The 123,743-nt window shown below is 63.9% G+C and overlaps 5 protein-coding genes across 8 annotated transcripts; 3 read left to right on the forward strand and 2 right to left on the reverse strand.

Annotated features, from left to right (window-relative positions):
* Positions 1–17,123: 17,123 nt before the first annotated feature.
* On the reverse strand, positions 17,124–55,158 carry BANP (BTG3 associated nuclear protein). 4 transcript variants are annotated; one of them, XM_055145103.1, is made up of 13 exons: positions 55,007–55,158; positions 42,644–42,780; positions 42,204–42,295; positions 40,783–40,982; positions 36,345–36,461; positions 35,533–35,708; positions 29,509–29,748; positions 27,249–27,416; positions 27,035–27,162; positions 24,811–24,882; positions 24,648–24,686; positions 18,978–19,121; positions 17,124–17,624 (listed from the first exon to the last, which is right to left on the reverse strand). In XM_055145103.1, exons 1-13 carry the CDS (start codon positions 55,141–55,143, stop codon positions 17,553–17,555), a joined length of 1,722 nt encoding a protein of 573 aa, XP_055001078.1. In that variant the 5' UTR covers positions 55,144–55,158; the 3' UTR covers positions 17,124–17,552. The 4 variants fall into 4 exon arrangements, with proteins under 4 accessions (XP_055001078.1, XP_055001079.1, XP_055001081.1 ...); XM_055145104.1 differs by having other exon boundaries at positions 24,811–24,873; positions 55,007–55,157; XM_055145106.1 differs by lacking the exon at positions 55,007–55,158 and adding an exon at positions 43,277–46,360.
* Positions 55,159–57,935: 2,777 nt separating this feature from the next.
* CA5A (carbonic anhydrase 5A) lies at positions 57,936–68,349 on the forward strand. Its single transcript, XM_055146216.1, has 7 exons — positions 57,936–58,117; positions 59,296–59,493; positions 61,310–61,428; positions 61,856–61,951; positions 62,251–62,313; positions 65,373–65,528; positions 66,251–68,349. Exons 1-7 carry the CDS (start codon positions 57,997–57,999, stop codon positions 66,383–66,385), a joined length of 888 nt encoding a protein of 295 aa, XP_055002191.1. The 5' UTR covers positions 57,936–57,996; the 3' UTR covers positions 66,386–68,349.
* Positions 68,350–74,210: 5,861 nt separating this feature from the next.
* Positions 74,211–81,852, forward strand: SLC7A5 (solute carrier family 7 member 5). The gene is made up of 10 exons (XM_055146206.1): positions 74,211–74,730; positions 77,847–77,972; positions 79,426–79,531; positions 79,637–79,681; positions 79,747–79,870; positions 79,947–80,050; positions 80,165–80,261; positions 80,698–80,847; positions 81,088–81,265; positions 81,642–81,852. Exons 1-10 carry the CDS (start codon positions 74,217–74,219, stop codon positions 81,695–81,697), a joined length of 1,500 nt encoding a protein of 499 aa, XP_055002181.1. The 5' UTR covers positions 74,211–74,216; the 3' UTR covers positions 81,698–81,852.
* Positions 81,853–90,127: 8,275 nt separating this feature from the next.
* On the forward strand, positions 90,128–95,436 carry KLHDC4 (kelch domain containing 4). The gene is made up of 11 exons (XM_055146205.1): positions 90,128–90,350; positions 90,466–90,544; positions 90,745–90,843; positions 91,271–91,407; positions 93,151–93,243; positions 93,905–94,061; positions 94,144–94,219; positions 94,299–94,513; positions 94,591–94,987; positions 95,069–95,179; positions 95,256–95,436. The coding sequence occupies exons 1-11, from the start codon at positions 90,160–90,162 to the stop codon at positions 95,300–95,302; spliced, it is 1,602 nt and encodes a 533-aa protein (XP_055002180.1). The 5' UTR covers positions 90,128–90,159; the 3' UTR covers positions 95,303–95,436.
* Positions 95,437–95,980: 544 nt separating this feature from the next.
* JPH3 (junctophilin 3) lies at positions 95,981–106,736 on the reverse strand. The gene is made up of 5 exons (XM_055146204.1): positions 106,099–106,736; positions 99,197–99,974; positions 97,609–97,733; positions 96,705–97,471; positions 95,981–96,619 (listed from the first exon to the last, which is right to left on the reverse strand). The coding sequence occupies exons 1-5, from the start codon at positions 106,478–106,480 to the stop codon at positions 96,539–96,541; spliced, it is 2,133 nt and encodes a 710-aa protein (XP_055002179.1). The 5' UTR covers positions 106,481–106,736; the 3' UTR covers positions 95,981–96,538.
* Between the last annotated feature and the right edge of the window lie 17,007 nt (positions 106,737–123,743).

Genomic DNA, 123,743 nt, shown 5'->3' on the forward strand with positions numbered 1-123,743 from the left:
TGGAGCCCATGTACACACCATGGTGTGTGGTACACAGCACATGTGAATGCATGTGAAGGCACAGCACACACATGTACATGTGGGCACACCAGCCATGTTCATGTACACAGTGCACACACAAGTGGGAAAGGCATGCATCCAGAACATACATGTGAGGGACCCACTGTATGCCCAGCCTATACACGCAGGCAGCACACGCATCAAATCTGGGCACCCAGATTAGAAACGCTGCTTGCTATGGAAGGAGCCACACGCACACGTGCACAACACGTGGTAGCCGTGTATGTATGCACGCAGCAAAGTGCGCACAGGCGCGTGTATGGAGAGTGTGCGGTGCCCCTCCCCCGCAGAGTCTGGCCAGTGCCTGCAGGAAGTGGGGCTGCTTGCCCGGTGGCTGGACGTTCCCTCCGCCTCCAGTGGGGCTGCTGGCCAGCAGCATGCGGCACCTCAGATCTGAGTAAAGTGATGGAAAGTGGGGGGCTGGGCCTGCCGCCACCCTGCTGAAGGCCGTGCACACACGCGTGTCAGCCCATGTTCCCATGTGCAGTGCCAAGGCTGTGCTGCCTCAGGTGGCCAGGCCCGCACGCAGCCCCCACAGCCTGGGTCCTGGGGCCCAGCACCCCAGAGAGTCTGACTGGCCGCCTCTGTGCCCTGCAGGCTGCCGCGCTCAGACAGAAAGAAGCTTCTGGAACAGCCCTGCGTGCCTGGCAGACACAGGATCAGGGTGAGAGGAAACGAGACTAGGGCTGGCCTGGAGCCCCAGGTCTGTTGGCAGCAGCACCTTCCCTGCACCCCAGGGTCACCCCAAGGTGGGGAAACCCGAAAGCCAGAGCCTTGGGGCACGGAGCTGGTGGGGGCCTGCCCAGAAGCTGCCCGGTCCCAGGCCCACGGTCATGAGTGCTGGGCATCCTGCAACAGCAGCCTGGAAGCCGCCAAGCCCCACAGCTGGAAGCATCTAGAACCTTCTACATGCAGGTCCTGAAGGTGCCGAGCCAGTTCTGGAGCCTCCTCCTCCTCCACGCCCCTTCCTCCAGGAAGCCTTCCAGCTCCCCATGTCTCAGGGCCTGCACTGCCACATGGGCCCCATGTGACGGACAGGCCCCTGGCACGCAGGGCCGGCTGGCCCCCTGGGGCTGGATTCTCTGGCCACTCTTCGGCTTGGTGCTGTAGCCCGGACACTGCTCATGGCTCCTGTGCCCCGCAGCCCAGGGGCACCCATGACAGGGGCCGTGACCAGGAGCTCTGGCTGCGAGCAGGGCCTGGCAAGTACCTCAGCCCCCAAACCTGCCATTCTGGATCCCCACACCATCTACGATGCCCCAGCCCCCCCCCCCGTCATGTCTGCAGCAGCTGCACGCCTCTGGGGACTCCCCGTGTCCCTGTGTCCTGCACTGGGTCCTGTGGCCAGGGCCCCTCTGGCCTTGGTCCTCTCCTGCTCGGTGAGTGGCCCCAAATCCAGTGTTTAGTGCCAAGTGATGGACACTCCGTCCCAGAGGGCTGTCCAGGGGCCCAGGGGCCCTCCCTGACACCTGCCCGGCATCTGTCCTGACACCTGTCCTGTCACGCCTGATCTATCACACATGTCTGACACCCCATTCTCAGCTCCACAGATTGGCTTGAGGAGGCACAGGAGCACGGTGGGAGCGGGAATTCCAGGGGGCCACATGGTGGCACCTGTGAGAATGTTCAGCTTCTAGCCACCTGGGACACTGTGCTCGTCTGAGAGCGGCACTGAGGGGAGGAGCACTGCAATGGCCACAGCAGGGTCTCAGTGCCCAGACCTCACAGCCGTCAGTGTGGCCCCTTCTACGGGGATGTGGCCCTCAGGATGCTTCCTGGGCCCCACGTGGGACTGAGAGGCTGGGGGCTGGGCCGTGGGCAGTCCTGCAACGCAGGGTCCCCTCGCTTGAGGGCCGAGACACCCCAGGGCTGCGTCCAGCCCCCAGTGCAGCAGCGGCTGAAGCTGAGGTTCCCACGGGCTCAGGGCCCAGAGCGCCTGTCCTGTGCGAAGCCACAGCATTCCTGAAGCGCCACTGAAACCCGAGCCTGAGGCCGCCTGAGTCGCCCTGTCCTGCAGCTGGCAAAAGTGCATCTGTTTACTCCTGAGTCACTGCTCAGCGGCTTCCCCAGGGGCACAAAGCAGCGTCTCAGGCCTAGGCGTTTGTCTGCTTGGGCAGAGGACAGGGTGGCACAGACCCTTCTCCAAGGGGAAGCTTGGGAAGTCCCGCCATGCTGGGCCCCAACTCCCCGTGAACAAGAGGGAGCTGTCCCCCAGGTCAGCATCATGAAGGCCCTGAACTGACAGGTGTCCACGAACAGAGTAAGGATGATGTGAGGGAGACGTGGTGCCTGTGGAGGTGATGGTGGTGACAGTGATGGTGGTGGTGATGGTGGTGTTGGTGATGAGGGCGATGGTGGTGGAGGTGGTGAGGGTGATGGTGGTGGTGGTGGTGATGGTGGTAGTGGTGATGGTGTTGGTGGTGGTGATGGTGGTGGTAATGGTGGTGATGGTGGTGGTGATGGTGGTGGTGGTGGTGATGGTGGTTATGGTGATGATAGTGGTGGTGGTGGTGATTGGTGGTGGTGGTGCTGGTGTGCTGGTGGTGGTGCTGGTGGTGCTGGTGGTGGTGCTGGTGCTGGTGCTGGTGGTGATGGTGGTGGTGATGACGGTGGTGGTTGTGCATATCAGCAGGAGATGCATCCTTGGGGCCAGACAGATAGTACAGTGGGTAGGGACTTGTCCTGCACCAGCTGATCAGGGTTCAATACTGGCATCCTATATGGTCCCCCAAGCACCGCCAGGAGTAGTTTTTGAGCCCAGAGCCAGGAGTAACCCCTGAGCATCACCGGGTGTGGCCCCCAAAGCAAAAGGAACAACAAAAATGCAGGCCTGACAGACACTGTGGCCCACGTCACCTGGGACGTGGCTGGGCTGGGGCCGCAGCCTTGGGTCTCGCACACTGCCGCCAACATCCCTCACTCACAGATGCCTCGTCTGTCCTCAGAGACCAGGGCCAGCATCCTGCCCTGCCCTTCCCGCCCTCTGGGACACAGCCCTGCCACTAGGGCCCTGAAACCCGTCTGAGCACTGGAGGCTTTGCCACTTGCCCCGAGAGGGACTTCCCCGGCTGAGAAGCTTCCTAGGTTGGGTGCGGGAAGGGGTTATTCAGACTGGGAGGAGGCTGGCCAGGGATGAGAGAGGGCGAGCGAAGAGATTCCCAGGCTGGCCCCGGATTCCTCAGCGCAGACGTCAGGGCCCTGCCCGCACCCCCAGCAGGGCCGTGACGTCAGCCACAGGCAGGATGTGGGGGGCCACCTCCCCACGGCCAGATGTGTCTCGGGGGAAGGCCAAGCCTGTCCTGGTGGGGTCCGGGCTTAGGTGTGGGCCCGAGGGGCTGGGAGCTGAGTGAGGGGCCCGGCCCCAGGGCAGGCTGGAGCCCAGAGAGCACTTCTGAGTCTGAGCAGCTGCATCGGGGGTCCTGGGGGCAGCTGTGGGTCTGGAGGATGTGGCTGTAGCATGGGGGGTGGCTGTGGGGTCCTGTGGGCCGCTGTGGGGTCCCAGAGGCCGCTGTGGGTCCCGGGGAGACTGTGGGGTCCCAAGGCGAGTGTGGGTCCCGGGGTCGGCTGTGGGTCCCGGGGGCGGCTGTGGGTCCTGGGGGCGGCTGTGGGGTCCCGGGGGAGACTGTGGGTCCCGGGGCGGCTGTGGGTCCCAGAGGCCGCTGTGGGGTCCCGGGGGAGACTGTGGGTCCCGGGGCGGCTGTGGGTCCCAGAGGCCGCTGTGGGGTCCCAGGGGAGACTGTGGGTCCCGGGGGAGACTGTGGGTCCCGGGGGCGGCTGTGTTCGCAGCTTGGTCCCAGCCACCTTGCCCAGCCTGGCCCTTAGCGGGGTGCCCACCTGGGGACAGGCCCGCACGTCCTGAGCCCACGCCACCAGCTAGCCCTGGCCCACGGCGGCAGCTGGGCACACGGGAGCACTTCTTGCTGAGGAAGGGCGGGCAGCTGTAGGCGGCTGGAGAGGGGCTGAGCCAGGCCGGTCGCGCTGGTGCCATCAGCCGGGCGAGTTTCCTGAGGCCCCTTCAGCAGCTGGAGGGTGGGGCAGCCCCAGGCCCAACGACGCTCAGGACAGACCATCCAGCCACAGGAGCACGGACTGCGGGCCCGATCCCTGTGCCGACACCGTGACTCAGCGGAGGGCGAGGGGGCTCGCAGCGCTGAGAGCCACACGGGGTGAGGGGCCGAGAGGCCAGGAGCCGCTGCCAGAACAGGTCAGGTCAGGTGGGCCGAGCACTGGCCCAGTGGACTCGGCCGTTCCAAGCTCCCTCGGCCCCCAGCACCTCCCTGCTGAGTTCCTGGCCCTGCCCTCTAGGGCTCAGGCTGGGTCTCTCGGGTCACTGGGGGTCCCTGCAGGCCGCGCTGGGCCTCTGACGGGGCAGAGCCTTTGGGCTGCGTCCGGTGGCCCCGGGATGGTGCGAGGGGCCGTGACGGGTGCGGCTGGGAGTGATGCCTGACAGGCCGCAGCCGCCGCCACCCCTCCCCGCTGCCCCGCCCCATGTCAGGGCCAGGCTCTGCTCCAGGTGGGGGGCGGCCTGGCTCCCGCCGTCTCTGCCCCACTGCTCCACGCGGATGGCCCAAGCAGGCCCTTCCTCACCTTGAGACCCCGTCTCCTGTCCCTTACCCCGAAGCCCCCCAACTCTCTATCAGAGCCCCCCGTGCCCTGTTACCCCCTGCGCCTCCTCACCCTCACCCAAGTGCCACGTGGGCCGTATGGAGGGGGAACGTGGGGGTCCCGGCGACCCTGGCAGGAGGGGACTGGAATTCCGGCTGTCCGACAGGCTCGTGCCAGCGTGGAGCCGGACGGTCACACCTCCCTTCCCGGAGACGCTGTGGGCCACAGACCACGGCCAGACGCAGGCTGCTCCCGCGGTCCCCGAGGCAGGTGACAGAACACGGCCCCTGCAGACCGCAGGCTCCCATCAGATCGGAGACGTGTCCACCCGGAGACGTGGGCAGTCCTGATCTCCAGGTCCAGACCAGAGCCCCTGCCCATGCTGCCAGACCTGCGGGTGCTGGGTGTCACCCCTTGCCCCTGCTGAGGGCCCTGACCGGCTGGGCACAAGGGTCCCCTCAGGCACCCGAGAGACTCACTTCCCGCCTGCTCCCCTCTGCTTTCCCCAGGCCTCCCGCCCCTGGGCACAGGCCCAGCCCTGGCCTGCCCAGCTCCCTGGGGCTGTGTGAGGGCACACAGCTGGCCCCTGAGCCCCTGCCTGTGGGCAGCACTAAGCAGGCCCTCCACGAGCTGGGGCCTGGGGCGCCCCCAGGCTTGTGTCCTTGGGGTGGGAGAGGTACCTCTCAGGGGCCACTTCCTGGGGTCAGCACAGAAGTGGGGCGCCCAACCCTCCAGGATGGGGCTGGGGTCTCGTCAGCACGCTAGCATGATGCAGTGAAACAGAAACCGCATCACACTTAGAGGCAGAAAAGAAACACCTTCCAATAATTGTGACACTCGGTAACAGGTTGAACCAACTTCCCACACCCAGTAACCACCCACTGGCCACCCAACTCCCACCAGCTCCTATCCCCCCATACCCCTATCCTCCATCCCCCACAGCCCCCATCCACTCCCACCCTTCATCCCCGACCCCCATCCCCCACCACCCCCATCCAGAAATCTTTCTCAAACCCAACGGTAATGACAACAGGCGGCTACATGATACTTCGAAGCAAGTGCTGCCTGGGGGAGCGGGGACAGGGGAGCAGGGACAGACGCTGGCCGTGAGGCCCAGACGCTGGCAGGTGCTGCCTCTGTGCCGCACCCACAGGCCACAGGCCCTTGCACCCGATTCATGCTCCAGAGTCCCCCGGCCCGTCTGGGTCGGCTGTCCGGGGCTCAGGCGGGAGACGCTCCTGGGAGACCTGCCACAAGGCCAGAACGTCCCAGGCGCCCTGCCCGCACCCTCTCTCTCAGGCAGCTCGGCCCAGCGCCTTGCGGGCACCTCCACAGCACCGAGCACAGCAGGGTCAGAGCCCGCCCGGCCCCACTGCCCAGCTCACACCCCCCTGCACGCCCTAAACACCCAGGGTCCGGGTGTCTTCACTGAAAAGGGGTTTCCAGGGGTTGGACAACGATGCGGGCTGAGTTCAGGACCCTGGGTGTGACCCCTGCCCCACTAAGAGGGACCCCAAAACTCAGAACCAGGAGCAGCCTCTGAGCTCTGCTGATGTGCCCCACCCCCCACTCCAGGCACGACAGGTCAGTGCCTGCTCATGCCCCTGAGGGCCGGGACTCCTGTTCCAGTGCGTCCAGGCTTACCCGGGTCCTGGCAGCTCCTAGGAAACTGCATCACAAAGGGGACGGGCAGGAGCCCACCGTCAGACCTCCTGAGGGTGGGACGGGGCCTCCTCTCGAGGCCTCTTCCATGGGGTCTCTGCTGAGCCTATCCCAGCGGGGCCCCTGGCAGGGTGCCGAGGGGTGCCCAATCTGGGGGCGGCAGGGTGTGTGAGGGCTGCGGGGACCCCGCCCCAGGTGCCTCTGGGCTCTTACACAACAGGAAGCACCCCCAGAAAACAGGAGACCGTTTCCAATTATAGGAAGAATGTTAAGATAAATATTTCCAGGTTTTGATGAAAAGCAGCTCTGGGTCAAAGAAAAATGAAAAGTCAGAAAAACAGGCTCTGCCGCAGGCTGGCTTCCGGAGCACCATGCGGGGAGCAGCTCCTGCCACCCCAAGCTCCCCAGCACCCCACTTATCACGGAGGAGATCCCCCCTTTCCCAGGGAGGCGCAGCGCCCCAGTGCCCCCCACACCCTCAGCCCCCGGGGCAGGCCCCAGAGCTGGTGGGGCCCAGACGTGTCACGTCTGTGGAGGGCAGAGGCGAGCGCCCAGCCGCGGCCTCGCTGCCCGCTGCTGTCCTCTAGCTCAGGGGCCAGGTAGGCACCCGCAGTTCTGCTCCCTGTCCCAGCAAGGGACCCACAGCAGAAACTCACACACACACGGACAGACACAGACACACACGACAGACGTGAGACATGTGTAGACACACAGCTACAAACACAGAGACCACAGACACACCCCTCCTGGCCAGACTCACTCCGGGTCTCTGCCCCGGGCGAGAGGCTGCGGCTGCGCGAGCGGGCACACGACGGGGCGGGGCCGTGAGCTCGCACGCGGGGCTGCTCGGCCCAGAGAGGGTCTGCGACGGGACAGACGAGCCGGCCCGTCCCCGTGTGAGGTCTCGAGGGCCGGCGCCCACGCAGCGGCGTGGCCCAGCGCGTGGGCGGGGCTGTCCCGCTTCTCCCTCCTGGCCTGCTCCTGGGTGCTGGTGGGGCCGTGACGCGGGGGTCTGCCAAGAGAGGGACACGCTGGCCAGCAGATAAGGGAGCTGGACGGCCGCAGCCTTTTCCACGCAAATGGGCCTCGGAAGCCTTGGTGGGCCGGGCGGAGGAGGGGAGGGGAGTTATGCCAGAAAATGCCGGAAGAGGACACAGCGCCTGCCACAGTTCAGACGGACAGCGCCAGGGCCTGCTGCCCAGGGCCTGCTGCCCCGGCCCTCCTGGACCCAGGAGCCGTCTCGTCCCAAGGCCCCTGTCTGGCCACCACGGGCTGCGGCCAGTCTGTGCCCCCATGGTGTCTCAGGTCACGGGACCAAGCGGCCACACTCAGGTGGAGACAGGAGGATCCAGATGCCCAGAGTCCTCGAGGGGCCGGTAGCCCACTGACCAGCCCCGCCCTCCGCCCCGCCCCGCAGGGGTCTGGATCTCCCGGATCAAAGAGCTTTCAGTCCGGTCAGAGGGAGTAGGTGACAGGAAAACTGGCCTCAGGAAGCACCTGCCTGACTTCATCCTAGCGCGTGGGTGACTGACAGCAAGTCACACCGGGCACTGGGCTGGGCGCCAGCGGGTCACACTGGACGCGAGTGACTCGCATAGTGGACACGACCGGCAGGACTCCATACTGTGTCCATGACGGATGTGGACGTGCCAGGGTGCGCCCGCAGCGGCCGGCAGCTTTCTCAAACCTCCGTAAGACAGTGCTTGTCCACGAGGTCTTCAAGGACCCTCATGGGGGGCTCCCAGCCCACCTCCTGCCTCCGTTCTTTTGGGGAGTTCAGGGGTTATTTCCGGCTCTGCACTCAGGAAGGCACATCGGGTGCTGGGATCGAGGCGCGCGCCCTCCCCAGAGCACTGTGGCTCAGGTCCTCCTGCCCCCATTCTCAGGTCCTCACTGGCCCCCTCGGCCTTTGGGGGGGCCTGGGCCCCCTCTGCCCCCCTCCCCAGACTGGGCCAACCCTCCTATTTCCTTGGTGCGAGCAGCTTCTGCCTTCACAGCCGGTTGCTGCGGGGAGTGTGGGTGACAGAAAGAAGGGAGGCGGCAGGGCCAGGGCCGAGGAGGGCGGGGACACAGCGACTCTGGCCCGGGGCTGCCCCAGCACGGCAGCCTGGCAGGAGCTTCCTGCCGGCCCCGCTGCCCCAGGTCTGCTCGGGGCAGGCGGGTTTCTGCCGTGTTTATGTCCGAGAGTAAGCAGATTCCCCATCAGACACCGAGGCCTGGCGGGGATCAGTGCGCCTCCCAGCTGCCGTCCTGCTGGGGTTGGGGACACTGGCCGGGCAGCGGCCACCCACAGAAGCCCACAGGACATGGGAGCTGGGGGCTGACTCTGCAGGGCGCCCCCAGGCGTTCACAGGAGAGAGGGCCAGACAGACTGGGTGAGCCGTGCTTCCGCCCGGATGGAGATGGGGTGGGACTCGGGACGCACAGGCACCCCCCGTCACCGTAGTGCCCTAGCAGCCACCCTTAACTCTGGACACAGGAAATGGCCCTGTGGCGCCAAACAGAAGCAGAGAGAAGTGCAGCTCATGGGGCGGCCGAGTCACACACGACTGTAGCTCACGGGCTCATGGCCATAGTCACCTTACAGACATGGTGTCGTGCACCAGCATGGTGTGGCTTACAAAGTGTCGTTTACAGACACGGTGTCACTCTCAGACATGATGTCATCCACAGTGTCACCCAGACACGGTGTAGCTCACAGACACGGTGTTGTTCACAGGCACTGCATAGTTTACAGTGTCACCCAGACACGGTGTAGCTCACAGACACGGTGTTGTTTACAGGCACTGCATAGTTTACAGTGTCACTCAGACATGGTGTAGTTTAGATACAGTGTTACGCGTGGTGCAGTTTACAGTGTTTCTCCCAGACACTGTGAAATGTAGACACGGTGTCACAGGCACACCAGTCGCTCAGAGACACGACCTGTTCGGTGCAGACAGTGCTCTCACGGGACAGGCCACGCGCTCAGTACAACACCTGAGTCTATGAAGCTCTGAGGAAAATGATGCAAGTGGTGCCAGGCTCCTGGGGAGAAGGAAACGCGCCTGTGTGCCCGCTGACAGGAGCAGAGCGTGTGCACGGATCCCCTGGGGAGTGAGGGCACGTGGGGGGCAGAGGAGTGGTCTCCAGCAGCTGTGGCGGTGGCAGGGCAGGGGCTGGACAGGGGCCTCTGTTGGCATCCCGGGTACCGTCTCCTCAGAGGGTGGCTCGTCACCTCCCCACCCCCTTCCAGGCGCCAGCCCTGCTGTGCTGTGCCCAGGCTGCTGGCACAGCGCACACAGCCAGTGGGCCCCCCATGCCCGGGCCCCACGCCCTGCATCCACCCGGTGCCGCTGCCTGGCTCTCCCTCACATTCCCCAGTGATGGAAGATGGAAAGTGAAAGTCAAATGCGTAGTTTCCCCTTCTTAAGCTTCCATTCTGAAGTAATGACCAGCCAGGCCCTATTAGCTGAAAGGAAGGCGCCGTGCCCGTCTCCCTGTGCACCCAGCCCAGGGGCGGGGCTGGCAGCAGCACGTGGGGCTGCCCTAGCGCGTGCCCAGGCCCTCCTTCTATGTGCATGTATGCAAACACCAAGGGTGTGTATGTGGCTGTGATGTGTGGCACGAGGCCTATGGACACGTGTGCTTATGCACATTTCTATGTACTTGTGTCCATATGTGCCTGGTCATGCGTTCTGTATACACACGTGCATGTGTGTATGTCCATGTCCATGCACACATGACCATGTGTGCCTCAGTGCATGTTACGCACACATACATGTCCATGATTATGTATAGGCATGCATGCTTGTGTGCATGCATATGTGTTTGAGTATGCATACATGTGCAGACATCTGTGCATACACAGGTAAGCTCATATGTACACATGCATGTGTCTGTGTCCATGTGAAGGCACAGATCTACCTCTGTGTGTATGCATACACGTGTGCGCTCTGCCCGTGCTGTGGAGTGCTTGGGTGCGGGGTGTGGCTCTACTGGATAGCACTGTGTCTCCAGGGACAGGCCCCACATACGCTGTGGCACAGATTTACTCTGTGTGGGGACACGGTGCCCAGCTACCAGCCGGTGCCCCACAGTCCCTCTACACGGCTCTGTGTGATGTGCTCACAGCCAGGAGTCTGCCCTGGCCTCAGGCCCGTGTCCTGGTCAGGGATCCTGGACTGGGTGCTGGCTGCCCACACTCCTGGCCACGCTGTCACAGGGAAAAGGCCATGGACAGAGCCCCCTGGGCAGGGCAGTGCAAGGGGGGTCCCACGGGCACAGTCGGAGCTTTGGGAAGGCCAGTGGCACGCCTCCACAGGACGCAGTGAGGCAAGGGCTGTGGATGGAAAGGCTCCGGCCGGGAGCAGCACCCCAAGGCCTCCAGGCTGCAGAGCTGGGCTGTGGGTGTGTGGGGTCTCGGCAGATGCCTGCTGAGGACACGCAGGGGGCAGGGGGCAGCGCTCGTGGTTCCTCTGCGCAGGGCCGGGGTGTGGGAGGCCTCCGTCCGCGCCACGCTCCAGCCAAGAAGGAAGCGCATTGTCCTGCCAAACGCTGCCAGATGTGTGGGGCTGCGGCCGGGACACGGCTTCCCCACGCCCAAGCTCCACCCACCTGGCTCTCGGCCTGGCCAGTGCACGGGCTGAGGACGTGGCCGATCGGCCACGCGGGCGCACACACACACACACGCGCAGGTTGTGCGGGGCTCCCTCCGGGCTGTGCAACCCGCTCCGCGCGGCCATGGGCATCCCGGGGAGACTCCGGCGCCGCATCAGTGGGTGGCGGGTGGGGACGCCGCGGCAGAGCCTGTGCAGAGCAAGCCCCTCCCCCGTGCTACCAGGGAAGACACCCGTGGGGCCACGCAGGCTCCAGCTCACGGCACAAATGTCCCTCGGCCAGCCCGGCCGAGCCCGACAGCCACCCCGTGTACCTCTCGACACAGCGGCGGGGGCTGGGTCCCGGGTCCGAGGACCCGGTCCTGGGTGTGTGAAGTGTGTGTGTGCTCCAGGCCCGGCCCGTGTCGCTGCTGTGTCCGGGGACAGCCCGGGGGCCGCGGCGGGGACAGAGGCTGGCAGGGCACGGTTGGGACTCACGACTGTCCCGGGCACCCGCACCGGCAGGACCCCGCGGGCCTCCAGACACACGTGCCCCGCGGTGCCCCTAACCCTAACCCTAACCCCACAACACGCGGCGGGGATGCACGACTTACCCGGCCACACGCGCCCGTCGCACCCTCCGAGGCCGGCAGGTACCGCGGCTGCGGGCGGGCAGGCGGCCGCGGCTCGCGCTCAGCTGGGAAGGCTCAAGTTCCCGCGGGCGGGACCCCCTCCCCCGCCACGCGCTTAACCCTGCCCGCGCTGGCCACGGGGCGAGACGGCCGCCCGCCCCGGCCCGAACCCGGCCCGACCCCGGCCCGACCCCCCTGCCCAGCGCGGGCGCCGCCGGGGCTGGGCACGGCGCAGTCTCACCCACCCCGGTGGCGCTGGCACGGCAGGGCACGGCAGGGCACGGCCCGGGAAGCTGGGTCTCCGCCCGAGGGGGAAGCCTGCGCCCGGGTCACACCCCACGGCCAGCCCCCGCGCGCGAGCCTGCGGCCACCGCCCCCGCCCGGGGCAAGCAGCACCCGCCAGCTGGCGCCGCGGCGAGGACGAGACCCAGCCCGCCTGCCCGCAGGGCCCGGGGCTGTGGGCCGGCCAGGCGGACGGGCAAACGCAGGCCGAAGTGCCCGGGCGCCTCGGCGGGCCGGGAAGCGGGCGACACGCGCGCGCTGAGGCGGACACCGGGCAGAAGCCTGGCCCCCGGCGGGCTGGGAACAGGCCACGCCCCCAACGACCTGACCACGCCCATATCCTCACGTGACTGACCACGCCCCCGCTCGAACCGAGCCCGGCCACGCCCCCTCACGCGCCCCACCACAGCCTCACGTGAGTGACCACGCCCCTCACAGGCCTGCTCCTCATGTGACCGACCACGCCCCTCACAGCCCTACTCCTCACGTAACCGACCACGCCCCTCACAGCCCTGATTCTCACGTGACCGACCACGCCCCTCACAGCCCTGATTCTCACGTGACTGACCACGCCCCTCACAGCCCTGCTCCTCACGTGACTGACCACGCCCCTCACAGCCCTGATTCTCACGTGACTGACCACGCCCCTCACAGCCCTGATTCTCACGTGACTGACCACGCCCCTCACAGCCCTGCTCCTCACGTGACCGACCACGCCCCTCACAGCCCCTCACAGCACTGATCCTCACGTGACCGACCACGCCCCCCGCTTCTCCCTCGACCGGCCATTCCCCCTCACACGCCCAAGCACTCTCCGGCTCCTCACGTGACTGACCACGCCCCTCACGCGCCCGGCCACGCCCCCACTTGGTGCCCGACCACGCCTCTCCTCCTCACGCGCCCGGCCACGCCCCCGGCTCCTCAGGTGTGCCTTTGGTTTCCCAGCCTGCACGCCCCGTGTCCTACCTCCACCCTCTGAGGTCCTGGAGTCCGGGTCCCTTGGCGCTGCCTGCCTCGGGCTGCCACCGGCCACGCTCACCTGGGTCCCCTGAGTCCCGCCGCAGCCCGCCTGGTACTCCCGACAGTGCCCAGCGCGCCGTTGCGCCCTCACGACGTCCCTCCGCTCGGAGCAGCGTGGGGGCCGCCTCCCACGGGCGGCCCACCCCTCGCGCGGGGCAGGTGGCTCTGGACGTCCCCAGCCCGACGCGCCGACGCGCCTTCCTGGCGGGTCATCTCCGGCGCGGGGGGGCTGCACCCCGGCCTTGGCCCCTGGCGGTCCGGTGTTCTCCCCCCGCGGACGACGCCCTGAGCACGGGCCACACTCGGCCACCCCTGCGGGGCCGCCCCTGGCCGTGGGCACGGCTGACTGCGCGGCTGCTGCAGCCGGAGGTCACGGGCTTCCGCTCTTCTTCCCGTGTCGCGGGCGCGGGCGGGCGCGCCCCGGGGCCGGGGGGCAGGACTCCCTCGGGCAGGCCTGCAGCCGGGGACGGGACGGGACGGGCAGCAGGGCGCCTCGCCCCCTGTCAGAGCTGCTGTCCGCAGCACAGGCCCGGGGACGCCCCTCAGCGGCCCTGGCCCCGATTTTATCCTGACAGCCCTCGTGCTGAGCGGGTGTCCGTGGCCTCACAGCAGCGCCCAGACCCCACTCGCCCCAGGACAACCTCGGCCCAGATCTGACCTCAGAGCTGAGCACTGCGTGTGGGGCCACACTTTCTTATCCTCACCCGGTGTTGGACATCGACCTCGTGCTCAGAGCTACAGTGCGCACAGCTGTGCTTGGAGCTGGTCAAAGGAACGTTCTCGTCACTGGGGTAGGTGCCAGGAAGTGACCCGCCAGGCCGTGCGGACGCTCTACTCTTTCTCAGGAGCCTCAGACCCTCTCCGGCCACCGCCGCCAGTGCTGCTTTGCGTCTGTGCTCACGGCCTCGGGGGCCGCAGGGGCTGGTGTGCTCTGCCCCACAGAACGATGGGCGCCTTTCCAAAGCCAGCGGACGGTGGCCGCACCTCCACGCTGAGGAGTGTTTCTGCCCTCTCCCCGTTTCTGGTGGGGATTTGGTTTGTTGTTGACTTTCGTCACTGCTTTATCTTGGTTTTGGTTTTGTTTAGGGGCCACACCCAGCAGTGCTCCAGGGGTTACTCCTAACTGCGCTCAGGGATGTTGGTCTTTGAGGACCGTATGCGACGCTGGGGACTGAGCTGAGGTCAGCTGCCTCACTGCTGTATTAGCTCTGCATTCTGATCGTGAATATTAACTCCGATAACCAGTGTGAACTGTTTTCTCCCGGTGAGTAGGGTGTCCTTTCGTATTTGTGTTTTCACCACTCCCAGCTATGCTCAGGGGTAATCTTTGACTCCGTCAGGAATCACTCTTAGGAGTTCTCAGGGCACCATTTGGGGTGCCAGGGATAGAAGCTGGCTGGCTGCTTGCAGGGCAAACGCCCTCCCTACTGCACCACCGCTCTGGCCCCTTTTATGAGGAGTTTGCCATCCACCCGAGGACCAGCGGGTCCAACCTCATACACCTGCAGGTGGGTGAGGCTTCTCCCCAGGGAGCCCTGGACTTCATCGAGGCAGCAGACCTCTTGCTAGCCCTTCTACCTCTACTGGACAGTGGACACCACGCACGCTACATGCAAGGCAAATGCCCTCCTCCTGTCTCCCTCTGGCCCAAAGGGTGTGTGTCCTTTTAGCCCAAGTTTCTTTTGCCACGCACGTACTTTATAGTTTGACATGGCTCCATTTTTAAACTTTCGTTTTCTCTGCAGATGAAGCTGAATCACTGAATATACTCCTGAGATCCATGTGCTGAAAGGTTCTGCGTCTTCCTCAATGTACAGAGATTCTGGTCTCTAGGCTTTGGCATATGGCTATCCAGTTTTTCCCAGCACCATTCTTTGCCCCTCCAGCCACCGAGTCCCACTGTTGTAGATAAATTGGGCTCCACACATAAGCTCAAAGTGGATTAAAGACCTAGAGACCAGAATCCCTATGTACATTAAGGAAGACGCAGAACCTTCCAGCACATGGACCTCAGAAGTATCTTCAGTGATTTCGACTCCATCAGCAGAGAAAACAAAAATTAAAAGTGGAACCATGTCAAACTTTCTTCTCAGGGTTTATCTCCAGGACCTCAATTCTAACCCATTGGCTAGTACCACAATTTTGATTACTCTAGCTTTAAAGAATAATTTAAAATCAGGAGACGCAATATGTATATGTCCTATCTTCTTTTTCAGAATTGCTTAGGTTTTGGGGGAATCTTTATGAATACATTTTAGTAGAGGACATGCTAGGTCGTCGAAGAACGTGGATATCTGTGAGGAGAGTGTGCTGGGTCACTCTTAGGGAGATCATTATGTCAATGTTGATTCTTTTGACCCTAAACACGGAGTATTGATTTTTTATATTTATATTTTTTTCTTTTTGGGGTCACACCCAGTGATGCTCAGGAATTACTCATGGCCGTGCTTGAGGGACCATATGGGATGCCGGGGATTGAACCTGGGTCGGCCGTGTGCAAGGCAAATGCCCTCCCCGCTGCTCCATTGCTCCAGCCCCACGGAATGTGTTTCATTTCGTGCAACTCTATTTCTTTTCAATAGTGACTTACACTTTCTGACGTCTAAGCCTTCTGCATGCTTTGTAGATTCCCAGGTATTTGATGGTTTGGAAAACTTGTTATTTGGAGCCACACCCAGTAGTACTAAGGGGAACATATGTGGTGCTGGGGATTGAACCCAGGTCAGCTGCATGCCCTACCCCTATCACTCTGGCCCCTGAACGCTATTTTATTTTATTTTATTTTTTGCTTTTTGGGTCACACCCGGCGATGCACAGGGGTTACTCCTGGCTCTGCACTCAGGAATTACTCTTGGCGGTGCTCAGGGGACCATATGGGATGCTGAGATTGCTCCAGCCCCTGAACACTATTTTAAATGAAGTTTGTTTTTTAAGTTCTTTTTTTTTTGCTTTTTGGGTCACACCCGGCGATGCTCAGGGGTTACTCCTGGCTTTGCACTCAAGAATTACTCCTGGCGGTGCTCGGGGGACCATATGGGATGCCAGGGATCGAACCCGGGTCGGCCACGTGCAAGGCAAACGCCCTACCCGCTGTGCTATCGCTTCGGCCCCTTAAGTTCTTTCTTTTCTCATTGTTTACATATGACAGGTTTTTGCATGTTGAGTTTGTAGCCTGCTGCTTTGTTGTACTGGCTTACTGCTTTAGGGAGGGCACACCTGGTGATGCTCAGGGACCACCTGGGGTGCCAGGGATGTATCAGGGACGGCTGTGTGCCAGGCAAGCACCCCACCGCTGTACTATCTGGCCTAATTTCTAAGAAACTGGGGTGTATAGGGGGTTGCATGTATATTATCCTGTCTGCGAATGGTGCCATTTTCCCTCTTTTCCAATCTGGACGCCTTTTTCTTGCCTGGTGGCACAGCGAGCAGCAGTGCAGACACGGGGCTCCCTGCCGTGTGCTCGGCCCCCAGGGCTGGCTCTCCAGTCTTCGCAGTCGGTGTGATGCCGCTGCGGGTTTGCTGTGAATGGCTGTTACTGTCTGTAACCTTCTTGCTTGCGGGAGGGTCTTTATCGGGGTGGAGGAGGGGGCTATCACGTTAAGAGCTCTCTGTGGCTTTCCTCCTTCCCTCTGTCGACACGGTGTGTTACACGAGCTGATCGGTGTGTGTTGGTGCGTCCCTAGAGTGAGCCGGTCTGCTGAGACTCCGTGGCAGATCTCTGCATCGACATTCCTCAGGGATCTGTCTGTGATGCACCTTGCTGTTGATTCTGCTTTTGGTCAGGGTGCTGTCAGTTTCCTGGGGGTGCTGGGAAGGGCCCCCGTTTGTTGAATATTTTGGACTAGCTTACAGATAGGGAGCAAGTTCTCTCGAAAGATTTCACAGAATCCACTCAGTGGCCCGCCTGGCCCTGAGCATTTCCTGGCTCGTAACCTGTCTGAAGAGGTTTTCCACTTTCTCGTCCCGATTCTGAGAGTTCAGCCATTTCCTCCGCCTTTCCTCCCGGGTCTCCAGCTTAGCGGCCAGGCCTCTGATGGATGGTCCTGGTGTTCCTGGGTACCTGCTGCAGCTTCTCTCATCTCTGGTCAGATTGGAGCATTTCTCCTTCCGCCCTGGTGAGTCTGGCCAAAGGTTTGTCAACCTGGTTTATTCTTTCAGAAAGTAAAGTTCTGCCTTCACCCACCCTTATACTGGGAACAATGCTGTGGGGACCTCACCCGGACAGGGGCAGGGTGAGACAGGAGGGCAGAGGGCACAGCGGTGACACTGGGAATGACCCGGAAGCTACTGTGGCCATAAATACATTTTATTTCATTAGAAATGGTACTGACAGGGCCGAAGACACCCCCGGGGGAGCAGCGAGCGGTACTTCCGCCAGACTGTCAGCAGCCTGCGAATACCTGTTCTCACACAAAGCTCACAGCAAAAGGCTTCGGACACTCGACTTTTTTTTTTTCACTTTTCTTTTTTGTTATAAACACCATAGCAAATTAAAAAAAGCTGTGGAAACAGAGAAAAATATCCGAGTTCTTGATTCTGCGCGTGCGCCGCACTGTCGGCCAGCCTCACTCCACAGATGGCTCCGGCTGGCGCGGCCGCGGCGGCCCCTCCTCAGCCACCTGTGCCCCGCGGCCCCGCGGCCGGACCTCGGCACACAGCGCGGCGGTGCCAGGGCGGTAGTGGTGTGGAGTGCCCGGCGGGCACCGGCGCGTCCTCACTGGATCTGGATGGCCCCGTGCTCCAGCTGCATCTCGGGCGGGAGGCCGGGCTGCAGGGCCTCGGCGGCCTGGGGGAGAGACGCGCCCGTCACGCGGGGGCCGCGGGCCCGAGCTCACCTCCACCCGGCCCCCACCCGCCGTCGCCAGCCCGCGCAGGGGCCTCAGGACCCCCTCCGCGGGCTGTCGGTGAGGAGCAGGCCCCCGAGGGGCTCCGGCACGAGCACAGGCCACAGTGCTCCTGGGCCTCTGGCGGGCGAGCTGGGCCGACGCGGGCGCTGAGGAGTCCGCATGTTGGGGGTTCCGAGCTGCGCGGACCCTCGCTCGGACCAAAGTCCCCCCGCAGCGCAGGGGCCGCGGGGCCGGCACGGTGCTAGCTGCGGGGACTCGACCCGCCCGCCAGGCAGGACCGGGCAGAGCCGGGCGCTGAGGAGCCCCCAGGCCCCCCGGCCCGGGACAGGGCGGCGCTGTGCGCTCCTGCCTGGTCTTCCCGGCAGCGGGCGATGCGGGTCACCCGGTGACCAGGGCGGGGCACCCGGCAGGAGAGCGCCTGTGCGCCTTCACCGTCCCGGGGCAGACCGCCTTTGTGGGACCCGCGACTGAGGGTGCGGGGCGGGGCCGGGGCACGTGGGGCGGGGCCGGGGCACGTGGGGCGGGGCGGGGCACGACGTGGGCGGGGCCCGGGCGCATGGGGCGGGGCCGGGGCATGCGGGGCGGGGCCAGAATGGGCGGTGGGACCCCTGCTGCATGCTGCTGCCCCGTACTCAGAAGAAAAATGTGTATTGGGCCCCCCAGCAACAGTGCGTTGGGGAGGGCGGCTGCGCTGCAGGCGCAGACCCGTGTTCAGCATCCCATACGGTCCCTGGGCACCGCCAGGAGTGATTCCTGGGTACAAAGTCAAGAGCACCCCTGAGCCTCTCAAAACAAACAAATAAAAAGGCAAAAACAAAAGCAAAGATCGGTGTGTATGGCTGGGTGGGGCTTGCTCCACGGAAGCTGCTGCACGGAGGAGCTGGGGGCCGCACCTGCAGCTGGTGCTTGCCAAGTCCACCCCGCACAGGCGAGAACTCACACGCTCACTTCACCACACGTGTCCTGGACTTGGCCACTTGGCCCACAGGAAAACGGACCCAAAGGAGCGGGGAGGGACCGGGGCGCCGAGAGAGAAGTCTGCCCCGCTCAGGAAGAGACACAGTGGGGAGGCAGACAGATGTCAGTCCTGTCTGCTGTCCCACCCACGTGTCAGCCCCTACCCACCTGCTGTCCCACCCATGGGGGCTCCCAGCAAACAGGAGCCAGTGCAGCAGAACCGAACCGCAAGGACATGGGAGCACTGTCAGGGCCCGGCCCCCAGGGAGCTGAGCACAGCACGAGGAACCTCAGAGCTTCCCCTGAGGAGGGGCCGGCCCTGCTGGAGGACCCACCTGGGCTGCAGCCGTGTGGTCAGTCACTGGCGCCAGCTGTACGTACTGGACCTGGATGTCGCTACCTTGGAGAGGGGACCCATCCACCCCAGTGGCGGTGGGATCAGAAGAGGCCACGGCGATCAGCTGGGCACCCTGTAGCACCTGGGGGGAAAGCAGACCCAGTCAGCATGGGGTCACACTCGGGTCACCCCCCAGTCAGCATGGGGGTCACACTCGGGTCACCCCCCAGTCAGCATGGGGTCACACTCGGGGTACCCCTAGCCAGCATGGGGTCACACTCAGGTCACCCCCTAGTCAGCATGGGGTCACACTCGGGGTACCCCTAGCCAGCATGGGGTCACACTCAGGTCACCCCCTAGTCAGCATGGGGTCACACTCGGGGCAGCCCCCAGTCATCACAGGGTCATGCTCGGGGCACCCCAGTCAGCATGGGGTCACGCTTGGGGCACCCCCAGTCAGCAAAGGGTCACACTCGGGGCACCCCCGCCCCCGTTAGCACGGGGTCACGCTCGGGGCCCACCTAGTTGGCATGGGAGGTCACTCTTGGGGCACCCACCCAGTCAGCACGGGGCCCTGGACCACCAGTTGTGTCTCTCAGCTCATTCTCCCCAGAGTATTTGGATGGGCCCCTGGGTCTTCTCAGGAAGCTCACTCAGACCCCATAATGTGCGCGCGCACACACACACACACACACACACACACACACACACACACAGAGCTCCACTGGCTCAAGTGCTCAAGGAAAGGCTCGGGCCGTGTCCAGCAAGTCCGGAGGTAAGAAGTACCAAGGCCCCAGGAGAGACCCTGGGTCCACTTGAAACAGGTGAGCCCCCACGCCCCTTGCCACCTAGACTGTGCAGTCATCCCGAGACCACCCCTCCCCATATGCAGACCTCCCCGCTGAAACTTGTCTCCCGGGCCCCCAAGTTCCTGGGTCCAGCAGCCTGGCAAAGCGGGGAGGGCTTCGGGGGGCCTAAACCTCAGAACCGTTCCCTGGGGCTCCGCATTCTGTCTGTGGGAGTCACAGTCCAGAAATGATCAGCAAAATGGGCTCACACGATTCGCCCCAGGCTGCAGACAGCCCCATGGGGACAGGGCACGAGGCTCTCCGGCCTGGGGGTCAGGCCACTGGTCTCCCGGATTCTCAGGGTGCAGGTAAGACCAGGAAGGACACATGAAGCTCGTCTCCAAGCATCCGTGCTGGGCCGTCAGGCTGAAACAGCTTCTCGGGGACACTGGGAGGTGTTCCTGGGGGCAGGGGCGGGGGCGGGGCAGGCGGGGCTTGCAGAAATGGACTCAGAGCTACGACAGGGAGCGCACACACGACTCAGAGCCCAGGGCACGCACATCACAGCCCGTCAGTGGGTTTCATTACAACACGAGCCACTGGCAGCCCCGCTCACAGGACCCGTCGGGCGCGCCCTCAAAGGCCACACCAGCACGTGCCAGCTGGCATCTCCCCAGCGCCCTAAGTCCACCAGCCCGGCCAGGCCATCACCTCAGTCTCCCTGCTCTCCCGCTCAAAGCCAAGAATGGCCGAGGGGCAGGGCAGCAATGACCACCAAATGCCACCAGTGTGTCACACGGTGCATGCCGCCCATCGGGCTCCCGCGTGCTCAGGCCGGAAATCTCCAAGGGCCCGGTGGGGTTCAGACATCTGACAGTGACTGCAGGCCCAGAGCTGGGAGCTGGGGGCCGGGCGGATGGCGGCAGCTCTGCTCCTTCTCCGGGCCCTCCTAGACACTTCTCTCCTTCCTCTTCAGATCTCAAGTTAACTGACCTTCCACCATCATGCCGGTGAGCGGGGCAAGTGGTACTGACACTAGTGTGTGGGAGAGGCAGGGAAGAAAGGCCGGAGTCCACTCCGAGAGTCCCATCACTCACTCGGTCCATGTTGGTGCTGGAGATGCTGAGTCAGCAGGGGGTGGGGCAAGAGTGCACGATGGCACTGGTGCTGGTCCAGGTAACAGTGACAATCAAGACCATGGGGGCATGAGGGGGAGGGTGGCGTTCTGAGAACCGGAACTGGTGTGGGAGGCTGGAGTCCGGGATCTATCCTACAAGGGCACGCTCCCATTCCCCGCTGTGACGTCCCTAGGTCTGTCACTCGCCTCATCGATACTACACTAGGGCTGGCACAGGCGTGATGCCATCCTGGGCCTGCGGCCGCCTCTAGATCTGTGGTGCTCTGCAGGGCCCATCAGTGGGAGACCCGCTCCTAAGGCTCAGACGTTGAACGGGGTCCCAGAGACCCTCCTAGGCAATGCTTTGCTTTTAAGTGGCTGGGTCCCTGTCCGCACAGGGCGTCCCTGCCTGCCAGGCTCAGAAGTTGGTGTGAAGAACAGACCACGAGGCCCGTGGTTGCTGGCAGATCAGCACCCAAGGACATGCTATCTCTGGGCCGCAGCCACGTCCTACCTCCTGCAGAGCCCTGTGGTCCGGCTTCCCTGAGAGCAGGCGGGAGGCAGGTGCAGAGCCAGCTGAGGCTGCAGTCCTGAGCCTGGCAGGGGGCCGAGCAGGTCTGTGGCAGCGGCAGTGACGCGCCATCGGGGGAATGGCTGCTGCAGACCCACTGTCAACAGCAAGCAGGATTATCACCCTGTGTGGCAGGGTTCAGCCAGGCCAGGGAAGCAGTAAAGAGATGCCCACGACCCTGCCTGCCATCACTGTGACCCATGATCATGGCAGGGCAGGGGCAACCCAGTGACCTCCGCCGCCACCTCAACACTGTGGGGATGGAGCAGGAACTGTGGGCATAGGCCCCGGTTAGCCTGCTCATCCAAACCCACGTCAAAAATAAAGACAATTGGTTGGCGCTCTAGGACTGTGGGGAGGCAGGCCCTGCACATGGCTCGCCTGGGTTCCAGGCCCAGCACCCCACGGAGTCCCCTGAGCTCCACCAGGAGTAAGAGAGCACGGCCAGGAGTATGCCCCGCGCACCGCCAGCGATGGCCTCAAACCATCCTGCCGAGACTGAACTCTCCCCATGATGTTAGGAGGCCACTTGTTTCCCAAGGTGGCCGGGCTGGACTCCACTCCATTCCTGGGTCGGGGAGAGGAGCGAGACCCGTGGGCTTCTCGGGGCAGACTTGGTGAGAAGTGGGAGCAGAGCGATGATCTGGGATCAGGCCTCGTGTCCTCTCAGCCACGAGTGGGTGTCGTCCCTCGAGTCGCCCGAGTGGTCCCGCAGCACACGCCTCTCTGACACAGAGCTCTCCTTCACTCGAGAAACCCTGCCTGAGTCGCAGCCTCGGTCCAAAGGCTCTGCCGGGCCTTCCGTGTGTGAGCTTCCGCCTTCTCTCAACAACCAGCATGGCGGCACCTTGGTCAAGGGGCAGCCACTACCGTGTGCATGCATGCCCCGGAGTGTTCAGGCTTTTAAACGGAATCTTAGACACCACTTAGTGTCTTAGACGCACTCAGTGAGGCACGGGGGGGCCTGGCCAGGACTGCAGGGCAGCGAGTGGACGTCGCTGCTCCCTCATTAACACAGCACCACATGTACACCCCAGATGGCGTGACCAGACCTTCCTGGCTTTGTCCACTCGCGACCCCTTTGCGCCTGAAAAATACGATGTGGGTGGGCAGGTTGGCCGGGAAGGCCTGGACTCCCAGTGCAGGGCCAGTGCAGGGCCAGTGTGGGCCAGGACTCCTTGCACACTCAGACCCCGCTGGCTGCCACCAGATCCTCTGTGCCCCCAGGTGAAGCCAAAGAGTCCTGAGGCCAGATGGACTTCCTGGGACTCACCCACAGGTGCCCCCTTGGCCCGAGAGGAGCTCTGAAAGAGCTCTTGAACTGTGATGGTGTAGCTCCTCCCTCCAGCATCTTCTGATCATTGATCAAGACATAAGAGGGAAAGCGTTTACTTTCAAAAATAATTTTATTTGGGGGGACCTCCCAGCCTGCAGTTGAATGTGAGGGCCCAGGTTAGGGCCAGGCCCGGCAGTGCTGGGGTTCCTCAGGGCCCCCCATGACTGCATCAGGCAATTCCGGGGCCTACGTGGTACGAGGGATGCCAACAGTTTGGCCACATGCTGGAGAGACCAAGGCCTCCCCCTGCTCCCTCCATGGCTGCATCACTAATAATCACACCCTAAGGCCTCGGACCTGAGTGCCACTCGACCAGGCCGCTCTCAGCTCCATGCAGCAGCCACGAGTTCTCCTGGGCCCTGGTGGACACATCAGAGCTAAAGCCCAGTCAGCGCAGAGCTAGTTTGCGGCGGCCTTGGCCATGGCTGACGTGAAGAAGGCCGTGCTGCCTGACTTCATCACACCCCGACTCTCCGTCACCCCACCCTGCAGACTCCAAACTCACTCTCAGCCTCTGAGGTTGCTTCATTTGTCAGAATCTTCTGGAATCCACACGAGCTCAATACACAGCAGGATGCAGTTGGGACAGCTCACTGCCTTGTCCGTAAGGCCAGGTGCTACGCAAAAGGAAGCGGCAGCCAGGCCGCGCCGGACGCGGCCACACACCACACCCGCACACAAGTGGCCTTGACGTCAGCCCTGCTGGAGGCGGCCGCACGCCAAAATAGCCAAACTCGAGGCTTCAATGTAAGGTTGTGGGTGGGACTAGCCAGAGCTGTTCTCCCTGCAGAGAACTTCTGTCCCTACAATGCCCTTTTCTGATCGCTCAGATTCTGCTGTGGCGCCCAGACAGTCGACCCAGTCCTCAGCCCTGCACTCAGAGGGGGACCACAGAAGAGACACTTCCACAGGCCACTGGGTCGGGTGCTAGAGAGGGTGATGCAGGAGGAGGGCCCGCAGATCCGCCCTGACCGCCAGGGGCCCACATGAGGACCAGAGTCTTGGGTGGGCATGAGGAAGAGGGGGGATGCGTGTGCAGTGAGGGGTCAGACATTCGCCCAAGGGCCATGCACGTGGGCTCGTGGTGTCCTTCCCGCACAGCTCTTGCCATGCCTGCCCCCCGGGACTGGTGTGACGGTCAGAACGCCCAGGGCCACACTGCAGGATCGGGGGCAGTGAGGGGAGCCGGGTCCGTGGTAGGAGCAGCTAAGGCGCCAGGGCTGGCTCTGCCCTGTTCTCAGGGAGAGCTCCAGTGGTGCCCGTGCCTGATGCTGGCCTTTCAGGGCAGGTCTGGTGACGGCATGCCACTGACTGGGGCATTCCTCCAAGTCCAGGGACACAGTCCCTGTGTCTGTGGGGACAACAGGGTGCCCCCAAGAAATAGGGGGGACGCATTCAGGGTATTCCAAGGGGAGCGAGCACTTGGTTTAAGAGTGACAAGGACTGACTTAGCTGTAGATTCGAGATCATAACGGGTTTCATGAGAGAAGGCGGGGGGTTTCTCCAGACTCTCCCCATTACCCGGTTACAAAAGACAAGAAAACAACAATCTCCCAATTCGCCAGCAATTTTGCTCCCTCTTGAAAAGTGCACTCTGAGGGGACTGTGATGGGGCAGAGCAGCTGCCCGCGACTGTCACTCTCTGGGTGACAGTTAGGCAGGCCAGGCGCAAGCAACATCCACGGAAACCCACAGCGAAGACAGACAGGCACGGCGTGCGACCGAGTGAGCCAGAGCCCTGGGCAGGGTCAACACTCCCCCTGGCTGCCCGCTCCCTCGCAGGACAGCACCAGGTCTGCCAGTCCAGCAGAGGGCCACAGCACACTGGCAAGAAGCGAGGACAGGTGAGCGCTTACCTGCCCGTCCTGTCCGACGTGGTGGATCTGCAGGTTACCCTGCAAAACAACGAAGGGTGGGGGAGGGGCGTGAGAAGAGGCGCCCCCAGAGCTGCCGGCCCAGCCCGAGACCCCCTCCAACAGCAAGAGCGCAGAAACAGGCGGTCCCAGGCTGCCCGCTCACCTCGCTGTCCTGCGTGATCTGGACCTGCTCCCCTTGCGGCACCTGGGCGATGTGGAGATGGCCCTGAGGGATCCGCGGGAAGAGAAGACACAAAGAAGCATCAGCGGAAAATCAGCACCAGAGGAAACAAGAAGCACTCTGCAAGTGAGCACCCCCAAAGTGGCTCCAGTCGCACTGCTGGGAGCTGGGCCCCATGCATGCATGGATGAGGGCAGGCAGGCAGGCAAGCGTGCACGGGTGGTATGAGTAGGTGAGCGTGCATGGGCGGATGTGGGCAGGCGGGCAGGCATGCACAGGTGGGTGCAGGTGGTAGGCAAGCATGCACGCGTGGGTGTGGGCTGGGGGGCAAGTATGCATGAGTGGGGGCAGGCAGGCAAGCGGGCAAAGCTTGGGTGCATGTGTGAGTGCCTGTGTGAGTATGTGCATCCATGCATATGTAAATATGCCACCTGTGTGTGGGTGAGACTGAGCATACATGGGTAAGTACAGATGAGTGTGTGAAAGCTTGACTGTGCATACATGAACTAGTGTGTGAACAAATGTGAAAATGCATGGACAAATAAGAGTGAATATGAACATGCATGTGCAAATGTATGTGTGTCGTGTGTAGCATGTGTGTGCATGTGTGTGGAGCAAATGTGCATGAGTACATGCATGTGCAAGTCTGCTTGTCAGAGTGCATGCGTGTGCAAGTGAATGCATATGTGTTTGCATGAGTATGCATGTGTATATGAGTGTGCATGTGGAGTATACTGAGATGCACAAGCAAGTATGAGCATGCATGTGTGTCGAGTGTGCGTGATTGTACAAGCATGCGTGTCAGCATGTGAAGTGTGAGTGTGCATGTGAGCATTACTACATGCATATGGAACAAGTATCTGTGAGAATGAGTGTGCATATGAGCATGCATGCATGTGAGAATGCATATGCATCCATGTGGAGCAAATATGAATGTGAGCATGAGTGCGAGTGTGCATTTTAGTGTGTGAAGCAAGTGTGAGCATGTGTGCATGCATGTGGAACAAGTGTGTGAGGATGCATGTGGAGTATGTAAGCATGCATGCAGAGCAAGTGTGAGTGTGAGCATGCATGTGGCATGAATGAGCATGTATATGTGACCATGTGAAACGAGTGTGAGCATGTGTGTGGAGTGTGAGCGTGTGGAGTGTGAACATGAATGTGGAGTGTGAACATGCATGTGGAGTGTGTATGAACATGCTTGTGGAATGAGTATGAGCAAGTGATGGAGAGTAAGAATGTATGCTATGTGTCAGCATGTGAAGCAAGTGTCAGTGTTCATGTAGAATGAGTGTTCGTGTGGAGTGTGTGAGCATGAATGTGTGAGTGTGCATATGTGAGCATGTGGAGCAAGCATGAGCATGTGTGTGGAGCAAGTGTGAGTGTGTGTAGAGCTAGTGTGAGCATGTGTGCTTGCATAGTCCTGGCATAGGGGCTGCAGGGCAGCCCTGAGGGGAGCTCGGAGGCAAGATATGAGACAGCAGGAAAGAAGACAAGTGTCCAAAAGACTAGATCATGTTTCTTTTCTATATTTACGTTTTTGGTTTGGGGCCCAAACCCGTTGGTGCTCAGGAGTCACTCCTGGCAGTGCACAGGGGGACCCTACAGGGTGTTAGGGATCAAACCGGGGTCAGCCACATACAAGCAAGTGCCCTCCCCGCTGGGCCATCACTCCAGTCCCGTATTGTTTCCTTCATCCACTGTTAGCGTGGAGGACCGGCAGTCATGGACTCCAGGGAGTTTGGGGGGCCACTGGGAGGCCCCAGTAGAGCATGTGAGCAGTGACCCCATGTGTTCACTGGAGTCATGTCAGTCAAAGAAACTAGCTGCAGTAAGCACCGACAGCTGGAACCCCACTAAACTGCAGGTAGTGAGCACAGGCAGACAGGCGAGGCAGTGCCTAAGCCCCGAGAGCAGTGACTGGGACACCGTGACCTTAGTTAAGCTGTCCCTACCCAAGGGCCTGAAGGTAGACCCCCGCAGACAGCCCTGGTGCTTGAACTCTGGGCAGCCTGCACCCCACTGAGTGTCTCGGCCCCACTTTCTGGATGAGGCAGCGGGCGGGGTGGGGCGCTGCCCCCGTGTTCGAGGGGCTCCGGCCTTCACGTGGCCCTCCCAGGCAAACAGTCCCAGAGAGGACAGAGGCAAATCCTGGCTTTGGACCTGTCCCCTTCCCACAGCCCCCCTACGCTGCCCAGGAACGTACTACTTGGACCTGGCCGTCCTCGCCGATCTGGTGGATCTGGACCTGCTGGGCGTTGGCCAGGGCATAGTGCAGGGCCTGCGGCGGCGGCTGCAGCTCGCTGGCGGGCGGCGGCGTACTCAGGACGGGCTCTGCGGGGGGACGATGGGGTCAGCGCGGAGCGAGGGATGGAGCACCCCCTGCAGCTGCAGCTCACGGGGACCCCCAGCACGCAGACCTGAGGCACTGTAGGAGGACGAGGGCGGGGTCCGCCGTGAGAAGCTCTTGACGGCCAGGCTCTGGCCCCGCTGTTTCCGCCGCCAGGCCGTGCGGCACTTGGAGTCGATGCTCTGCTTGATCCGGTACCAGTCGGACTCGGTGATGCCAAATTTATAGAAGAGGTGACCTGAAGGGGTGGCCCAGCAGGCGGTCAGTCCTGGGCAGGACCAGGCCACTGTCTTCTCTGCTGCCTCCTCCCTCAAGGCCTCTGACTGACCGGCCCAGCCCCACGGAGTCGGCTGCTGTGTCCTGGCCCTGGGAAATGTAAGCTGATCACGTGGCCCAAGAACCTGGGAGGACACAGGGGAGGGGGCCCCCACTCCTAAGAGATGGTTCACGCCTTAGCACAGTACCAGGAAGAGGCAGAGCACCCCAGTGACCCTGCCGGGTTCTCCAGGGCTCAGACAGGCGCTGACACCCTCGTCACCAGAGGGAGCCCACAGGGCCCACGCCTGCTCCTGGAAGCCCAATGCCGGCACAAAGCCAAACCCGTTTCCTGCCACGGCAGGGAGTCTGCCCAACCCGGACTCTCCGTGACCCAGCCGAGCACCCACTCTGCTGGAACCCATCAGAGGAGACAGGTGAGGGGGCAGTGCCAGGAAGGGCAGACCCCTCAGTGGCTCTGGCCGCTGGGGAAATCCGGGGTGGGTTCCAGGCTGCCGTGGCCTGACTGGCATGAAGCTGCCCTCCAAAGTTCAGGGATTTAATTTAGTGACCCCAGAACCCAAATCTGAGTTGTGAGGCCATGGTCAGGGGCTGTGCATATAGCGGATTTCCCGGCCCTACCCCTGCGCACGGGGAAAGGGGCAGCACATCAGGAGTGAGAAGATGACACAGGGCCATGTGGTCTGTGACAGAAGTGACTCAAGACATCCCCACATGCTGACTCGAGGGGAAGACACTTGTTTAAAGTCGGGGCTAGAGCAATAGGACAGCGGGCAGGGCACCTGCCTTGAACACAGCCAACCCGAGTTCAATCCCCAGCACTGCATGGGGGCCTGTGTGCCAGCCCAGAGCAAGCCTGAGCACTGCCAGGCATGAACATAAAGCTCCAACGACCCCAGCAGCCAGTCCCGAGCGAACAAGCATCTGTGCCGGGATGGACACCTGGAGGCAGCAGGTGCTGTGGGGCTGGCACCCGCAGCTCAGAGAAGGCCTGGCAGAGGCGACAGGGCAGAGCTCATTCCGCAGCACTTCTCTGGGCTCAGCCCAGGGGCCGGGCACTCAGGAGGAAGAGCGCCTCTGAAACGCTTGATCCTGGTGACTTCTTGTCATGAGAAAAGATGCCGTTACCATCACAAAGCCCCACCGCAGGGCCGGGGTGACAAGTGGCCTGTAAACTGGGGCTCCGGACCCTCCGGGCAGAGAAACAAGCACCCCGCTCCCCCGCCCCCGTCCCCCCTCCCCCTGCGTCCTAAGCAAGGAGGAAGATTCAGCCCTGCACACGCCTCTGTGCTCAGCCCCCTCAGCCAAGCCCCCACTGTCCTGTGGAGGCACCACCCGACGCACTCAGCCCTTGGCATCTTAAAAGAGCTGTCCCAGGGACGGTCCCTTCAGCCACTGGCCCCGAAGGACGGGCAGCACTGTGGGAATGGCACGGACAGGCAACAGCACTGGCCTAGGGGGCGCACTAGCCAACAAGGGACATGCCCTGTGCTGATGGGTGCCATCCCAGGGAGGGGTGCCAACACCCGCCCAACCGTCACGGGTCTGGAAAAACATCTTCAGCCATGGGGGTGGGCACTGCAGGTGAGAGGCTCAGGCACAAGCTGCCCACGGCTGGCCGAGCTGCTGTCCCTCATCTCGTCCCTGGGATGTTGGGGGCCACACGGATTGCCTGCCCCACAAGCACCCTGTCAGCTCTCCCGGTCATGCGTGTTTGAGCGCGTGTCCCTGAGCCTCCTGTCTGTCCAGGATGGCACTCACGGGGTGACCACAGAGCATCCTGGGAGGGATGACTCAACATGCTCCTCGTTCAGAACCTACATGCGGTACCACCAGGGCCTGGGGCCAGTGGGGTCTTCCCGGGAGGGCGCCACACTGCCAAAGGGGCGCCTGCGGGACAAGGTCAGGGCCCAGCTCCGGCTCCTTACGAGCTGCGGTCAGGCCTCGCCAGCACCATCACCGCCACCCCTCGACATGCCCCAAACCTCTAAGGCACCAGCCCCACTCCCTAGGGGTCCCTCAGGCAGCGGCAGCCCGACACTCCGGGCACTCACAGCGGATGCCGTAGATGGTGAGGGGGTCCAGCTGCTTCTTGCCGTGCTTGCCCTGGCCAGAGAGGTTGGACACGGCCTGCACCTCGCGGTGGAACAGGTAGTCGAGCAGCGTCAGCGCCATCTTCTCGGCCGTGCGGCAGTTGGTGCTGATGTGCAGCATGTCCGAAGGGACGATGGCGCAGCGCACGCGCATCTCGGGGTTGTTCTCGTCACCCAGCCACGTGCCATTGGGATAATCCTCTGCAAGGACAGGACGGGAGGGAACGGGCAGTGTGACGGTCACTACCGTACCGCATGCATGGGTGGCTCTGCTCTGGCCACGGACACCTGCAGAACGTGTGGGCTCCGGCTGCCTGGGGCCCGGGCACAGGACCAGCACACTCAGCTGCCCTCTGGGCTGAGAGCCCGCTCCTCCTATCTTCTCAGAGTCCACTGCTTCCACCAGGACAACTCCGTGTGGACACTGGCCCCGCTCTGCCCCCAGCTCACGTGGACAGTAGTCCTGCTGCTTCCCTGGGGCCCCCTGTACCATGCACCCTCATCTCCAACCTCCACAAGTACCAGAAGCAACTGACAAGAAGCGCCGTGATCCATTCTCACTACAGGGCCCATGGGGCGTGGAGCATGGCCTGCACCTGGGCTCCCAGGAGTCAGAGGGGACATGCACCCCAGGCCCGATGTCCCAAAGTGCTCTGAGTCTGGGGGCATACAGACCCCACATCCCCTCTCCAACTCCTGGGATCCCACAGAGCGAGCAGTGTGCCGCACCCCCTGCGGGAGAAACCACTTCCCTCTGGGAAGGCCACTGGGACCCCACAACTCACAGAACACCGGGCAGCCTGGACTCCCGGCAGACTGCCAGGCCAGCCAGCACAGTGGCTGTGGGTGTGGTGACAGAGCCCCCGGGGTGGCCAGTCAGGGTGATGTCAGAGCCTGACCTCAGCTCTACTCACCTGCGGGAAGAACAGACCCCGCTAGCTGCCCATCCAGTGGGCTGGCCCCAACTTCAGGGCGGGGACCAGTCCTGACTCGGGGCTAACAGGCTAACAGTGACTCCGTATCTCAGCCGTGGCCTGTGAAGTCACTCTGCGGCCACAGGTGCAGCCTGACTAGGAAGTACAAAAGAACCCCATGACCCTACAGACAGGGCGGGTGAGGGGGACCTGAGGGTGGGGAAGCCATGTGTGTACATGTGTGTGAATGTGTGTATGCGTACAAGTGCATTTGTATGTACATGCGTAAGTGTACATGTGTGTATGCATGTGAGAGTGCATGTGAGTGTGTACACGTGTATGTGTGCTTTTGTATGCATGCAAAAGTGTGCATGCATGTGAAAGTGCATGTGTGTATATGTGTGCATGTGTGTACGCATGCAAGTGCACATGTGTGCATGAGTGTATGTGATTGCACGAATGAGTATAAGACTGTGCATGCATGTAAGAGTGCAGGGGAAGAGTTGAAATGGGGGGGAATACTGGGGATCTTGGTGGTGGAAAGTGCACTGGTGAAGGGATGGGTGTTTGATGATTATATGACCTAAGCTTAAACATGAAAGCTTTGTAGCTGTATCTCACGGTGAATAAAAAAAAAAAAGTGGGGGGAATAATAATAAAGTCAACATTCAGAATAGAATAAAAAAAAAGGTAATGTGGAGTTCATGCCCAATTCAATCAGCTTATCAATGGCTAAATAAATATCAGTACTCCTACATTGTTTTTTTAAAAAAAGAGTGCATAAGTGAGATGGCATGTGTGCATGAATGAGTGCGTTAGAGTGAGATGTGTGTGTGCATATCAAAGAGTGTGCATGAGTGCATGCTAAGTTGTGGGTGCATGTGAGAGTGAATGTGTGCTTAAGTGTGTACATGCATGTAAGAACATGTGCATGCCTAAGACTGAATTGGTACGTGTGAGTGCATATGTGCATGTAAGTGAACGTATGCATACAAGTGTGTGCATGTGAGACTGTGTGCATTAGTGAGTGTGCATGCATAAGTACATGTGCATGAGTGGTGTGTGCGTGCCTGTCAGAGTGTGTATGTGAGTGTGTCTACATGAGAGTGAGTGCCTGTGTGCATGAGTGCACATGAAAGTGTGTATGTGCGTGTGTGCGTGTGCATCTGAGAGTCCATGTGTTTTGGCCCAAGACATGCAAAGCATGTGCTCTGCTACCAAGCTACAACCCTGGCAAGGTAGATTTATTTTACTGAAGAGAATTTGGTCCAGTCCTGGCATCTGAAACTATGGAAAATTCTAGTAGCTTTATTTAAAACCTACAAGCTGGATTATAAGAAAAATAAACTTGCTTTCCGTTCCTCTTGTCTAAGCCCTGAACGGAACACGCAGCCCCCGCTGGGATGTCATAGATGCCGAAGGACTCCGCCTACTGGGCCCTGTCTGGTGGCAGCCCCCGGCGCTGTTCCAGACGGGCCCTGGGCCAGGACAAGCAGCCGGGAAAGGCCTGTGTGCGGATCACCAAGGGGCAGCTGAGCTCCTTCCTGAGGCCCAGCTCCCTACAAAACTCAGCAATTCTGGAATTACGTGAAACAGAACCTGAAAATCTACAAACCCACAGAAATCACATTCCCAACTACAAATCACGGAGGTTCCATTCACCACAGCAGGCCCTCCGTTGCTTTCACTTACAAGGCTTTTCTGGAATGGGCTTTTTATACTAATTTAGTTTTGTTTTGGATGGGATGTTTTAGGTCAGCCAATCTGTTAAAAAGATTTTACCATGAGGGGCCGGAGCGATAGCACAGCGGGTAGGGCGTTTGCCTTGCACGCGGCCGACCCGGGTTCGATCCCCGGCATCCCATATGGTCCCCCAAGCACCGCCAGGAGTAGTTCCTGAGTGCAAAGCCAGGAGTAATCCCTGAGCATCGCTGGGTGTGACCCAAAAAGCAAAAAAAAAAAAAAAAAAAAGATTTTACCATGAATGTGCAAACGTTCTGCCACGTGGAAAATCATTCAGTCTCCCTGGAGAGGGTCTGCACAGTGGGCGTGAGCCGCCTCTTCTGATATCTTTGTCCCGGCTCTCTTAGGCCCCCCGACTGTCCCCTGCTCTGCCTCCATCTGACTCTGTCCCCTGGCTCTGTCCCTTGGCTCTGTCCTCTGCTGCCTCCATCTGTGTCCCTCCAACTCTGTCCCCTACTCTGTCCCCCCATCTCTGCCCCTGTTCTGCCTCCATTTCTCTGTCCCTCTCTCTGTCCCTCTGCCTGCTCTTTGTCCCCCAGTTCTCTGTCCCAAGACTCTCCAAGCAGCCAATCTTCCCCTTCCCAGCCCCAAACCCCGTCTCCTCTCAAAAGGCATCTCCAGCACATCTGGGCCGGGGATCCTGGAGACTTCTGATGAGGGGGCACGAGGGGACAATAGTGCTTGAAGTCCCCATACAGTGCCCCCTCCTGAGTGTCAGGAGCTGCTGCCCAGGAAGGGACACAGCCACACTCCAAGCTGGGGCATGCCAGGGAGATGCCTAGCAGAGGGCCTCGGTGAGGTCACAGTGGTGATAAGCTGAGCTGGGGCTTCACCTCCTTCCAGGATGCCAGGGGACAGAAAGTCTCAGCAAGGGGGATCACCCGACACAGACGTCACCCAGGGCGACACAAACTGTCCCCTAAAGTAGGGCCTTCAGCCCGCGCCTGAACACAGCCCCCACCAAGAGCCAGCAAAAGACGACTCAGCCCTAGAGAAGCAGACTGCCCGCACCAAGGGAACCCCAGATGGACCCACTTGCCCACACTGGAGCTTCAGCTGAGCCCAGGGGACAGTCACAGGACATGAGACCAGAATAGCCCGGGGGACCGTCACAGCCCACAGGACCAGCACAGGGCATGGGACTATCACAGCCCAGAGGACCATCATAGCCTGAGGGACTGTCACAGCTCAGGGACCGTCACAGCCTGGGGGACTGTCACAGCTTGAGGGACCATCACAGCCCGGGGTACCGTCACAGCTTGAGGGACCGTCACAGCCCGGGGGGGATCGTCACAGTCCAGGGGACCGTCACAGCCTGCAGGACCATCACAGCCTGGGGGACCATCACAATCACAGCCCGGGGGGATCGTCACAGCCCAGGGAACTGTCACAGGGTCACCAGTCGACCGCTGGCATCTGCAGGTATGTCTGGCTGGAAGCAGGCAGGTGAGTGCTGTCAAGCTTCAGCTGCCGCTGGGACTCCAGAGAGAAGAGGCCCCACCTCCCGGTGGCCCAACTCTGGAGCAAGCTCAGAAGTGGGGAGTGCGGGGGAGCCCAGGAGGAAAAGCCCGTGGGGGCTGCGCTCGACACAGGCATAGCCCCGGTCTTGGCTACAGGCCAAGTCCTCGCCCAGACAGGCAGCTGGTTCCGCCATGCCAGCCTTTGAGCCCTCCTCCACGGGAGAGCGGGGTCACGGGCCTCTCTGTGCGACACCTGCACACTGCACGGGTAGCACGGCCGCACGCCGACATGCAGGTGCCACCCCAGGGCGAGGCTCTCCCGCTTCTCACCGGGGTCAGGCCTAACGGGGCAGCTGCGGGCCCTCCCATGGGGCTCCGCCACAAAGGTGCTCGGGTCGGGCTGTGACCAACGTACACCCAGGCCCTTCATCTTTCACTGGGAGGCAAAAGGCCTCCCAGGGTACTGGGCCAGGCGAGTGGACACTCAGTGCCCAGCCATACTGGGGCCCCCAGGACCACACCCAGCAGCGCTGGTGCCTGACCACTGGCCCACGAATCCTGCTGTGACCACCAGAACAAACTCATCACCCTCCACCGAGACCAACCCAACAGTGCCCACACCAGTGAGCCTGGCACCACAGGACGTTCACCCTGGGAGGGCCCAGCAGGCAGTGCCTCTGGGGAGGGACAAGCGCAGCCTCCCAGACGGACACAGACAGACCCTCCATGTGTCCAGCGGGCTGAGTCTCAGGCTCCGACACTTATGCCCAGCCGCACATGTGCACAGTGAGAAGCTGCCACGTGAAGACACCCCTCCCCCTCGTTGTCGGCCCCTGGCTGACCCAGAGTTCCCCAAAAGGGAATAAGGAGGATTCATTTCCTCTGAAGATGCCAGAGCACGAGCTCATCCCTCATGCGCTGGGGTAAGATGAGGGTAACCCTCAGCACCCCAAACACCAAGTCAAAGCAAGTACCTGGGATCCCACAACTGCTCCAGGTCTACCTGCATAGACGCAGGTGGGCAAAACAGAGATGGGCCAGAGACAGGACAGCGGGAACCCGGTTCTGTGCACAGCACCAGGAGTCAGCCCTGAGCACTGGCGGGCGTGGCCCACCCCTGCCCCGAGGGCCCATTCCAGATGGACAGAGAAACTGCCCACCCAGGGTTGTGGCAACAAGGAGGGGCGTGAGCTGCTGCCGCCACAGAAGGGCACTGGGGCCAGCGGGGCGAGGCACTGCTGGGAGCATCCCTGGGTTAGCGCTCTCTCGGTGTCAGGCACCAGTGCCAAGGCTGCACTTTAAAGTCACCCACTCCGCAACGTCTCTGGGCCAGGACACTCCAGGGTCTCCCACGGCCAGGCCAGGGTGCTGCCTGTGCCCCCACCTCTGCTCTCGGCTCTCCACTTCTCCTGGTTTCCTTTCAGTTCCCCTGGATTCTTCCTTTCTCCAGCCCCTCCTCTACCGGCCCCATGCCAGCAACTGACACCCAAGGGTGCCCAAGACAGGGTGCTTCCAGGGTCTCCAGCGGCGACAAGGCCGAGGAAGAGCCGTGGAGCCACAATCCATACTGTGTGTTAGGAAAAGGCAACAGCTCTGACGGATGCAGAAAGCCCTCCCAGGGCCCCACTAGAACGTGCCTTTCAGGCTGCAGAACCACAACCCCAGGGCAGCAGGGCCATCAGAGGCAGGGACACAGGCCAGCAACACAGCCAGGGCTGCCCCTTCCCTGGTGAGAGGAAAGGGCACAGCAATAGGGACGGGACGTCAAGGGACGGGGGAGGGACAGGCAGCGGCTCCATCCCAGCCAGGGCTCGTGAGCCAATAGCCAGCAGGTGAGAGCCGGCAGCCGGCATGTGGCGGGAACCTACCTTCCGAGTTGAGGGTGATGAGGGTGACGTTGTTCCCGATGCTCTGGCTGCCGGCCTGCCCACAGTTGGAGACGCAGTCGCTGGCCTCAGAGCCGCTCTCCCCGTCCTCATTGTGACTGTCCTCCTGGCCTGGCACCTTCACCACGATGGTGTTCTGCCGCCGCCCGGGCACTGTGCTGCAGGGAAACAAAGAAACACAGCGGGGCGTCAGCGCGGCCCCCACGTCCCCGGCCTCGGGTGGGCCCTGCCAAGTCTCGAGCTGCACAAACGGTAACAGTCTCACACCTGAAGACTCGCGAATGGGCAGAGAAAAGCAGCCTCCAGGCATGGAGACGCACCCCGGAAACAGGTCAGGAGCGGGGAACTGAGCCGGGACCCTACTAGCCCCACCACCGAGCTGCCCACGAAGGGCTCAGCCTTCCCGCTGCACCGCCCCCATCGTCCCCACGGTCAGTGCCATCCTGGGAACATACCCGACAGGTCACGTGCCACCTGCTTCCCCACACTTTCCGACCTCCCACCCAAGAGGGCGGAGGCACAGGAGCCCACCTGCATAGTCACCTGCCCACAGCACCATGCCCTGCCGAGCACGCCCAGCCCCGCTCTCATCCCCCTCGAGAGCAGGTGCACAGACACGTGACAGCAGCCCGCTGCCAGGGAGGGAGCTGGCCATGCCCGGGTCTCAGAGGATAAAGGCGTGAGGAACAGCTGTCTGGAGCTGGGGCTGCTGCCCAGCTGGGCCGGCCCCAGGCCAGGGAGTGCAGGCACAAGGCCAGCCCCAGGACAGGCACTGTGGCAGGGGTGCTACTGACTTGCTGACGACACTTTCCAGGGACTCCGCAGCCCTGCCGCACAAGGGGTCTTCCATCTTGGCTACAATGGCGTTCTGCCGGTCATTGTTGAGTATGACTGTGGTCTGGGGCACGACGCTATGGAACAAAAGAATCACAGAGAGAGAGACCTTAACAGTGGCATTCAGGAACAGCGGTCTCAGGGCCCAGCAGCATGCAGGGCTGAGACAGGCTGATTCCTGACACGGCGGACAGCTGGACTGGGGGGCCACGTGTGTCCCGAGACTCTGAAGAGTATACGACAGGCAGCCGGCCACTGGGACAGCCCTCGGAACGGCACTGCTCCCAACAACAGGGACAGGCCACCACCCAAGGGAGCCTGAGGACACGGTTACCCAGGCACTGCCCGGAGGCAGCCACCTCAGCAGGCCCAGCCCAGCAGGACAGACGTGCCTGGCCCACTGGTGCCCAAGGAGGCTGGCACCTGCAGAGACATGGGCTCCTGGGCATAGTTCTAGGGGAAACTCCACTTTCCTGCAAGACACGGGACCTGCTAGCCCTGAAGAAGGACCGGGAGGCCTCCAACAGCACCAGGAACCCCGGGAACTTGGGTATTTTTGGCGGTAAAAGCACTGACTCCCTCATTATTGTCCCAATTAACCTACTTGCTCCACTGACCTCCCAGCTCAGCCCCCCACCCCTCCTCGATCCCCAGGTCACTGAGGTGATCTCTGACCTTCCACGGACCCCTGCATTTTCCTAAGCCATGGATTCTCAGGCCAACTCAGGAGGCAATGCAGCTGTCTGGCCTTTCCCCAAAGTGCATCCTATGGGCTGCAGTGCGAGGCCCCAGACATGCTCTGACCACTCAGTGCACGAGCCACTCACAGGCTCTGTCCAGGGCACTGACAGTGGGAGAGGACTGAGGGCACTACGGCCAATGACCAAGGTCCACTGGAGATGAAGGAGCAGGGAGGGGCCACTTCATGCCGGCATCTCCACCGCCAGACTGCAGGGCAGCTGCTGCCTGTCCTTCCCTGTCCCTATGCTCGTCCGCGCACAGTGCCCACCCTAGGAGGTGCCGCTCTGCTTCCCAACACCAACCCGAGAGCAAGCATCCAGCCAGCACCACAAACGCAGTGGCCAGGGTGACCATGGTGACCGTCCAGTCTCAGGGAGAGACCGGAGCTGGCTGTGCGTGAGCACTACTTCTGCATCACACACCCGGCCCCACCCTGCCGCCCGCACGGTTCCAGCGGCCCGACTCCCTGGGGCTCTCACAGGGGAAGCTGAAGGGGACCAACAGGACACAGAAGCCCCCACCCTGTGCCGCCCAGAGCACGGCCCTCCCCCGTGGCCCCAGCGGAAACACAGAACCCTGACAAGCACTGGGGCTGTCCTGGGCCCTGGTCTGCTCAGGCCACCCAGGGCTGTGCCCTTTCCCAGCAGACGGAAAGTGCTCATCCCGCACATCGTGATGGCGGGCACCACCATCTGGCCCTGGCATCACTCACAGGCTCCCTCTCCCACAATTCTGACACACTAAGGGAACGTTCTGGAGGGGCACCAGAGCCCAAGAGTGCCCCAGCCTGGGGCAGGGTCCTGTCTGTCTGCACAGCCGGGGCCCAGCTGTGAGTCTCTCCTACTCCAGAGTCACGGCGCCTCCACGGATATGCTCACACGGGGGGCGTCTGCCTCAGAGGTCTCGGCCCCACCGCGTGAGAAGCACCCTTCCTCCACAGGGCAGCTCTGTCGTGCGCACGGCCATACGGCAGTGGCCTGGGACCCCTCCCACTCACCAGCGACCTGAGCGTTGGCCCGTTTCCTGCATAAAAGCTCTCATCCCCTCAGGTCCCTCTTCACACACACAGCCCACACGGGGCCATCTGCATCCCCACACACACACCCAGGGAGTTTAGGTGAACACAAGGGCACATGTCTGTGCTCAGGGAGTCCGTGCTCGGAGTCTGTGCTCAGGGAGTCCGTACTCGGAGTCTGTGCTCAGGGAGTCCGTGCTCGAAGTCCGTGCTCAGAGTCCATGATCACTGAGTCTGTACTCATGGGTGGGAGTCTATGCTCGCAGAGCCTGTGCTCACGGAGTCTGTACTCAGAGTCTGTGCTCAGTCTGTGCTCATGGAGTCTGTGCTCACAGAGTCTATACTCACGGAGTCTGTGCTCATAGTCTGTGCTCACGGAGTCTGTGCTCACAGAGTCCGTGCTCAAGGAGTCCGTGCTCACGGAGTCTGTGCTCACAGAGTCTGTGCTCACAGAGTCTGTGCTCACAGAGTCTGTGCTCACGGAGTCCGTGCTCACGGAGTCTGTGCTCACAGAGTCTGTGCTCATAGGAGCCTGTACTCACGGGAGCCGGCACTCGCAGAGACCCCCCCACGCCCGAGCTGAAACAGGCCAGGGCAGGAGAGCGCGCAGCAGGGGCCTGGCCACGGCCGCACTCCCTGCCTCCTTCTGCTGCTCCAAGAATCCGTCTGTGCCGAGCAGCAAGGAACCTGCACCCGGCGTCCAGGGGTGCCAGCTGGGGACCGAGTCACTGTGCTTCACCCTGCTGGCACTTCCCAGGAGGCCACAGGCTCTGACAGTGGGGCTGGCCACGCCTCAGCAAGCACCGCTCAGTCCCTGGCACGGCCCATCTCCAGGTCTGGCCTCCCCTCCCCAGGGGTGGGACGAGGCTCTACTCAGAGCCTCTCACTCAAAGGCACACCACAGCCCCGGCCACATGCACTGAAGTCACCCAGCTGAGCTCAGCTAGGCAGGAACTCGAGCACTGCCCCAGGGTAGGTGTGGCCTCTCCTCTTTCAAGACCCCATTTGTCCCTTTCATCCAAGGACAGCACCTGCTGGGCAGCAGTAGGGCACAGCTGCAGTGACCCCAGGACTAGGAGCCTGGCAGCTCAGAGGCCCTGAGGGTCTGTCTGCAGGTCTGCAGGGAAGGGGCTCCAGGCCAATGCGCAGAGCCCCTAAAGGTGCCCGAGAACATGACCAAGACCAGCGTGTCCACTCCACCAGACAGCTCAGGAGCCCGTCGGGAGAAGCCTCGCCGTGGGGCCATGCAGACGGCAGGGGGGAAGGCAGCGAGTCGAGCACTCTGGGCAACAGACTGTGGCTGAGAACTGCCCCCCCCCCCGTGGTTCCTGGGGAAGGACCCTGGACATCTGCATCCAGAATGGCAGCTGAGTGACCAGCAGGTCGCGACCCAGCTGGGGGCAGTGCCAGAGCAGATGCAAGTACCTGGCTCCCCGACTGCTGACGTGGACTGGCACGGCTGACTCAGAGCCCGTCTCACTGCATGGGGGGTGGGGACACTGTCTACAAACAGGGCCTTTCTGGCTGAAGTGACGGTGTGCACGGGGTGGGGGGGGGGTGCCGCACCTTTGGCTAGAGAAGGGCCCACCCCTCTCTTACTCTCTAAGGCAAGGAAACAGCCCAAGCCTCCCCACACCCAGGAGATGCACGGGTCACCACCGGTTTCTGCCGCTGGCCTGGGTCCCTCCCCAAACATGCTCTGGAGACACAAACTCCAGAGTGTGACTCCGACAGGGAGCGGGGCGTGGGGCTGGGGGACCAGGCAATTGTCTCTGATGCACGAGGCCGAGGCTGACAAACAGGCTGCCCCACAGGGCCAGAGCCCTGCCTCTCACGAGCACCCTGGGCTGGTGGGCTGCGCCCACCACTTGCGCCCCGCAGGTGATACTTTGTCCAAGCGAGTCCTGGAGACGCCTGACCCTCGCCTGTGCCAGCCCCCCCACCACGCACCATGCCCTCCCTGGCTCTCCGAGTTGAGCACTCAGCACTCACTGATCTGGGACCAAGGCACCGAGGGGCGGGAGAGGCCCCGCGGGCAACAAGTGTGTGGAGGACAGTGCAGATGGCAAAGGCCCATCCACCTATTGCAACTGGCACTGCCCAGTTGCCAGGACCCCCAGCCCTGCCCAGGCTCAAGGGGTCACCCCTAGTTGGAGAGCACATCAACGTGCCCACTGCAGCCCACATAAAGCAGAGCAGGTGCCCCTGCAATGGCATGTGCTCACATGGCCCCCACCTCAGCCCCGTGTTCCTGTCCACCCCAGAGCCAGCGAGGCCCACGCCACTCCAGCACCACCGAAGACTCGGCAAAGCTGAGCCTCCCTGGCCTGGAGCTTCCAGACAGCCCAGCACGACAGGCCCAGGGGAGAAGAGCGAGCCCTCATGGAAAGGACCCCGTCTGGAGTGACGGACACACGCCACAGCCCAGCAAAGCAGACAAACTGGTCAGCTGAGGCCTGGGCTCAGCTTCAGACAGGCTGAGGCCTCGGAGCTGCCCGGCAGGCTCAGTGCAAGCCAGACTCTCACTGAGGCGGCAGAGCTGCGATACCTCGCGTGTCTGAGGTACAGGGGACGGGACAGCCCGTCGGGACAGCAGGCAGAGACAGCCTGTGGGGACAGTGGCAGGGACAGCCCGGCCTCACCATCGCACTTTGTTGCAGGTCTGCGTCGCGCCCAGCGGGGAGCCTGCCACCATGGGGACCTGGATGGGGCTGTGCTGCTTATTGGTGACCAAGTCCAGCTTCTCCTCCAGCGACTTGCACGTCGCCTCCAGGGCCTGCAGCTTGGCCTCGATGCTGTCCAGTCGCAGGCATATTGTCTGGTTAATGGAATACAGGAAGGACTGGAAGGGAAAAGGTGGAGCGTCAGGAAGGGCGGGTGAGCATAGGGCTCTGCAGCCCATTTCCCGGGTGGCCGAGGCAGCAGCCTTGGTCAGGAACGGTGGCCACTCCCTTGCTCTGCTCCACGTCCCTGAAGGCCACAGCCAGCCGTGCGGCCTTTGGTGCTGGCACATGACTCGGTACCCTCACACCCAGCCCAGGAAACTATGTCCCCCACCCAAACTGACCAGGCCCCCAGCACTACAGCCCCAACAGGCAGCCTGTACAGACGGGAACGGCAAGCCTGCCCCCTGGTGGTCGCTGCAGTCACGCCGGAAAGCAACGCCAAGTTCCAAGGAACAAAGTCCACCCACTTCAAGGGATGGGACAGCCAGGACTGCCGTCCCCCTGGGCCCCAGAACCTGATGGAGGTCGGAAGCACTGGGGAGGGCACGAGCACCACAGATGTCACCAGCCGAAACATCGGGGGGATGCTCTGTGCCAGGCGGCTGAGGGCACCTGGAAATGGACCTGGGGCTCCTTTGGTCCCGCTGATGCGCCACAGTGAAGGGCAGCGAGGGGCCTGCAGCGCACAGAGAAGACCAGCCCCCAAACCCAGAGCCATGTCACTACAGGGGACAAAGCTCAGGCGCATGCCAAATGCCACCTGTGTCTCTGGGCCGCGGGGCTATCTGTTTCCCTGTGCTGTTGAGAGCGTGCCCGAACACAGCGGCCACCTCTCCGTCAGCCAGTTTCAAATCCCCCTCCACCTGGAGTCTGCACTGCCACTCTGGCAGCGCGGGAGTGGATGCCATGGGGAGTCGTGCAGGGTCCATGCCTTACTGGCAGCCTCTTCCCGTGGGTGTGACCGCCCACGTCTCACTCTAACAGGACCAGACACCAACAGTGGTCAGCCGACCCAGCTCCAGCGTTCCCGAGACCATCCAGGACACCCGCCAAGAACTTTAGCACCTGCGACAAGTGTCAGCTGCGTGGGCCGCTGTGCTCCCCACGCCCCCAGCTCAACCCACTCTGTACTGCTCCCGCTCTGCGTGCTGCTGGCTGCCCACCTCGTCACACGCGGGGCTGCCTGGGGCAGTGTCACATGCATGCTAGGACCCACGTTCCTCAGCAGCAGCACTAGGAGACATGGCCCGGTGAGCGCAGGGAGCACAGTCCACTTGGAGAAGGAGCCCACCGCTGTGCGGAGACCCAGGGCAGCCACTGCGCAGTCATCTGCTCACCTTTATCGACGGGTCCTGGCAGCTGATCTCCAGTCGCTGGCGTTTCAGAGACGGCTCATCTTCGTCGGGGACAACGTGGTTCTCCAGAACAACTGAAACCACAGCAGAAAGGCCGCTGAGTCCTAGGTGTGGACCCTGAGCACCAGCCTGAGAGGACATGGCGAGTGCAGGTGTGTGTGTGTGTGTGGACACAGGTGGAGACAGGGAGCGCAAGGTGCGTGTGCATGTGTGGACACAGGAGGACACGGGGGGAACAGAGGGTGCGTGTGTGTGTGTGTTTGTGAGTGTGCATGTGTGAACACAGGAGGACACGGGGAGCGCTGGGTATGGGTGTGTGTGTGTGTGTGTGTGTGTGTGGACACAGGAGGACACGGAGAGTCACACACATGTGCACGGGGCATCAGAGGCACAAGCTCCCTCTACCACAGCTAGCTCTGTACCTGGGTGGTCAGGACTCAGGTCTTCCACGGCGATCTGGACCACATCCGCCAAGTCCTGTTCCGACATCATCCAGCCCAGTTGTGTGGCCACAGCCACACAGCAGAGAACAGACTCGGGGATACGGAGGCTTTTCCTCCTATAAGCCAAGCACAAGACAAGGGTGTCGGCCACAGCCACTGCTGAGAATCGTAGCCACGCAGCTGCCAGCGCAGGACAGCAGCACCGAGGGCTAGGTTCCTCAGGCGCCAGACGCCCTGACTGGCGACAGACCCGCTCCAGCCCAGTCCCCAACGCACAAGCCTTGCCCTCAGCAACTCTCCTTCCTGCGCCTGGGCGTCGGCAGGCCCCAGCCCATTCTGCTGGTTTTCCATCTCAGACCCTTCCCAGATCCAGCCCAGCCCCACCGAGGGTGAAGGCAGCTCCCACGGGGGGCAGCCCTAAGAGCCCTGCGAGGCCAACTCAGCACGAATGTCATCCCAAAGAGCACTTGAAGTGGAGTTCTGAGGAGCCAGGATTCGGCGCACCTGAGATCTGCCAACATAGGGTGAGAAGTGTGTGGAACCTTCCTCAGAGCCCATGCGCTGGAGGGCAGGGAATGAACTCAGCGTTAAGGTCCCAGGAAGGCGACTGACCCTCCCTTTCAGCTGGGAGCCAAGTGACAGCTTCTCTGCTGGGCAAGTCCACCGGCACTGGGCATAAGCAGGTCTCGCTTGTTCCGTCCTGGAAGCAACAAGGTTGGTCTCCTCCGTCTGGCTCTGAATGCCACGAATAGCAGCTGCAGGACCGACAGAGTCGAGCCAGACCTTCCTGCACAGAGTAAATACACGGCCCAGGCCCAGGATGGACGGACCCCGCCAACCGGCACATGCGCGTCCCCAGTCCCCAGGACGGACAAACAGACCCCGCCAGCTGGCATGTGTGCATTCCCAGAAGACCCCAGGACAGACAGACAGACCCCACCAGCCAGCACATGCACGTTCCCAGTGTCCAGGACGGACAGACGGACCCCACCAGCCAGCACGTGCACGTTCCCAGTGTCCAGGACGGACAGACGGACCCCACCAGCCAGCACGTGCACGTTCCCAGTGTCCAGGACGGACAGACGGACCCCACCAGCCAGCACGTGCACGTTCCTAGTGTCCAGGACGGACAGACGGACCCCACCAGCCAGCACGTGCACGTTCCCAGTGTCCAGGTTTCCTATGGGCCTGCACAGTGCGGAGAGTGGGCAGCCACATGCACAAGTCGCCTTTGTGCAGTGCAAACAGGCCACAGACCAGAACCCTCGCTGAGCTGTGGAAGTGAAACAAAGACGGAGGGGTGCGGGGTCAGCAGAAGGGCAGGCTGGTATGCGCCGAGTTCAAACCACCGAGTCCCACAGGAGCGGTGTGCAACCCTGGTTCCAAAGAGGACTTTCAGATGCAGCCAGACACGGGGGCACGGCCCCCAACGAGAGCTGGAAAAGTCTGCGTGAGTGTCACGCCAGTAGCACAGAACCCCCAGTGAGCACCCCTGTGTGAGCCTGCTGTGTGACCTGGCAAATACGAATGAAGCCCACAGCCAGGCATGCGTGACCCTGGGCTCACAGCACTGACCCCAGCCCCAAATGACAGGGGAGGCCACAGTGAAAGGCAGCTCATCTCCTGCCTGGCCCCTGGACACTGTGGCCATGGGCCAAGCCTGAGAGGACACGGCACGGGCTGGCATCAGCTCTGTGTGTGCTGTCCTCTCCCTGTGGGGCTCCTGGGCATCTCAAGGGATGGCAAGAGCGGGATAAGGGACCCAAGACACAGAAAGTGAGTAGCAGACCCCACTTCCTGGCAGCCTGCTGGACCTTCCCGACAGCTCGGCCCAGAGCCATGGTGGGGCCCCCGGGCTGGCAGTCTCTCCCAAGGGCTGCTAGGAAGTTGGAAAATGCCCAGTTAGGCTTCACTCTGGCCTCCAGCCACTCTAAGATGTCCCAAATGCACACCCTCCCCTCTCTGTCCAATGAGAACTCCACAGTCTCCATGGCTTACTAACAGGGCTCTGTGGCATCGACGGTCACTGTGGACAGCAAGAGGATGACAGGACAGCCCAGAAAGGTCCCGAGCACCAAGCTTCAGGAAAGGGGTGCAGGGAGATGCACCGAGTCCCGGGAGAGCAAACCGACCATTTCTCAGAGTACAGAAACACTAGCACGGCAGGAGCAAGGCGAACACCTACCCAGTCGTGGGCTCCAGCTGGAACTGCCCAGCCATCAGTGACAGAAAGAAGGAAAGTCTCTTCCAGGCTGCAGAAATCTCCCAACCCGGCCCCAGCCCTGTGCTCACCCAGGGCAGCGGACACGAGTCACCACGTGACCAGAGTGCAACCATCTCCAGCAAATGGAGGCTTGCCCAGTGTGCAGGAGACCCAGACTCTGCCCACTAGCAGGAGGCTGTGTGTGCATGTGCATGCATGGCTACGCACATGTGCAGGTACGTGTGTGCAGTCCCACAGCTGTTTGCGTGTGTGCGTGTGTTCATGCAAGCGGGTACCGTCCCACACCCATGTGTACGTGTGTGCGCACATGTGTGTATGAACATGCCGGTGGGTATAGTCCCACAACTGTGTGCACATGTGTGTGCATGCAGATGAATACAGTCCCACAGCTCTGTGTGTTTGTGCATGAGTGTGCAGTCCTATAGCTGTATATGCATACGTGCATGTATGTGTGCATCAGCAGTGTGTGCCTGTGTACACATGCAGGTGGGTGCAGTCCCACAGCTGTGTGTGCATGTGTACGCATGGGTGCATGTGCAGTGCAGGTGGGTGCAGTCTCACAGCTGCATACGTGTGTGCCTATAGGCGGAAGCAGTACCACAGCCGCATGTGTCGGGATAACACACCCAGAGCCAGCCACAGCCCTACTCCTCAGCCCGCAGGATGACCATACCTGCACATACTAGGGGGCACAGCTGAGAGTCTCTCAGACACTACGTGCCAGTGGCTGCTTATGCCCAAGTCTGAGGCCCCAAGGCTCTCTCCTGACAGTATCTCCTTTTCTCTGCTCGGCATCCCACCTTGCCCCACCCTCTTCAGGTTCCTGATGTTCCTTACTCCACACACAAGGCCCAAGTCAGGTGCTGCCTGCCAGCCACCCCCTTACACCAGCCTAAGACCCCTCATCTGAAATGCACCCCATCACCCACTACTGCTGCTCTCTGCCCAGTGGCACTCACGGGCCCCCAACTCCGGGCACTGACCAGCTGATCTGCTCAACTCTGTCCCCCCACGTCACTCCCATCCCCTCACTCCCTCCGGCACACACAGGAGCTACACACCGTGCTCATCCACCACAGGCAGCACTGCCACAGAGAAACCACGGGAATGGGGCTGGGGAGAGGCGCAGAGGGGGATCACACGGGCCGGAACTCCAACATGACAGGGGCCCCCGGCACTGCTGGGTGTGGGTCTGGGGCCCGAGACCAAGCTGTCAGCCACATCAGTGTGAGGATCCTGGGCGCCTGAGTGGTTGCCCAGAAAGATCTGAATCTTCTGATTTTGTTTTTTGTTTGTTGGGGGGGGGGGGGGGGGGCTGGTCACATCTGACTGATGCTCAGGGCTTACTCCTGGCTCTGCACTCAGGGATGACTCCTAGCAGAGATCAGGGGATGTGCCGGGAATGGACCCCGGGTCAGCTGCAAAGCACATGCCCTTCCTTCTGTCCTGTCGTTCCCCACCATCCCTCCCCCACCTGAGTTTTGTGTCTACATTCCAACTTCACAGAAACTTCTAGCAGGGCTCCAATGCAACTGACTCAGGGCCTGTGGGAGGGGAACAGGGTCACCTACAGCGTAACTGGGTGGCACCAGAAAGTCTGTCAGACATTCACCAGTGGATGCCGCCAGCTGCTGATCATCAGGTGAAAAATCAGAATGCGCAAAAATTATTTCTCATTTTGTGTTTTGGTCAACTATGACATAAAACAACTGCAAAGACTATTAAAAAAATTTTTTAAAAAAAAAAGGCTACTAGGGGGCTGGAGCAATAGCACAGTGGGTAAGGCATTTGCCTTCCATGCAGCCGACATGGGTTTGATTCCCAGCATCCCATATGGTCCCCTGAGCACCGCCAGGAGTAATTCCTGAGTGCATAAGCCAGGAGTAACCCTGTGCATTGCTGGGTGTGATCCAAAAAGCAAAAAAAAAAAAGGCTACTAGCACTGGGCCTAAAAATGTGCAACCTAGAGGGACAGAAGGTTCAAAGGGTCAGAGTGCAGGGTCTGCATGGGGGAGGCTGAGTCCTCCCCTGAGCACTGCTGGGACCATCCCCAACAGCCAGGAGCAGCCGCAGGGCACCACAGGGTGAGGGCCAGACGCTCCCAAAAGATGCAAAAACAGAAAAAAAAAAAAAAGACTTTCCAGTACAAAACAACCTATTTGGCCCCTGACGGGTCTGGAGGAGATTCCCAGGGCGCATAGATGGGAATCTCATGGGGACCACAGAAGGAAGCCAGGTCAGAGAGGACCGAGATGGACAGTGAGTGGACATCTCTGCAAATCCTGGGGTCCACACTGGGACAAAGGGTGCCCTGGGGCCACTTCCACACTGGAGTTCCTGGGCATGGACTAGGGCTTCGGCCCCGTCTCCCCACTGGGAGATCAGAGGATGTTTCCCCACTAGGGCAGATGCACCCAAGGCTGTTCCCGCCCAGCCCTGCCAAAACCTCCAGCTGAGGGGGCCTGGATGACTCCGTGCGGCAGAGCTGAGCCCCAGCCCCATTCCAGAATGCTCAGCCAGTAGCAGGTATGGTGGACACCTCAGAGGGACAGAACTGGTCCGAGCAGCACTGCAGATACCAGACAAGGCAGTTACCCGCAGTCAGAATGAGGCAGCTCTGCACACGCCTAGAGGCACAGGTGAGGAGAGCCTCCAGCCCAGAGCCCTCAGCTCCTAGGGTCTTCATGCAGTGTGTCCCCCCAGGCCTAGGCAGGAACCCTCTGAGCAAAATGGCAGAGATGCCCACAGAAGTCACCCAGTCAAACACCACTGGATGAGGGTCAGCCCAGCTAAGGCCGCATGCACCACTGGACTCAGGGACACCCTTGGCTGCTCCCTCCCTCCCCACATCACCAGGGGGTGGCATCAGTGACACACGGGGCCTTCGTGCTGCACTCAGTCACTGTACAACACCAGCTCTATGGCTTGAGACACCCCAAGCACGTTTACACCAAAATAGGAAAGAAGGTGAGGCCAGACGACAGCTCCTGCCATTCCGTTCATGCTTCTAGATCACAAAGACATCACATGGACACAGACGGAGAGTGGGGAAAGGTGTCAGCAGGCCCAGTCCCCAGCGCTGGGGTAGACACCTCTATCAACTGATGCATATCTGAAAGTAGGCCCATACACGGTTGACTTTCTTTATTCACTTCAGTGTCATACAAACCAACACATTACATATTAAAATACACATTTTTATAAAGAATAACTTGCGTCCCAAACAAGGGAATCTGGAGAAGAGACAGGCAGGACTCAGATCTCTTCAGCGCCACACCTGATGGGACAATGAACTGGTCCTGTCTGCATCCACCCGTGACCAGTTGCGACGGTTTGGGCTGAGGTATGGCAACGGGAGCTTCCAGCCTCAGAAGAGCAGCTGGCAGGCGAGGACACTTGTAACAGTCTATACAGGCAACTGTGGGAAATCTTCCTTGCAAACCTGAACCCATCCGGCACTGTACAGTTCCCGGGGGCCAGCCACTGAAAGGTGGGCACCTCCAAGCCTCCACGGCCTCCGTCTGCACCTCTGGGCTCTCTCCCAGGAGTGCCCAGGTGGGTTAGTCCACATCACCGAGCCAAAGGCACTGTGTTCACAATGCTCACAGCCCAGAGTGCAGACCCCACTGGAAGTGTCCAGTGTCAGGAGCAGAGGCACCATCTTCTTGCTGGCCAGTGTCAGCTGCCTCCCACAGCGACAGCTGTTGTTCAGTGAGTCACAAGGACCTAGCATCTATCACTGCTCCGTGCAAATAGGCGTTGGGTCCGCTGGCAGTCAGGTTCACGGTGGAGCTTGTCCTCGGCACCAGTGCTGCAACAACAGAGCCACAGCAGCCCTCGGTGCACGGCAGGCACCCAGCTGAGACTAGGGAGACAACGGCCATGAGACCTGGGCGAAGGACCAGGAACATTCAGACACTTAGGTCTACTCTGCCAGGTCTCACAGGACCCTAAGAAGGTCCTCAGCATGCCAACTTGTGGCGGAGCTTGGCAGCCACTGGATGCACATACTCCATTTCCGGAGCAAAGGCCCAGGAAGACCAGGAAGTGGGCATGGAGGAAATCAGCAGCTTGTACTGTGGCACTGACGGGAGCAGCACCCCCGAAGGGCCCGCAGCCACTCCTGAGGACTACCTTGGTTTCTCGTGATTCTCATCTTCTACTCCCTCTGGGTGCTGAAGCGAACATTGCACATTGACCCTGGACCGAAGGGTGGAGGCTGAGGAAAAAGACCTGAGCAGTAGAAATCCTTTGGGCATCCCAGTAGCACTAGGGCTGGAGAGCTCGTACAGGGGGTTCTGGGTTACATCTGGCAGTGCTCAGGACTTACTCCTGCCTCTGCACTCGGGGATTCCTCCAGGCAGGGGTGAGAGGGTTGTAGGTGGTGCTGGGGTTAAACCTCAGTATGTGCCCGAAGCTTAAGAGAATCCGTCCTCCTATCCTGGCACCACAGCTGGTGACCAACAGGAGTGAATCGTACAGCAGAGGGAGATCTGGGGGCTGGCTCAGAGGCAGATGCAGCCCCTCAGAGGCCCTCCCTCCTGAGGGGAACTCAGGAACGAGCCAGGCCAGGAGGCAGACCCAGAGCTGAGGGACCTTCACACAGGCCAACCCTCCACACCACACCGTCAGCTCCTGGGCTGGACCGCGCTCTAGCATCGTCGTACCCCCCACCAACGTGGTAATGGACCAGTACTGGGCACCAGCCCCTAAACCATCAGAAACTGATCCCAAGGGATGGCAAGCTGGGCCGCAGAGTAGTCATGTGTCTAAGGGACCACCCACCGCTGTCCCGCAGAAGGATCAGAAATGACAGGAGGCACTCAATCCTGACTGGTGGGCCCAGCCTGCAGGAGCTGGGGTGTCCCTCAGAGCAGTCACACCTGCCCCACACCCCCTAGAAGACACTGAGAGCCAAGCCAGGACCCTCCACCCATCTCCTCTGTCCTGAGGTCCCCCTCACATATCCTGAGCACGGCTTTGCACAGAGATCCTGGAACAAGCCTGTCTGCTCCTCCCAGGTAATTTCCCAATGAAACGTGTTGGCCTTTAAGAAATCCTCTTTGCAGGCCAGAGCAATAGTACAGCGGGAGGACATCTGCCTTGCAAGCAGCCAACCCAGGTTTGATCCCCGGCATTGCATATGGTCCCCCAAGGACCTCCATGAGTCATTCCTGAGTGCAGAGCCAGGAATAACCCCTGAGTATTGAGTATAACCAGGTGTGGCCTAAAAAAAGAAGAAAAAGAATCTGCCACGACAAAAAAATAAATGCACTTTGAAGACATACTATTTACTTGGTATTTGTCTTTCAGAAATAGTCTCTTCACCTTCATCCGATGACAACTTGACTTTCAGGGTAAACACTTTTATTCTAAACCCAGAAAATGTAGACTCTTAATAGCGGCATGGGCCCAATCTCAAAGCTGATGCCCTCAGGGCTAACTGCCCCCCCCCACTCCCCCTCAGGAGTTTGCAGACTGGCTGACCCTAGGAAACTCAACCTCTGGGGCCGGAACGAAAGGACAGTGGGGAGGCTGTTTGCCTTGCACACGGCCGGCCCAGGTTTGATCCCCAACATCCCACATGGTCCCCCAAGCCCACCGGGAGTACTTTCTGAGCAGAGCCAGCAGTAACGCCCGGGTATTTCAGGAGGAAAAAAAATCAACCTTTCCTTAAATAAAGTTAGTAATGGTGACAAGGCTGTGATCACTTTGAACCCACACTTCTAGCACATTCCAGTGAAACTGCGGTTATACCTGCCACTGACAGTCCGGCACATGTGGCACACTCAACCTGTGCCTGCCTGATGCCAATCCTCACCTCAGATCGCCAGGCACATGGCAGAAGGAAGTGGTAAGCCAGCAAGCTTAATTTTACTGAACTTGGAGGCTTGAGAGTATGAAGCCTAATTTAGGGTTATGCGAGTCAGGGCAAAATATTCTCGGGGAGAAAACACTCCTACAAAAATACAGAAAGCCTCCTCTGTCGCTCAAGGACTATACTGGAATAAAATGGGAATTAGGTCCCACTGCTTAGATCACAGGAGCTGCAGCCATGATACATTTGTCTGCTCTGGGTTTTGGGCCACACCCAACAGTGCTCAGAGGGTACTCCTGGCTGTGCCCGAGGATCACTCCTGGCAGTGCCAGGGCGGCATTTCGTGCTGGGGTGAAAGCCAGGCTCCTGCACATGAGCTCTCTCCAGAAACTCATTATTTAGAGTGCGTAAATCCTGGCAGAGTTCAGAGCTCAAGAAAGGTGAGACTCAGGGGCGACAAGGCAATAGGATCACACTCGGCACATGCTTAGCAGACGCCCTGTGTCTTTAAGGGGTGGAGAGACAAGACCGCAGGGAGCATGTGCACAACTAACCTGGGTGCAATCCAAGCATCCTCTATAGTCCCCTGAGAACCACCAGGAGTGACTCCTGAGCTCAAAGCCAGGAGTAAGCCCTGAGCACAGTTAGATGTGGCTCCCCCGGCTCCAAAAGAAAAAAACTATACGTACACACATAAGCATGCATGAACTGAGAGAAAAAAGAGCAGATGTAAGATAGGAGTATTTGAGTACTGAGGAAAGTTATGCCAAAGGCTCTAGGGAGATCGTACAGGGCTAAAGCGCTCATGGAGCATGCAGATGACCCGGGTTCAATCCCCAGTAGGGTCCCCTGGGACCTGCTGAGAGTAATTCCCTGAATGCAGACCCAGGAATATGCTCTACACACTGCCACATTAGTCCCAAACAATACATTTACATAGAGCCTGATTTTGCAGTATCTGAGTTTGAAAAAAAAAAATTCATCCAAGGAAATGGTGAGGTTTTTCTTCTCCAAGAAAGGCAGTGAGGGGGGCTGGAGCAATAGCACAGTGGGCAGAGTATTTGCCTTGCATGCAGTTGACCCAGGTTCAATTCCCAGCATCCCATATGGTCCCCCAAAGCACTGCCAGGAGTAATTCCTGAGCGCAGAGCCAGGAGTAACCCCTGAGCATTGCTGGGTGTGACCCAAAAAGAAAGAAAGGCAGTGAGGATAGATGGAAGCATTCTCATTCGAAGCAATTCTGCCAACACTAGTTACACTTCTCAAACACCACTGACATCGATTTTCTAAGAAGTTTCTCCCACACCTATCCTCTGCACACCTTTCCTGATCCGTGAGAAGCCCCGCAGGTGCCCACACATGGCCCTCTCGAGGTGGGCAGCCGGAAGCCTGGATGCAGGCGTACATGTGGGACAGGACAGACCCACCAAGTGACTCCTCTGCGGCCCTGAGCCCCAGCCCAGGCTTCTCCACCGCCCATGAGTGATGCACACCAAGCTCCTAGCGTCACACAGGTTTTGCTGGATATGGCCGGAGAGCGGCAGCTGCGAGAGGCCCCGAAGTCAACACTGCCTACCTCTCTGACCCTCTGCAGAGTGGCATCTGGTGAACAATGTGTTATCAGGCAGGAGCTAAATAGCAGTCACTCGACCTCTCAGGAGAGGCGCCTCCAGACAGGATGATCTCGCTGCTCCTCCTGCCACTGAGAGGGCCAATTCTGACCCGGGTACAGCAGATCCCTAGAAACCAGTGCCAAGGCAGCAAGCAGGCTTGCAGAGCCCAGCCATTCCTGGGCAGCGGTGCCAGGCAGGTTTTATGAGCACCCGTGCTTGGAGGGGGTCTGGCCCCAGGACTGTTTTCATCCACCCTATCAGAGGCTGCGCTGATTCCAGCCCACACACTGCGCAAAACACATGATACAGCTGAGAACTACACAAATCTTTAAAACCTACCATGCATCAATTAAGATTAAGCCAATCACCTGCAAACTGTCCAGAAAACAGCAGACACTGAGCAGGCCCACGTCCTCAGAGAAACACTGGCACTACACAGCCTCGGCATGCCACTTGGCCCAAGGCTCCCACAGGGAAACCCACGCAGGACAGGCGGCACCGCTGGCTGGCCTAGCAGTAGTGCTGGGGCAGAAACCGAGTCCAGCCTGCGATGGACTCACAGGATTTAGTGGATCTACAAGGGCCTTGCTCTTGCCACGTGCAGGGATACACAGGCCACACCAACCAGGACACAGCAGCAGCAGCGGCACACAACTGTGCTCTCCCTGGCAAATCCTTTTCTGGTGCAGAAAGTTCTCCTGCTTCCCACCCTGAGGAACAGGGCAGCCCTCTGTGCTCCAGAGTGAGTGCTCACACTCCACCTGCGTGGCTGCCCCCACAGCCCCCCACCAGCTCCCCAACACTCGGGGCCTTCCTTATGCCTTCTTAGAGGGGCTTCCCTTCCGAGTCCCACTCAGGAGACGGGGTGCTGGCGGCTCTCGGCACCTCCATCCGAGGGCACTGCTACGCTGGGGCGCTGCACATGCAGGACACTCCCCAGCTCCTGCTGCACTGACCCAAGTGCCACCGCAGAGAACTCTGAAGAGACCGGCAGGCGTCAACCTCACGCACAGTCGCTGCTGATTTAAGATCTCACACTGCTTCTCTCCACACTCTGCGTCCAGCCTTCCACGGGGTTACCCGGGGGGCGCTGGCCTCCCACCACTCCCTGCAGGAGGTGGGCTCAGACACTCGCACACCGAGTGACCCCGGACTCTAGACTGACACAAGGCGCGAGAATGTGAGCTCTGAAGCGGAGCTATCCCCTGCCCTTCCCACCTGCCGGCGCCTCGTCTGAGGGGGCGTGGAGGCTGACAGGGAGTGCGGCGGGGGAGACGAAGGGTCCGAGCACTCCCGCCCTTGGGTGGAGGACGCCCCTTCCTCCAACAGGAGGGGTCAGTGCCTGAAGCTGCAGCTGGCTTCCACAGCCCCTCTTCACGGGGACGCTCGGAGGACGCCACTCGCCTTCCACACGCGCTCCCCGACGTCCCAAGAGCACACGCTAAGGCCCCACCGGCGCGGGTTCTATTCTGTGGGCCACATCCGAGGGCGGCCGGTCACACGCCCACACAAGGAACGCTTCAGGTGGTTCCAAGCCGCCAGCGGCCTCTTCACCGCCGTCACCAGGTGCCTGTTCCGTAGGGTCGACCCCCGGCCCCCCGCTGGCCCCCGGGCCTCGGGAGTGAGGCCCAAGCCCCTGCGTGTCGGCCGGGACGGCCCAGCAGGGACGGGCTCTCCTCCAACCCGGCTCCCCGCGCCCCTCTCCGAACCGAGCGTTTCCAGCCCCGCACACCGCCAGGTGCTGCTCTAGGTCATGTGTGTGACTGCGAGTCTCAAGCCTTCGGGGTTTCGGGTTCCACACGGCGAGCACTGAGGGGCCGAGTCCCTGGGCGCTGCCCGCCGGCCACTCGCCCCTCATGCAGCGGGCGGCGTGTGCGTGCGCGTGTGCGGGGTCCCAAGTGGCAGGGGGGCCCCGCCCGCCCGGCCCCCGACCCCGGCCCCGGCCCCGACCCCGACCCCGGCCCCGACCCAGACCCCGGCCCCGGCCCAGGCCCCGGCCCCGGCCCCGACCCCGGCCCCGGTCCCGGCCCCGGCCCCGGCCCCGGTCCCGGCCCCGGCCCCGACCCCGCCCGACCCCGACCCCGGCCCCGGCCCCGACCCCAGCCCCGGCCCCGGCCCCGGCGCCCGCCCGCAGCCCGCAGCCCGCGGCGGCCGGCGGTGGAGGCTGCTGCGGCGGCGGCCGGAGGCGGACTCGGCTCCGAGCGGCGGGCGCGACTGCGGCCCGGAGAACCTTCCCGAAGCCCCGCCGCGGCCTCCGGTGGCGTGGGAGCGGGGCGCGATCACGCGGGGCCGAGACACGGCGCGGCGGGCGGGGCGCGGGCCCGGGTTCCATCCCCGCTCCCCGCCAGGGCGCCTCCCCCCTGCAGGTGCCGGGGCCGGCCCTGAGCAGGCGGCGCGGCCTCGGGTCCGGCCCGGGGGCAGCGCCGGCGCGGCCGCGGCCGCGTCCACACCCGCGCCCGGCGCCCGAGGTGCGGCGCGAGGGGGCGCGGCGGCCCGGGAGCTCGCGGCGGCGGCGGCCGGGCGCGCTGACGCGGGCGGCGGCGCGGCTGACAGGGCCGTTGGCGGCGGCGGCGGCGGCGCGGCCGGAGGAGGGCGCAGGGCGCAGGGCGGAGGGAGATCTCGCTCTCGTCTCGCCCCGCGGGAAGGGGGGAGGAGGAGACGCGACCGGCTGCGGGAGCTGCAATTACCGTGTGGGCTGCGGAATTCTCGTGGTGTTTGTCGGGGAGATGCGATAATGGCGTCCGTCCTCGCGAGAGAAGCCGCCGCTCTGCGCAGGCGCCGCGAGTCGCTCCCCTCGGCCGCCCGTCCGGCGGCGTCTGCGCATGCTCTGTGGCGCGCCGGGCGCGGAGCGGCCGGGGGCGGGCAGGGGGCGGGGCCGGGGCGGGGCCGGGGCGGGGCCTGGGCTCAAGGCCTCCCGCGCGCGCCTTCCCCGGCCCCGTTCCCGGCCAGCGTGCGCACGCGTCGTCCCTCCGCGCCTGGGGAGGCCCCGGGCGCGCTCGTTCTCCTCCTCCGTGCGCTCGGCCCCCTGCTGGGCCGTGAGGAGTCGCGTCGCAGAGCCGGCGGAGGGACTCGCCCATCCTCTGAGCTGCGATGAGTAAGAATTAACTCCCCCTCGAGGACTACATATCCCGGCGGGCCCTGAGCGAACCGCGCGCGGTGCATTCTGGGACTCGCAGTCCGAACCGAGCTTTCTGGGATTTGTAGTCTTTCCCCGGTTCTGTCCCCCGCGGACTGCTGGGACTTGTAGTGAAGACGACGCGGGGAATGACTGCGCGCGCAGCCCCAAGGAGCTGGTCACCGGGCCGGAGCGGCTGTGGGCCCGTCTGCACCGAGCTCCTTCCTAGAGTTTGTCTGTAACTGAGTACACACAGCACACGTGATATACACATCCACTCCGGTACACTGTGTTGCGGATGAGTGTGGAGCATTAGTATTAGTATTTTAGCAGGATCGTTAGTATTAGCAAGAAAAATTGTTAGCATCAAATTCTTGTTAAGTTATATAATTAACATGAGTTATTTCACGTAAATGCCCTTTTGTGGGTACCCGGTCAAAAAAAAAAACCCTCCCCAACTGCAGAAATGCCATTACTGATGACATGCACTTTTCTCCTTTATTTTCTATTTTCTGTGTTTTTTTTTTCAACCACCAGGAATGCCTTTGATCATCCAGACACTAGCATGGCAGTGGTGCTATTTTGGTTTGGAAAACAGAAGCTTTGCTGAGTTTCCGCCCACTTCCCGTTTACAGATAATAAAAACCTTCAGGGTTCTTGTTGTTTGGGTATTTTGCATTCGGAGCAGTCACCAGCTGTGCGACCCTGAGCAACCTCATTGAGTAAGAGCTTCTTCCAGAATTAACACTGGCAGCTGTACTGAGGCACACCACTGAATTCCTTTGCAGGCAACCGTGCCTCAGATTCCAAAGCGGCCCAGAAGGTCAGCCCTGCTAGAGCGCTTGTGGACCTCGGGCAGCTGACTTAGACTAGGAGACTCAGAGAGACCTGGAAATGGCTGCCCAGACAAACTGGCACCGGCTTCTGGTGGGGGAGGGGGCTAGGAGGAGTGGGCAGTGCCCTTTTGCTCAGCGCCACCCCGGCACTGCTCCAAGGCCAGGCCTCTCTCAGGGTGCAGAGGGGCTGCGTGTGGGGGAGAGGTTTGCAGCTACTTCAGGTCGCCTGGTAGTTTGGTTTTCACCTGCTGGCATCTGGCTCTGGACCAAGCACAGTCACCATCTAGGCCCGTGGGTGGACCTCAGAGTGTGCAGGGCCTAATAAAGGCCTGTGCGGGGCCTGGGGTCTCCAGGGCGAGGTAAGGCCACGGTTCCATTACAGCCTCTCCCGTGTATCAGGCGGGTGAAGTCACTAAAAGTTATTGCCCAAGAGCGTGACGCAGGCCAGAGAGTTAGCACAGAGGGCGGCGCTTACCTTGCACGCCATGGCGGCAGAGGGTCCTCAAGAGAGGCCAGGAGTGTCCTCTGAGTGCAGTATGGGTTGCCTGTGCTCAGGGGTCACTCCTGACTGTGCCAGAGGACCCTCTGCGTTGCTGGCCTCCTACCCAGGTCCACTGCGTTCAGGGCAAGTGCCTGCTCGCTGTCCCGTTCCTCCAGCCCTGTATACATATATTCTTGCGTGTTGTATGTATAGTCCCATGCTGTGTAGAAATTCTGTGTGTTAGGTTTGCATGTGCCTGTGCACATGTGCAGATGTGTATGTGCGTGTGCCCATGTGTGTGCAGATGTGTGTCTGAGTGTGTGCAAATGTGTGTATGTGTGTACCGTGCATGTGTGTGCCCATGTGTGCAAATGTGTGTATGTGTGTATCGTGCATGTGTGTGTGCATGTTCAGGTGTGCGCATGTGCCATGCGTGTGTCTGTGTATGTTCAGGTGTGTGTGTGTGCCCACGCATGTGTCTTTGTGCATGTTCAGGTGTGTGTGTGCCCGTGTGTCTGTGTGCATGTTCAGGTGTGTGCGTGTGCCCATGTGTGTGTCTGTTCTGTATGCATGTGCAGATGTGTGTGTATGCCTGTGCATGTGTCTGTGTGCATGTTCGGGGGAGGGGTGTGTGTGCCCATGCGTGTGTGTGCATGTGCCTATGCATGTGTCTGTGTGCATGTTCAGGTGTGTGCGTGTGCCCATGCGTGCATCTGTGTGCATGTTCAGGTGTGTGTGCATGTGCCCGGGCATGTTTCTGTGTGGCCTGCTCCCAGCCCTTTGCTCTGCCACCCCGGGTACCTGCCGCCCTCCCCCTCCCGTACACATCCTCCTGCCGTTTCCTATACGCGCAGCTCAGCCTCATTCCTGACTCAGACTCTGGGCTGAGCCCAGACTCGAAGGTGAACATCAAAACCAGGACATGGCCCCTTTCACTACCATCACAGATGCTCGGAAAGCTCAGACAAGGGGGCACTTGACCACTATTGACCTGGTTCCAGTGCAGTGACCAGGCACCTGTCCTCAGCAGAGGTCACTGACCCTGGGGCCAATTGACCCTAAGCCAGTCTGGACAGCAGCCCTGCAGCTGGCTGTGCAGAGTTGAAATTTAACCACTGGGTCAGGGTCTGGGGGTGTCTCGGCACTGGGCACGCTCTGCTCACGGGTCCACGGCAGAGGCAGACTGGGTGGCTTACCCTCTCTCTGCTGGGAAAGAGACCAAGAAATCTTGGGGAACAGACCAAGATGCTAAGAACCCCAATGCTGGGCAGGGGTCTTTGGCCGCCCTGGATAGGGTCCCTGTGGGGCCCCCACCGTCCCCCACGGCTGACACGGGCACACTCACACGGTCCCTGCACTCAGACGGGTAGGAACGTCGCTTGTAAGTAGTCCCAGGTCTCTACGGACATGGGGGATGCTGGTGTGGTGAGCGGAGCCCGAGGTATGGCCCTCCTGGGCTTTGCAGGGTGTCCAGAGGGTGTGACCCCTTAGGGAAAAGAGGGTTCTTGAAGTGAGGGGCTGCCTGGCATACGCCTGTGAGTCTGTGTCCCCTGACAGAGTCCAGGGGACGTCAGCAGCAGAAGGATTGACGGTGACACGCACCTCCCTTTGCCCTCTGTGGGCTAATGCCTGCATGGGCTCAGCCTGAGGACCCCAGGCTTGTGGTGCAGGCTTGGGGGGCAGCCTAGGGGGTCCTGACTGTCTCCCAGAGCCTCGGGTGGCCCTGCCTGCCACTGGCCCTGAGTCCTGGCCCCCTGCTCTGTGTCCAGCTCGGCCACGCTGCGAGTGACCGTCCCCCCGCCAAGCTTCCTTCCGGGCATGGGGCAGGAAACAGCCGAGACTCTGACTGGGGGTGCCCGGACCTAGGCCTGCCCTGAAGAGCCCTCACAGTGGTCAGCACTGCCCAGGGCAAGCCGTGACTGAGGTGCCTCGTGTGCCAGGGAGACAGTCCAGCGCCTGGAGCTCCGGCTGGGACGCCGTGTTCTCATTGGGAGGCAACACGCCGCAGTCCGGGTCTGGTCCCCAGCATGGCCTGGTCCCCCGAGGGCTGCCAGTTGGGCCCCCAAAGAAAACAGAATAAAACAGATATACCCTCGGCACCAGGGCTGGAGCGATAGCATAGTGGTAGGGCGTTCGCCTTCCATGCGGCCGACCCATGTTCGATTCCTCTGCCCCTCTCGGAGAGCCCGGCAAGCTACCGAGAGTATCGCACCTGCACGGCAGAGGCTGGCAAGCTACCCATGCATATTGGATATGCCAAACACACTAACAATAAGTCTCTCACTGAGAGATGTTACTGGTGCCCGCTGGAACAAATCGATGAGCAACGGGATGACAGTGACCCTCGGCACCCCCCAGCCTAGTGGAACTGAAGACAGGCAGATGGGGACAGGATGGGCATCCTCAGGGAGGCGGAGTGGGCTTGACCAACACAGCCAGAGCTGTCCCCTGCCAGGGACCCAGGAGGGACTTCCTTGGGGACAGTGCCCATGTCTCCCCTAAGGCTGGGGACCCCACCATCTGCCTCCCCCACACCCCCCGCAGTGCACCCCCTCTGGAAAGGTCCAGTCCCCGTGCCGGGGGGCAGCCGCCAGTCCCCCATCAACATCAGCCAGAGGGACAGTGTGTACGACCCCCAGCTGCCACCACTCAGGGTTGCCTATGACGCGGCCAGCTGCCAGCACATTTGGAACACGGGCTACTTCTTCCAGGTGGAGTTTGACGACTCTGCTGAGGGATCAGGTGAGGTGGAGCAGGTGAGAGGGAACAAGTGAGGGGGGTCAGGTGAGGGAATCAGGTGAGGAGGGAGCAGGTGAGGGGTCAGGCGAGGGGGATCAGGTGAGGGAACCAGGTGAGGGGATCAGGCGAGGGGATCAGGCGAGGGGGATCAGGTGAGGTGACCAGGTGAGGGGATCAGGCGAGGGAGCTCAGGTGAGGGGATTAGGTGAGGGGGAACAAGTGAGGGGGGTCAGGCGAGGGGGATCAGGAATCAGGCAAGGGGGATCAGGTGAGGGGATCAGGCGAGGGGATCAGGTGAGGGGGAACAAGTGATGGGAGTCAGGCGAGGGGGATCAAGAATCAGGCGAGGGGGGCTGGAGAGATAGCACAGCGGGTAGGGCATTTGCCTTGCACGCGGCCGACCCGGGTTCAAATCCCAGCATCCCATATGGTCCCCTGAGCACCGCCAGGGGTAATTCCTGAGTGCAGAGCCAGGAGTAACCCCTGTGCATCGCCAGGTGTGACCCAAAAAAAAGCAAAAAAAAAAAAAGAATCAGGCGAGGGGGATCAGGTGAGGGGGATCAGGTGAGGGGGAACAAGTGAGGGGGGTCAGCTGAGGGGAATCGGGAATTAAGCAAGGGGGATCAGATGAGGGGATCAGGCGAGGGGATCAGGTGAGGGGGAACAAGTGAGGGGGGTCAGGTGAGGGGGATCAGGCGAGGGGATCAGGCGAGGAGGATCAGGTGAGGGGATCAGGTGAGAGGATCAGGTGAGGGAATCAGGCGAGGGGGATCAGGTGAGGGAGGTCAGGTGAGGGAATCAGGCGAGGGGGATCAGGTGAGGGAGGTCAGGTGAGGGAATCAGGCGAGGGGGATCAGGCGAGGGGGATCAGTGAGGGGATCAGGCGAGGGGGATCAGGCGAGTGGGGTCAGGTGAGGAGGTTCAGGTGAGAGGGACCAGGTGAAGGGGGTCAGGTGAGGGGGTCAGGTGAGGTAGGGAGCAGGTGGGTTGATCAGGTGAGGAAGGATCAGATGGGGGGTCCTGTGGGGGAGATCAGGTGAGGGAATCAGGTAAGGGGTATCAGGTGAGGGGGATCAGGTGAGGGGATCAGTAAGGGGAGATCGGTTAAGGGGTATCAGGTGATGGTGATCAGATAAGGGGTAATCTGGGGAGGTGAAGTTTCAGCCACAGAAAAATTCCTGTTAAAAAAAAAAGAAAATTCCTATTAAAAGCTGGAACCGTCCTGCCCGGCTTCTTTCCTCCTTGTCTGCTCTTCTGCTCTAGACTGCAGTGACCACGGGCAGTGACCACGGGCAGTGACCACGGGCAGACTGCGTGCGGGAGGGGTGTCAGTCTCTGTGCCAGGGTGCAGCCGACAGCCAGTGAATACAGGGTTGTGGGTACAGGCTTTGCCACACGGGGGCGCTGGTGCCAGCCACAGCACCACCTAGAACAGCAGGGGCCAGAGTGTGAGCACAGTGCTGGGCAGGGGGGGCGCTTACCTTGCCTGAAGACCCCGAATGGGGACACCCTCATGCACAGGGGTGCTTGGGACTACGCCGGGGCTTGGGGAGCAGGTGGGGGCCACCACACCTCCGGGTGCAGCTGTCACTCGGCCCACTGGGAGGCCGAGTCTGGGACTGACGGTCTCTCCCGAAAGGCGGCCTTTTCCTAAATCAACGTCGGGGACACTGCGGCCCGGCCCCTGCTGGTCCTGGGCACCCCATGCCCACGGGCACTGCCCCAGTGTGCGCACAGGCCCAGGCCCGCACCCAGACCGGGGCCCACCTCCCGGGAGGCAGCCCAAGGCGCGCTCACGCGTGTCCTGGCGCCTTTGCAGGGGTCAGCGGGGGTCCCCTGCAGAACCACTACCGGCTCCGGCAGCTGCACTTCCACTGGGGGGCAGCTGACGAGTGTGGATCGGAGCACACAGTGGACGAGCGCGTGTTCCCAGCCGAGGTGCGTGGACACGGCCCGGGGCGTCCCCCAGCATCACCGTGTGATGGGCTGAGGAGGCCACGGGGCCGGCCCCTGCCCGGGGAGGGGTGTGGTTGGGCGCTGCAGTGAGCATCCCACAGGGCCGCACCCGGGCCAGGCTGAGTGTGGGTCAGCTGTCAGGCCGGCCCTCCGGCCTGGGAGCCCTGCAAGGCTCGGGGCAGGAGGGGGACTGGCCTCCGCGCTTGCCCCAAGCTCGCGTCTCCACTGCCACAGATTCTCGGGTGAGTTTGTCGAGGGCGGGGGAGGGCGGGGAGTCCCCGTACGTGCAGCGTCAACGGGCCCCCTTCCCCGCCGCCCCCCAAGCATAGGTCCCCGAGACGCAGCAGGTGTGGCAGGGGCGTGGGGCAGTGGGTGTGGGGTCCTCAGGGTGGCCCCATTTCTGTGGCAGCTTCACGTGGTTCACTGGAACGCCGCGAAGTACCCGAGCTACCAGGCGGCGGCGGGCGGCCCTGAGGGCCTGGCGGTGCTGGCCGTGCTCCTCAAGGTGGGTCCTGCTGAGACCCCGCTCGTTGCATCCTCCTGTGCCCAGCCCTGCTCGCTCCGTCCTGCGCCTCCCCCCGCCCGCCCCCTGCTCTCTGACCTCCCGCTCCCAACCCCGCGCTCCTCGGCCCCTGTGTTTTACTTGTCCCTCCCTTTGGCTGTCCTGGGGGTCTCGTCTGCCTCTGCTGGTGGGGGGGGGGCTTGCCAGATGTGCACTGCCCTCTCAGCCCCAGCCCAGCGCTGCTGTGTGGTCAGGGTCCCAGGGGTCAGCACCACAGCCTCACAAGCCGCCCTGTCCTGCAGCTGGGGGCCCCACACCAGGCACTGCAGACGCTGGTGGACGTCCTGCCGGCCATCAGGCACAAGGTACAGGACCGGGCCCAGGGGTGGGGGGTCAAGGGGCGGTGGGGGCTGCTGAGATCACCCCGTCCTGCTGCCCCCCCCCCGGGCCTCGCACTCTGTGGGACGTTTTCCCTGGAGCCACTGGGGACTCCTGAGCTGACCTGCCCCTGCCAGGCCCTGGTGGGACTTTGGTACCCCCCAGGGGGAACTCGGGAGTCCTGGCCACAAGCCCAGCCCCGAGGTTGGGAGGACAGTGCCCCTCTCCCAACACCGGCTGAGAAAGGGCTTTGAGGGAGAAATGGAAATTCCAGAGAAATGCAGTTTATTTGTTTGAAAGCAAACAAAAGGACCCTGAGCCGCTGGAGCAGGCCGGCCGGGGGGCGGACGGGCTCGGGGGCGACAATGACCAAGCCGCCTGGCCAGGGCCGGGCCCTTCCTCCCGCACACGAGGGGCCCTTTGATCTGTCCAGAGGGCCCCTTGATGTCGCTCTCCTGCGCCCAAGGCCAGTGTGGGTGGCCCCCCGCTGGCCAGCCGCCAGGTCACCTGCGAGGTCCGCACAACAGGCCCCCGCAGGACGGGAAGCAGCTGGCAGGGAGGTGCCGCCGGGCTCCCTGCTGGCCTCTTCGTCTGTCTCTTCTGGAAGGGCCACGGGATCTACGGACCGACACCTGGGCCACTATAGCCACAAGGTAGCCCGTCACGGCCCTGTGCAGCCCCCAGAGGTGTCCCCAGCACCGCTGCCCCGACCTGAAGTATGCACAGGGGTACAGCCGGCAGATGCCCCAAGGCCTGCGCCACCCTGCTGGCGTAGTGAGGCATGTAGGCCACGACACACGCAGCACGCGGCCACGACACACACAGCACACGGACACGACACGCGCAGCACGCGGCCACGACACACACAGCACACGGACACGACACGCGCAGCACGCGGACACGACACACGCAGCACGCGGCCACGACACGCGCAGCACGCGGACACGTCACACGCAGCACGCGGACACGACACACGCAGCACGCGGACACGACACACAGCATGCGGCCACGACACACGCAGCACGCGGCCTCCTAGGCTCCCGGCCACAGGGAGATGCACCTGGGTGTAGCCACAGAAGCTCCTGCGTCCCCAGGGCCAACGGAGGACTCGGGTTTGCAAGTGGCTAAGGGTGAATGAGTAGGTGGCTGGATGGCGGAGAGTCGGTGTGTAGCGGGGGATGGGGGATGGTGGGTGTGTAGGGGTGGGGTGTGGATGGTGGGTGGCGGGTGTGCAGGGGTGGGCGGAGGTGGATGGTGGGTGTGTAGGGGTGGGGGTGTGGATGGTGGGTGGCGGGTGTGTAGGGGTGTGTAAAATCCCCTCTCTTGGAGCTGTGTAAACTCCTCTTGTGCAGGGCTTACACATTAACGATGTTCGTGGGCTCTCCGGGCGGCTCTCTCTCGCTGCCCACATTCGGTGCTCTTGAGTCGCTCCCCGACCGGGACGTCTATTGCCTTGGACGGACCAGGGAAGAACGAGGGCCAAGCTGGTTGCGGATTAGTTGCCGTTTATTCAGTCTCTTGTCTCTCCCGGCTCTCTCCACCCCTCTCTCTAGCTCTCTCCAACTCTCCGTGACTCCTCTCAATCTCCCCAGCCACTCTTTTTTTTGGGGGGGGTCACACCCGGCAATGCACAGGGGTTACTCCTGGCTCTGCACTCAGGAATTACCCCTGGCGGCGCTCAGTGAACCATATGGGATGCTGGGAATCGAACCCAGGTTGGCTGCGTGCAAGGCAAACGGCCTACCCACTGTGCTATCGCTCCAGCCCCTCTTCAGCCACTCTTACCCTCAGCGCTCAGCCTTCTCTCTCTGTCTCTTCCTCACCATCTCCGTCAGTCCCCCTTCTCCCTGCAGCCGTCCTTCGTCTCCTCTCCCCACGCTCCCCAACCACCTCCCCATGGGAAGCGCAATCACCTGCAGCCCAGGAGGACAAAACAGACCTTAAGGGTATTTCTCGGGCTGGAGCAATAGCACAGCGGGGAGGGCATTTACCTTGCACGCGACCGACCAGGGTTTGATTCCCAGCATCCCATAGGGTCCCCCGAGCACCGCCAGGAGTAATTCCTGAGTGCAGCGCCAGGAATAACCCCTGAGCATCACTGGGTGTGACCCCAAAAGCAAAAAACAAACAAAAAAGCAACTGCTCTGAAAATAGCTAACCACGCAAAGGACGGTAAGGAGAAGAGAGGGACGATATTTACAAGTCAGAGTCTGATCAGGAGACAAAGGGAATTGACAGGTCGGGGGGCAGTCAACAAACACAAGCTCCCAGCAGCCAGGGAGGAAGGACAAACCAATATTACCCTCCAGGGTGGGTGGGTGGACGGTAGATGGCGGTGGGGGGTGCATGGCTGGTGGCATCTCAGTGGCCAGCAGGAGCTCAGAATCCATCCCTGTATCCCTGGAAAGTTGGAAACCCTGAACCCGGGCCTTTGAGCAGGGATACGGAGGGTCGCCCAGGTGTGGCCTGAAGGTGAGGCCCGTGGGGGGGGGGGACAGCGGCCTGGCAGGGGTGGCAATGCAGTAGAGCCTGGCCCCAGCAAGGGCTTCAGGGAGGAAAGTGGTCTCCCCAAAAGGTGACATTTCCAGCCATGGAAGCAGCCCCGGGGGGGCAGTGTGAAACTCTGAGCCTAGCTGGCCAGGCGCCCAGCAGCCCCGCCCGGGGGCCCCGCGTGGGAGAGCTGTGCCCGGTGCTGGCTGCTGTGGCACGACCCTGCCACTCACAGTGGGGTCACAGGGGCTGGAGTCACGGTCCGGTGGGCCTGGCACGCGGCCCACCTGGATCCATCCAGCCAACTAGGGCCCCCTCAGTCCCCAGGAGTCAGCCCTGAGCACCAACAGGGGCGGCTGGGCCTGGGTCTGGCCGGGGGGGGGGACCCTTTCTCCCCGTGGCACGTGAGGAGGGCCTTTGCACGGCGCCCACTCCAAGCAGGGCCCGTGAGCTTGCCACTGACCTGAAGGGGACCCCCGTGGCCTCAGGCCTCCATTTCGGGGGCACATGACCTCCCTGCTGACATGAAGCCAAGGTTTTCCTCCTCCCCGTTCAGGACGCACGGGCAGCGCTGGGCCCCTTCCAGCCGGCCTCGCTGCTGCCGGCCTGCCCCGACTACTGGACCTACCCGGGCTCCCTGACCACGCCACCCCTCAGCGAGTCGGTCACCTGGATCGTCCACAAGACACCCATTGAAGTGTCCCCTGCCCAGGTGAGTGCCCACAGCACCCCTGCTCTTTGGGCATGGCCGGGGGTGAGCGAGGGCGAGTGGCCGACCCAGAGATGTGCCACCACGCTCCCGGGGTGACCCGCACATGGGGGAGCCTGCACGGCCGGAGGATGGACCCCAGGGGCCAGCGCAGTGGGCGCGCCACCACCCGCTCACCTCCAGGGGGCGCCGTGCATGAGGACCTGCAGCTCCCTGCCAGGGAAGAGCCCTGCCTACACAGGAGGGACCCTCTCCTGGGCTCCCAAGGGTACCCGGCCTTCTGGTTCTGTTCTGTCCTGTGTGAGGCCACGTGGCCGGGGGCCAGCCCTGTGAGGCTCCCAGGCCCTCCCACCGATGCTGAGGAGATGCCATGAGCACCCACCAAGGGCCTGGGGCCCAGGGAGAAGGCCCCAGTAGCACGGCCTCAGAGCCCACAAACTAGTTCTCTCCTCAGGAAGGCCACCAGGCTGCCATGGATGCGGGGTGCTCAGTGATTGGGGTGCTCAGTGATCGGGGTGCTCATGATTCACAGTGCCTGATGTTCTGGGGTGCCAGCTGGGCTGCAGGCTGCAGGCTCGCTCCTGGCTTTGCTCCCCAGCCCCACGAGGACCCCCAGACCCTGCTGGGCGCCAGTGTGCTGTGGGTTGGGCGGAGACACCAGCGTCGGGGGCCCCCGAGGGAGCCTGGGCGCCATCCCCCCACCTCACTGGACGCCTCTCCCGCAGCTGGCTGCCTTCCGCGCGCTCCTGCTGTCGGCTCGCGGCGAGGAAGAGAGGGCGATGGCCAACAACTTCCGTCCCGTGCAGCCCCTCATGGATAGGAGGGTCCGTGCCTCCTTCCGGGCCCCCCTGCGCTCGTGATGCCCGCAGCAGGGGCGGCCGAGCCCCCGCCAGCGCCACAGGGAGCCTGCAAACGAAGCAGAGAGAAAGTCGGGGGCTCGCCGTCTGAGTTCTGCTACTGGGCCCCTTCGGAGGCAGCTCCCGGGCCCGGACTCCCCCAGCCCCGAGGCCCCTCCGCGTCCCAGCCTCACCAGCCACCCCTCGGCCCACGCTGGCTTGGCTCCGTCTCCCCCTCCCGGGGTCCGGCCACTGGGAAGTTTATCTGAGCCCCCAGAGTCTGAAACACATCGTGCCTCCCGGGAGTGGGCAGGAGGTTGTGGGCAGCTGTGCCCGAGTCCCCGCGTGAAGACACAAGCCAGGCGCACGCTCTGGGCTCGGGGTCAGGGCGGCCTGTGTCCCCCCACCCCCCAGGCAGAGAGGGGTCCTGGCCTCTGCTCCGCAGGGCCTTCTCTTGTCCAGACCCCAGTCTGCACAGACACCTGCTCCTCCGCAGAGACTCAGCCTCACAGCCAGCCCGGGCCCCGTGCGAGGGAGCGGGAGGGCCGGGCCCACAGTGCACGAGGGGCCTGAGTGAGTTCAAGGGTGGCTTGTGCGGGCGGGGGGGTTCCTTCTCCCTGTTTCAGGGTGTCCTGCAGTGTCCGCAGGAGACTGTCTGGCCCCCTGGCCCCCGGGACCCCCGCCACGCGCTCACAGCAGCTTCCCTCCGGGACAGCGTTCCTGCTCCTGGCTTTCCGGGCAACAGGCCGGGTCCCAGCCTGCAGCACGGGCGGGACGGGTGTGGTTTTGTCCCAGAATGTTGTCTCTGGGGAGACCTTGCCGTCCCGGGTCTCTCCTGACGTGGGTCTCGGGCCACCCGCAGAGCCTCGGGCTGTAGGACGGAGGAACCATGCGCCGGCCCTGCCCCCTTAGGGGATGCAGCCATGCCCCAGCCTGTGCGAGCCAGCTCCTCTCCCTGCAGAGACCCCACCCCACCCGGCGACACAGCACAGCCCACGCTCCAGGGGGCAGGGAACCCACCGTGCAGCACGGGGAGTGCTCTGCACGGCACTTTCTGGGATGCAGTGCTCTGGAACTGCTTGATCGCATAGTGCTTTACATGATAGAATGTTCTAGAATTGTTCTCTCCCTTTGTACTTCCTGGGATGGTGGGACATTTTGGAACTACTACATTCACTAGTATTCCCTACAACGGACTGTTCTGGACTTGCTCTCTCTCATAGCACTTCCTCTAATAGAATGTTCTGGAACTGCTATGTCTCATAGCACTTCCTACAGTGAAACATTCTGGAACCTCTCTGTCCCATAGCTCTCCCTTGGGTGGAGTGCTCTGGAATTGCTCAGTCCTCGAGCACTCTCTGTGACGGAGGAGCATTTTGGAACTGTTCTGTCCCATGGCATTTCCTGTGCGGCGGGATGCTCTGGAGCCGCTGTCCTGGGCACAGGCAGCCCCGGGCACAGTTGACCCGTGTGCTGTGGCCAGTGGGATTAGCCCTAATCGCACAGAATCATAACAAACACTCTCAGCACACAAGGCCAGTGTCCCTGCCAGTGGTGCGGGTGTGTGCTGACCTGAGTGTCGTCCGTCCGTGGGAACCACGGAGGCCGTGCTCTGTGCTCTGTGCTCGCGCCTGGCCCTATTTAGGGCACTCGCCATGCCCCCCCTCTCAGGACCACGCGTGCCCAGGGACACAGAGATGAACCACGAATGTCGCTGGTGCCTCCCGAGAGTGGGAGGGCCCGACACAGAGCCCCCTACAGCTCCCAGGACCTGCACAGCAGTGCTCTGAGACAGGATATGGGTCCACTTTCCACCAGCGGGCTGCGTGAAGGGGTTTGCTGGGAAGCTCGAGTCCCAGGATGCCGGAGCTCTCAGAAGAGCCCGGGTCTCCTCTGATGGCACCCCCATCACCAACCCCACACTGCTCACAGGACCGCGCCCCCTCAAGGACCCTGGCCCCTCGCAGGACAAAGCCCCCTCAAGGACACCGCCCCCTCACAGGACCCTGCGCCTCACAGGACGAAGCCCCCTCACAGGACCCAGCCCCCTCACAGGACCCCCCAACCCCTCACAGGACCCCCCAACCCCTCACAGGACCCCGCCCCCTCTCAGGATCCCTCCTCTCACAGGACCCCACCCCTCACAGGATCCCAACCCCCTCAAGGACCCCGCCCCTCACAGGACGAAGCCCCCTCACAGGACCCCCCAACCCCTCACAGGACCCCGCCCCTCACAGGACAAATCCCCCTCACAGGACCCCCAACCCCCCTCAAGGACCCCGCCCCTCACAGCACTAAGGCCCCTCTCACACACCCCTTCCCCCACAGGCCCCGTGCCCTGGAGAATCCCGCCCCTCACAGGTGTCTGCCTCCTCAAGGACCCTGCTCCAAGTAGGGGGCTTACCCGCCCCGGAACTGGCCAGGGTGCTGAGTCCCCCGTTGCTTCCACAGCCTGGTGCTCTGCCGCGGAAGAGCGTGGAGGAGGAGCGGGCGCGGGCCTCTCTCTAGGGAGCCCGAGAGCGTTTCTGCCCAGCGCTGGCGGTCAAGGCTGCCTGCCGCTTCTGTGTTATTTCCTCTGGGCAGTCTCCCGCCCCACCTTTGCCCTGCTCCTCCGTGAGGGGCAGCGGCGCAGAGACGTCGCCCGAGTGGCCTCAGGCCTGACTGGACACCCTCCGTGCTCCCCAGTACCAAATCCCCATTCTCGAGTGGTGGTCCCTGACCCCCATCCTGCTGCCCCTGGGGCCCCTCCCAGAGCCCCGTGGTGCTGTGGCCCCAGCCGGACACTATGCTGTGCACCTGCCGGGCCTTTCTCCTCCCCCCCACCCCTTGGGACTGTTCTATTGAGGCAGGACCGGCCTCTCACGCCTGACAGTGGGACTCCAGGATTTCCAGCTGTGGTGCTCACCGGGGCCGTACTTCGGGTTCCAGTGCTCCCACACTCTGTAGTGCTCAACCTTCTGCTACAGTGCTCAATACTCAGTTACATTGCTCCCACACTCGGCTGCAGTGCTCAGCCATGAGGTATGGGGCGGGGCAGTGTGCCTGGAGCTCACACTTGGTGAGCCCGCAGTTATAGTGGCAGCACGCGTGGAGGGTGCGGGCGCCGTGATGCAGTTCCACTCTCAGTCGGGGTCTAGGGGGAGTTGGCACCCCTTTCCTGTGGTGCTCACAGACACGTGACTGAGGGCACCTGGAAACTGCTCGTGGCACTGAGCGGCCGGACAAGCCCGGCGCATGTGGCCACGTTCTCCGAAGGCTGGTCTCTTGGCCCAGCCTGGGCTTGAGTCTCCGAGCACGCGCTCCTGGGCTTGGCCTGTCAAGGACAGCATGTTCCTCGTGTCACTCAAACAGCAGAGACGCCGGGAGAAAGGCTGAGCGGAGAAGCGGCCAAGGTCAACAAAACCCAAACCCATTGGACACGTTTATTTCCTCCTTTTGCTTTGGGGCCCACCCTTGGTGGTGCTCAGGGCTTACTCCTGCTCTGTGCTCAGGGACCGGGAGGGAAGCCGGGGTCGACCCCAGACTGACCACACGCAAGGCAGCACTGCGCCTGCTGTCCCTTTGCTCTGGCCCCTGCCCCGCTTAGTTTTGTTAACTTTTCGTTCTGTTTTGCTTTGGAGCCAAACTCTTGGTGCTTCTTAGGGCTTCCTCGGCTCTGTGCTCACTGTGCTCAGGGGTCTGCGGGGGCTTGGGGGGCCAGACGGGGTGCTTGGGATCGAAGCGTCAGCTGTGTGCAAATGCCTTCCCTGCCGTACTCTTGCTTAGGCCTCATTTGACAAGTTTAGATAATGTGAGCCAGGAGCCACGTGGAGCAGGGGCGAGGGGGGAGGAGCGGGAAGGAGCAGGAATGAGGGGGAAGGAGCGGGAATGAACGGGAATGAAAAGGAAATAGCAGTGATGGGGGGTGAGCAGGAATTAGTGGGCAGGCAGGAATGCGCAGGTGTGGGGCAGGTGCAGGTTCTGAAATGAGTTTCCTTGACGCCCCAGCAAGGCAAGTTCAACGTGATCTTAGACTCGCCACCGGCTTCCGACACGCAGATGCAGGCCGCAGTCTGGGGGTGGGCCGGGGTGTCGGCCCCCACGTCTCTGGACCGTTCAAATGCGAGTCAACAGGAAGAAAAGCTCCTCTGTTTCCGCGGCCCCGAGATAGGCCGGCGGCCCTGCACTGAAGGTTAAGTCTGTGTATTTTCTCAGCAAAGAGATTATTCTCTGTCAGAATTTCCTGTGTCAGTTTGGGTTTTGTTTTAAAGTAGCATTCAAGCAGAGAAATTATTTTCAAGTCAAGTGGAAACCCTCTGATCTTTTACTAGACTCTGGAAATCCCGGGGCCATTCCAGATGGTCTTGGTCCCCGACACAAACACGAATCAAAGGTGCGGGGGTCCAGCGGTCAGCCCGGCCCAGGCTTCCACGCAGATGCATCCTGCTCCTGCCCCGAGATCTGTTTTATCATTCCAGAATAAGGAACAGCCTTTCTGCACACCTGGCTAGGTTGCCCTGCTTTGGGGGGGCCCGAGCCCCTCCCCAGATCCCAGAAAACGAAAACCCACACGGAACCCGCTTCCTCAGGAGCTCCTCCTGCCCCTCTTCCCGGCTAACTCTGAGAGGGGGATGCACTTGTGGGCGAGCCACGGAGCTGGTGCGGGAGGGGTGTGGCCAGCAGGGGCTGTTCGGAGGACCCAGTGTTCTGGGGGCCTGGGGCTTGGAGGGCGACAGTCACAGGAGGCAGGTGGGGAGTTGTGCAGACACCCGTGGGTGACTGGAATGCTTGATCGGGAGCCGCGTGGTGAGAGTGGACAAGGCGGTGGGGCTCGGGGGAGCACTGGAGCTGGGCTTGCCCTGGGCGTGCTCTGGGCAGCTCTCGGCCCTGCGGCAGCTGCAGGCCAGGCCCGGGCAGCCCTGGGCACCGGTGAGTCTTGGCTTTCTGACCCGCCGCACCTGCGCGCTAGGCGAGGCCTTGAAGCGGGGCCTTGCGGAGCGTGTGAGGGAGGCCTGCAGGAATGTGCAAGAAGGTTCCGGTCTCCTGCCTGCCTGGTGCCCAGGGAAGGGCCAGACCTGCGACTGCCCGAAGACGGGTCCCGGGAGTGGGGGCCCAGCTGCCAGTGTCGGACACGTGATGCACTGTTGTCACCCCACGGCCACGGGCAGGCCACCTGGACGTCCTTGGGGTTACGCTTGCATCGTGCCCCACGTGCACACGGGGACTGTTTGTGGCGGGAACTGTGGTGTGGCGTGAGGTAATATCACAGGAACAGTCGGGGCCTGGGCTGTCGGAGCCTGCTGGACACTTTACCCGACTCAGTGAGGCCCGTCCACCCCTCTCAGACAGGCAGACAGGAAAGAGTTCCAGCTGCAATGCAGGCAGGCTGCTCATGGAGCCAAAACCAACGTCCCGAGGAGGGAAGGGCACTCGCGAGGCAAAGGTGCCCAAACATCCCTCGGGAGCTGAGATCCTCGCGGCCCCCTCCCCACCGCCCCGTTCAAGAGCGGCCAGGGACAGTGCGTGCTCTCTGGCAGGACTGGGCCTCGCCTGCGGGCACTAAGACTGGCACAGCAGCCGCTGCCCTTGAGACAGGCCTGCAACCGCGGAGAAGCCTCGGTTTCCCGGGAGCTGGCTGTGCTGGTCTGATTCCAGCTGGGGGGCACGGGGAAGGAAGGCACGAAGGACCCCCGAAGCCAGACACTGCCCGCGTCTGCCTGTCCCCCTGCACCCCCAGATGGCCTCCTAGGAGTAGGGTCTGAGTTCCCAAGGAGGGGACATCCAGACACAGCCGTGCCCGCTGGCGCCCTGTCCGCCCCTCTCTGCGCTCCACCTGAGCGTGCAAGTTGCGGGGCCCGGGGCCGGGGCTTCCTGTGGCTCTGTGCTGGGAGCCGTGTGGGAACCTGGGGGCGACTCTGTTGGCCTTCTGGTCAGTTTCTTCTGCTGGTGCTGAGGTTGTGAAGCTGTAAAGGACCCACATAGCACCTAGGGCACGTCTGGATTCCAGAGACAGTTCTAAGGTAGGGTTCCTGGGGCGAGGGACACTGAGCTCAGGCACTCCCTGGCCTCTGCAAGCTGGCTCATGGCCAGAATGTGCATGTGCGGGGCGGGGGGGTGGGGTCCTGGCAGCGTCCAGCCAGCAGGCACTGAACTCTGAAGGACAAAGAGGCCTTTGTCCCTGCCACCGGCAGAGGGCGCCCTCCACTCAGCCTTCCGCCTCAGTTTCGCGCTGCAGTGGCCCTGAAGGGCCAGCCTGGGGTCCAGGCACCGCGAGGCCCCCTCACGCTCTCTCAAGACCCTGCAGTGCCCAGTGCTCCAGGCCTCCTCACCAGTTCTGCAGACGACACAGATGTGGAGGGCGTGTCAGCGACGGGTGGTGCCCAGCGTTTGCTCTGCAGGGGCGGGTGTGCCCATCGCGTGTCTGGGCGAGACCCGCGCGGTGTGTGTGGTACTCCCCTCCGCATTCCTTCCTGCACTCGGGGCCGTGAGGACGGGGCTCCCAAGCCCCGCTGGCAGGGTCAGTGGGGGACATGAGCCCATGGACACCAAGCAGGATGCCCAGGTGGCAGTGAGGACCACGGGTTCTGGACAGCCCCTCCCTGCAGCACCCTCCACCCCCACTTCTTAGTTCTCGGAAAAGCCAGCTCGACCTCCTGGCTCCTTCTGAGCAGCTTCACGTGTGACACTGGCACTGTAGTGAAGGAGCCAGCTGGGGGGGGCACCCACATCACTGGGGCCACTTGGGCAAGCGGAGCTTCCTTGAGGCTGTCCAGCCTGTTTCCACCAGCTGTAGCCCTGGAGACAGTCTAAGGAACCCAGCTGCAGGGGGGCGGCGGCTAAAAGCATCTTCTCTCTGTGAGCGGCTGGGCCCAAGACATGGTGCAGTGGGCAAGGCACTTGCTTGCATGGGGCCAATCCGAGTTCAATCCCTGGTGAGCCCTGAGCACAGAGCCGGGAGTCAGCCCTGAGCACTGCTGGTGGGAGTTTGGCGAGACCAACTAAATGTGCAGCCAAGCCTGTCTCCTTGCTGCAGAAAAGCCCCCAGGGGCCCTGGAAAGGGTTCAATGCAGTGAGCTCCGAGGATAGCTCGGCCTCTGCGGAGGGGGCAGCACAATAGCTGCTCCCCGGCCGCAGGCGTGATGCCCGCCAGGGCCACACGGAGCTGCTCACTGTGGGGGTGGTCCAGAACACGTTGCCCTGCCAAGGGCCTGTGTGCCCGCTCACGCGCCAGCCCAGCACACGGGAGAGCGGCCGCTGCCAGGCCGGGGGAGGGCCCTCCCACACCCGCCGTGGCTGGGACTGGGCACCTCTCCAGCCCGCCCCAGTCCTTCGAGGACTACAGCCCCTTCACCCCAGCAGGTGCCTGGGCCCGGCCTTGTTAGAACCTTCTCCGCCACCAGCTCCTCGCTTCCCTCTGCGCTTGGCATAAAGTGGGGGGCTCGGGTCCAGGAGCGGGAGCCCAGTGGCAGGGGCGGGGGCAGCATCCCTGGGAGGGGGAGCGGCGGGCCCGGTCCTTGGCGCGAGGGAGTCCGTCGCGCCGCCGGGCCGCCCCTCTCCCCGCTCCCCAGCCCCCCGCCTCGGGTGCGAGGACCGCGCGCCCGCCCGGGGCGCTCTGAGCACCACGTGCGCGGCCGGCGAGCAGCCGGCTCCGCGGGCCACGGCGGCGGGCGGGGCGGCGGCGCGGCGGGCGGGGCGCGCGGGGGCCAATGGCGCGGCGGCGCGGGCGGGGCGGGGCGCGCGGGGGCCAATGGCGCGGCGGCGCGGGCGGGGCGAGGCGCGCGGGGGCCAATGGCGCGGCGGCGGGCGGCGGGGCGGGGCGGCGGCCGCTACAAGAGCGCGGCGCGGCGCGGCGGCGGCGGCGGGCCCGCGAGCGGCCATGGCGGGCGCGGGCGCCAGGCGGCGCGCGGCGGGCGCGGGGCCGGCGGCCGACGAGGAGCCGGCGCGCGAGCGGATGCTGGCGGCGGCGCCCGGGGGCGAGGCCGTGGCGCTGCAGCGCCGCCTCACGCTGCTCAACGGCGTGGCCATCATCGTGGGCACCATCGTGGGCTCGGGCATCTTCGTGACGCCCACCGGCGTGCTCAAGGAGGCGGGCTCGCCGGGGCTGGCGCTCGTCGTCTGGGCCGTGTGCGGCGTCTTCTCCATCGTGGGCGCGCTCTGCTACGCCGAGCTGGGCACCACCATCTCCAAGTCGGGCGGCGACTACGCCTACATGCTCGAGGTCTACGGCTCGCTGCCCGCCTTCCTCAAGCTCTGGGTGGAGCTGCTCATCATCCGCCCGTCGTCGCAGTACATCGTGGCGCTGGTCTTCGCCACCTACCTGCTCAAGCCCGTCTTCCCCGCCTGCCCGGTGCCCGAGCCCGCGGCCAAGCTGGTGGCCTGCCTCTGCGTGCGTGAGTGCGCGCGTGCCGGCGGGCCGCGGGCGGGGGCGGGGGCGGGGGGCGGGCCCGGACACGCGGGGTCCCGGGGGGTGGGGGGGCCCGGATATGCGGGGGTCCCTGGGGGGTGGGGGGCCGGACACGCGGGGATCCCTGGGGGGTGGGGGGACCCGAACACGCGGGGGTCCCTGGGGGGTGGGGGGGCCCGGATATGCGGGGATCCCTAGGGGGTGGGGGGGCCCGGACACGCGGGGATCCCTGGGGGTGGGGGGGCCGGACACGCGGGGGTCCCTGGGGGTGGGGGGGCCGGACACGCGGGGGTCCCTGGGGGTAGGGAGGGCCGGGATATGCAGGGGGGAAGGGTCCCTAGGGGGGTGGGGGGGCCGGGATATGCGGGGGGAAGGGTCCCTGGGGGTGTGGGGGGCTGGGATGTGGGGGGTGCCCTGGCGCTGTCCGGCTCCCCACTGCCTACCTGGCAGTCTGCACTGCAGTTTTCTCCTGAGACCCCTGGGAAATGGGTTCTGTGCCATGTGGGGCTCAGGCCCAGGGGCTCGGATGTGGTGGCCGTTTCTCTCCGCCCCTTTGCCAGCCTCCAGGGAGATCAGCAGGTGCAGGGTCTGCCTGCTGTCTGAGTGAGCCTCCCGCCCTGGCCGCCGCCCCAGCGCACAGCCCAGCGTACAGCCCAGCGTGGGGCTGTGGCGGGGAGCCCCGGGGTGCTGCTGTGGTTCTGGTGTCTGCCCAGCGGCAGGCGGGCTGGGCACGCGCTCTGGGGCACAGAGCTCAGCCCCACACGGCTTTGATCCGGATCTCGGGCCCCAGGCCCAGGAGGCCCACGTGGGTCACATGCCCTGCATGTGGGAGATCCTGCCCAGCCCCTCGAAACCAGGCGGCGGGCACCCAGGAAAGACACGGCGGTCTGGACAGGGACACGTGGCGGCAGAGTGTGCGTGGGGACGCGGGTGCCCCGGCCGCAGCGGGCCTTGTGGGCGTCTGGCTGGCAGGGCCAGGGCCTGGTCTCTGCGGTGCAGGGTCAGGCTGGCAGATGCCAGCCAGTGTGGCGAGACCTGCGGGCCAGCCTTGCCCCCTCCCACAGCCCTCTGGCTGGGTCGGGCCAGGTGTGCCGGGGCCCACTCCCTGGTGCCACCCCACTCCCCTCCAGGGGACCTGGGGGGTCAGGGGCAGAGTGAGGGGGACCTAGCGGCTCTGGGGGAGCCTGCCCCTCTGTCCTCTGGGTGCCTGGGGGCTTGGGGCCCTGTCACACACCCTCGCTGCCCATGGCACCCCGCTTTGAGCCCAGCACTACCCAGTGACCAGCACTGAGGCCCCAGGTCCAGCTCGGCGTCCTTGACAGGCGCCGTGACCCCAGAGGTGCTGGTCACCGTTCAGGGAGGGGCAGACTGCCGGTGAGGGCCCGTTGCCTGGGTCAGTGAGAGTCCTCGTGTCCAGGGAGGCACCGTGCGGGGGCAGCAGCGTGCCCAGTGGCTACTCTGCGGGCAGTGGAGTGGCGCCCCTTGGCTCTTTGGGGTGCAGGTGCCCTGTACCCGGAGGACCCCCTCGGGTGTCTGCCCGTCTGTGTGCATGTGGGGCTCTGGGCCCATCCCAGGGCCTCGCTCACGAGCAGCCGGGGAGAGGCGGCAGCTACTGTTGTTCCTCGCAGGCTGGGGGCTCTTGCCGGCCCGCGGCTGGGCCCACCCACATTCCCGGGCAAGGGACTGGCCGCACCCCATGTGGTCTCCAAGTCCTGCCGGGGTGATCGCTGAGCACAGCAGGAGGAGCACCGGGTGTGGCCCAGACACCAAGCAGAAAACGTTCTCCTGTTTGGGGCTGATTACGGGGGTTAGAGACAGGAGTCTGGGCTGTAATTTCTCCCCGGGGAAGGGAGATGCTGAGGGCCAGTCCAGGCGTTCCAGCCCCCTGGAGGTGCCACTGCCTACACACGCCTGTATCCTGGCCCCGGCCCCCCCCAAACCCCCCGTCATAGCCTCTGCCAAGTCCTGTGGGGGCAGAGGTGCGCGGGCCCCTCTGTTTGACAGGAAGTCGGGACACCCCAGGGGAGGGGCTGGCTGGGCCCCAGGAGCCCTGTGTGTGCCAGGGGGTGGGAGACGGCCACTGCAGGGTGGGGCCGGCCTGTGTGCCGGTGTCTGGGGGTCGGCGGGCAGGGGCGGTGTTGGGGGGCTGCAGTCAGGGCTGGGCAGATGAGCTGCCCCACTCGCTGCTTGGTGACGGGGTCCCCCCAGGAAGCAGGAGGACCGGCCCAGTGCGCCTCAGGCAGGCTGCCCCCAGCCCCAGCCCCAGCCCCTCTCCCGGTGCCCTCACGCCCCCTCCCCCCCCCCCCGGGGCCCCCAGCAGCTTTGGAACAGCTGGTCACAGTGAGGCTGCTAGAGGCCAGGGTCTGTGGCAGGACGGCTGTGGCGCGAGCGGGAGCGGGGAGCGGGGGCGGGGCCACCAGAGTGATGCAATACGGGCCTCTCCTTGCCGCAGCCGGCAAGCCTGGGAGGAGGGGCAGAGCCGGGCGCCGGGAGCCGGCCCCAGGGTCCCCTCACTCTAGCGGGGCGGTGGGCACCACCAGGATGGCCATGCAGGCAGCTCTGGCCAGTTTCCAGCCCCGCCCCGAGCTTCCTCCCTGCCCCGCGCTCCTGGGGTTCCCTGGGAAGTTGTGGCCCCCGGGCCCAGGCTCTCCTCCGGGCAGTGGGCACTGGGGTCTCGGGCCGGTGTGTCTGGGGAGACCTTACCTGCGGCGGCCTCGGGCGCAGCTGCTGTGGGCGTCTGGGGGGCCCGGGCAGCAGCAGCTGGTTAATGTGTCACCTGGGCCCTGCCAGCTCGCCCCACCCCCACCCCGGCCTCTGGGGGCGGACCTGGGGCCCCTGCCCCCCACCCCCCGCCCCGCAGCCTTTCTAGGCTTTGTGTCCAGGCGACACCGGGATAAGCCGCTTCCCAGAGACCCCGTGGGTGTGCCTGCTGGAGCCCCTGCCCCTCACTCAGGCCCCCGGGAGCTGCTGCTGAATTTCTCCGGCATGCCTGTTGCATGCTTCCTCCGAAGTTCTAGAACCTTCAGCAGGCCTGGAGGCGGGGGCCTGGGTTCTCCTGGGTGTGGAGGCGGGGTCGGGGCCTCACCCCCCCTGTGCCCGCAGTGCTGCTCACGGCCGTGAATTGCTACAGCGTGAAGGCCGCCACGCGCGTGCAGGACGCCTTCGCGGCCGCCAAGCTCCTGGCGCTTGGCCTGATCATCCTACTGGGCTTCATCCAGCTCGGGAAGGGTGAGTGGCACGCACCCCTCCAGGCCCGCCGCTGGGCACCGGGCTGCGGGAATGTTCTGGAGAAGTGGGCGGGGGTCCAGGTCCCCGTGAACCCGAGGCCGCTGTGTGGGCGCCCCGGCACATTCCTGCTTCTGTCTCAAGACCCCTTTGTTCCTCCCCGGAGATTGTTGAGCCCAACTCCCCCGCGCCCGTCTGACTCGGCTGCTCCCCGGAAGGTTCCAGAGCTTTCTGGCGGGGATTCAGTGCCGGGGCTCGGGGTCTGGGGTGGGGGGCTGGGCGGCAGCTGACTCAGCCTCTCTGGCCCCGTCCCGCCCAAGGTGAGAGCTTCTGGGTGCAGGTCCCCCAGGAGACACGGGGGCCTCTCGCAGATAAGCGGTGGGAGACTGCTCCTGCGGGAGCACTGTGTCCGCGCTGGCGGCTGTCGCCGAAGCTGGGGACTGGCTGCTGGTCCCTTGGCCCAGGTGCCTGCTCTGAGGTGTTGGCCCCAGGGCTGGGAGGGGTGAGGCCTGGCCTGAGGGACAGGGCCGTGACACTGCGCCCAAGCCCTGGGGCCTCGGTGGTGACCCTGGCGCAGTGCGGGCTGGGCGGGGCAGGGCGCACCCCCTGTCCCCGGGGCCGGGTTTCCATGGCCCTGTCTGTGACGAGGGCCCTCGGCGGCAACCTGGGCACAGTCCCAGCAGACTGGTGAACACGCGCCCCAGCTCCTGGCTGCGGGGCCGGTGGCGGGCGGGCCCCTGGGGGCACGTGAGGGAGCAGCGGGGGTCCTGGCGATGGGTTCCGGAAGGGAGCCCCGTCTCCCTGAAGAACCCCGTGCCCTGCCTCCGCGGGGTGCGGCCACAGCAGCCCGGCCCGTCTGTGCGTGTGGGCGGGTGTGGGGGGTGCAGGCCTTCCCCGAGCGCCAGGAGGGGTGCTCCTCCGTGACCAGCACAGCCGCGGCTGTCGGCTCCTGCTTCCCCTTTTCCTGTGAAGTGTCTCCAATCTCCCAGCCTGGTGTTGGGGTCCCCCGACAGCCCCGGGGCCCTGGGTGCACAGAACGCAGCCCCGCTCTGGGCCGTGCGGCCCCTGAGGAGCCCTGCCTGACCCAGATACTGCCCCAGTCAGGGAGCTGGGGTTGGGGGAGGGGGGCTGTCCTGTCCGGCCCAACACCTGCTGGACAGGCCTGGCATGGGCAGGCAGCAGGGCAGACCACCCACTCAGCACGTCGGTGGCGGTGGCCCGGGACACTGTCCCCAGCCGGGTGCGACCACGACTCTGCAGTGGCACCGGGTGGGCGCCAGAGAGCTGGTGCCCGCATGGCCCAGGCCACTGCCAAGCCACCCTGGCGGCCCGCAAGGCGCCGTTAGTTGGTCCCAGCAGAAAACCTTCACCTGCGTGTGCTGTAGCCGTGTCTCCCCGGGGACATTCACGGCGCAGCGGGCCCAAGCGCCCGGCCTGACCCGTCTGCTTCCGGCAGGGAACGTGTCCAACCTGAACCCCAGACAGTCCTTCGAGGGCACCAATCTGGATGTGGGCAACATCGTGCTGGCCCTGTACAGTGGCCTCTTCGCCTATGGCGGATGGTGGGTGCCAGGGCGGGGTGAGGGGACGGGCGGGGTGGGGGGACGGCCGTGCAGCCGGGGGCCTCGGGCCAGTGCTGGCAGTGACGCCTCCGCTTTCCCCACCAGGAACTACCTGAACTTCGTCACGGAGGAGATGATCAACCCCTACAGGTGCGTGTGCGGGGACGGCGGGCCGGGCGCGGGGGGGCTGTGTGCTGAGGCGCCCGCCCCCGCAGGAACCTGCCCCTGGCCATCATCATCTCCATGCCCATCGTCACGCTGGTGTACGTGCTCACCAACCTGGCCTACTTCACCACGCTCAGCCCGGAGCAGATGCTGGGGTCCGAGGCCGTGGCTGTGGTGAGGCCCTGCCCACGGGGGAGGCGGGGCTCGGGGGGCTCGGCTGTGGCCGGCTCGCTCACGGGGCTCCTCACAGGACTTCGGCAACTACCACCTGGGCGTCATGTCCTGGGTCATCCCCGTCTTCGTGGGTTTGTCCTGCTTCGGCTCCGTCAACGGCTCCCTCTTCACCTCGTCCAGGTGCGGGGCCTCCTGGGGGTGCAGGTGGGGCCGCGGAGCCCCCCAGCTCCGGCTGTGCTGGCGGGGGCCCTGCCCGGGGGCGCCCGGGGCCTGCTGAGTCTTCTCTGCCCTCAGGCTCTTCTTCGTGGGCTCCCGGGAAGGGCACCTGCCCTCCATCCTCTCCATGATCCACCCGGACCTCCTCACCCCCGTGCCCTCCCTCGTGTTCACGGTGAGTCGGGCTGCCTCGTGGCCTCGGGCCCCAGCACCCTGTGGGGGTGCAGGGGACCCCGAGATCTGGACCTGCCCCATGCCCCTGCCAGCGCTTCCTCTTTCCTGGCTCTGTCACTGGGGTCAGGGGTCAGGGTGGGGCTGGGCCAGGGCCCAGTTGGTTCACCCGAGCCTGTCCGTGACCCAGGGTGCCGGGGAGTCCCCCGTCTGCCCTGGCAGCATGAGCTGCCTCTTCTGCCCACAGGCTGGTGTGGCGCTCACAGGTCACCTGGGGACAAGGCGTGTGTGTGTGTGTGTGTGTGCGCGCGCACATGTAGGCGTGTGTGTGGGGGGGCATGTGGGTATACGTGTGGGGGGATGTTTGCCGGAGGCTTGTGCAGGAGTGTGCACACGTGTGCAGGAGCATGCGGCCGCGGCTCACGTGCTCTCTCCCACAGTGCGTCATGACCCTGCTCTACGCCTGCTCCAACGACATCTTCTCCGTCATCAACTTCTTCAGCTTCTTCAACTGGCTCTGCGTGGCACTGGCCATCCTGGGGCTGCTCTGGCTGCGCTACAAGAGGCCTGAGCTGGAGCGACCCATCAAGGTAGCCTGCCGGGCGGCCGCCGTACCACCCGGGCCGTGGATCCGGGTCCCTGCCTGGCACACGGCCGGGACGGATGGCCCTGGCAGGAGCTGGTCAGCCGGCCTTCTGGGCGACCGCAGGGGCTGAGCCCCACTTTGACGCCCATGTCTGGGCCACGCCCCTGGCAGGGGTGGGCACATGCTGGAGAGGGACCGAGAGGGGGTGCGGAGGCCCCCGCCCACAATCCCGCCCCGCCCCCAGGTGAATCTGGCGTTGCCGCTCTTCTTCATCCTGGCCTGCCTCTTCCTCATCGCCGTCTCCTTCTGGAAAACGCCCGTGGAGTGCGGCATCGGCTTCGCCATCATCCTCAGCGGGCTGCCCGTCTACTTCCTCGGTGTGTGGTGGAAAGACAAGCCCAAATGGCTCCTGCAGGGCATCTGTGAGTATCCATGGCTGCCGCCGGCCTGGCACCGGCCGGGCACCCCGCTGTGCTGTGGGGCTGCTGGGGAGGCCAGGGCCCCTTTGCCAAGGAAGGAGCTGGCAGAGCACAGGCTGACCCAGAAAGGCCCTGGCGCTGCGGCCCTGGCCTGTGAGGGGCCCTTAAAGCAACAGCTCCGCCCCGCCCCCACCCCCGCACTTGTCTTGAGCGTTGGCAGCCCAGGCGGTACCCCGGGACCCCGTGCAGACCCCTCCCTCCGGAGACCAGCCCCGAACGGTGGGGGCGCCCCGGGGCCACCCCCCACTCAGGGCAACCTGGGGCCGGGGGGGGCCGTGTCTGGGCCACGGCCCCTGCAACTGAGCCCCCCTCCCCCCAGTTTCCACCACCGTCCTCTGCCAGAAGCTCATGCAGGTGGTTCCCCAGGAGAACTGAGTGGCCCCAGCTGCCGGCAGCCTCGGATGACCCGCACCCGCCGGCCCGTGGCCGAGGCCTCCACGCCAGGCACCGCCGGCCCGTCCGGCCTACCCGGTCTCCACCCTGTTTATTTGTATTATTTTTTTTTTAACTTAAATTTTGGGTCAAATTGATACCAGGTGATTATCTTTTTTTAAAATGGGACGCAGGAGAGATCCTGCTCCCCAGATGCCACCAGAGCCTGTGATGGCAGGTGGGCAGGTGGGGTCCCCCCGGGGCCGGCACAGGATCCCGAATCTCCTGCGGGCCGAGGGTGCTCAGGCCCAGAGCCGGGCAGGGAGGAGCCGTCAGACGGGGCAGCCCTGGGGCAGGTCACAGGGTAAGGTCGGTCGAAGCCCTTCCAGAGTCGCCCCTGGCCTGCCCACAGGTGCCCCTGCCCGCACCGCCCCCCCCACCGCCTGTGGCCTTCCTGGCGCCTCCAGCCCTGGTCCATCTGTCACACGGGCTGGGTGGGTTTTTCTGGTGGCTCATTTGTTTTTAAGAAAAACCTCATGGAAATGAAGTGCTGACGCTTTTCTTTTGGGCCCGATTGTGGGTTTGGACGCTCCCGGGGGCGAGCAGGAGGCCTGCGGGGTGCAGCACACATGCCCGGCTCCCTTCTACGCCTCCGGGGCTCAGAGCCTGCCAGCAGGACCCCTTGGGCCGGACCGCACGCATGGCTCCCGGTCCCTGCAGCTGTGGGCTGCTCCGCCAACACCCCCTTCCCCCCTTCCCTGGGCCCACAGAGGCTCCCTCAGGCCGGGGGGCGGGGGGGAGGCTCCTCGGGAGCAGGCCCCAGGGCCTCGTGCCCTTCCTCCCGGCGTCACTGGCTGGGTCACAGACAGTCTCTCTAGAATTTGGAGGCTACGGATTGTCTCAAGGACAAAGTTCATACAGGCGAAGGTTGTGGGGCAGGAGGGACCCCCCCGAAGGGAGAGAGGGCAGGGGGTCCCTAGCCACAGGAGGAGCGGCAGGGGTGCACGTCGGGGGCTGCCTGTGTCCAGCCCCACCCCTCCCCTGAGGGGGCTTGCCCTCCCCCCACTGTCCACCCACGCCTGCTGTCAGCACGGGACCCAGGCCAGGGCCGCACCTGGACTTGGGGGTCCTGGTCCCGAGACTGGAGCCCTGAGGCGGCAGCAGATGCACACGATGGGCCACGACGCAGGGATCCCCGCGGTCTGGGGCTGGTGGATCCCACACCCCTGCAACCCAGCGACCCCTAGAGCCTGGGGGTGCCTCATCCATGGAACCCGGGATCCGTTGATCTCCGAGCCCCGGAAGCATCATTCATGGGGCCCTGCCTTCAGTGACTCAGAATCCCCTAGAAGGTTCCTGAGACTCCCCGGAGTTTGCTGGGCCTGCTCAGGCTGCACCCCAGTCTCTCCTCTGAACCTGCCCCCACCCCGCCTGGGCTCAGCTGGCAGCTCCCGATGGGCCCGAGGGCACCTCCGAAGGGCTCAGTGGCAGTGGCTGGGCTCGTGAGTCAGTGACCCTGCTTCTGGGGTGCAGCAGGGAGAGGTGTGTGCACACGCCCAGGGCACGCTTGAGAACATGCGCAGTCACAGGACACGGGAAGGGCGAAGCCGGGAGCGAGGGCGTGAGGCCCTGCCCCGTGCCACGGGGCTGCACAGACCCTGCTCCACTTCGGTCCTGCCCCTCCGGCTGAGTTGCACACAGCAGTTGACACCGCAGCCCCACAAGCACCGCAGCAAACCTCCGCACACGCGTCGCCTCCCGGTCCTGAACCCGGGAGTCGGAGAACAGGGTCATGGGCTGTTCTGCCTCGTGGCTTCTGACACGGCCCACCTTTGGCTCCGCCCTGGCAGCCACGCCTGTGCCCACCCTCTCCCTGGCACAGATGCACACGGGACTGCAGCCTCCGGGCAGAGAACTTCCTCTCCCCAGTGCCCAGCATGCCCGTCCTTGTCTCGTCGCTCTTGTGCCCCAGCCCCTGTGCAGGGAGGCCCCAGGGAGCAGACAGGGCCTCCCTGACTCCCCCTCACGGTGGCCACAGGCCCGGGGCAGGGGGCACCGGGATCCCAGGGCTGCCTCACGTCCTTGTCAGAACGGCCTCCGCGGGGCTCAGCAGGTCCCGCCCCTGCACCTGGGCCATAGCTCTGGGATCCTTCTGGAACCTTCCATGGCGTCAGACCCACAGCAGAGAGCTGCTTCCTGCCCTCCCCGCAGGGCAGTGGTTGGAGCCAGGGAGGGCAGGCACGTCAGCAGTGCAGCTGCCCTGACGGCGTGGCACAAAGGCCAGACCTGCTTGCGGAAAGCAAGGCCCCGGGTCCGGTGTCTGCCGGGGCCCCGGGATCGCAGGCCAGCCGCCAGGGAGGCCGTGATGACTGACGCAACGGGCAGGCGGGGCGGCTGCACCTGGCCCAGGCGCACAGAGGGGCTCCCTGTGGGGTTGGAGCAGGGCCCGTCACTGTCCCCTGTGCCCACAGAGCAGCCCAGGGGCTGAGTTTCCTGACGCTGACGCTGCCCCATAGCCAGAATAAAACCGAGTGAGCGGAGTGGGCGGCGCCAGCAGGCTCTGGGGCAGCACATGGCCTGGAGGCCTCCCCGCCTCAGCCACACCCCTGTGCCCCCCAGCCCCGTCCCACGCCCGTGTCCCTCCAGACTTCTGGCCCCGCTGGAGGCGGCTCTGTGCCCCCACCCCCAGGCTCTGCAGACATCAGGCCCCGTGGACCCCTCTCAGCCACAACCGGAACAGGCCCCTGATGGGCGACTCAGATCCAAGGAGGGAAGGGTCAAGGGCAGGTCCAGCTGAGACTCCCAGGGAGCACTCCCGGATGTGGGGGGCCCAGCAGGGAGCATCCTGGGTGTGGGAGGTGCCCGAGGGCTCAGCAGACATGACTGGGGCTCGGTCAGGCACTGGTTTCGGGGCGCAGGTCTGTTCAGTGACCCTAGCCTTGGGGCAGGGCACCAGTGTCCGGCGGGCAGGATCGTGGTTCAGTCTGGCCTCCATGGACCCTCGAAGCCAGTGTGAAGGGGTGACCCCACACCCCCCAGGCGGGCTGTGCCCGTCCTCTGTCCTGAAGGTCAGTGGGGCCGGGCCGGCCGGTCAGCTGACACAGATCTGTGTGTCCTGGGCCCGGGACCAAGGGTAGCCTTGGGGGTGGCCCTAGAGCTGGTCCCCCAGAGGAGGCTGGGGCAGTGCCTGGGACCCCAGGACTCCTGGGGTGGGAGGCACCCATCCAGGTCAGCCCCTCACCCGCTGCCTCTTCTGTCCTGGGGCTGCCCAGGCGGGGCTGGATTCAAACTGGATGATCCGAGGGGCAAGGCCGCCTCCGGGATTAGGTGCGGGGGAGGGGCGCGCCGTTCCGGATCAGTGCTCTGGAGCCGCTGACTTCAAAGGCTCCGGCCGGCCGGGGTGGTTCAGGTCCCCATCCGCAAACTAAACAGCAGGCTGGGACCTTCTCCTGTGCCCCTGCCAGCTGGACCTGGCAGAGCTACCTGCCCAGCTGCCGGCGGCCCTGGGCAGCGAGCTGGGGCTCGTGGAGATGTGGTGGGGACGAGTGGACAGGGACCCCCACACGGGGCGGGGGGCCAGGAGCAGGCTCGCGGCCAGTCGTGTGGTCTGTCCTGCACGAACCACAAAAGCCTTCCCTCATTCCCTCCCCCGCCCCTGCAGCTGCCCAGAGCTGCTTATGGGGGTACGCCTGGGGGCTACTCCTGGATCGGGGTCCGAGGGTCACTACAGGGTCCTGGGGCGCGTCTGGCCCTGGGCTGCAGTGGCTGCATCTGGGACTGGGGGGCTGGGGGGGCTGGGATCACGGTGGGGGTGCACTGGCTCAGAGGCACCTTCACTCCTTGCTCAGTGCTCCGGCCTTGTGGGTCCATCAGCCCTGAGTGTGGGCAGAGGTACCCCTGGGGGTCGTGAACACAGTGTCAGGGGCCCCCACACTGGGCTTCCTGGGGCTGCTCTGTTCTGGCTGCATCTGAGAGCTCGGGCTTCTGGCTGTTACAGCGATGACCACAAATAAGCCTCCGGGTGGAGGTGACAGGTCAGAGGTCAGGGCCGGTCCCCCCACCTCCACCAGGCTCCCCAATTCCAGGGCGCACCTGGCATGGATGGGCAGAGGCAAGACGGGCAGGCTGGCCGGGCATGGATTGGGCAGAGACAGGGCAGGCGGGCTGGCCAGGCATGCAGCCGACCCAGGCTCCATCCCCCCCCCCCACACACACACAGGGGCCTGGGCGGGGCGGGGGGCTTCTCCATCCCTCCAGCCTCCGTGCCTGTCCAGCTCGCACAGGAGCGGAGACCCCAGTGCCGAGCTGGCCGTGAGCAGCGAAGGGCTGAGTGCAGACACGGCGCCACCAGCTCCCGCCCAGTCCCCGCTGGCCCAGGGACAGAGGATGAGGGCGCGGGGTGGGGGGGGGCACCAGCCAGCAGCACTCGTCCTGCCCAGCGCCGCCCACCTCTTTCCTTTGTGTCTTGCTGCATCCGCAAGTGCTCAGGGGCCACTCCTGACTGGAGCCTGGGGTCAGCGCCTCACCCCTGCCCTGTCCCCCCTAGAACGCGCTCCTTCTCCTGCAGTGACTGCTGCGGCGTGGCCCTTTGGGGGAGGAGCCCGGGCCTCTGCCCCGGCGTCAACCCAAGGGATGACGTTTGCCTTGAGGCCACACCTGGCTGTGCTCAGGGCTTAGTCCTGACCCCCGGAACGGGTGCCCAGAGCAGACCCTCTGCACTCAGGGTGACATGTAGTGCCAGGGATTGAACCCGGGTCGACCTTGGGTTAGGCCAGCGCCCTACCTCTGTGTTACCTCTCTGGCCCCAGGTTTACAGTGGCCAACCAGGCAATGGCCAGATGTCCACATCTGTGAGTGCCCCTGGCCTGGGGGGAAATGGGGCCAGTGTGGGTGTCGTGAGGTCATGGGGGTCTGTTCCAGGGGTCAGAAAGGGCCTAAGCACCAGGCTTGCCAGGGACCTTCTCCCAACCCTGTTTCCAGGGCCCTGCGGAGCCTATGGAGGAGTAAAACGCCGATGTTTGGGGGTCTCAGGAGCAGGATGAAGCAGGAGGTGTCTGGAGGGGCCGGGTCGGCCCGTGGGGGGCCCCAAGTAGCGCTGTCAGGCAACATCAGCGGGATGGAGTGGCAGTGACCGGTGGCCAGCCCTGGGGACTGGGGGCAGCCAGAGAGGGAGGGGGGAGGCATGTAGGAGCATGTGCATACGTGTGTGCGCGCTCATGCGTGTGTCGTGTGTGGCCTGTGGTCAGGGAGGCAGAGGCGCGAGCTCCGTGTGATGCGGGCAAGGCTGCAGGGTGGCTGGGCGTGTCCGCAGGAGCCTCTGGGTCTGTTTCCAGAGCCGGTGACACACAGTGTGCAGGCACTGAGGACTGGGGCCACCCTGCGCCCGCTGGCCCTCGAGGCCCACACGGGCCCCGCGCCCGCAGTGCACTGAGTGCTGAGGGCCTGCACCTGCACCGACAAAGGTGTCCTTTCTCCCGCCTGCCCGGGGCGGGGGTCAGGGCAGGCTGGTGGCCAGCTGGCAGCAGCTGCCTGGACGCCGCCGGGCTCAGGGGGAGCTCTGCACTGCAGCGCTGTGGCCGCGGTGCACGTGGGGGCTGGAGCGCCCTCTGCTGGGTCTGCGGCCACCGCTCCCGCCCAGGCCCGCAAGGAGCGGGCACGCGCCCTCTTACGCTGCTGCCCAGTGCTGGCCTGCGCTCATACCCCCTCCCAGGGGGTCGGCCACAGTGGGGTCCGAGCAAGAACAGGACCGGGCGTGAGGCACCGGGAGCACGTGCACCAGCCCTCAGAGTGGCGGCCAGGCCCGTCCCAGGGGACCAGTTGTTTTTCTTGCAGCGAACCATTTCTCTCGCGTGGCCGTCACCATCACCACCAGCCTCAGCCCCGCCCACCACGCCATGCATGTAACACCTCCCCGTGGGGGGGGTCTGGTTCCCTGCTGAACAGCCCCAGACTACTGCGGGGTTCGGGGTCCTGGGATGACTGGGGAACACTAGCCAGCCAGGCAGCTGTCTTGGAGGTGTGGGGTGCGTGTCCCGCGGGAGTGATGAACCCCGGGCTGATGCCGCCTGTGGGCCTGTGTCTGGTGGGAGGGGGGCGCCTGAGCCCCCCACTGTGCCCTGCCTCTGGACACCCGACAGGGGTGGGGTGTCTCTGCTGTCCCCTCGCCACCCACCAGCCACCTGGAGGTTTCAGAGAGGGACGTGAGCTCAGGCAGGTCCCCTGGAGACCCAGATGAGAAGCAGCTGAGGCCAAGCAGGGCCTGCACCCACCCCAGGGCCAGCCACCCCCGGCGGCCTCCCCTTCCCTGGCTTCTCTTCTGTCTGCTCGCACCTTCCACAGCCGCAGCCCCCAGCCCCCTGCCCTGGGCCCTGCGTAGCTAGGAGAGGGAGGGGAGGGCGGAGGGGAGGAGGGACGGAGAGTGGGCGGGCCAACAGGCGCTACAGAGGCCCGGCCAGTGTGCCTCGGCTCTTCACAGGACACAGGTCTCCATCCTATCTCGACCAGGTGGGGAAGGTGCAGTCCCTTGTAAGAACTTCTGAATTTCCCTTTTGATTCCACCTTGCGTGGTTTCTGGTCTTTGATCTGGCACAGCAGGACATGCCATCGGCCAAGAGACAGGGTGAGGCGCTGGCCTTGCGTGCAGCTGGCCCAGGATCCATCCCCCGAGAGATGGGCTGAGGTGCTGGCCCCAAGTGCACCCAACCTGGGTTCCAATATGGGTGTCCAACCCGGAACCACAGGGTCCCCTGAGCCCCAGCAGCAGAGACCGCACCTCTGGGTGTGGCCCCAAACCTAAAGTAAAACAAAGTAAAATACTGACCAGCAGGAAGCCCCCATGACCCGCACGCCAGGAGCCTATGTCCGAGCTCTTGGGTGCTCTGGGGATGTTGGGGAAACCATGGTGGGGAAGGGCCTTGGACCAAGGTCCCAGGAACACGGCCCCTGCAGGCAGCCCTGGGTGGCGGGCAGCAGAAGGGTCGGGGCTAAGGGCTCCAGGTGCCACTGAGGAGCCAGTTTCTGTCCCTGCTTCCCTGCTCTGGGGGGCCGGCGAGCTCCTATGCTGAGTTGAAGGGGCCTCTGTGGCTGTGTTGGACGCTGCCCCTGGGGCTGGCCAGGGCTCGGCACAGGGCACGAGGTCAGGCCCCGGGTGGAGCCTGGCCCCCTCCCTAGCCCAGGGAACCAGGACCAAGGAGCCTGTAGACCTTCGGACAGGAGACTCACTGGGCAGGGTGGGGGGCCTTGTGCTGGGGGCAGGGTGGGAACACCCCACGTGCGGAGTGCGCATGAGGGAGGCTAGCAGGCCTAGAGGTTCCCTTGTCCCACAGAGAAAGCAGCAGGTGGGCTGGCTGTGGGGACCGGGAGACCCGGAACTGACGTCAGAAGTTAGGCGAAGCATGGCCATGCCGCTGGGCCCCGCGCCAGGCTGCTTCACTCGGGGTGCCCCAAAGGGGGCGGGTGAGACCCTCCCCCGCAGCCAGGCCCACGGCCGCTCTCCACACGCTGGGCAGAGCCTCGCCCACAAGGAAACCTTTCCCTGGACCCTGCGGCCGCACCTGCGGACACCTCATAGGACACACCCGCCTGGTATTCCAAGTACTGCACCGCATCTGACGGGACTCAGAGAGGCCGCGACCACCCTGAGAGGGGCAGATTATATTATTTCGGTTCCGCTTGGGGGCAGGCATTGGGGCTTGGGATGGAAACTCCCGAAACAGGGTGGTAGGAAGGTGTAATGGTGGTGGGGCTGGAGAGATAGCACAGCGGGGAGGGCGTTTGCCTTGCACGCGGCCAACCCGGGTTCAAATCCCAGCATCCCATACGGTCCCCTGAGCACCGCCAGGGGTAATTCCTGAGTGCAGAGCCAGGAGTAACCCCTGTGCATCCCCAGGTGTGACTCAAAAAAGAAAAAAAGTTTTAAAAATTAAAAAAGTAGAATATTAAACGTAATCAGATATTGTGAACTACTTTATGAAATAAAAAGAATAAAGAAGCGAGGCGCGAGCCCCCTCCGAGCAGGGCCTAAGGGGCCGCGCCGGCGGGGCTGCAGCGAGGGCAGCCCGGGCCTCGCCGGTGGAGACCCCTGCAGGGTCCCCTCGGTCCCGCCAACACGGCCGAGCCCCGGCGTCCCGCGCCTCCGCCGCCTGCTGGGGGGCTTCGCCGAGACGCGGGACCCGGGGCGCAGGCGTTGGGGGGGGCGCCCCTGCCCGGCTCGGCGCCCGCCGCGGTCCCCCCGCCTGTCCCTGTCGCTGCCGCCGTCCCCACCCCCTCGGGGGCGGCCGTCCGAGGGGTCCGCAGCGCGCCGGACAGACCCCGCAGGGCCCCGGCACCGGCTCGGCTCCGGACCCGCCGGCGGGCTCCGGGGACTGCGGCGGGGCCGCGGCGCGCCCGGAAGTGACGCGAGGCCCTCGCCCCGCCCGTCGTGACGCGCTTCCGGCGCGCCGGGCGCTCCCGCGGCCGCCGGCGCGATGGGCAAGAAGGGGCGCAAGGAGAGGAAGGGCCGCGGCGCCGAGAAGACGGCGGCCAGGGTGGAGCGGAAGGTGTCGCGGCGCGCGCGGCAGGACGACGAGGACCTGGAGGCGCTCATCGCGCACTTCCAGGCGCTGGACGCCCGCGGGACGCAGGTGCAGGAGACGCCCAGCGCGCCGCCCTCGCCCAGGTGCGGCCGCGGGGTCCCGGCGCGCGGCCGGGAGGGGGCGGGGGCGGGGGGCGGGGGGCGTGCCGCGGGGGGGGGGCGGCCCTCAGACCCGGCCGGCGGCCGCTCGTCCCCGCAGGTTGCACGCGTCGCTCTCCGCCCATCCCGAGAAGGACGAGCTGCTCCTGTTCGGAGGCGAATATTTCAACGGCCGCAAGGTAAAGGCTTGGGGGGCCACGGCCGGCACTGCGCAGACTCGGCCCCGGCTGGCTCGGGGTCGTACACGCGCCTGCCCCGATCCCGCTGCTCGCGCAGCGTCAGCCTGGGGCGGGGGAGGCAGGCGCGTGGGCAGAGGCCCACCCCGTGCCGGCTTCCCCCGGTGTGGAGGTGCCCCCAGCCGAGCCCCCTCCTCCCGCAGACGCTCCTGTATAACGAGCTCTACGTCTACAGCATTAAGAAGGATGCCTGGACCAGGCTCGAGATCCCCGGGCCCCCGCCAAGGCGCTGCGCCCACCAGGTCGGTGTCCGCACTCTCCCCAGGAAGGAGGGTCCCGCCCCTTGCACTTGCACCTTCCGCTGGTAGTTGGTACCTGCTTCTCAGGCCTGGGGAATCGTCTAGAAGGTAGATGAAGATAAAACTTACACTGATTCCTTGGTGGGGCTGCGGCTCCAACCTCCCCCCCACCCCTACCTCCCTGGAATTTCCTGCACCGTCCTCTGCCTCAGTGGCCTGTCCCTGGACACGCATGCTCATTGGTTTCCCTGTGGGGGTCCTTCGAGGGAGAATGGGACCCAAAGCTGTCCTGGGGCCCAGCACCCTGGGAAGCTGGTGCTCGTGCCGTGACGCCTCCACTGTTTGCCTGTGACTTCCCATCTGTGACCTTCTCATTGCCTCTCTTTTCTCACCCACCTTCTCTTCTCTGTCCGGACCCTCCTTCTACCAGGCAGTGGCAGTGCCACAGGGCGGTGGGCAGCTGTGGATCTTCGGCGGGGAGTTCGCGTCTCCCGACGGGGAGCGGTTCTACCACTACAAGGACCTCTGGGTGCTGCATCTCGCCACCAGGAAGTGGGAGCAAGTCAGGTGAGGCCGTGGGAGGAAGCCCCCTGCTGTCTGTGTCACCGGTGCGGAGTCCCCTCTTCTGTCAAGCCCAGGCGGGCCTGGTTCACTGACCCTCGTAGATGCTTCAGGGACTTGAGTCCCAGTTCAGCGGGAAACGCGTGTGTGTGCGCGTGTGTGCGTGCATGCGTGCGTGTGAGCATGTGTGTGAGCGCCTGTGTGCAGTTTTCTCGGAGGAGGGAGCGGGGTCTGAGCTGGAGATCCATCTCTCTCCCTGGGCGAGGGGCTGCGGTGGCTTCTGGTGCTTCCTGCTCCGCAGCCAGCCAGGTGCCAGCTTTGTAGCACTGCCAGGCAGCGTACCTGGCGGCTGCAGCCCCTCAGGCTGAGGGACCCCCCGCGAGGGGCCTCCATGGGGGGCTCCATCGGGTCCCTGTTCCAGAGCCAGACCCGGGGGTCTGGTGGGGACAGATATGCCCGAGAGTTGGGGGACACGAGTCCCCCCAGATTTGTCGGCCAAGCGCGAGCTGCTGTGCGCAAGCCCTGGGCTGGCGGCTGCTCAGGCTGCTGCTGGCCGATACCAGGCGCCCCGCATGTGCACGTGTGTGTGGTGTGTGTATGTACATGTATGTGCGTGTGTTAGGGGGATGTGGTATGGGGGTGTGGAGGGTGTATGGTGTGATGTGGTGTGGGGTGTGTGTGTGGGGTATGGCGTGTGGTGTGTCTGGGATGTATGGGGGGGGTGTGGGGTGTGGGGGATATGGTGTGTCTAGGGGGGTTGTCTGTGAGTGTGATGTGGGGGGGTCTGGGCGGGGTGTGTTCCTGTTTGGGGTGTGTGGGGGGGTATCTGGCGTATGGTGTGGGGGGGCTTGTGGGGGTGTCTGGGGTGTGTCTGGTCTGTGGTGTGGGGGTTGTCTGGGTGTGATGTTGGGGGTGCTGGGGGGGTTGGGGGGGTGCGTCCATGGGGGCTCTGCGTGCTGCCCTCCCCTGTCCCGGCCATGGCACGGCAGCAGTGAGAAAGGGGGGCTCTGTTGGACTGGCACGTGGCCGTGTCCTGGGCTTCCATTTTCTACATGGAGTCTCGAGTCTCTGCCGGTGTAAGGACGGTGGTGCTTGTCCGCGGCCGCCCACAGCTGAGCCCTCCGTGCCTGGCATTTCCCAGTAGGGTAGAGACCCAGGGGTGGCAGCCCCCGTGGGCAGCCCTCGCCTGCTTCCGGGCCAGGTGGATGGGGCCAGCCCAGGAGCCCTGGGCTTGTGTGTCCATGGCCGTTTGTCTGGCTCACGCAGGCTCTGGGCGTCTGCTCCCAGTTTTGTACCTGCAGTGGAGCCTGCAGGAGGTCAGGGACGTAAGGGCTTGTTTTTAATTCTGGGTTGTTTGGCCATGCTCGGCCGTCAAGCGGCCGCTCTTGGCAGTGCCTGGGGCCCAGAATCCCCCGCCTCCATGCGTGCGGCAGAGTGGGCTCTCCATCCGCTCCGCCCACCTTCCCACATTCTTTTTTTTTTTTCTTTTGGGTCACACCCGAATATGCTCAGGGGTTACTCCTGGCTCTGCACTCAGGAATTACTCCTGGCGGTGCTCGGGGGACCATATGGGATGCTGGGAATCAAACCCGGGTCGGCCGTGTGCAAGGCAAATGCCCTCCCCGCTGTGCTATCACTCCAGGCCCCTGCCCATCCCCTGTGGCGGTGGGTGTGGGGAGTCCTACCTTCGGGCCCGGCACCGAGGCGCTGGTCAGAAGCCCCCCGGAAGTGCTGTTCTCGCCACTGCAGGGCAGCAGGCGGCCCCTCAGGTCGCAGTGGACACCGGATGGTGGCCTGGAAGAAGCATCTCCTCGTGTTCGGGGGCTTCCACGAGAGTAGCAGGTCAGTCCCCCGGGGGCATCTCCAGGGCCACCCGCCTGTGCTCCCGTGCCCCTTCTGCCTGGGACGGGCTCCCGAGTGGGGCTCATACTCTACATCACCCAGAATAGCCCCATGGTGGCACCGGGTCCCTTTGTCCGCACTGACCGCAGCCTAGCTAGTCTAGATGCTCCCACGGGGCCGCTTGTCTGTTTGGTCTCGTTTTTCTTTCTAGAATGTTCACCTGTCATGGCTTGGGTGCCTAGAGCCCATTCAGTGTAGGGGCCAGGGGACGTGACAGTGGTGCCTCTGGCCTGTCCCAGCCTGTGGCCTGGTCTGAGGGCCCTTAGGACTGGGTCACTGCCCTCGTGTAGCAGACCAGTCTGGAACTGCTCCTGGGGCCGGAGAGAACAGCCCAGCAGAGAGGACACACAGCACCCCAGAGGGTCCTGAGCACTGCCAGTGTGCCCCCAAGTCTGTTCTGCACTTGGTCTGCAGTGTGCATGGACCCAAGGCCAGCAGTTCTGGCCCCTTCCGGAAAGCACAGGCCCTTTCCCCAGCCTCAGGCGCCCCGGGTCCAGAATGTGGAGTCGTGTTCTCACCACGGGGGACACTGAGGCCGAGCTGCATCCCCCGAACCAGCCTCTCCCTCCGGGGCTCACTGTGCCCGTATCCTGCCGCACAGGGACTATGTCTACTACAGCGACCTGCACGCCTTCAGCCTGGACACCTTCACCTGGACCAGGCTGGCCCCCGCGGGCACCGGGCCCTGTCCCCGCTCGGGCTGCCTGCTGACCGTGAGCCCGCAGGGCGTCCTCCTGTATGGCGGCTACTCGAAGCAGGTGAGGTGAGGCCCGCTCTCAGGCCAGGTGCTGGCTGGCTCCGTGCCCGCAGCCCCAGGTTCGGCCGCACTGTCCTCTGCAGCGCGTCAAGAAGGATGTGGACAGAGGCCTGCTGCACTCGGACATGTTCCTGCTGCGGGCGGAGGAGGGGCGAGAAGGTACGGCGGGCGGGGCCGCTGTCCTGCAGGCCAGTGCCAAGGGCCTGGCTGCCCCCTCATCCGCACTGTCCCCGGCCAGGCAAATGCACGTGGACGTGGACACGGCTCCAGCCCTCGGGCAGCAAGCCCACACCTCGGTCTGGTTTCTCGGTGGCCGTGACCCCAAATCAGCAGACGCTTCTTTTTGGGGGCGTCTGTGACGAGGAGGACGAGGAGAGCCTGGAGGGGGACTTCCTCAGCGACCTGCACCTGTACGACGCGGCCAAGAATCGCTGGTTCCCGGGGCAGCTGAAGGTGAGCCGCTGCCCGGGCGGCCGGGTGGGCGGGGCCCGGTGACCGCCGGGGCTTCTCACCGGCTACCGTGCCCCCAGGGCCCCAGGACGGAGCAGAGGAAGCGCAGACGGGGCGGGCGAGCAGAGCCTACAGCGGCAGCTGGGGCTGAGGCCGGGCCCAGTGTCCAGCAGCCCCTGGAGGTGGTCAAGGAGGTGGTGACCGAGGATGGGACCGTGGTCACCATCAAGCAGGTGCTGGCCGGCTCAGGCCCCTCGGGCCGGCCCCCAAGTCCCCAGGAAGCCCGCCCTCAGGAGGCGGTGCCCAGCACCGGGCCCTGCGCCCGCTCCAACGCCATGATGGCCGTGAAGCACGGCCGCCTCTACCTCTATGGCGGCATGTTTGAGGCTGGCGACCGCCAGGTCACGCTGGGTGACATGTACTCCCTGGACCTGCACAAGATGGAGGAGTGGACGGTCTTGGTGGAGGCCGACCCAGGTGCCTGGGCGCGGCCTGTGGGGGGGGGAGGCCCCGGGCCCCGTGTCCAGCCCAGCCCTAGCCGCCGTGTTCGTTCCCCAGACACACAGGAGTGGCAGGGCACCGACTCGGAGGGGGACAGTGAGGAGGCGGAGGATGACGAGGACGAGGACGACAGCGGCAGCAGCGGGGACAGTGACCAGGAGGCCGAGGGTGAGTGCCCACGGGAGGGTGGGGGTCGGCTGGGCCCCGTCTTCCCCACCCCTACCGCTGCCTCTTCTCCCCCAAGAGCCCCCTGGAGCACATGCGGACCCGGTGCAGGGGAGCACGAACTGAGGCAGCATTGACTGGGATGGACCTCGGTGACTGCACACCCCGGCCCCTCCCCACCCTGCCTTCCCGGCTTCCCCGGCACATCTGTCCCGGTTAAGGAAGGAACTGGAAGCTGATAATAAAGGGTCTGGGAGGCACCCAGTTGTGTGGAAGGTCGTTCCGTGACCAGGGGAGCTGCTCTGGGGACCCCTGGGGACAGCTTGGGACGCCGTGTTGCACAGCAGGCCAAGGGTCCTGTCGGCCGCTGTGATGCCCACTTAGGCTGGAGCTGTGCAGGGCCCCCCCCCCCCCGACATCCCTGCCCAGTCTGGGGCGGTAGCAGGAAGTCACCTCTCCTGACCTCCCCGGTGGGGGCATCAGGCCACACGGACCCTTCCATGGGTCTGGGGGAGACGCAGCTGCCACCCACCCGCTCACGACCACGCTGGAGTCACACCCCCCAGCCCTCACCCTGCCCCGGACAGCCCTTGGTGCGTCTGCAGCCTGCCGAGGCTGCCGGGCCAGCGCGCTCACTCCCTGTCCGCCAGGACTCTGCTGCCCCCTCCACGTGCCCAGGGCATCAGGGAGCCTCCCGGGGTCCGGCCGGGCCGGCCCCTCCCTCCCGCCCTCCCCAGACTCAGCCAAGGCCAGAACCTGGGGCAGTGGAGCTGGGGCGGAACAGAGACGGGCCTGGGACTGGAACATGCTCTAATCTCCAGTTTATTTGGTTAAAAATATAGCAATCCAGTGCATGTAGTAAAGGGCTGCCCCGAGGCAGAGGCAGCAAACGGAAGCAGCGCCCAGTCTGCGGACGCAGCGCCGGCGGGGGCAGGGCCAGGAGCAAGCCCCGGCATTCCGGAACCGTGTTCCGGGGTGGGGTGAGGGGTCAAGGCTGGGAGAGGCAGAGACCCCAGGACCTGCTCCTGCCGGGCCTGAGGGGACCCGGCTCCGGACCAGGTGTGGGGGTCTCCGTTTCCTCGCGACGTGGGTCCTTCCGACAGCCCCCACCCGGCACGGGGATGCGCCGTGCTGTGCTTGGCCGGGACCCTTTCCCCCACGCCAAGCTGAGGGTCGGCGAGCGCCCGCCTCTGCCATGCCGCAGCGAGTTAGACAAGCAAAGGAGTTTGACTAAAATCCAAAAACATTACCAGAAAAAAGGCAAACTGTGATAATACCCCAATCACGCCATCCCGGGAGGAGGCCGAGTCGGGCTGAGTCCGCCCCTCTGGGGCTCGCTCGGTCTCCCCCCGCGCCTGCCCTTCAGATGAAGAAGTTAATGAACAGGATGACCACGCCGATGTTGAGCAGGATCACCATGGCGACCAGGAGGGGGGCAGAGCCCTGCAAGGCGGCAGGGCAGCGTCAGCGGGCGTCGCCGGGCAGACCTCCAGGGCCCCCCTCCCCTGGGCGACGGGGGGGCACTCACCGAGCTGGGCTTGAGCTGGTCCCGCGTCTCCTGGTCGGACTCCACCGGTGCGGAGCGCTGGGGCGGGGAGAAGGTGAGGTCCCAGCGCAGCAGCCGGGGCTCGGCACGGCCCCCCAGCCGCAGGCTCTCCAGTCTCTGCACCGCGGGCTCGGCCGCCGGCCTGGCGTTCTCCTTGTTCTGGGCCTTGGCCCTCTGTCTCTGCGCCCCAAAGGCCCGGTCGTCCCCCGAGCCCCGGCAGGGCGCCCCTTTGCTGGGGCGCCGCCTCTGGGGCTGCGGCTCCTGCAGGGCCGCGTCCACGCGCAGCAGGGGCTTCAGCTCCATCTCGTACTTGCTCGGCCGCTCGTCCAGCTCGGCCAGCCTGACGCCGCCGCTACCCGGGGCTCCGGCCCGGGGCTGAGAAGTCCAGAAGCAGGTGGGCGACTCGGGCCGCTCCCGCGCCTTGGGGTTCCCGGGCTGCTTGTGGCCGGAGCCCCGGGCAGCCCCCTTCTCGGCCCAGCCGCTGCGGGCGTGGTCCCCGGGCCCCGCCTCCAGCAGCACCTGGATGTGCCCACCGCGCTCCTCGTCCACAGACACCTGCCGGGCCAGGTGCGGCGGCTTGTTGCGGGGGGTGGGCGTCGGGCTGGCGTCGGGGCTGGCGTCGGGGCTGAGGTCCGAGGGCGTCGTGCCTTTGCGGTACAGCTCGGGGCTCTCCTGCAGGGCTGTCCCCGTGGAGGTGACCTCCAGGGCGTCACTGGACAGCTGAGGCTTCGGCCGCTGGTACTCGAGCCCTTAGCCGGGGCAGACGGGGGTCATGGCCAGAAGCTGCCCGCTGCCCTCCCAGGCCCCGCCCACACCCCCACAGGGGCTAGCTGGGACCAGCCGGTGTGCAGGTTCCCAGGGCTGGTCAGGCCGGGGCCGCACTCACCGTTCTCCCGGTGCTGGAAGGAGGGCGAGAACTCTTTGGCAGTGATCCTGGCGATCCGCGCTTCTTCCTGCGCCTTCTGGGCCGCTGTGAGCGCCGCCTCAGCCTTGGCCCGGGAGTGGGATGTCCTGAGGAGGGGCTGGCGGTGAGGCTGGGCGGGGACCCAGCTCCCCTGTTGGGGTGGGGCCTGCTCTGGGCTCGGCAGGACCTGGTCCCATGCAAGGGCACTGAGCGACGGCTCTGCTGCCCCTAACTGGCCCATCCTATGCACGCACTCTCCGGGCCAAGATGGACCTTCTTCTAGAAGGTTCCACAGAACCCCCAGTGTCATGCTTGCACAGAAGAGGGGCCGGGGCCCCCGGAGTGCAGGTGGTCAATACTCAGTTTGCTGTGAGACCCCGGTGACGTCCCTGAGGTGGGGGCCCTGCATCGTGGCCCCCATTACCTTGGTAACCCCAAGCCTGCTGTGGTGTCGCCTTCCTCCCTGCACAGCCCCCTTCTCCCTCGCCCCACACCCACACGCAGGGACCCTCCATGGAGGCCCCCCAGCTGGGAACGGATTCAGCTGCTCTGCTCCAGGAAGCCCCCCACGCCCCACCACAGGGAGGGAGGTTGGCTGGGGACCCCCCAGTGCTGGGGCCATGGCCTCACCAGGAGATCTGACACCAGGCTACGCTGCTGGGGTGCAACGTGGGGGCCCCTTTGCGTCCGACTCCTGCGGGCTCGCCAGACCCACACGCCGACCCACACTCCCTGAGTGCAGACTGCGTGCCAGCACCGCTTGGCGCCCACCAAAGGGTCACAGGGCACCTCTGTGTAGGAACACTCACAGCTTGATGTGCAACACGCAGGCAACATGTGTGCACGTGTCTGCCAGCATCTGTGCACACGGCACTTGCACACACACATGCACACGTGCTCCCCTGCCCTGCATCCAGGCTGCGGGAGGCCCTGGGGAACAGCTGCGACCACTCCCTCTTGCCCTAGGTCAGCACTTGTCCTGAGCCCGCACGCCCAGGGGAGCCTCAGGACCCCTCCACGTGCAGGCAGGCACCATGGGGGGAGACCGAGGCCCGGAGAGCAGCCGCTGCTCAGGGCTCCCCCCAGCGGCCCTGACTCCTTCCCGGGAACCGCTGTTTGCTGTGGGATGGCCCTAACACCCGGCCTCCGCTCCCACCCGGGCCGGACGAGTCACACCCTGGCTGGCACATGTGAGGCCGGGTCTGACCCCACCCACACTGCCAGCCGAGGCGCGGGGGACGCTGTAGGCACCTGAGGCCTGGCCATGTCCGCCACACGCCCTCCGCTTCCGAGCGGAGTCCCGCAGGAGCACGACCCAGCTGGGAACGTCCCCAGGCCTCAGGAAGGATCCAGACCCAGCCGGGGCCCAGCCTTGGCCAGCACCCAGGGCTCCTCCCGGCCACCTGCCCCGGGCAGCAGGCCTGGCCGTCCCACACAGCCCACAGGCTGCAGATGGCCGTCCCCCGCCGTCCTGCAGGTGGACCTCGAAGCCATGACCCGCCGGCCCAGCCTGGCACACACCGGGCTCTGCTCGCGGCAGGGGCGCCCGCCCACCCGGCCTCACACCTACCTGGACGCGGCAATCTCGGCCTTCTGCTTGGCGATGGTGGCCGCCCGCTCGGCCGCCTCCACGGCCCGGTCCACCTTCTCGCGGATCTTGCTGGCGCGCAGCGGGATGAGGTTCTTGCGCTTGCCGCTGACGAGCACGTTCTGCTTGTACTTGCCCTCCTCCTTGGTGCCGTCGGGGAAGGTCATGCAGCCGTAGCCGTGCCGCCGGTTGCCGGCCCACTCGCCCTCGAACTTGAGCCCGTCGGAGCGCTGGCTGACGCCGAAGCCCGCGCGCTTGTCGTTCTTCCACTCGCCCACGTACGTCTCCGTGGTGGTGGCGTCGATGTCGTCCTCCACGGCCGACAGCTCGGCCTCGCCCTCGCCCAGGCTGATGGTGGAGTGGATGTCGCTGGCCGTGGAGCTGACGGTGCTCATGCCCGCCTCGCTGCGGAACGAGCTCTGCTTGCTGCGCTGGCTGGCCAGGCTGCTCTTGGACTCGGAGCGCCGGAGCTTGAGCCCACTGAGCAGCGTGCGCCGGAACAGGCCCTTCTTCTTGCTCCGGAGGATGTCCGAGTCGCTGTGGGCCACCAGCACGAAGCCGCCCCGCGACACGGCCGGGCTGCCGGCCAGCGCGGGGGCGGCGTCGGGGTGCAGGGCCGCCCCGTTGGTGTGTTCGCTTCGCAGGGAGTTGATGGACGTCCTCAGGGGCGAGCGGATGACAGCCGCCATGCCGTAGGGCACACTCTGCCGGACGCCGTAGCCCTGGCGCATGCCGCCCACCCATTGCCCCTGGTAGGTCCCTGCAGAGACAAGGGCACTTCGTGAGACCTCGGCTGGGGCCACGCGGGCCTCCCTTGCGGGCGGTGTCGCCGAGACATCCACTTCCGGGCCCTCTGGGAAGCCTGGGGGCGCCTGCCTGGGGAGTCCCGACATGAGGAAGGAAAACCTCAGAAAAAGGAGGTGTGGAGGGAGCGGGCGCACCCCACCCTGCCACCTGCGGGCTGAGAGCAGGGGGACTCGGTCCTGCACCCCAGGCCTGGGGGTTCCTCTGTGACAGGGCTCTGCTCGGACACTGCAGAGCTGATCCCCAAAGCAGGGCTGGTGGGCCAGGGGACCCAGGGGCACGGTGACACCGGAAGGGGCCTCGTGGGGGTCAGGGGAGGGGGCCCAGAGGACACAACCTGAGGGTCCCACTGGCCCAGGGCCCGACGGACAGGGCCAGATGGGGAGCGGGGCTTGAGTGAGGCTCCTGTGGGTGCCCCCTGGCTCTGCTCCCCCTGGGCCAGAGCCCCTGTGCTGTCTCCTAGTCTACGGAAGGATCTCGAGTCCCTGAGCAGTTACTGGAAGCTCCACCCCGTCATTAGCGCTCAGCGTGGGGCCTGCAGGGATCTGCCCGGCCCCTCCCAGCGGGCGGCTCGAGGCCTCCCTGGGGGCTCTCGCTCTCGGGCTGTCCCCCTGCTGCCCCCTCAGCGGGCCTGCCGGAAGCTAGGCACCCACGGACCGCCCCCGGAGTGCAGGGTCAGGAGCAGGCCTTGTCCAGGTGGCCCCAAGCCAAAGCAGACCAGAACTCCCCAGAGAGGGCCCCCAGGACACACCCCGGCCCCCTGCCCACAGCGTGCCCGCCACCCAGTGCCCCACGCCAGCCTGCCGCAGCCCAGAGCGGGGGCGTCCAGGACACCCCCCCACAGGCCCCTGGGCAGCCCTCACCCGGTTTTCCCTGGCAGGTGGCCGGGCACGGAGGGGCACGGCCAGCTGGCACCTGGCAGAATGCCCTGGGGGGAAAGTGGGGTGACAGGCTGAGGCGAGAGCTCAGGCCTCCCGGGATGCGGGGCCCAGCCTGGCGCGGCACCTCTCCTGTGCGAAGGAAGCGGAGCCGGGGCCCTCGGAGCTGGGGAGCAGCGTGGGGCGGCGCCCAGCCACGAGGGGCTCCAGCACTGAGCACATTCCCAGGGCCACTCTGCCGCTGGCCAGTGTCCTGCTGCTGGGCAGGTGAGGGCACAGGGGAGCCGCGGGCTGCCCGGGCCAGGGGCAGACGTGGGGTGCAGACTCCAGCTGCCCACAGCCTACCTCCCGTCGGGGCCCTCCTGCCCCAGCTGACCCTCGGGGCCCTGGCGGGCAGGGAGAAGAGCTCTGGCAGGGAGACGCCGCTGGACACCACGAGGGCCCCCGGTGCAGAGAAGCAACACAGCAGGGCAGGGGGCAGGGGCAGACGGCGCCGACCCTGCTTGCCGGCCAGCCCGGCAGACACCCCCCAAGGACCGTGACTCCCGAGACTCTGGGCGGGCTCCCGTCCCCTGTGCCCAAACACTGCCAGACGTGCCCCGGGACGGACTCCAGGGCTGTGCGGCAGGCGGCACCCTCTGGGGGTGGACGAGGCCCCGCAGGCTGGGCGGCACCTCAGGACAGCACCACACGCCACGCCCAAGACGCTGAGTCCAAACCCACTGGCAGTCTCGGGGCACCCGGTAGGGGCGGGGGACGCAGCCTGGGGCAGGGGGCACGAAGATGGAGGTGCCGCACCCCCACAGACACTCAGGGCGTGTCCCCCACACGCACACACCCAGGATCCCCCACAGACACACACTCAGTGTCCCCCAGAGACACACCCAGGGTCCCCCACAGACGCACTCAGTGTCCCCCAGAGACACACACTCAGTGTCCCCCAGAGACACACACCCAGTGTCCCCCAGAGACACACACTCAGTGTCCCCCAGAGACACACCCAGGGTCCCCCACAGACGCACTCAGTGTCCCCCAGAGACACACACTCAGTGTCCCCCACAGACACACTCAGTGTCCCCCACAGACACACCCAGGGTCCCCCACAGACGCACTCAGTGTCCCCCAGAGACACACCCAGGGTCCCCCACAGACGCACTCAGTGTCCCCCAGAGACACACACTGAGTGTCCCCCAGAGACACACACTCAGTGTCCCCCAGAGACACACTCAGTGTCCCCCACAGTCACACACTCAGTGTCCCCCACAGTCATTCAGTGTCCCCCACAGTCACAAGTGTCCCCCAGAGACACACTCAGGTCTCATCCCCCTTAGATAGGCCCGTAGGGGGCCGTGTTTGGGCAGCTCAGAGCAGCCGAGGCCGCAGCCCAGCTGGAGCCCCAGGCGTCCCAAGGGCCGGGGGCGTGGCGGGGGTGCTCAGACCCCGGTCCTGCGCAGACCTCTGGCGTCTGGGCAGGTCTCCGCGAGCCCTGCTCTCCCGCAGGGCCGGAGGTGGGCCTACACCATGCCCACAGCTCTCCGCAACTTCATTTCAGAAACTATTCCACGAGTCCGCCCCGGCAGGCCCTATGGTCCCCGCACCACGGGTGACCCCAAAAGCCTAAACAAACATCCAGTGGCAGTGTGCGGGGTGCCCCGCCCAGGCTCCCCCACAGCAGCCCAAGGCAGGTGGCTCAGAGGGGGAGGACCAGGGCTGAGGAGCCCCCAGACGCGCTCGAGTGCCCGCGTGTGAGCCGTGGGCCTGCCTTGGAGCTGCCCTGCACCAGCTGGGACAGGTCCCTGCACTCTGCACTGGCCACGCGAGGACGTGGCATGTGGAACAGGCTCTCGCGGCCAAAGCCAGGCACGCCCACGTTTTAGCTCACTCACGTTAGTATAAATTCACCTTCCAATCAACGTGCAGGGGCTGGAGAGAGGGCGCGTGCCTCGCAGCGACCAACCCGGGCTTGGTCCCGGCACCCGCAGGGGCCCAAGCCAGGACAGACCCCCGAGCACTGCCAGGCGTGGTGCAAAACAGCAAGATGATTGAGTGAAATGTGACAGGACACAGACTCGGGCACCTGAGTTGGTCCCTTTCCACGAGAGCCGCGGGAGTGACCCCAGGGGCCACCCAGCACCAAGGGCCCCGGGTCGGTGCTCCAGGCGGGGCCCACACTGTCCAAAGGGCCAAACCCCGTGGGGTCCGTGGCCCCATGGCGGCAGGGGCTGAGCACAGGGCCGCTCCCCTGCTGAGGGCTGGAGGCGCGGCCTGGGCGGGCGGGCGCTCTCCAAGGTACCGACGGCGCCTCTGCTCACAAGTGAAGCCGGGCGAGGGGAGACCCCACACAGTGCCCGCCCGCGAATCTGGACAGCAGAGCCACACCCAGGGGGCCGCTGCGAGCTAAGCTGGTGCCAGCACCCAGCGCACTGGAGGAGGGTGTGCCAGCACGGGGGGCGGGGAGAGCCGCCCAGCCCCCTCCACCTGACCCGCACCCTGCTTCCAGCTGTGGCAGCCCCCCAGCTCCTGGCTCCCGGACTCTGCACCCCTCGCCGGCTCCCTGGGGAGCAGCAGGGCTGGGGGGAGGGGCGGGCCTTGGATCCCTCCTTCCCCGCTATTCTTGGCAACAAAGAACTAGTTATTTGCTTTCCCTTCCCTTCACCTCAGGAGCCTCTTCCCTCCCCCGGCTCTGAGCAGAGCCCGAGAACCAGCGGTGGGTTCTCTCCCTCTCTCCCTTTCTCTCTCCCTCTCTCTCTCCCTTTCTCCCTCTCTCTCCCTCTCTCTCCCTCTCTCTCTTTCTCTCTCTCCCTCTCTCCTTTTCTCCCTCTCTCCCTCTCCTTCTTTCTCTTTCCCTCTCTCCCTCTCTCTCCTTCTCTCTCTTTCTCTCTCCCTCTCTCTCCTTTTCTCCCTCTCTCCCTCTCCTCTCTCTTTCCCTCTCTCCCTCTCTCTTCTTCTCTCTTTCTCTCTCCCTCTCTCTCCTTCTCTCTCCCTCTCTCCCTCTCTCTCTCTCCCGTTCTCCTTTTCTCTCTCTCTCCCCTCTCTTCCTCTCTTTCTCCTTCTCTCTCTCTCTCCCTCTTTCTCCTCCCCCAGATGTTCCTTGTGGCCATGGGCCAGAGCAGTGAAGGGACGCACCCCTCCCTGCCTCTTTGGCCGCGCGGCCACCCTGTACCGGCCGCGGTCCATGCTGCAGGGTGGGGCCGGCTCTGGTTGCGCGGGGAGCGCACATGGCTGTGTTTGGGGGCGCGGGCGGAGGCGGCCCTGGGTGACAGGTGTGTTGGTTGTGTGCGCAGGCGTGTGTGATGCGTGTGGGCGGGGAAGGGGATCTCAGGGGAGAGGCGGGCGCAGATGACTCAGAGCTTCACAGTGCGGGGGGGTATGGTACTGGGGGGGCTTTGCTCTGAGGGGTCCAACGTGCCGGGGAGAGCAAAGCCGGGTCAGCCGGGTGTGGGGGGTGCAGGCACCTGGGGGCAGCCACCCCAGGGCTGGGCGCGCAGAGCTATACACGGGCCACAGGTGACAGGCACCTGCTGGGGGCAGGAGAGCCTGGGAGGGACCGTCCCTGTCGCACTGTGCCTGGACATCCCCAGCACCAATGACAGCGACGACCAAGCCACCACCTCGAAACAGACATTCGGTCCCATCTGCCCTCTGGCCAGGTGAAGAAACACCCTCTCAGAGAGGTGAAGTAACCTGCCCAAGGCGCACAGCAGGACAAACGTCCCGCCAGATCCAAACCGGACCCCCGGGCCCAGGGCCTCTGCATGTCCTCAGCCGCCCCAGCAGACACAAAGTGGTTCCACTCGCACCCCGGGCAGCGCCCGCCTCTCTCCTGGAGGAGCTGTTGGCAGGAGGGCTCCCGGCTGAGATGGAGCCACACGGATCCCAGCCAGATGCAGAGTGCCCGCCGCGTGCATTATTCATGAAATCACGGATGTTTCCCCGCGTCAGCAACGGGAGCAGGGCCGAGAGCTAGGCCGGCCCCCACCCCTCCTGCAGGCCTGCCCTGTCCACTCCCCAGCACCCACAGAGGCAGGTCTTACTCCACAACCACCCCGAGAGGCCCATCAGGCCCCAGCACTCACCCAGCCCACCCTCTGTGACCCCAAGAGAGTAGGCCCGTGGAGCAGAGAGAGGGCCGCAGGGTGGGGGGCCAGGGCAGCCAAGGGGGAGGGGGAGTGCATGGGGCAGAGAGGGGGCACACTTGTGGCAGAGAGGGGGCGTGGGGCAGAGAGGGGGCGCGCATGGGGCAGAGAAGGGGGCACGGGTTAGAGAGGGGGCCTGCATGGGGCAGAGAGGGGGCGTGGGGCAGAGAAGGGGCGCGCATGGGTTGGAGAGGGGGGCTTGGGGCAGAGAGGGGGCGCGCTTGGGGCAGAGGGGGCGCGGCCACGGACAGCAGAGGCTCCAAGGCCTCAACAGTCTTCCACGCAGGGCCGGTGGGCAGTGCGCCCGCTGCCCGCGACGGGCAGACTCGGGGACCCCCGCCTGGGGGGCCGGCACGTCCGAGACCGAGGCCACGAGGGACTCGCCCGCCGGTCCCAACAGCTGGTGCGGAAGGAGGTCCGGGAACGAGCCGGCGGGGCTCCAGACCCCTTCCCCGCAGCGCCCCGGGGCGGGCGGGGAGGGGGCGACGTCCCGGGCTCCCCAGCTGGGCGCGCCAGGCTGCTCGGCCGCCCACCCGCGCCTCCCTCAGCTGCCGCCGGGCCGCGCCGGGCACCCGCGCACGCGCGCACCCGCGCACGCAGGCGCGCACACGCCCACGGCCGCCCGCCGGGCCCGAGGGCGCCCGCGGGGCCGGCCTGGGCGCCGGGGTCAGCGCGGCGCACCGGCCGGAGCGGCGCCGGGCAGCGCCGGGCTTATATAATTAACGGTCCCGCGCCCGCCCGCCGCCCCGCGAGCCGCCGCGCGGTTGCGTAACCCCGACAGGGCTCCCGCTCGGGCCGCTCCGGGCGCGGGGTCCCGCGGGGGCGGCCGGGCTCCCCGCCCCCGGCCCGCCGCGCCCGGCCCCGCGAGCTCCCGGCCCCCCTCGCGCCGGCCTCGCCGCGCCCCGCGCCCCGCGCCCTGCGCCCCGCGGCGCAGGAAAACAAGAGCGCGCGGCCCGGCCGGCCCGGCCCGGCCCGGCGGGAGGGCGCGACGGCGGCGCTACCTGTCGGAGGCCGAGGGGCGCGACCGCCCCCCGCAAGCAGGCGGCCCGCGGCCCGCCGCACCTACCTCCGTCCGGGTACGTCTCGGTCCCGTAGCCGTCCTGCAGCCCGTTGCTCCACGTCCCTTCGTACTTGGCGCCGTGGCCCGTGCACTCCCGCACCCCGTAGCGCCCCTTAAATCCATGCGTCCACTCGCCCTTGTACACCCACTTCCCCTTGCTCTCCAGGCCGATGCCGTGGCGCTTGCCCTGCGCCCAGGTGCCCTGGTACGCGTTGCCGCTGGGCCAGGTGTAGACGCCCAGCACCTCGAAGCCGTGACTCCACGAGCCGGTGTATTCGCCTTGGCCCTTGGGGCCGGTGCAGACGCCGTGGCCGTGCGCCTTGCCGTCCTCCCATCCTCCGCAGTAGGACCCTCCATCGTCAAAATTAAACCTTCCCCCACTGGACATGCATGTAACGCGGTTCGCGAACCCCGCAAAGGGTGGGAAGGGAAGCGCGGGGCGAGGCGGGGGCGCCGCGGCGGGCCGGAGACGCGGTGCGCGCCCGGCGGCTGCTGCTCGGCTCCCGCGGCGCGCTCCGGGGGCAGCTAAGCCGGCCGGGGGCGACCGCTCCCTCCCGAGTGCGCCGCCGAGCGACCCGCGTCTCGCGCTCCCGCTGGAGCCGGGCCCGGGGGGAGGAGGCGGCGGGTGCGGGAGCGGCGCGCGGGGGGGGCCGGGCGCGGGCCGCGCGGCTCCAGCTCAGCGCCAGGCCCCGAGCGGCCGGCGGGCGGCCGGCGGCGGGGCGCGGGCGCGGGCAGCGGGGCCGGGGCGCGGGGCAGGGGCGCGGGCAGCGGGGCCGGGGCAGGGGGGCGGCAGGGGCGCGCGGCTCAGGCCCGGGAAGCAGGGCAGGGCAGGGCGGGGGCGCGGGGCAGGGGCGCGGGGCAGGGCCGGGGGCGCGGGCGGGGGCGCGGGGCGCGCGGCGCAGGCCCGGGGCGCGCGGCTCAGGCCCGGGGCGCAGCCCCCCACCTGCGGCTGCCGCGCTGCGGGCGCGGGGCGGCGGCGGGGCGCGCGGGCGGCGGCGGCACGGGCGGCGGCGCGGGCGGCTGCACCATATTGGGGGCCGCGGGCCGGGCGCGGGGCGGCGGCGGCGGCGGCAGCAGCAATGCGGCGGGTCGGGCGGCGGCGGCGACGGCGCGACGTGCGCTCCGGGCCCGGCTCGCGCGCGCCCGCGCCCGCGCCCCCCCGCGCGCGCGCCCCGCGTCCCCGCCCCCCGCGCGCGCGACCCCCGCGCGCGCCGCCCCCCGCCCCGCGCGCGCGCCTGCCCGCGCCCCCGCCGCCCCGCGCCCACCCGGGGCCCGCCGCGCCCCTGCGGGGCCGGGGACCTGGAAACGGGGGTCCACGCCCCGACCCCGCCTTTCTAGAGAGTCGGATTTAAAGGGACAGGAGCCGGCTGCCGTGGGCAGCACCGGGGCGCGTGCTGGCCTGGCCCCAGCGCCTCGCGGACCGCCAGTCCCACAGGTGGTGGCAGGGTGTCGCCCCTGCCCGTGGGGGCCTCGGAGCCGGGACAGTGTGCCGGGCGCCGCCGCAGGTGAGTGAGGACACCCGCGCCCCCGCCAGCCCGGAGCCGGTTCTGATCCCAGGACATGTGGGGGCACAGGGGCCTGGGATCCCCGCAGAGGGCCCAGAGGCTGTTCGCCCGCCCCTCTGCAGCCGCCCCCACGTCCCGTGTACCTGGGCCCGCAGCCCCCTCCCCAGCCCTGAGCCCTGCACCTTTCCCCTCCAGGGCTGAACTCGTCTCTCTGGCCCTCGGGGACAGCCTGGCTGCGTGGCCTTGTCGGGCTCCAGGGGCGAATCGGGGAGGTGGGCACCTGGAGAACGCCCCCAGGCCTTGCTCCCTGGGCTCTGCATTTCCCCAGGGCAGCCCCCGGCAGTGTGCTGATTCAGCAGCAGTACAGCAGGTCATGACAGGGACAGTGGGCCCAGCCCCTGCTGGATGCCGACTGGCATCTGCAAACCGGCCAGCACCTGTGCCCAGGCGGTTCCTCGCACCCGCCCCTGCCCCCACCCTGCCTGCAGGGAAAGGCCCCTCTGGAGTCCAGGTGAGGGGCCATTTCCGTCCCTGGGGCGGTTTTGGACGCGGCCTCCCCTACAGCCCCCAGCAGAGTGTCCTGTGTGCCCGTCCTGGTTCAGTCCCAGTGTCGGCAGGCGGCTGGGCCCTCTGCCCCCTGCCCGCCTCCGCCCCAGCTCCGGAAGCTCAGGTCCCCCAGTTGGCGAGTGAGGCGAGCTCCCAGCCGCCCGCCGCCGGCCTGTGGACCCGCAGAAGCACCTTTGGTGTCGGCGCCGCTGCCCCCGGCTGCAGTGCAGCCTCAGGACCGAGTGTCCAGGCTGGGGGAGCCTGGCGGCCAGCCGGAACGCACTCTCCCGTCCCCCCGGCCTGCGCCTGTCGCCAGCCATCCCTGTCGTCACGTGTGACCCCCACCCCTGGGAGCTCCTGGCCCACCCCGAGGGCAGGGCCCGGGTCTCTCGCCGCTGCCCGGCGCCCGGGCGTGGACACACAGTGCCCTGTGTCCGTGCCCGGTCCTGCGCTGTGTGGGGGTGTGCGGCCCACCCCCCAGCCCGTGTGCGCCCGGCGGGCTCTGCTGCCAGAGCACTGAGATCTCCCAGCACGAATAGTTCGCTGTGTTCCAGGCGCCGCCCCCAGCCAGCAACTGTTCCTCCTCCTCAGAGGACGGGAAGTCGGGGGGCGGCCCCACGGCCCCCCGGCACCTGGACGCAGCACCCACCCTCCCAGGGCCCCAGGGAGCGGCCGTGGCTTTGTGCCCCTCTGCGGCATTGCCGGGCGCGGCGTGGACCGGGGGCCTCACCTCAGCCTGAGGGGCCCCTGGGACCCAGTTCCACACGCCACAGCAGTCCCCGGCCTCTCTCTGCCGGGCAGGGCCTGTGGCAGCCCCTGAGCCCGCCAGCGGGGGACAGGCTCCTCTCCTGGCCAGGCGGCAGGAGGCCAGGTGTCAGGCTCTGAGCCCTTCCTGTGTGCTTGGGTCTCCCTCGGCATTTCCCCGGGGCCTCAGGGGGGCCGCCCAGCACAGGGGCTCGTGAGGGCAGAAAGGGGAAGGGAGGGCCAGGAGGGGCGGCAGAGGGGTGCCCCGCCCCACCCGCAGGCCTCTCCCGCCCAGGATGAGACAAGAATGAGGGGATGCAGGGACCCATCGCAGCAAGCGAGGTGCGCGCTCTGGCTCCCTCCTCTGTTGGCGTGTTTGTCCGGGTGGCCCTTGGCACACGTGCGTACACACGGTGAGTGTGAGCATGTGTGAGCGTGAGCATGTATGAGTGCATATGAGTATGTGTGAGCATGTATGAGTATGTGTGTTTATGAGCAGGTCCATGTATGAGCGTGTATGAGTATGTGTGAGCATGTATGTGTATGAGCATGGTGAGCGTGTATGAGAGTATGAGTAAGCATGTATGAGTGTATGAGCATGTGTGAGTGTGTATGAGCATGTGTGAGTGCGAGCAGGTATGAGTGTATGAGTAAGTGTGAGCGTGCATGAGTATGTGAGTGTGAGTGTGTATGAGTATGTGTGAGCATGTATGAGCATATATGAGTGTGTGAACAAATGAGTATATGAGTGTGAGTGAGCATGTATGAGCATGTATGAGTATGTGTGAGTGTGCATGAGTATGTGAGTGTGAGGTGAGTGTGTATGAGTATGTGTGAGCATGTATGAGCATATGAGTATGTGTGTGAGTGAGGGTAAATGGGTGTGAATATATATGGGTGTTAGTGTGCACGTGTGTGTTTATCATGTATGAGCATGTATGAATATGTGTGTATGAGCATGTATGAGTATGTGTAAGTGTGAGTGTGCATGAGTATGTGAGTGTGAGGTGAGTGTGTATGAGTATGTGTGAGCATGCATGAGCATACGAGCACATGTGAGTGAGGGTCTATGGGTGTGAATATATATGGGTGTTAGTGTGCACGTGTGTTTATCATGTATGAGCATGTTTGAGTATAAGCACGTGTGTGCCGTGTATGATTACACGTGGCTGTGTGTGTGAACCATGTGTGCCCGTGAAGGTTGCATGTGTGTGCACACATGGCTCTTACATTTGTACGATTGTGCGTGTGTGTTTGAGCACAGGGTATGCCTGTGTGGCCCATGCCTGACACCATGGGTTGTGCCAGCGTGCACGAGAGTCTCCTCACTGGTGCCAAGACAGCACAGGCCTGCAGCTGCCTGGACAGGCCCTCAGCTGTCCACTCCTGCCCTCCCCTGGCCCTGATTGCTGCCCACCCCATCCTGCGTATGCACCCGGCGCCTCCGCCTGCCCTCCTGCTGGGACCTGGTCCAGCCGGGCTTCCCGGGCACAGGGGCCGGCTTGGGCAGCAGCTGCCGTGTGCACGCGTCCTCTGCGGCCAGCCTGGCCTCTCCCACGCCTTCTCCCAGACTCACCAGCGTCATCCCGGACCCGGCTGTGCAGGGCGAGCCCCCCAGCCCTGCTTCCCGGCGTCCTCGGCACCGCCTCGCACGGCCCTGGGCCCGGGGCGCCCGCAGTGGGGCACCTTCAGCAGGACCTTTGCTTCCTGGTCCGTTTATTGATTCGCTGGGGTCACGTGTGATGGTCCTCGGGGACCCCGGTGCTGAGTATGGACCCTGGGCCTCCCGCAGCAGGGCCTGCGCTGTCCTCAGGCCCAGAGGTGGTCCCCCCACAGTGCTCCAGAGCAGGGGAGGGACAGGCAGCCTTGGCCTGATCCAGAGCCTAGGGTGTGCCAGGCGTGTGCCCTACACGGACCCCTCCCCCGGGCGTGCCAGGCGTGTGCCCTACACGGACTCCCCCAGGTGTGCCAGGCGTGTGCCCTACACGGACCCCTCCCCCGGGCGTGCCAGGTGTGTGCCCTACACGGACTCTCCCGGGCCCATCAGATCTTTTCCTGTTACTTTCTGGCTCACGCCTGGCTGCCCGGGCCTGTCCCGGTGGCTGTGACAGCGTAGAGCAGGCCTGTGTCCACTCTGCGGACCCCGGGGCCAAGGGCCTGTCTGGACTCAGAGGAAGCTCCCACCAAGCGCCCCCTGAGGGCAGGCGAGGGGCGGGCGGTCCCTCCTGCAGCCAGCCCTCTCCCCAGGGGCCTCTCTGCATGAGGCAGGGGTCCCGAGGAGAGGAGCAGGGCCCCGCCCCCCCCGCCTACAACCTCCGCCTCCCCTGCACCCCTGCAGCCCGAGGTCCCCCGTCAGCAGGACTCGCGGGCGGGAAGTGGGGCTGCACCACGCACGCCCCCCGGGGCCAGCGCCCACGTCCGTGCTGGCGAGGGTGGCAGCGCAGCCAGGACGCGGGGCTTCCTGCTGCCACTGCCGTGGCCCAGAGCAGCTTCCACAGCGCCTCAGCGTCCCGGCCCCCGGGGGACCGGCCAGCGGACACGGGACACAGGGGCCTTTTCTGTGCTCTGAGGCTCTGAGTGGCCGGAGGGGTTAGAGCCCAGAAACCTGAGTCCAGCATGAGTGCCGGCCACACGCACTGACCAGACCCCACCCAGCCTCTCGCTCCCCCGAGGGGGCTGCTGGGCCCGCAGGGCTGTGAGTGGCCGCGTCGCCTGTGGGAGCGGCCGGGAGGCCTGGCCACTGGGCCTCCCGCCCGAGCCAGCGTGCCACCTGGGCCACATCCTCCGTGGACTGGGCCTGGCTGGGCCCACGAGAGCTTGCTTCTTCCCTCAACAAACACCCTCGGGCGCTCGTGTGTCCGCAGGGGGCCCCGGGGCCCGGGGACAGGCGACTCGGGCAGCTCCGTGAGGGAGGCCAGCGCCTCCCGTGGTGGGGCCCGAAGGGGCCTGACGGGAGCCACGCCAGCACTCCCTGGGCTAGGGCGGGCCGCCCAACATCAGGCCGGTGTGTGCCGTGCAGCCTGCAGCTGGCGGGAGGTGTGTGGGTGACGCCCGACGGGACCCCGGTGTGGCCCCGCAGAGCCGTGACGAGGGGCTGTGAGCCCCGAGCCCTGCCATGGCGCAGGAAGGCTGCACTCCTGTCTGGACGGGCCCTGGGGTCGGCTCCTGACACGGCCAGGACTGGGCGGCCCCGGGAGGGCAGAGGCCAGGCCTGGCATCGCGTCAGGCTGCTGCGACCCCTGCTGCGACCCCTGTGCCCCCACTGCGCTCCAGTGCGGAGCCGGGGGCTGGGCTGGCCGGAACGAGCCGCCTCATTACCTTGCAGACTGTCCCCGCAGCCGCCATCTGCCGCTCACCTGCCACCTGGCACGGCCCCAGCCCGCTGCCCGCAGGACGGGGGAGCCCAGGTGGCCTCAGGCCTCCCACCCCACGGGACTCGCGTCCACACGGGAATGTCCAGGCTGGACCCCGCGTCGGGGCGGCGCCCACATGAGCAGCCGGACGGTCGGGGCGGCTTGGCGACGCCGTGCAGCTGGACGCTCGCCGCCCCCCCCTCAGGCACGCGCTCCGGGGCGGCTCCCAGAGGCTGGGCAGCAGATGGCCCGGCCGGGCGGAGCCTGGGCCCAGACGGGGCGGGGGAGGCCTGTGGTCTGCTGCGTTCTGACGCTCGGCCACCCCCGGAGTCAGGCCCTGCCAGCTGGACCCCCCAGCACCCTCCAGGAGGCTGGACCAGGGTCCCCGGCCCCTGTTGAAGCCGCAGGGCACCCGGACTGGCCCTCCGCCCTGCCAGCCCAGCGCCTGTGGGGCAGGAAGGCCGGGGTGGCAGGGGAACGGTTCCCAGGGCTGAGAGGCTGGTGCCCCCCAGGAGGCCACGCCCAGCGAGGGCAGCGGAAGGCTTTGTTTTGTGTTTGGCCACACCCTGGCGGGGCCTTGGCTGGACCTGGGGCTGCCCCTGCCCCACCAGCACCCAGGCCTCCCCGCGGCTTCCCTCCGGCCCTACTTGGTGACTGAGGCTGGGGGAGGATGTGGCTGGCACCAAGGGGGCAGGGAACAGGCTGGTGACCACGACACTCATTCTGGTTTTGAACTCTGCGCGGGCCTGGCCCTGCCTGGACTGGCCGTGGGACCGTGTGGCCCCCAGGACTCAGGAGCTCACTGGGCCCACCTGGAGGCCACGGCCTCGGCCCCTGTCCATGTCCCGGTGCCCCTAGAACCAGACTCTGATGGGCGTGGGGCCACAAGGCTTCCCCTGAGCCCTCCCCAGGGAGCTGCAGCCTCCTCCCGCCCTGCCTCCCCTGGGCCCCCAGCTGTCCCTCAGCACCCCCAGCCCCTCTGCCCCGGCATGGACCCTCCCAGCCTCCTCCCGCCCTGCCTCCCCTGGGCCCCCAGCTGTCCTTCAGCCCCCCCAGCCCCTCTGCCCCGTCATGGACCCTCCCAGCCTCCTCCTGCCCTGCCTCCCCTGGGCCCCCAGCTGTCCTTCAGCCCCCCCAGCCCCTCTGCCCCGGCATGGACCCTCCACCCGCCCGTCCAGGCTGTGGGAGCTGGAGTTGCTGCCGCAGCCTCAGCTCCGTGTCCGTGCCCAGCGTGGCCCTGCCTGCCCCTTGCACCGTGAACTGCTCACACCAGCCTGGCCCCTGCACCCTGCACTGACCCCCGCCCCGCCCCGGCCCACCAGAGGGCCACAGGCCACGGAAGCCGCTGCAGCCCAGGTGGTGCCTGTCGGCCTCGGCGCTCCCTGGTGTCTCGTGCTGGTGGCCACCCACGTCCCTGATGGTCCCCTGGTGGCCACTCCCGGCCTCTCGAGCTTCCGTGGGACTGGGTTGGGTGGCCTCAGCTCCTCTCCTCTCCAGCTTGTACTGCCCCCCGTATCTCCACGCAGGAGGCCCCAGAAACCTGTACAGGAATGAATTAGGGTGTGGAGCAGCTCTGCAGAGATGAAAGAAGCACTCCAGCCTCAGTTTCCCCCTTGCACTTAGGGAGTGGGGCGGGGACACCTGACACCCTGCAGGAAACCGGCCGGGTTGCGCCACCTTCTGGACGTCTGGGGTAGTGCACCCCGTGGCCAGTCTCCGGCAGCAGCTCGTACTGCGAGGGGCTCTGTTCCCTCAGCTCTGGGGATGAAGCGCCACCCCGCCAGAGGTGCATGCAGGCCACAGACCCGAGGCCAGCTGGGGAACCAGAGCAAACAGGAGCAGTGCTGGGCGGAGGCGTGTCCCCAGCCCCCAGGGCACTCTCAGCCCCTCTCCACACTCCATCTGTGCACCCGGGACTTCCCCTCGAACCCTCAGCCTTTGGCCTCAGAGTGGTGGCTGGAGCTGAGGGCAGCGGGGAGGCCTTCCTGAGAAGCTGCCGGCTTGACCCGTGCCGCAGAGTGACCCCGTCCTGTGGCTGCAGCCCCGCGGGAGGCAGGCACCGTGCTGTAGACCCCAGAAGGCACCACTTGTCTGAGGGGCCCTTTGGGGCCTTGTTGCCCAACGCTGGGGGCCGGCCAGGCCAGACCTGCTGCCCAGCACCTCCCGTCCTCCCCCACATCCGCCCCTTGACCCAGGGACCCTTTGCATGGCCACGTGGATGGGTCCGTGGAAGTCTGACAGGCAGGGAGCGGTCACGAGGGGTGAGGAGGCGGCCACGCTGGGCTCGCCTCAGCCTGGGATCAAGGGGTACCGCAGTGGGTGCAGGCGCCAGGGGTGCAGGCAGCACTGGGGGGCCGAAGCACCGCTCAGAAAACCAAATGTACATTCCTGTGCGACACTCAGGTGCTCCATTGTTCTAGAAGATTCCATGGAGGCATGAGAACAAAACAACCACGTCACACAGCACCCCAAAAGCTGCTGTCATTCCGCTGCTGCTGTCGGGGAGGGGGAGGGGCTGGCTCCGGGGCGCCCGCTCAGAGCCCTAGGCTGAGCCCAGGAGCTGGCAAGGCAAGACGCACGTGGGGTCCTGGGCCATTTGCCATCCTGCACGGGGACCCCCAGGCCCGGAGGGACACTGCACCCCTCCCAGTGCTCAGACAGGGCAGGACGGGGAGGAGGGGGAGCCCAGGGAGGATCCTTTTCCTTATTTGCTTCCAGAAGGCTCAGCCCCTGCCAGTGGGCCCTTCCTGGCCCCACCCCCACAGATGCAGCCCACCTGACGTGGCCCGGCCCTGGCCAGAGCCCCGGGCCAGCTGTGCCTGGAGGCCTTGTCAGTGCCTATGCGTCCGCGCCTGGGCAGGGGACAGCAAATCACTGCATCGGTGGCTCCGCGGGGGAGGCCACTGGGAGGCTCTGGGGCCTGGGTAAGGCCTGGGTGGGCCTGTGTGGAGGAGACCCCGAGACCCCGGCTCTGCTCTGCCACCCGCACTGGCCCGCCAGTGCCAGAACTGGAGTGGGGCTGGCCCCTTGCTCCTCTCTGGGGGGCCCAGCACCCCCCCAGACCCAGTGTGGGATATGGGCTGAGCAGACCTCCTCTGGCGGGGAACCTTCCAGAAGCAGGGCGTGGCCCCGTGTCAGTGCCTCGGAAGACTGGGTGTGATTAACGTCGCCGTGGGTGTGACAGCCCGCCCGCCTTGCCCCTCCCTGCAGCGCGCCAGCCCAGCGCCAGGCGCTTAAAAATAGCATCGGACCCAGCGAGGGCCGAGGGCTGGAGTGCTGGGGTATCACAGCCCCGGCGGGCTCGGGCCCTCTGCACCCCGCCCAAGGCCGGCTCCAGACACAGGCAGGACGAAGGGGCCGTGTCTGCCCCCTGCCCATGACCTTGGCCTGCCCACCTCCCCACCACGGCCCCCTGCCAGCAGCTTTCCTTAGGCCAGGAGGACAGGGCGGGAGGCGGGGCTGGGTGGGGAGAGGCGAGGGGGGCGGGCAGCTCCCCCCGCTGTCTGCAGAGTCCGAGTCCCCGTTTCAGAAACACCCACCAAGGGCGTCACGCCGTGGTCTCACAGAATGACCTGGGCTGTACCCTGTGGATTTTGTTCTCTTGGGTTTTGGGCTGACTCCTGGCCCCGTGCTCAGGGATCATTCCCGGCAGGGCTTGGGGACCCTCTGGGGTGCTGGGGACTGAACCTGGGTCGGCTGCATACAAGGCCAGCGCCCTCCCGCTGTGCTATGGCTCTGGCCCCTCCGTGGACTTTTCAGTGCGGACACACTGTGGGTGACGTCCTGCCCGGCTTCTCCAAGGGCAGAGCCGGGAGCTGCGACACGGCGGCACACGGCTCCCGAGGCGCACGCCGGCAGAGCTGCGGGTTTGCAGACAGGCCGTCTGGGAGGACGCGGCCCCGTCAGCCTCTCGGGGAGCCTGGGGCCGCCTGCTCTTCAGGCCCGAGAAGACTTCAGGCGTGCCGGGGGCGGCCCAGGAGCAAGGCCACTGCCTCTGTGCTCCGGCCTCCCTCCGTCTACTGGCACAGTGCACCCGTCTGCAGCAGACGGGCCCGGTCGCGCGCCTGGCTTTCCACCGCGCTCTGTGTTGGAGCGGCTCCGCGGCCTGCCCTGGGGGAGGCGAGGTGCCTCTACACTAAGCCCTACTCTGCTTAGGGATTGGCGGTGCCGCCGAATACGATGGGTCAGATTTGCAATATTTCAAGGGTTTTCTGAATCATCAGCGTGAGAACACTCTGGTCACTGCACTGTTGGGGGGGACATTCCTTGTCCCTCCCGCGGAGCTGGGCCGGGCCTTCTGAGGTAACTGTCCTGTGGCGACGCACCAGACAGCCTTGACCATGCCCCTCCTGACCTTCTCACGGAGTCCAGCCATCTACTCAACATGGACACTGTCCCTCCTGGTTGTCGCTTTTTTTCAAGTGAAGGGTGACGTGAAACATAAAGGGATTTGTTTCTGTCACATAGTAACTGGAGCAGTGACATCAGGCCGTCATTGTCATGAAAAATAACCTTTGGGAGAAGCAACGAACTTTCCTGGAAAGTGAGTGTGACGTGGGCCAACACTGACTATATGCTGTCTGGCCGCTGGCAACCCCCCCACCATGTGACCAAGTGCCAGCCTCGTCCCTGCTCACAGTGCTCCAAGGGGAAGCAAGCTCCAGCCTCCGACTCCAGCTCTAAGGCAGACGTGATCCCAGCATGAAAGGGGTCTTGGCACAGGAATCAAGGAGCAAACAAACCGTCAAGCTCCAGAGCCTGTTCTACGGCCACGCTGCGGAGAGCTGCGGGCTGACGGGAGACCCCTGGCCTGGAGAGCCCCGGCCTCTCCAGGGACACAGTGCCACAGCTTCCAACACAGGGGAAGCGGCCTCCCGAACCGTCTCTTCATCAATAAAAAGAACCTGGCGAAGTGCCTGTGCAGAGAGCGGAGCTTCTCGCTTTGAGACAAGAAGTCTTTTTTTTTTTTTTTTTGCTTTTTGGGTCACACCTGGCGATGCACAGGGGTTACTCCTGGCTCTGCACTCAGGAATTACCCCTGGCGGTGCTCAGGGGACCTTATGGGATGCTGAGAATCGAACCCGGGTCGGCCTCGTGCAAGGCAAACGCCCTACCCGCTGTGCTTTTGCTCCAGCCCCCGAGACAGGATGTCTTGAGCGAGGGCCGTGCCCTGTGGAAGACCCTCCCGCTCTCTGCAGCTCCCCTCCATGGAGCCGCCATCCCAGCCTGGCCACCACAGGGCACAGCAAGCAGGCTTGGGTGGGCAAGGCTTTGTTCTAGCCCAGCTCCTGCTCTGCTCCCCTGCTCCCTGGCTGCCCGCCTGGCGGCTGATGACCTTCTTGCCAGGTGAGGAGAAGGATCTACTGATTGCAGAGCGTGTCATCAGGGCTAATGAGGCGTGAAAGTGCTCTGTCCCCCGGCATTTCTGCCCTTCCTGCTGCCACTGCCAAACCCTCAGCGCCACAGGCCTTGGCAAGAGGCCTACAGAGTCATGGCCCAGCTCGAGGCTTTGCAGTGTTGCCTGCCAGCTGTCCTTCGGCAACTGTCTGAATCACTCAGCGCCCCAGCCTCCCCCTCTGAAGAACAATATGAGCGGGCACCGAAGGAGTGTCCTCCATAGATGAGTTCATGCCACAGCGACCCTGCTGCCACCACCGTCCTCTGAAGAGGGAACTCTGGAGCTCAACTCGGGGTGCATATGGTTATCCGCCCAGCTGCACTGAGGAGTGGTGTAGAAACATTCCACAGCCATACGGGGCAGGTGGCCTCAGGTGGCCTCCCTGCACTGTCTCCATCTATAAAAGAGACCCAGCGAAATGACTATGCAAAGTACCCACTTTGGGATTCAGGATGTGACTCAGAGGTAGGGGCCCTGTATGCAAGAGGGCATGAGTACAATTCCCGCCAAGTGTCAGCCTGGTTCCACCAAAGGGGAGGTGGACACGCACATGCACACACACACATACACATACACACACACACACACACCTAGAAGAAAAGGGGTGATGAACATACAGACTCTGAGGTTAGGGTTGATAGACATACACACTGAAATTAGGGGTGATGGACCCACACATGGTGAGGTAAGGGGCAATGGACACACATGTTGAGGTAAGGGGTGATGGACATATTCTGTGGTAAAGAATGATGAACACACATGCATAATGCTCCAAGGTAAATGGTGATGGACATACACACTGAGGTAAGGGGTGATAGGCACACACACTCTGAGGTAAGGGGTGATAGACACATATATATACTCTGAGGTAAGAGGTGATAGACACACATACACTCTGTAGTAAGAGGTGATAGACAGACATATACACACTCTGAGGTAAAAGATGATGAACATACATGCTGAGGTAAAGGGTAATAGACTTATAATACCCCTTCCCTCAAGGTGTGTAGGACACACACACTCTCTGAGGGAAATGGTGATGGGCACATACTGTGAGATAAGGGATAATGGATACACACATACACACAAACACTCTGAGGTAAGGGGTGATAGATACACAAACATACTCTGAGGTAAAAGATGAGGAACATACATGCTGAGGTAAGGGGTAATAGACACACATACCCTGAGGAAAGGGGTGAAGGACATACCCACACAATCTAAGGTACAGGATGATGGGCACAAACACACATACTCTGAGGTAAGGGGTGATGAGTGCACACACTCTGAGTGAAGGGGTGATGGACATACACACTCTATGAGGTAAAGAACGATGGACACATACATACTCTAAGGTAAATGGTGATAGACATGCACACAGAGGTTAAGGGGTGATAGGCACACACATACACTTGAGGTAAGGGAATAGAGACACAGACATACTCAGAAGTAAAGGGTGATTCACATACATGCTGGGTAAGGGGTAACAGGCACACACACTCTGAGGTAAGGGGTGATAAACACATGCTAAGGTAAGTAGTGATGGACACACACACTCCCTGAGGGAAATGGCAATAGACGCACACACACTCTGAGGTAAATGGTGATAGATACACACACTCTGAAGTAAGAGGTGATTGACACACATACATACTCTGAAGTGAGAGGTGATGGACACACACATATATACTCTAAGGTAGGGAGCAATAGATACACACCCTGAGTGAAGGGGTGAAGGACATACACACCCCCTGAGAGAAGTGGTGATGGACACACACTATGAGGTAAGGGATGACAGACATATACACTCTGAAGTAAGAGGTGATGGACACATACATATTCTGAGGTAAAGGATGATGAGCACATGCTGAGGTAAGGGGTAATAGACACACCCTGAAGAAAGGATGAAGAACACACACAAACACACTCTAAGGTAAGGAATGATGGGCACAAACACACATACTCTGAGGAGGTAAGGGTGATAGACACAGACATACATACTCAGAGGTAAGGGTTGATGGGCACACATACTCTGAGTGAAGGAGTGATGTACACTAGCACACTATTTAGTAAGGAGTAATGGATGCACACATACATACTTGAGGTAAAGGGTGATGGACATACACTCTGAGGTAAATGGTGATAGACACACACTCTGAAGTAAGGGGGACAAACCTACACACCGAGGCAAGGGGTGATGGGCAACACAGATACATACTTTAAGGTAAGGGGTTATGGACACTGAGATAAGAGGTGATAGACACACACAAAAAAGGGCAATGGACATACATACACTCCCTGAGGGAAGGGGTGATGGACATACACACACACACTCTGAGGTAAGGTGTGATGAACACACACACACATACTCTGAGATAGTGGGTAAAGAACATACACACACACCTTGAGGGAAGAGGTGATGGGAGCACATATATACTCTGAGGTAAAGGGTGATGGACATACATTCTGAGGTAAGGGTGACAGACACACACATTCTGTGGTAAATGGTGATATACACACACTCTGAGGTAAGGAGTGATGGACATACATACACACTCTAGAGGTAAAGTGTGATAGATACATACACGCAGGTAAGGAGTGATAAACACACTGTGGCAAGGGGTGATACACACACATACTCTAAGTTAAAAGTTATGGACACACATATTCTGAGGTAAAGGGTGACAGATACACACTGAGGTAAGGGGTGATAGGCACACACAAAAGGGGTGATGGACATCACTCCCTTAGGGAAGGGGTGATGGCATACACACCCACCCTGTGGGAAGGGGTGATGGATACACATACATACTTTGAAGTAAACAGTGATGGACATACACTGAGGTAAGAGATTATGGACATATACACATATATAACATGAGGTAAGGCGTGATGAATACACACACACACACATACACACACACACACACACACACTGAGGGAAAAATTGATGGACATGCACTCTGAGGTAAGTGGTAACAGACATACACTCCCTGAAGGGAGCGGTGATGGGCATACACATACACATACATATTCTAAGGTAAACGGTGATGGACACAAGTATACACTCTGAGGTAAGGGGTTATGGGGACACATATACATATTCTGAGGTAAAGGGTGAAGGACACACGCACACACACACTCTGAGGTAAAGGGTAATGAACAAAAGCACACTTGCTCTAAGGTCAGGGTTGATGGACACACACATACATACTCTGAGGTAAAAGGGTGATGGACATATATTCTTAGGTAAGGGGTAATAAGACACATACACCCTGAAGGAAGGGTGATAGACACACACTCTGAGGGAAGGGATGATGGACACACAGAAATCCTCTGAGGGAAAGGATGATGGACATATATTCTTAGGTAAGGGGTAATAGACACATACACCCTGAAGGAAGGGTGATAGACACGCACTCTGAGGGAGGGGATGATGGACACACAGAAATACTCTGAGGGAAAGTGTGATGGACACACATACCCCTTGAGCTAAGGGGTGAAGGTAACATGATGAAGATGGCACTGCCTGTGTTAAACTTCTGGTACCTCTAAGCCAGCCAGTGGCTGCTGTGGGTAGCCTCATGTGTGGGAAAGCCTCCACAGCAGGAGCACAACGGCCGTTGAACTAGATACACAATGTGGGACTGGGTCAATAGTACAGCAGGTGAGGCATTTGCTTTGCACACTGCCAACCCGGGTTCAATCCATGGCATCCAATACGGCTCTTAAAGTCTGCCAGGAGGTGCTGGAGCGATAGCATAGCAGGTAGGGCATTTGCCTTGCACGCGGTCAACCCGGGTTCGATTCCCAGCATCCCGCATGGTTCCCTGAGCACTGCCAGGAGTTATTCCTGAGTACAGAGCCAGGAGTAACCCGTGCATCGCCGGGTGTGACCCAAAAAGAAAAAAGTCTGCCAGGAGTGACCCTGAGCACAGAGCCAAAGTAAGCCCTAAGCACCACTGGGTGTGGTCCCCAATTAAAAAAATATATATATATAGGGGCTGGAGCAATAGCACAGCGGGTAGGGTGTTTGTCTTGCATGCGGCCAACCTGGGTTTGATTCCCAGCATCCCATATGGTTCCCTGAGCACCACCAGGAGTAATTCCTGAGTGCAGAGCCAGGAGTAACCCCTGAGCATTGCTGGGTGTGACTTAAAAAGAAAAATAAATAAATAAAATAAAAAAATATATATATACACACACACACATTGTGTCTGAGAGTATCGAGGGTAGGGTGCTTGCCTCCAATGCAGCCATCTCAGGTCCACTCCCTGGCAGTGCATAGGGTCCCCCAAGCACCACCGAGTGGCTCTGAGCCAGGAGTCAGCCTTGAACATCGCCGGGTGCGCCCTACTGCAGGAATGTCCCCCCAGACTGTAGACTCCACTTGCTGCTTCTGGGCAGAGCGCCTACTTATCTGGTGAATGCAAGCAAGTGAAGGATCACCCGCCTCGGAACAGGACACCTTTTCGGGTCCCACAGTCAGTCCTCTGCCTCTCAGACACGTGCATTGGTTGGGCGTGCGGAGACCTCACACCAAACCGCGAGCAATGGCGTTGGGTGGCTCCCGGGCCTCATCCCTGCTCGCCTGCCATCTAAACCCACACAGAGCAAGAGGCCCTGGTGACTGGGTCTCAGCATGGGGCAGAGTCCAGGGCAAGGTGAGCTGTCTACCGTAACCTAACCGGGGTGTGCAGGGACCGAGCGCTCAGAAAGCCATGCCTCCCGCCACGGGACTCGGGGGCAGCCCTCGACACCCCTGCGCCAGGGCAGAGCCCGCACGTGGGGGCACTTTTGTTTTCATCCTGTGTGTGCCGAGTTGGTACAACCCAGGAACCAGAGTGTGGAGAAGTCTGTGTGCACAGGTTAGCACGGTGGAGCCAGGGGACCTGGTCCAGGTGTCCCTGCGGTGTCATCCTTTGTGAGGAAGAAACTGTGAAGGGAGTGGGCAGGGCAGGAAGAGGAAACGGAGGCGTGTCTGCGGGAGAGAGCCACGTGTGCAGGAGACTACCCTGTTCTGTTGACTTGGGGTGCACTGAAACTCCCAGGGAAAGGTACACGAAGCTCACAGAACAGACAGCAGCCAGTGACAGGCGTGATCGGGGCTCAGAGCAGCCGACGGGAGATCAAGCAGGGATGAAGCCAGAGGCTGTCAGGGAACTTTGCACGCGGGGGCCTCAGGCTCACTCCCTGACACCGCATGGTCCCTGGAGAACCACCAGGAGTGGCCCAGGTAAGACCAGAGCACGTAAGACCAGAGCAGCCGCAGTGACGCTTGCCTGTTGTCCTGGGGCATCACAGCGGCAGCCTCAGTCCCACCTAGACACACACGTAAGGCACTGAGGCAGCAGCTGTCACCTTGGAGACTGCAGGGAGCCAGTCGGTGCCTGCCGGTCGGCTCAGGAACCTGCTTCTCTCTCCTATTCTGGACTCCGGGATGAAATCCGGGGACTCACACCTGAAGGAGGACAGCTATCACCGAGCCATAGCCCAGGCGGCATCTGCTTTTAGTTTTTTTTTTTTCTTTTTGGGTCACACCCGGCGATGCACAGGGGTTACTCCTGGCTCTGCACTCAGGAATTACCCCTGGCGGTGCTCAGGGGACCATATGTGATGCTGGGATTTGAACCCGGGTCGGCTGCATGCAAGGCAAATGCCCTACCTGTTGTGCTATCACTCCAGCCCCTGCTTTTAGACTTCTTGGGATCTTGACCCTCGCCGGGGGTGCTCGAAAACTGAACTGGCTCCCGCACGCCCAGTTCCTGCTCCAGTCTTTGGAGCTGCCTTCCTGCTCCTGAACACTTAGAGGCTGAAAAGGATTTGTTTGGGGGCCACACCCACGGCGCTGGGGGTTAGTCCTGGCTCAGATGCCCATGTGGGCAGGGACAGAGCCCTGGGTCCAATCCCCCCTCCCCCGGTCAAGAATGAGAGTCCAGGGGGCTGGAGTGATAGCACAGCGGGTAGGGCGTTTTCCTTGCACGCGGCTGACCCGGGTTCGATTCCCAGCATCCCATATGGTCCCCTGAGCACCGCCAGGGGTGATTCCTGAGTGCAGAGCCAGGAGTAACCCCTGTGCATCACTGGGTGTGACCCAAAAAGCAA

Source organism: Sorex araneus, chromosome 8 (assembly GCF_027595985.1).
Source record: "Sorex araneus isolate mSorAra2 chromosome 8, mSorAra2.pri, whole genome shotgun sequence".
NCBI classification, from domain to species: Eukaryota; Metazoa; Chordata; class Mammalia; order Eulipotyphla; family Soricidae; genus Sorex; species Sorex araneus.

Coding starts and splice junctions, on each gene's coding strand:
- SLC7A5 (XM_055146206.1), top strand. CDS start 74,217: ATGGCGGGCGCGGGCGCCAGGCGGCGCGCGGCGGGCGCGGGGCCGGCG. Junction 77,973..79,425: donor CTTCATCCAGCTCGGGAAGG/GTGAGTGGCACG, acceptor TGCTTCCGGCAG/GGAACGTGTCCAACCTGAAC. Junction 79,871..79,946: donor GGTCCGAGGCCGTGGCTGTG/GTGAGGCCCTGC, acceptor GGCTCCTCACAG/GACTTCGGCAACTACCACCT.
- CA5A (XM_055146216.1), top strand. CDS start 57,997: ATGCTAAGAACCCCAATGCTGGGCAGGGGTCTTTGGCCGCCCTGGATA. Junction 59,494..61,309: donor CGACTCTGCTGAGGGATCAG/GTGAGGTGGAGC, acceptor GCGCCTTTGCAG/GGGTCAGCGGGGGTCCCCTG. Junction 62,314..65,372: donor TGCCGGCCATCAGGCACAAG/GTACAGGACCGG, acceptor CTCCCCGTTCAG/GACGCACGGGCAGCGCTGGG.
- BANP (XM_055145103.1), bottom strand. CDS start 55,143: ATGCGCAGACGCCGCCGGACGGGCGGCCGAGGGGAGCGACTCGCGGCG. Junction 42,296..42,643: donor CCTGAGTCCTGACCACCCAG/GTACAGAGCTAG, acceptor CTGTGGTTTCAG/TTGTTCTGGAGAACCACGTT. Junction 36,462..40,782: donor ACCTGCAACAAAGTGCGATG/GTGAGGCCGGGC, acceptor TTTGTTCCATAG/CGTCGTGCCCCAGACCACAG.
- JPH3 (XM_055146204.1), bottom strand. CDS start 106,480: ATGTCCAGTGGGGGAAGGTTTAATTTTGACGATGGAGGGTCCTACTGC. Junction 99,975..106,098: donor CGAGACGTACCCGGACGGAG/GTAGGTGCGGCG, acceptor TTGTCTCTGCAG/GGACCTACCAGGGGCAATGG. Junction 97,734..99,196: donor GCCGAGATTGCCGCGTCCAG/GTAGGTGTGAGG, acceptor GCCCCTCCTCAG/GACATCCCACTCCCGGGCCA.
- KLHDC4 (XM_055146205.1), top strand. CDS start 90,160: ATGGGCAAGAAGGGGCGCAAGGAGAGGAAGGGCCGCGGCGCCGAGAAG. Junction 94,062..94,143: donor ATGGCGGCTACTCGAAGCAG/GTGAGGTGAGGC, acceptor TGTCCTCTGCAG/CGCGTCAAGAAGGATGTGGA. Junction 94,514..94,590: donor GGTTCCCGGGGCAGCTGAAG/GTGAGCCGCTGC, acceptor CCGTGCCCCCAG/GGCCCCAGGACGGAGCAGAG.